This window comes from Sminthopsis crassicaudata, chromosome 5, assembly GCF_048593235.1.
Source record: "Sminthopsis crassicaudata isolate SCR6 chromosome 5, ASM4859323v1, whole genome shotgun sequence".
Classification (NCBI taxonomy): domain Eukaryota; kingdom Metazoa; phylum Chordata; class Mammalia; order Dasyuromorphia; family Dasyuridae; genus Sminthopsis; species Sminthopsis crassicaudata.
In genome coordinates, this window is record NC_133621.1 from 152,467,546 (window position 1) to 152,589,441 (window position 121,896).

At 32.8% G+C, this 121,896-nt stretch overlaps 1 protein-coding gene and 1 pseudogene across 6 annotated transcripts; one reads left to right on the forward strand and one right to left on the reverse strand.

Annotated features, from left to right (window-relative positions):
* Positions 1–5,138: 5,138 nt before the first annotated feature.
* HGF (hepatocyte growth factor) lies at positions 5,139–113,355 on the reverse strand. 6 transcript variants are annotated; one of them, XM_074268488.1, is made up of 19 exons: positions 113,058–113,190; positions 112,672–112,813; positions 103,095–103,257; positions 95,512–95,624; positions 92,267–92,381; positions 84,901–85,043; positions 78,829–78,949; positions 76,839–76,957; positions 44,916–45,090; positions 40,352–40,479; positions 32,914–33,016; positions 30,276–30,409; positions 17,738–17,776; positions 9,388–9,484; positions 7,676–7,750; positions 6,918–7,064; positions 6,668–6,774; positions 6,409–6,554; positions 5,139–5,679 (listed from the first exon to the last, which is right to left on the reverse strand). In XM_074268488.1, the coding sequence occupies exons 2-19, from the start codon at positions 112,757–112,759 to the stop codon at positions 5,503–5,505; spliced, it is 2,190 nt and encodes a 729-aa protein (XP_074124589.1). In that variant the 5' UTR covers positions 112,760–112,813; positions 113,058–113,190; the 3' UTR covers positions 5,139–5,502. The 6 variants fall into 6 exon arrangements, with proteins under 6 accessions (XP_074124589.1, XP_074124590.1, XP_074124592.1 ...); XM_074268489.1 differs by having other exon boundaries at positions 113,072–113,162; XM_074268491.1 differs by lacking the exon at positions 113,058–113,190 and having other exon boundaries at positions 84,901–85,028; positions 112,672–112,890.
* A 3,840-nt stretch (positions 113,356–117,195) lies between these two features.
* On the forward strand, positions 117,196–117,626 carry LOC141542501 (large ribosomal subunit protein eL21-like; annotated as a pseudogene).
* Positions 117,627–121,896: the final 4,270 nt, after the last annotated feature.

Here is a 121,896-nt window from a genome sequence, read left to right on the forward strand (position 1 = left end):
TGTCATTGAAATGGAAGGGTACTATATGTTAGGCAATATTAGTCCTTCAAATGAGAAAAATTGTATGGTTTTTTTTTAAATTTCCAAATTATAGGAAAATTATTTTTAGATTATATTTTATTAATCTTTTCATTTTACCTTTCAGGAAATTTGTTAAGTGCTATTATCTATGTATTTCAAATGGGAATTTGGTTGATGATTTATTACAAATACCCTGGCAACAATTTTAAAATATCAATTAAAACACAAAAATCTTGAGAAATAAGGAGCATGCCAAGTCATTATTAATCAGAGAAATGCAAATTTAGACAACTCTGAGATACAAGTACACAACTCTCAAATTGGCTAAGATGACAGGAAAAGATAACGCTGAATGTTGGAGGGGATGTAGGAAGACTGGGACATTGATACATTGTTGGTGGAATTGTGAAAGAACCCAACCATTCTGGAGAGCATTTGAAACTATACTCAAAAATTTATCAAACTGTGCATACTTTTTGATCTAGGAATGTTACTACTAGGCTTATATCCCAAAGAGATTTAAAGAAGGCAAAGGGACCTGTATGTGCAAAAATGTTTATGGCAACCCTCTTTGCAGTGGCTAGAAACTGGAAATTGCATGGATGCCCATCAATTGGAGAATGGATGAATAAATTGTGGTATATGAATGTTATGGAATATTATTTTTCTATAAAAAATGACCAGTAAGATGATTTCAGAAAGGCCTGGAGAGACTTACATGAACTGATGTTGAGTGAACTGAACAATACCAGGAGATCATTGTACATACTTCAACAACATTTCTATATGATGATCATTTCTTATGAATGTGGCCCTCTTCAAAGAGATGAAACAAATTAGTTCCATTTGTTCAATAATGAATAGAACCAGCTACATCCAGTGAAAGAACTCTGGAAAATGAGTGTGAACCACTACATAGCATTTCAATCCCTCTTTTTGTCTGCCTGCATTTTTGATTTCCTTCACAACATTATTCAAAAGTCCGATTATTCTTGTGCAGCAAAATAACTGTATGGGTATATATATATATATATATATATATATATATATATATATATATATATATATGTTTAACATGTACTTTAACATATTTAACATGTATTGGTCTACCTGCCATCTGGGGGAGGGGGTGGAGGAAAGGAAGAGAAAAGTTGGAAAAGAAGGTTTTGCAAGGGTCAATGCTGAAAAATTACCCACGCATATATCTTGTAAATAAAAACCTATAATAAAAATAAATAAATAAAAAGAGAAATAAGGAGCATGAATATCTTTTACACATTTACAGAGAAACTGAAACCCAGAATGTTAATAACTTGCCCAAGGCAATTGATTGTGTTGGGGAGAATAAGAAGATAGTAAAATTTCTGTACTGAAAATCAAGTTACTCTAATTGCAAAGGGTAAAAAGTATATTATTTATCCATGTCTATGTCTAAGATAAAAATTTTACCACAATAGATTTCTTTCTGCAATCAAAAAAATATTCAAATATTGTGAATTATTCAAATAAAAAGCCAAAAGCATCTAAGTAAAATATTTTATTATTAATTATAATAATATAATAAACAAGGTTACAAAAATAACTTTATTAACCAATAATGATGCCATCAATTACAGCAAATTTATAATACAAATCATAACCACAGTGTTCCCTTGTTTGGGTAAGCTTCCAGCTACACCCATTCAATAGGCAGCATTATCATTTTCCTATTTACATGCAAGACAAATGATTGTAATATCCACAGTATTCTACTTACGGGTTCTCAAAGACAAACACTTTCTGTGCAAATGGAAATAAGACTATTTAAAAGGCACACTGTCAAGATTTACATTGTCTAAAAGGTTTCTCATGGCTTACATTTCTTTTTTTGATATTCTAAGGGTCATACTTATTTTCAGAGATTGAAATTTAACTTTGGTTTTGGACACTCTCATGAAAAAAATACATAAAAAGGCACAAGAGTTGTTTCTTTGAGATGAAACTTCCCTTTTCTCAAAAAAGTCTATTTATAAAATATACTGAATAATTTATCTTCAAAATGGCTACCTTCTGAAACTATTGAGGGGTTTTGGCTACATCCTATTATTAGACAACATATTAATATAGTGTCAATATTCTCTTTGACATCATTTCTTTATCATTAATATAACAAATCTTCTCTCAAAGCAAACTGCACAGAAATATCAGGGAAATACCAAATGCAACCTAATTTTGAGCAGATAAAAGTGTTTTCATTTCTTGACAGTGTTCCTTTTAAAGAAAAAAGCTGTGGCTATAACATTCACTTTGTACAGTACCATTGGTACCAACAAGAAATATTCACAGGAATAAGTGAAATACAATTTTGCTATCACATCATTATTGTTCTCTTTTCTGGCCCTCCAGTGTCTCATGTTCTTCCTTATTTCTTGAAATCACTTCAATACTTGGATAGCAAGCCCTAGCCTGATATGGAGATTTGACTCCATATAAACCATTTTACTGAGGCACTGCCACAGAAAACAGGTAAAAAAAAAAAATCTCTACAAATCATATAATAACACTTCCCCCCAATAAAAGTACATAAAAAGGCTGTATGCCTTCTGCCCAGCAGAAGAATAATAACATATTTTAGGGTTTTTTTAATCATTATTCTTAGTAGAACAGGATACCTATAAAAGTATCAATTAGGAAATATCCATTTTTTAAATTGTCAAAACAGAAATTGATTGCAACCTTTTAATCTAAGAAGTCTTTCTTGATTGCTCAAAATAAAGTTACATTCTAATTAACTGTTTATTTCCTTTTTTCCCAAAAAAGATCTTAGATTTGCAAGGAAGATATATAAATGTTATTAGTGTTATGCTTTATTCTAGATAAAGAACATTACTCAAAAATAGATATTTTATATATTTTACCAAAATCTATCATTGTGATTACACATTATCATAATAATTATAAGTGACTTGGTTTCTTGTCCTTACTTCTTCTCTTTAAATTCCTCTTATACTTTCCATAGTTCACTTTGAAACAAATGGATGCTTTCTAAGAATTAGACCAAAGTGGCAAATAATTACATTTTGGGGGAGGGATCACTTTTTGTGAATAAAGAATACATAGTTTTAAAGGGACAAAGTTGTGTCTTATGTCTCTAGGTATATTTTATACCTACCTATTCATATTTCCATTCTTGAGAATGTATAAAAATTGACGGTGAAGTGTTTGTTTTTTTCAAAAATATAGAGGAAAAGTTTTTAAGTATTTAATAATTGTATAAAACTGTTTTAAAAATAATCTTTTATATGTGAGCTATAAATGATGATATTGAGGTCATGACAACCATAAGGAAAGGCATTTAAGCATATATGTCATCTCCTTTCCCAATTTACCTGGCTAAAATGGTATCAGCAAAAGTGAATGAAGTCAAACCAAGAGATTTAGGATGGATTCATCATTCCCTCATAGAAAACTCACTGCAATCACTACATGTACCATTTCTTATCTCGAAGGATCTTGATTAATACATCTCACTGGTTTCTAGCATCCTTCACTGAATGGATTATCTCAACACCAGATTTCTTTCTTTCTTACTGGACCTTATCCCAAACATTTTGCTATAGTTTCAAAGAGGCTCATGTAAAACATTTCTAAGACCTTATTGTGGTTCTAGATTTTAAGAAAGAGAGAGACAGAGAGATACACACAGACAGAAAAACAGAGACAGAGAGGGGAGACAGAGACAGACAGACAGACAGATAGATAGAGAGAAAGAGCAATATACTTTCAAAGGAGCTATATCCTGCAAGGACCAAATGAGTAAATAAGTATACTTATAATATCAAATTCTGATGGATTATTTGGATTTTTGTGATAAACTTTCCATTTTACTCATTATCATAAAGAACTGCAATGAAGAAGACCATTCAGATGCTGTTTTCCAAATAAAATCTATATATGAAGATCCAGATCAGAAGACCTTTTGGTCTTCTTTATTAAAAACTAAGTAAAAATTTTTCATCAAAAAACTCTTGTTGGCTTTTGAACAGATCTGTTCACAGTGAACTTGATTCGATGTCATGGTAGAATGAGCCTATTTCATCATTAAAGATGGATTTCTATATAATTCTGTTTTTTCCTCCACTAAACAGATTTTCCTTTGTATGATCTTCCAGTTAGGAGGGACAAAGAGAATAGCTTTTCCAACTCCATTATTTTACATATCAAATACTGAACTCCAAAGAGAGATTAAGAGGGTCACTATTAGCACACATCTTATAAATGAAACAAACAGAATTTGTATAGTGTCTTCTGCCTTGAAACCCATCACTTTATCCGCAAAGCACATGGCATTAGTAGAGGGAGTTTCCATTCATTTCAATAAATTCATATTGAGGGGTTACTTATAAAGTTAAGCTATGTGATTAAAATATTTTTTCAATATTAATCAAATTATTTCATTAACTGTTCTTAAGGTAATCTTGGTTGTCATTTAAGACTATACATTTTTAGAATTAACTTATTTATTGTTTAAATATTAGATTTATTTGGAGCATCCTTTTAGTAAAAGAAATAAACATTTTCCTTTTATTTCATGTACCTACATTGATTCTAAAAGATTATTTAGGTAAAGAAATATAAGTAACTTACATAAATAAATGGATTTAAATTGAGTAGAGAAAGATTATAGGGATGCCATCTTATTCTCCCTCTGAAAAAGGAAACAAAAAGCATCAACAAAGCATTTAACATGTTTAAGAGTTGGAAAATACTCAGAATAGGTCTTCTTAATCTTCAGTAGATTATGGTTGCAGGGATAGTAATCTGTTTTTAGTAATGGCAACGGATTTCATTATTTGAATATAAACTGTCAATTTCTTTTTAGAAAGTGCTATACTGCCTGACAAGAGACTAGAATAGTGATGACCATGAACTATATGCTTTGACTCTGTATATGTGTTTGTATGTATGCATACATGTGAGAGTACACATTTATGGACATGCCCACATAATAGTATTAGAGAGCATGGGATAAAAATAATGAAAATGGTTATCTTAAATGATATAATGGACTATAATTTAAAGAAACTCATTAAAGATGGAGGATAATATATAATGGTGATGAGTTTGACATGATATTATTTTTAAATTATCTTTATTATTAAGGTACCAAAATGGAAAGTGGCATAGGGAATTGAACTGCCCTATTTATTTAAAAAATCTTTTGTCATCTATCAAAAACAACTTTGTAATTTTTTTTTACCCATTCAAGTATCTTCAGGAGATATGTTACTGAACTTGCACATACCTTAATTCACTTCAACATTTACAAAATAACACTGACAGATAGAATGACAGAAAACACTCATAAATACCAATGAGAATCTTAATAAACTTGACAGTCACATAGCTTGTTTGTTTAAGATTTGTACGTGGGACATTTTAGTTTCATGCGCTCTGTATGAGGAGTTATATTGGGACAAGCGCCGGCCACACTTATTTCAATTATGACTGAGATACCTTGAATGTCAAAATGATTTTGTGAATCCATTTTGCATAATAAGATACTCGAACAAAAATCCCAGGACGGTTTGGAATTGCACAGCCACGACCAGGTACAATAACACCAATGACCATTCTCATTTTATGTTGTTCACAAACCAATGGGCCACCATAATCTCCCTAGGAAAAGGATATGCATAGCGGAAAAAAAAAAAAATTATTTTAGAGACACAAAAAAAGATAATTATTTATAATTTAATATAGTCCATTACAGTCACATAAGGTTATACACAAACAATTATTCTTAATCCCATACAAACAAAAATAATTCTATTCTCTAACAAGAGGGTATGCATTGAATGGAAATTTGGAAAGGGGGGGGGTGCATATTTTAGAGTTAGGGAATAATCTAATTTAAGTGAAATATCTGATATCTTTAGGGTTGGAAGGCAAGGCTATTAGAAACTGAATTTTAGTTTTAGGTTTTCTTTCAAATTGAAATATTCTTTTTATAGGCCAAATACTCATAAGATTTATACTAATGTAATCAGGCATGGTTTATCTCGATTTATAATTGGGGGAAAGGGGACAAAGAATACCAACAATAATTCTGAATAACACCATTTCATAAAGCCTTTAATACCTCATGATCACAAGATACAATAACATTGCAAAGCCTATAGAAATGCCATTCAGTTATCCCTATAGTGTATGGAACTAACTTTGCTGTATAATTTAGCTTTAATAATGTTATGTTTTATGGAGTCCTTTAACAAAATGAGATGGATCATTGTGGTACCTGGTATACTTAGTACCAACCTTTTTGGTTTTTAATATGAAAAAAGTACAAAGGAAATATGGTGGAGTTCCTATTAAACATTTGGGGTTTATAATTTTTTTTTTTTTTACCTCACATGGTCCTGTTCCTATTTTTTCAGTTCCAGCACAGATTTCAGATTCATTCAGAGTGATCTTTCCTTGGTGATATTGACTACATTTCTCATGTCCCATGATAAACAAATGTGCCACACGAAGAAGACCATCAAAGTTGATTACTTAAAAATAAAATAAAATCAAGGTTAATAGAGAGAAATAATATTATATTTAAATAGAAATGCTTCTATTTAAATAAGCAACATATAATTTTATTGAAAATTAAATGCCTTACATCCAGTGTATCCCCATCCATATACACTACATGTAGTCTTTTCAGGAATTGTGCAGCCATAATTAGGTAAATCAATTGTACTAACAAAGTCATCTAATACTGCAGGTCTGAAAAAAAAAAAGTCAACACACTTGGTTTTAATTCAACATTTTTAGAAATTTTATCTAAAAGAAGGCAAAGATACATTTGCTTTATGATCCCAACTTCTTTCTAAGTTAAGAAAAATAATCTTCAAATTTTAAATATTAACCTTGTAAGCTTTAATAAAACCAGATCTGATCCTTCAGGTCCATATACTAATTGAGAGATATTTAAAACTTGTTTGTGTTTCTCTTCTCCTCTTCCATGGACATCATGAATTCCAAGCCAAGCTTCATAGTCTTTCAAATCTTTAGTTCTAAATAAAATATTAAAATAAATATATAATTTTAAGATGACTTTGGTGGCTATACTTTTATTTTATGTGATTGTATTCTTCTTGATCTATTTGCATAATACAGAGAAAATCAAAAGTAATTAAAAATAGCCGAAATCTGCAACATAACACTATGGAGGACAATACATTTGTAGGTAGAGATTTGATAAGATTTTTAAAATCAGTGAATACATAATTTTTGATATATTTAAAATTGCAATACAAATAAACACAAAGATGTTTGCTGCTTTAAAAAAAAAGAAAGAAAAAAGAATCATGACTACTAAGAATTAGGTCAGGTGGAAGATTTCTTAACACATATAATATATTATACTGTGTCTCTCTTTTCTGAGACTGATTTTCATAGGAATTTGTTTAAAGATTAATGCATATGCAGGTTTATAAATGCCAAATGAAATGAGGCCAAAAGCAAAGTCTGTGGATTTAAATAGAAATAACAGCAGCAAACTGTGTATTGTCTTCTTGTTTTATATCTCTAAGCTACAAAAATAAATGAATGGAATTAATAGCAACACAAAAATTAGCAAATCAAAATTATTCTACATTAAGACTTAATTTTATAGATATCTTACCCAGAAGGGAAACATTGTCTTGCAGTTAAAATCCAACTTTCTTTTATTAATGAACCTCCACAGATATGTTTATTTCTGTGAGGAAAGCAATAGAAAAATGTAATAAGTAACATAAGCTTTATTCACCATTTATTAAAGCACAAGCTAAAAGTCATAAATTGGCATACCCTTTCCAGTAGGAAGGCAATTACTGATATTTTTAACATTCCTAGTACAAGAGGTGAAAAGCCAAATAAAAAAGGGAAGAGGACAAGGTTATTCCTAGTGTCTTGGTGGATGACAGGATGAACTATGAAGTATGGTCTAGAGCAGGTTGGATATATAAAGGGTTGAAATGAGTTTGCACTCAACTACCAATCAGTGAAATTAGATTTCACTTATTTCTAATACAGGCATTTTTTGATAACATTAGCCTTTGTCTTCAATGTTGTATTATATTGTTTTCTAATTTCATCATGCTTATCTATAATTATTTCACTTCCACTAAAGCTTGTAATATGTGAATGTAAGCATGATCTGTGCATGTATGTATATATTGTAACATATAATGCAACCTAAACAATATGTACTAAATGGAGAATCAGAATTGAGATAATATAACATTAAAATGAAAATTGTGAAAATTCTTAAGAATATTTTATTTAGTCTTGTATATGATCTATGGTAGCAACCAGAAGAATATTAGCTCCTTGAGGGTATGGATAGTTTTTAGGGTTTTAGAAAACTATTGATTTTTTTTTCTTTTACAACACCATCATTTTCAAATGTATACATTTTCTTCTTCTACTTAGGGGATGAATAAAGAAGGAAAGTAATTCATCAAAACTAGCCAACATATTAATCTATTCTGACAATAAATGTAAAATTCTTCTCATAAAACCCTCTACCTCTATAAATTTAAAAAAAAAGGAACAGAAGTATATTTTCTGAGTTCTTCTTCTGGGATAATATTATTCATTATAAAAGTAAAGTATAAAATGGTCAGTATTGATGGTTTGTTCTCTTCACTTACATAATTGTATTATTATAGAAATAGTATAAATACAAGAGTTTTTTTTTTCATTATGTCTTTATATCTCCTCAACTATCCCAGCAATTTATGTTTTTAGTAAATATTTGCTTAATGGAATTAAATGATTTTTTTTAAAGAATGTAGTCTGGAACTAAAAATATGGCTGCCCTGGAAAATTATACAGCATCTAAAATTCCCCTCCTTTAAAAATTTAAAATATTAAATTCTGATGGCTATTAGTTTTCTCTCCATCAATTTGATTTCTATAATGTGATAAACATAGGAACAAAATATATTTAATGAGATTAAACTGCAGCAGAGTCATACCATTTATTTTCTAGAAATAAATTCCTAAAAGAAAAAAATATTTTAAATTCTGGATATAATATCTGACATAAATGGATTTATAGTAACAAAACTAAGATATGCATTAGATTGAGCAATTGTAAAGATCATTTCTTTAAAAGGTTATATATTGAAAATACACAAATATATAAACATGTGAATATGTGTATATACTCATATTCATATACATGGAGAGAGAAAGAGATAATATTCTTGGCATATGTAGAGATATATATGTGTGTGTGTGTGCATTTTATATATACATACATATAATAGAAATACAAGCTAGAGCAACTTTTTAAAATTCATAAAGTGTATATATTTTTAGACATTCTGCTTGAAATATTATAATTACCTGTATTTCAAACTAACCATCCATCCTACATTTGTTTGTGTTGGGATTCCATTTACAACTCGTAATTGTTTTGTTTTTGCACAGGAAATGACAGGATCTGAAAACAGTTCCAAACATAGTATTAAAAAACAACATACAAGCAGGCCTTTTTGTAGAGGCAAGGAACTGGAAACTGAGTGGATGCCCATCAGTTGGGCTGAATAAATTATGGTATATGAATGTTATGGAATGTTATGGGCCAGAACTCTGTACTTGAAACAAGGATTCTTACAAGGTACTAGGTGGAATTGATAATACAATTGTTATATAGTTTAGCATGGTGATTTCTCTGCTGAAATGAAGGCTGGTCCAGAGACTTTCAGAAAACTAACCAGAACATTGCATTTTGGCTTCCAAATGTGGGGCTACATCTGGGACCCAGAAATTGGGGTGAGTACGAAAATAGACAAGCAGGAAACTTTGTTAAGGGCTAAACAAGTGTTTCAGCTGAAATGGGACAAATGTTTAGAAAGGACCCTTCTCCATCGCAAGGAAAGTGTGTAGAAAACATGTTTAAACTGATTTTAAAAAGCCAAGGTTTGATTGTAACTTGGAAGCAGATCATTGAACTCTTTGAAACATTAAAGTACAAATCTCCTTGGTTCTCTAAGGAAGAAGAATTAGATTCAAACAAGTGGAAACTGGTGGGAGAGCAACTAATAGAATATTACAATGATAATGGTCCTGATTAAATTCCTAAAGAAACATTCTATACATATATATTAATACAATTGGCTTTAGGAAATTACATAAGATATAGAATAAGGAAAAAGAAGAAAGTGCAGGAGAGGAGGATACTGACAAACTAGGTGAAAAGCATGAAGAATTAGACAAGAAAGGAATTAAATACAATTCTTATGAAATGAAAGAGTGTGGTGCTTCACAGCAGAAGCCATTAGGGCATTCCCTATCCCCTGACCTACCCCCATCAGTTAACCCTTCCTGGGTGGAAGGAGAAGAAGGAGAGGGGCAGTAACACAATCAGCACCACCTATGAAGCAGCCTATGACACAATTACAAAAGACACTAGTTAAAGCTAAAAAAAGGACAGAATATGTCTGATTTTAAAATAAATGCATAACCTGTTATTCAAGAGTGATTCTTCAGGTCAAGAAAGGAGAAGATATACTCCTTTTGATCTGGAAATAATAAAGGATTTTAAAAGGGTTACACTCTTTATGAGGCTACATTGTCTTCTGTTAAGATGGTATTAGATAACTTGGCTTATGAAATTTTAACCCGTAGTGAAGGAATAGATCAGTTAATTGTTTGGGGGAGAGGGTTTGCGTGTATCTCTACAGATGGAGAAGGAATCAGATGAGTGCCAACAAGCATCTTGAGAGAGACAGAAAAAGAGAAAAACCTCAAAACAAAGGAGAAGACCTAAGAAACCTCTGACACTGAAAGAGAATGGCTGATAATGAGACTGTTACAGAACTTCAAAACCCGCAAGAATCACTGGATTCCTTGAAATGAAAAATTGTTGATAAGATTGTTGTGAGACTTGAAAACCATCAGGAATCATTGAATTCCCTGAGAACATGATAAGACTGATCAGGACTTCAAAACTTGCAGGAATTATTGGATTCCCTGACACATGAAGTAATGGACAATAGATTGGTTTTGGAGTATTTCTAGGACTTATGGAGCTGTATAATTTCTCATGTTGATTCATGTTGTTAATTATCACTACTAGATTGTTATATTGCTATATCCTCCATGTTAATGGATTTATGTATATCTGTTTCAAGTGAGACCCTTCAGAAACCCGCTAATCTGGTTTGATTCCTTATTTTTCCTTTGGTGTTTTCATCTCCCTTCCTGAGACATCAGGGAGAGTGTGATCACCTCCTTTTTTTGGTCTTTTCACCCCCTTTTTTGAGAAATCAGAGAGGGCATGATCATCTCATTTTGGGGGTTCTCACTTCCCTGAGAAGTCAGGAAGGTGTGACCACCTATGCTCTAAAACAAAAGAAAACAGGAGATGTTATGGGCCAGAACTCTGTACTTGAAACAATGATTCTTACAAGGTGCTAATTCAGTGGAATTGATAAGGCAATGATTATCTAGTTTAGCATGATGATTATTACTCTGCTGAAATGAAGGCTGGTCCAGAGACCTCCAGAAAACCAACCAGAACATTAAAATAGAATATTATTGTTCTGCAAGAAATGATCAGCAGGATGATTTCAGAAAGGCCTGGAGAGATTTACATGAAGGGATGCTAAGTGAAGAGAGCAGAACCAGGAGATCATTATACATAACAACAAGATTATACAATGATCAATTTTGATGAATGTGATTTGGGCCAATTTCAATAGAGTTGTGATAGAGAGAGACATATGCATCCAGAAAGAGGACTGTCAGGACTGAATAAGGATCACAACATAGTATTTTCACTTTTTTTTTTTTTTTTTTTTTTTTGCTTACTTTTTGTTTTCTTTCTCTTTTTTTCTTTCCTTTTTTATCAGATTTGTCTTGTGTAGCACAATAAATGTAGAGATATGTATAGAAGAATTGTACATGTTTAACAAACAACTTTTTGTCTAGGGGATGGGGAAAAGGGAGGGGGAAAATTTGGAACATGAGGTTTTGCAAAAGTGAATGCTGAATCTTTGCATATATTTTAATAATAAAAAAGAAAGCAAAAAGCTGGAAAACAATTTTTAGAGCAAGGGTTTTTCCATTTTAAAATGATGCTTACCAAATTGTGACATATAATCTACATGACAGAAGTCTGCTATTAATGCTACAAGAGAACATTATCACCATAAGGAAAAAGTGTTTTTAAATAGATAAAATGAAATACCTGAGATCATAAAGGATTATAAAAAATGCTTAAAAAACCCCCAAAAAACTAAAAACAAACTATGGACCCAACTTAAGAACCTTTGCTCTAAGACACATCAGTAAAATTTAGATGATTTAATTATTTATCAACTGATTTCAGTGACTCTAAGACTAGTAACATCCGTAGTAAGACTAATTCTGAGACCGAGGGACTGATGTCCTATTTAGTAATTCTAGAACTTATGGTGGGTGTTGGGGAGAGTTGTAAAGAGCAAAAATGAAAGCAGTTTTAATGGTTTAAACTCCATTCCTTACTCCCTTTTCCCCCTAGAAAGCTTATGTCATGTTTCTTATGCTCTCATTCTCAATCAATCTTAGAATGATGTAAGAAATAGGGTGGAGTTATAGAAGGGACTGTCCCAACTAGCAAGAAATTGTAAATGAGAGGGCAAAAAGGAGAGCACAGACAACAGGAAGAGAAAGTGATTTATTGAGTCCACTTTTCTGGGACAGCTATTCATAAAAATATGTTTCTAAAGAACAGAAATATATTTAGATTATGCAAATTTGTAACAATCTATCCAACAATTCCAAAGCAAATGGATCAATGTGGCATGAGGGATTCTCAAATAAAGACCCATGATATCAAGAAACTCTATTCCATATGACCAAAGGATTCTACATTGTTTTTAGCTTTTCACTATTATGTAGGGAATGGGATAGGGCAAGGATATGAAAAACTACTTTATTGCTGAGGACACACCATGCTGCAATTGTAGTGATTTCTGATTCTTTTGGCAGTTGCCCTAAATGCTATATCCACCAATATTTTATAGCATGATAGAGGCAAAATGGAAAGAGTCTAGGTGTTCACAAAATCCTATATCCTTATTTTACACATAAGGAAATTGAAGCAGAAAAAGGTACTTTCTCAGGCTAACACATCTAATTATTATCTGAAACAGGCTATGAACATAGTACTGTTTTAATTCCAAATTAGTTTATCTCCCCTCCTATACCATGCTGTCTCCCAAAAGTTAAGTTCCCACACATTCCTTTTAAATATTATTGATAATTAAATGATTGGAAATATATTTCTTTACAAATAAAGTAAGATGCCCCCAGAGGTAGCTGCCTTATCATGGTGGGTGGACTTACATAGTTCAATGAAACTAAGAAGCATAACTTGCAGGGTTACTCAAAAGGGACAGGTCATTAGTGAAGAATTCTGACAAAAGGTGATGTACTGAAGAAGAAAATATCAAACCACTCCAATATCTTTACCAAGAAAACTTCATGGACAAAATGATAAAATAAATTACATTGGAAGATGGGCCCTCAATTTGGAAGATGTCCAAGACACTACTGAAGAATGGAAGACAACTAAAAATAGCTCCCAGACTAATGAAACAGATCATGCAAAGCTGAAAAGAAGCTCAGCTGAAGATGTGCCTGGTAATAAAAGGAAAGATTGATACTATAAATTTCAATATTGCAAAGAATCTTAAATATAAGACCTATGAACCAAGATAAACTGGATGTGGTCATACATAAAATGGAAAAATTAAACATTAACATTTTTTATATGTCAGTGAACTCAAATTGATGACAGTGGGTAAATTTAATTCAGTTGATTATTACATATAGTATTGTATGAAAGAATATCTCAGAAGACATATAATAATCCTCATAAGCAATTGTTATTTTGTCCTTCATTGTAGAAGAGAACAGGTTTTCAGAGAGGTTTGATTTAAGTGAGGAAAGTCCGACTCATTTTCCCCTCCACAGACATCTGGATTCAATGGCAAGATACAGATTAGTATGATGAAGATGGCCCTGAATATAATGGAAGACCTTGACCTTTTTAAACAAAGGTCTTCAACAAGTCTCAAGTTAACTGAAACTAAAGAATCTCCTCTTTTACCTAGTACAAAAAAAAAATCTAATCCAATTCACTTGCATGAAATGACATCACCTCCCTGATGTCATGGTCCTCTTTGACAGCAAAAGGTAAACAACATCCTCTGTGAGTAAAACTGGCCCACAAACTGGAATTGGTCAGCTGGAAGATTCCTTCCTTCCTTCCATTCTTCCCTTCCTTTGTCCACATAGGGTATTATATGTATAAATGTTCTTAAAAGCATTTTCCTTTTTCTTTTGGACCTCTAAACTCACCCCAAGATATCTTGGGGTTCACTGGCTATATATTTTTTAAAGAACCATGCCTCAAACCAAAACCAATTTGCTTCTCATTGGCTGCCAATGAATCCTAGGCCAAGCCCCACTTGATCACTGTTTGAGTCCTGCCTGAATCAGATTGGATGTAAATAGTAATCATTTCTACTTCAGCCAGAAACTCTGAGCATCTCCCCCTCCCTCACAGTCAATATAAGGGTAAGAAAAGCAGCCCCTCAAAATGATATAATTATATCTCTTTAAATCCAAGGCAAACTATCACAAGGCAAAACAGTAATATAGTCTATACTCCTAACACTGATGCTAAAGATGCCAAAGTTAATCACCTACAATATCTTCTAGAAGTAAGATAAAAAAAAATGTTACATTCATCATAGGGATTTGTAATACCAAAGTATAAAAGTCAAAAGATAATTAGAATAACAAGCAAAATTTGCCTTGGAGGATAAAATGAAGTAGGGGCAGAGACAGAGTTTTCTCAAGATTATTTGCTTATCATAGTAAACAATGTAGTTCAATAACACAAAAGGCAACTCTACACAGATATCACTAAAAGGTCAGTATGAAAATCAAATTGATTATATATACTTTGCAGTCAAAAGTGGAAAAACTCCATTAAATCAGTTAAAACAAGACATGTAGCTCAATGTGGCTCAGATCATGATCTTCTTAATACAAAATATAGATTTAAATTGAAGAAACAATGGAAAACTATATCAGACCATATATAGGTAACATAAGTAATATCCTTTATTATTATATAGAGTGGAAGTGATGAATAGATTTAAGGAGTTACACCTGGTAGATAAGGTGCTTGAAAAACCATGGACAGAGATTGAGGATACTATATAAGAGGTGACAAAAAAAAAATCCAAAGAAAAAGAAGAGCAAGAAAGAAAAATGGCTGTTTAGGCTCTAGAAGTAGCTGAGGAAAAAAGGAAAGCAAAAAGAAAAAGTGAAAGGAAAAGATATACTCAATTGAATGCAGAATTTCAGAGAATAGCAAAGGGAAATAAGAAAGTTTTCCTAAATGAACAATGCAAAAAAAAAAAAAAGAAAGAAAAAAAGAAAGAATAGAAAAGATAAGATATCTCAAGAAAATTAGAAATATCAAGGGAAGAGTTCATGCAAAATATTCAAATCACTGAATAAATGCACTTATTTTACATGCCAGTAAGGTTATGCTTAAGATTCTGCAAGTTAGGCTTCAGCAATATGTGAACTGAGAAAAGCTGGCTGAATACTTAACATCAAAAAAACTAAGATCTTGGCAACTGGTTTATCACTTCCTGACAAATAGAAGAAGAAATAGAAGCAGCATCAGATTTTATATTCTTGGTCTCAAAGATCACTGCAGATGGAGACTGCAACCATGAAATTAAGATACTTACTCCTTGAAAGAAAAACTATGGCAAATTTGGGCAGCAGACTAAAAAGCCAAAATATCACCTTGTAGATAAAAGTCCATATAGTCAAAGTTATGTTTTTTCCAGTAGCAATGTAGGACTGTGAAAGTTGTAATATAAGAAAAGCTAAGTGCTACAGAATCAATATTTCAAATTGTGGTTCTGGAGAAGACTTTTGAGAGTCCCTTGGAGATCAAGGAGATCAACTAAATTGATCTTAAAGAAATTAATTCATGTTATTCACTGGAAGATAAAGCTATTCATTGGAGATGAAGCCTAACTACTTCAGCCACATAATGAAAAGATGGGGCTCTTGGGGAAAGACCTTGATGTTGGGAAAGATTGAAGATAAAAAGAAAAGAAGACAGGAGAAGATGAGATGGATGGATAGTGTCATGGAAATATCGAACATGAACTTGGACAGACCTCAAGAAATTGTAGACAATAAAAAGTCCTGGTATGAGGTCATGAAGAGTTGGACACAACTGAATGACTGAACATAGCAAAATAACTATCTCTGAGTGATTTTTCAAAAACTTGTAAAGAACAAATGCTTTATTCCAGAGGTAGTTACTGAAGCACTGTATTCACTCTTGGTTACCATACATTATGAAGGACAGCAACAAAATGAAACATTTCACAAGAAAGGGACAAAGATGATAAAGAGACTTGAAACACTCTCATTTGATGACTGCTTACAGGAACTGGGAATTTTATCCTGCTTAGGAGGAAAATAAATTAGAGAGGTATGCTTCCTATCTTTAAACATCTGAGGTAATTTACATTGGAGAGAGATCAAATAATTAAATTATATTCAGCAGTCAGTCAGTAGCTTGGAGCCCATCAAAGATAACTCTCAAAAGAATGCCATCTCTTTTATAAGATGAACAGCATAATAATATCATAATATATCATAATATCATAATAAGGTAATAATTCTGAAGAGTAAAAAAGACTGGTTCATCTATGGAAAAAAAAAGACTAAAGGTTCATTAATGTGGTTAATTCTCATAATGTAACATTGCATAATGTGTGAGATCCATTTCAACACTAAGACTTTTTTTCTAAGGTGAGTATGTAAAAATTCAATTCAATAAATATTTAGTAACTGATTATTGTGTGTATCAAGCACAGTGCTTGAGGCAAAAGATAATCCCTGATCTCAAGGAGCTTGCAATCTGTATTCATAAGCAATTATGAGATAAAAGTCTTAAAGCAAATTAGCACTTTATTACAGCCTCTATTTTTCATAGTTGTTGTTTTTATGTTTTTCATACATCTCCAACGACACAAGTATTTATATTATTTTCCCATGTACTTTGGTATGGCTCACTTGATTTGTGAAATTAAAAAAATGTTTTTACCTCCTTAAACCTAAGAAAGCTGTAAAAGTTTAAAAGCCTTCAGTTAGCTTAGATGAGCTTGGTGCTTAGTAGAGTCTTTTAAAATTATTTAAATAATCTTGAATAAAGTGAGGAGTAGATAAGGATCAAATTTTGAACATAAAGGAAAAACGGAAACAATTTTTTAAATTATTTTTCTCATGCATCCATAAAATCAAATTTTTATCAGTTAATAGCTAAATCAGATCAAAAATATATCAAATGGCTATTATGTCAAGAATGTTATGTTAATTTCATTGTTTATATCTCTAACGAGATATAAACCAAGACAGATGCTGCCCCTCTTTAAACTGATATTCACTCTAGTATTCATTCAAATTAAAATACAAAAGCATCTAAAATCAAATAATAGTATACATCAATATTTTCCCAGTTTTTCTTTCTCTTTCCTTTAAATACACACATAAAAACCTTCCAATTAAATTAACAATTACATTTCATAAAATTAAAAAATTTCAAATATTTAACAATAACAAAATTCTTAGGAGGAAACAAGCACATATGAAGTTTACTTACGGTCCAAATTGACTATTGTAGGTGTAGTATCACCTTCACCTGAAAAAGCAAACAAAGTATTTTAAAATTGATTAAAAATACCTGAAAAAGTCCTAAAATAAGTATCTAAGTAAAGGAAACAAAATACTTCAAATTGCTTTAATATTGCAGTTATCCTTTCTTTCTCCTTTCCTCCCTTTTCTCTATCTCTCTCTCCATTCTTTCCCTCTTGTATCCCTCTCTTTCTCCTTTCCCCTTTATATAGACACACATAGAAATCCACATATTGCATATATTATATATAAATATATACATTTAGCAGATAGATAATACCTCCCAAACTTAAGAAGTTAGAATTCTTCAAAGTAATTATTAGTTGTTATATTGGAAGAAATTAGATTGCTATGCATATTAGTACTGGATGATATATCTGCTTTCATTTTTTAAAATATCACTTTTTTAGTAGCCTACAAGGTTTTGTTTTTTATGTTAGTTGAAGATCGAATTTACAGCATTTTCAGTTGCATTACTAAAATTAAATGACTATTAATTTCTATTGAATTGACAAAAATTTCCATTAATGGGAAATATATGATCTTTACTAGGACTAAGTTATCCTAAAGGAAAATTATAGATAACACTGAACTACTCATCTATTTTTGTAAACTATTTTAATCTTACTTTCATAATTTTTTCCTTAAAAAACTTTATTTAGACTTTATTTTAAACCAACAAAGGTGTAGAACTATAGGAAATGAATATACCATATATATATATATATATATATATATATATATGTATGTATATATATATATATATATATATATATATATATATATATATATATATATATATATATATATCAATGAAAATACAAATTCTGAATCTGAACTGATAATGTAGTGGCTATTTTATGGCTGAGTAGAAATTCAAGATTCTATTTCATGTTTCAGTATTACAAAATGGTGAGAAGTTAAGGGTGGTAATCTCTTTGGTAGATGTGTGAAACATTCATCAATTTCAAAAGGCACTACTTTTCACAAACCCCCTGCCAGGGGTTAAATGCAGCAATAGAGACAGGCCAGGAAGATGATAGGGATAGGGAATAATTAAGCAGTAATGAATGAGGCACCAGGCATTTCCTGGAGCTAAATGACTAGCTGTTGGGAATTGATGGCCTATCTTGCAGTCAGGCACAATTAATAGTAGCTAGTTGTTAATCCCTGGAATTGCCTTGAACTCAAAAAAATTAGCAATGGATGGAGGGTAAGGGGGAGAAACATAAAGATTTCTTTTTCAGAGATGCAAATTTTAGGTATTTCTAAGTGATTAGTTCATGTAAAAGACTTATTTTCTATTATTTAATTTAGAAACATAGATTGGTAAAAAGCTAGGAATATGAATTTCATCATTCTCCCTTCCTACCCCCATCCAGTTTCCCTTTAGTTTATTTTGAGGTGGATTTTGTCTTTGAGTCAGCGGTTGACAGCTTATTAGTTGGTATGGATAAGAGGTCTACAAATTGGGAGAGGTGCAGGCTAGGGAAATTAAAACATCAAGGTTATTGGTTTCCCCTCCTAAGTCAATTACTTGCAATTTTTAAAATGAATAGCTCTGTGCTCCCTTGGTTGCTTTGATGTGAAAGGCTACAAGACAATAAATTCTCCTGCTAGCATCTTATGAAGAAGGTGTGATTTTCAAGGCTTGTGGTTCATTATTGGGGTTGGAAACAATATTTTATAATGTGAAAAGAAGCCTTAGTTGATTTAATTCTTTCTTTTGACTAATAAATAAGATACTTTTTCCCCTTCTTGCTCTTTTCCTCTTGGAAAAATAACTTTTATCTTATTAAAGATCAGGCTATTTTTCTTAAAGAGAAGTAAGACTACCGAAATATATAATGAGCAAAGCCTTTGTTAATGATAAGGATTTTATAAATAGATACAGATATAGATACACACATATAAACACACACAGTATATATGGAAATCATTATATGTCTATATATAGACATATAATGATTTCCAAAATGGCAAAGCAAAATCTAAGCTAGTAATTCAGACATTTGAATTTAGCTTCTTCTTTTGCTATGACCAAATCAGCTAAAGCAAAGGCTTCCCAATTAACTGCAGCCAAACAGAGGTAGTGCCAAGCAAAGTAGGTTTGATGTTGCTGGACTGGAAATTCACCTCAACCAAGAAAACATGAGTTCCAATACTGTATCTGACATATATTCTGGCAGTGATACCTTGTGCATCAATCACTTCACTCACATTTATTGAACAACTGAATTGTTTTAGGTGTTGGGAATCAATACATAAAGTGAAATAGTCCCTACTCCCCAATGCTTTTACATTCTTTTGTTTTGTTTTGTTTTTTTGTTTGTTTTTAAATTAATTTTATAATTATAATTTTTTGACAGTACATAAGCATGGGTAATTTTTACAACATTATCCCTTGTACTCACTTCTGTTCCGAATTTCCCCCCCCTTCCCTCCACCCCCTTCCCTAGATGACACACAGTCCCATACATGTTAAATGTGTTATAGTATATCCTAGATACAATATATGTGTGCAGAACCGAATTTCTTGTTGCACAGGAAGAATTGGATTCAGAAGGTAAAAATAACCTGGTAAGAAAGACAAAAGTGCAAACAGTTTACACTCATTTCCCAGTGTTCCTTCTCTGGGTGTAGCTGATTCTGTCCATCATTGATCAACTGGAACTGAATTAGCTCTTCTCTATGTTGAAGATATCCACTTCCATCAGAATACATCTTCATACAGTATCATTGTTGAAATGTACAGTGATCTCCTAGTTCTGCTCATTTCACTCAGCATCAGTTCATGAAAGTCTCTCCAAGCCTCTCTGTATTCATCCTGCTGGTCATTTCTTACAGAACAATAATATTCCATAACATTCACATACCACAATTTACCCAACCATTCTCCAATTGATGGGCATTCATTCATTTTCCAGTTTCTAGCCACCACAAAAAGGGCTGCCACAAATATTTTGGCACATGCAGGTCCCTTTCCCTTCTTTGGTATTTCTTTGGGATATAAACCCAGTAGTAGCACTGTTGGATCAAAGGATATGCACAATTTGATAACTTTTTGGGCATAATTCCAGATTGCTTTCCAATACGGTTGGAATCTTTCACAACTCCACCAAAAATGTATCAGTGTCCCAGTTTTTCCACAGCCCCTCCAACATTCATCATTATTTTTTCCTGTCATCTTAGCCAATCTGGCAGGTGTGTAGGGGTATCTCAGAGTTGTCTTAATTTGCATTTCTTTGATCAATAGTGATTTGGAATACTCTTTCATATGAGTGTAAATAGTTTCAATCTGAAAATTGTCTGTTCATATCCTTTGACCATTTATCAATTGGAGAATGGCTTGATTTCTTATAATTATAGAGTCAGTTCTCTATATATTTTGGAAATGAGGCCTTTATCAGAACCTTTAACTGTAAAAATATTTTCCCAATTTGTTACTTCCCTTCTAATCCTTCTTGCATTAGTTTTGTTTGTACAAAAACTTTTTAATTTGATGTAATCAAAATTTTCTATTTTGTGATCAATAATGATCTTTAGTTCTCCTTTGCTCACAAATTCCTTTCTCCTCCACAAGTCTGAGAGGTAACCTATCCTATGTTCCTCTAATCTATTTATGATCTCATTCTTTATGCCTAAATCATGGACCCATTTTGATCTTATCTTGGTATATGGTGTTAAGTGTGGATCCATATCTAATTTCTGCCATACTAATTTCCAGTTTTCCCAGCAGTTTTTGTCAAATAATGAATTCTTATCCCAAAAGTTGGGATCTTTGGGTTTGTCAAAAACTAGATTGCTATAGTTGTACACTATTTTGTCCTGTGAACCTAACCTATTCCACTGATTAGCTAGTTATTTCTTAGCCAATACCAAATGGTTTTGGTGACTGCTGCTTTATAATATAGTTTTAGATCAGATACATTTGATTTTTTTTTTTATTAATTCCCTTGTGATTCTCGACCTTTTGTTCTTCCATATGAATTGTGTTGTTATTTTTTCTAGATCATTAAAATAGTTTCTTGGGAGTCTGATTAGTATAGCACTAAATAAATAGATTAATTTAGGGAGTATTGTCATCTTTATTATATTCACTCGGCCTATCCAAGAGCACTTAATGTTTTTCCAATTATTTAAATCTGACTTTATTTTTGTGGCAAGTGTTTTGTAATTTTGCTCAAATAAATCCTGACTTTCCTTTGGTTGATAGATTCCCAAATATTTTATACTCTAGACAGTTGTTTTGAATGGAATTTCTCTTTCTATTTCTTTATGCTGGATTTTGTTGGTGATGTGATTAAAATGATGAGGATTTATGTGGATTTATTTTGTATTGTGCAATTTTGCTAAAGGTGTGGGTTATTTCTAATAACTTTTTATTAGAATCTCTGGGGTTCTCTAAGTATACCATCATATCATCTGCAAAGAGTGATATTTTGATTTCCTCATTACCTACTCTAATTCCTTTAATCTCTTTCTCGACTCTTAATGCTTAGGCTAGCGTTTCTAATACAATATTGAATAGTATTGGTGATAATAGGCAACCTTGTTTCACTCCTGATCTTATTGGAAAAGGTTCCAGTTGATCCCCATTACATATGATGCTTACTGACAGTTTTAAATATATACTCCTGATTATTTTAAGGAATAGTTCCTTCATTCCTATACTCTCAAGTGTTTTTAGTAAGAATGGATGTTGGATTTTATCAAATGCTTTTTCTGCATCTATTGAGATGATCATATGGTTTTTATTAATTTGATTATTAATATGGTCAATTATACTAATAGTTTTCCTAATATTAAACCAGCCCTGCATTCCTGGTATAAATCCTACTTGATCATGGTTTATTTTCCTAGGGATGATTTTCTGTAGTCCTTTTGTTAATATCTTATTTCAGATTTTAGCATCAATATTCATTAAAGAGATTGGTCTATAGTTTTCTTTCTCAGTTTTCAACCTAACTGGTTTAGATATTGATACCATGTCTGTGTCATAAAAGGAATTTGGTAGGACTCCTTCATTCCCTATTTTTTCAAATAGTTTATATAGCATTGGGGCTAATTGTTCTTTAATTGTTTGGTAGAATTTACATGTAAATCCATCTGGTCCTGGGGATTTTTTCTTAGGGAGTTGATTAATAGCTTGTTCTATTTCTTTTTCTGAAATGGAACTATTTAAGCAATTTACTTCCTCCTCTGTTAATCTGGGAAGCTTATATTTTTGGAGGTAATCATCCATTTCACTTGGGTTATCAAATTTATTGGCATAAAGTTGGGCAAAGTAACTTCTTATTATTTCTCTAATTTCCTCTTCATTGGTGGAAAGTTCCCCCTTTTCATTTTTAAGACTAACAATTTGGTTTTCCTCTTTCCTTTTTCTGATCAGATTTACCAAAGGTTTATCTATTTTATTGTTTTTTTTTTCATAAAACCAACTTTTAGTTTTATTTATTAAGTCAATAGTTTTTTTTTAACTTTCAATATTATTAATTTCTCCTTTTAATTTTAGAATTTCAAGTTTAATATTTGATTGGGGGGTTTTAATTTGGTCTTTTTCTAGCTTTTTAAGTTGCAAGCCCAATTCATTGACCTTTTTTTTCTTTATTTTCTTCAAGTAAGCCTCTAAAGATATAAAATTTCCCCTTATTACCGCTTTAGCTGAATCCCACAGATTTTGGTATGATGTGTCATCGTTGTCTTTATCTTGAGTGAAATTGTTCATTGTTTCTATAATTTGCTGTTTCACCCAATCATTCTTTAAGATGAGATTATTTAGTTTCCAATTACTTTTTGGTCTATTTATCCCTAACTTTTTGTTGAATGTAGTTTTTATTACATCATGATCTGAAAAAAAAAAAAAAAAAGCATTTCCTATTTCTGCCTTCCTGCATTTAATTTTGAGATCTTTATGTCCTAATATATGGTCAATTTTTGTATAGGTTCCATGAACTTCTGAGAAGAAAGTATATTCCTTTGTATCACTATTCAGTTTTCTCCAAAGATCTATCATATCTAATTTTTCTAATATTCTATTTACCTCTAATTTCTTTCTTATTTGTTTTGTGGTTTGATTTATGTAATTCTGAGAGTGCAAGGTCAAGATCTCCCACTATTATAGTTTTGCTATCTATTTCTTCTTGAAACTATCTTAACTTCTCCTTTAGGAAGTTAGACGCTATACCATTCGGGGCATATATGTTTAGTATTGATATGGCTTCATTGTCTATGCTACCCTCTAGCAAGATATAGTTTCCTTCCTTATCTCTTTTAATTAGATCCATTTTTGCTTTTGCTTGATCCAAGATAAGGATGGCTACTCCTGCTTTTTTGACTTCACTTGAAGCATAATAGATTCTGCTCTAGTCTTTTACCTTTACTCTGTTTGTATCTCCCTGCTTTAAATGTGTTTCCTGTAAACAACATATTGTAGGGTTCTGACTTTTGATCCAGTCTGCTATCTGCCTCCGCTTAATGGGAGAATTCATCCCATTCACATTTACAATTAAAATTACTATTTCTGTATTTCCTGCCATCATATTATCCCCAGATTATGCTTTTTTTTTTTACCTTTTACCCCCTCAACCCCTTCCCTAGTATTAAACTTACAGGCCCCACTTGCATCATGCAGGCCTCCCTTTTCAGTATCCCTTCCCCTCCCTTTAAATCCCTTCCTCTTTCTTGTACCCTTCCCTTATTATTTTTTTTTCCTTTTCTCTTTTCTTCTTCCCTTTTTAATGAGGTGAGAGAGAGTTCTCTGTAAAACAAATATGTCAATTATTTTCTCTTTGAGGGAATTCTGATGAGAGTATGATTCACACAATGTTCCTCCCCCTCTCTAAATTCCCTCAGATATGATAAGTTTTCTTTGCCTCTTCCCGGGATGTAGTTTCCTTCTTTTTATCACCCCTTTTCCCATTTTCTGACACTATTCCCTTTCCATTTCTACTTCCCTTTTTTATGTTATATCAGTAAAATCAAATTATACATGTGGAGTTTCTGCATATCCACAACAGAAATACAGTTCTCAAGAGTTCCTTTTACCTTTTTCTGCTTCTCTTGAGTCCTGTGGTTGTAGATCAAATTTTCTGTTGAGATCTGTTTTTTTCGTTAGAAACAAATGGAATTCATCTGTTTCATTAAATGTTCATCTTCTTCCATGGAAGAAAATGCTCAACTTAGCTGGGTAGTTTATTCTTGGCTGCATTACAAGTTCTTTTGCCTTTCAGAATATCAGATTCCAGGCCCTTCAATCTTTTAATGTGGAGGCAGGCAGATCTTGAGTGACCCTTATTGTGGTACGTCAGTATTTGAATTTTTTTTTTTTTCCTGGCTGCTTGCAATATTTTTTTTTCCTTAGTCTGATAGGTCTGAAATTTGGCCACAATATTCTGTGGAGTTTTGTTTTGTTTTTTAAATATTTTTAGGGTCTTTTTCAGAAAGTGTTCGATGAATTCTTTCAATTCCTATTTTACCTTCTGGGTCTATTACCTCTGGGCAGTTCTCTTTGATGAATTCCTGTAAAATAGAATCTAGGCTCTTTTTTTCAATCATAATTTTCAGGAAGTCCAATAATCCACAGATTATCTCTCCTAGATCTATTTTCCAGGTCTGTCGATTTTTCAAGTAGATATTTGACGTTTTTCTCCAGTTTTTTCTTTTCTTTTTTTTTTTTTTTTTTTTTTGTTTTTTTTTTGTTTTGTTTTGCTTGACTGATTCTTGGTGTCTCAATGAATCATTCATTTCTATTTCTTCAGTTCTGATTTTTAATGAGTTATTTTCTTCATTTGCTTTTTTTACTTCTTTTTGTATATGTTCAATTAGGTTTTTAAATGAGTTATTTTTCTCTATGGAATTTTTTTTCCATTTCACTATATTTTTTTTGTGAGTTATTTTCTTTTTCCAATTCACAAATCCTACTTTCTTGGGAATTCTTTATCTTTTCCAATTCACAAATCCTACTTTCCAGGGATTTTTTAAGCTTTTCCAATTCACAAATTCTGTTTCCCTGCACTTCCTGTGAATTCTTTATCTTTTCCAATTCACATTTCAGGACATTGTTACTCTCTTGCATAGCTTCTCTTTCCTTTCCCCATTTTCCTTCTAACTCTCTTTTGAGGTTTTTAATAGTCTCTTCTAAGAAAGAGTTATGTGATGGGGGTAACATTCCCCTTCTGGATCTTATCTGGAGACTGTTTCCTATTCATTTCCTTGGAGTTGCAAACATGCTGTCTTTCTGTATAGAAGCTATCGGTCATTCTCTTCATTTTTTTACTCATTTAAAAAAACCTATAGGGTCTGCCTTCAGGGAATGGAGGTTACCAGCTTCCTATGCAGAACAGGGATAGGTACATGGACGGCATGTGTCTTGTGAATGAGCTGTAAGGGTACGAGGGTGTTCTGGGAGAGAGGTTCCCCCCAACAGAAGTGATTCAGAGTTGCTTAGCACAGGCTGGGCTGTGGAAGTGCCCAGTGAAGAGCCCCTGCTGTGTGGACTAGTAACTGCCCTGAGGCTAGAGGCTGAACAGTGAAAGTGTCACAACACCAGGCCAAAGGCCACTGTGGGGCTGTGGATATTAGCAGCTGACCAGCGAATAGCCCTGGCGCACAGACCAGAAGTGCCTCAACCCCAGGAAGCACAGTTGCTATTGTGGAAGTTCCACTGCCTCAGGCCAAGCCCCCCACTGTGCAGATTAGAGGCTGCCCCAGGCTGTGTCCCCCTGCTGTGCAGGTTCTTAACTGTCCCAAGGAAAATCTCTGCACAGCAGAATGGGGCTGCACAGCCATGCAGTGATCTGTGCTAAATCACTTCTGGTTTGGGGTAGCTATAGGCAGAATATAATTTCTGACATTTTTAAAAGTAACTTTGATTTCTCTGATGATCTGCTGTTTTGCAAGCAGAGTAGAGCAATCAGCCTATGCCAAAGTCATCTGTCTCTGTAGCTTTTCTAACCCCAGAGGCCTCCCCATCCCTATCTGCATAATATGCTAGTTCTATCATTGTCTGCTGCTGGTCTTTTTCCCACCCCTCTGGACAGACCTTTTCTGACAAAATTTCACTTCTCTTCAGCTGGTAAGTTGCTTTACTTCTAATCTTTGTGGGTTTTACCAGTCTAGCGCTATTTTTGAGGCTGAATTAAATAGTTGGTAGTGAGCATAAGAGAGAGCTTAGAAAGTCGTGTGTGGCTTCTCTGCCATCTTGGCTCCGCCCCCCAATTTTACATTCTTTTGAAGAGAAAACATTTACATGTGCAAATATATACAAAATAAATCTATACAGAACAAATAAAAAGGGATGGAAGGAAAGTAAATGGGACAAAATGCTTCATACAGGAGCTGGTACTTCAGCTACATATTGAATGGAGAAGGAGATGCATCCAAAGTGCATTTAAAGCATAGAAAATTTCCAGTGCCAAGATATGTATATGGGAGGTAGAGGACCCAGATGTGAAGACCACAGAGAATTCAAATAAGAAATTTTCTTGATTATAGAAGGTATGAAGGGGAGTAATGTTTAGTGAACCTAGAAAAAATACATTGAGGCTAAGTTTTGAAGTGATTTGAAATCCAAAGAGACATATTTCTATTTTATCCCATAGGAAAAAGAATTTTTTGTTATTCAACAGAGTAACAGGGTCAGATTTGTACTGAAGGAAATTAATTTTAGTACCTTTGTGGCAAATAGGTGAAAAAGGGGGAGAGGTAAAGCAGAGAGAACTAAGAAGCCATTGGAATAGTCTAAACAAGAGATGATGAAAGCATGAATTAAAGTATTAGTAAGGAGAATAGGTCAGATGTGAGAAGTGATTTAGAGGAAGAAATAGTGAGATTTGTCAACTATGCTTTGTAGACTTAGTCACCATTGAATATAAAGATATCTCATGACTATGTTTTGTTCATTCATCTGGCCATTGGCATATGCCCACATATACATATTTTAGTTTGCTGAAGATTTCTATAAACTGTTGCTTAGAAATTAATCTAAAACTTCAGGGCTGCTATAATGAATAAATTTTATTTTGTAAACCTTAAAGTTCTATATATAATTGCTATATAAATTATTGTCACTTTTGTACTCTGGTTTTCAACCTCATTACTCAACTGATATGGTTCTCTCTAGTGTTACCAAAGATCTCTTAACAAATTTGATGATTTTTTTTCATATAATCTCATTTTAATTTCTCATGTCAAACCTGGGAACTAGGTACTATTATTATTTTCATTTTATGCTCAAGAAAACTGAAGCAAACAGGCATTTTTGAGGCAAGTTTCAAATCCCGGTTTTCCTGAGAGTACAGGACTCTATCCACCGAACTACTTAGCTTCATCTTTTGCTATGACCAAATCAGCTAAAGGAAAGGCTTCCTAATTCACTGCAGCCAAACAGAGGTAGTACCAAGCAAAGTAGGTTTGGTGTTGCTGAACTGACAGTTCACCCCATAACCAAGAAACTGGTTCCAATCCTGTATCTGACATACATTCTGGCAGTGTATAAAGTCATTACATCCCTCATTGCTTTAAGCAATTATCTAACTCTAATATAATTATATTATCTAACTATCTAATCTAATGTTGCAAAAAAGAGTACTGATCTGAACTAACAGAAAGTTAGCTTACTTGATAATTCCCCATAACAATGAAATCACAGGGCTAATCCTCATCCTTTCTATTAAGACAGAGGTGATACAAATTATGGGCAAAATAGAAAAGTACCCAGGGTACAACAAGCAAGAAAATATAATAAAAGATACTTAAATATTATTCTAATGAGGAAGACTTTTTTTCCTATCTAAAATAAAAAACAAAACTCTTTTCCATGACACACATTATTTTATGATGATTTGTTGTATGTTTTACAATGAAGAAAGTACAAAATCCTCCAAGGGATAAAAAACAAAGAGGTGTATGGTCCCCCACAAGTGACAACAATACCTACAAAGCATAAATGCCTTATACAAAGATCTGGGATACTGCCTTTCACTTAGAGAGGTCTATGAGATTGAGAGGCAGTGGTATATCACAGTGTGTCTATACCATCTGTGTCCATGAGAGTACCTCTTCCATAGCTGTAGAAATCTGTATTATATTTTTATTGATGATAGACTTGAAATGTTTTCAGTCATGTCTGGTTTGGGGGGATCCCATTTAGAGTTTTCTTGGTAAAATGACTTGCCTGAGATAAGTATCTGAGTCCAGATCTGAACTTAAGTCTTCCCAACTTCAGATGTGGGACTCTATTCACAATTGCCACCTAGCTGCACTGTATTATTATATAGAAATTATATTTACACCACAAATGGAAAGAAAAAAGGAAAAATCAGAATAAGTACTGGGAGATGGAGAGATGTATCAAAACAAACGTAGAACAAAAGAAAAAGAGAGAGAGAAACAAGTTTTGGTTTTAAATCAGCAAATTTCTTTAGAAAGCCCTATTTTTTTTACTTGATAGAGATATACAGAATTGTGATTCTTTTTTCAAACACAAGATACTTTATTCAACAACCAGCTGATTCTGGAGGGTGTAATTTATGGAAGATATGCTACTAAAAATGGGTTATCAGATTCACAAATTATTTTAATTTTCTTTAGAATTTCTTTTAAAACACAGCTCACAAACCTGAAGCTTATGAGGTCAGTCTGTTTTTTGTTTGTTTATTTAAGTATTCTTTCTTTTTTAACTACAAGGTAGTGAAATGTAGGACATTTTTATTGGTTATTTAAAATGCATCTGGTTTTTCTTTGTCTCCCTAGCACTTAGCACAAAACCCAGCATATAGTAGAAACTTAAAACTAATTTTACTGAGTTCTGGGATCCTATCCATGTGCATAACTCTTGAACAATTCAAATTGCCACCTATCCATAGCTGCCTGAACTGTAAGACTCCATGGTATCATTAAAAGTTCTTAGGGAATAAAAATGACAATACATTGGTAAAAGCCGTATCAATCTCTGGAAACATCTATTGTTATTGCTTATTCCTTTTAGTAATGTCTGACTCTTCATCACCTCATTTGGGCTTTTCTTTGCAAAGATACTGGAATGATTCATCATTTCCTTCTTCAGCTTTTTTACAGATGAGGAACTGAGGCAAAGAGGAGTAAGTGATTTGTCCAAGATCACATGAACTCGGGAAGATGATTCTTTCTGATTCTAGTTCCAGCATTCTATTCACAGCACCATCTAGCTATCCTGGAAAGTTCTACCATGATGAAAAGTTTTCACATATGTTCCTAGCAAGATACTATTTTGCAATGACCAACTGAATTAAGTATGCATGGTCACTTGTTGATGACTCTTTGTGATATAGAAATTAATAAACAAGAAAACTCCAAAATGGATACCAGATCTATGCAATCACCTTTCTACTTTTACAACACAGTGGTAAAGCAGTAGAACAGAGGCAGATCATGTGAAGAAATTACATCTATAAAAAATCACTACAATTGAAAACAGTATAATTAAAATATTTCTACTGAAAAAGATTAGAAACAAGCACACTTACAGCGAGAGATTGGGCAGTAATCCCAAGGAACTAGCAAATTGCCTGTATAACACCATGGCCCATGAGCATCATCATCAGGATTACGGCAGTAATTCTTATTCAGTTTACTAGCATCTGGTTCCCAAAAAGTATGTCTGCATAAAAACATGTTACAAACATCATAAGCTGTTCACTCCAAGAAAACAAAATATTACCAAAAAAAAAAAAAGCGTCTATAGCTTGTATTATAGATCTTAAACTTTCACTACTTATGTAAAAATTCATGTATGTTTCAATGAATCCTTTCTTTAGAAACTTTCATCTTAAATTAAGGATATAATTTTTTTATTTTATACTGCTGGAATCCTTTTCTGTTAAATAGAAATATTTTAGTTAGAAATATAAAACTATTTTGCTATCTGTTCTATAACTACTGCTCTGAAGTGAAAAGGATGAAGACATTCAAAATTCAGGCCTTCAAAGACAAAGAAAAAAAATTTGTATCTAAATTCATATATGAATATATAGTCATCTTAATCTATTCAAATGTTTATAGATTTTGCATCATTTGCAGTTATCAAAAGTATATGAGCTTAAGTAATAATGGAAATTGAGAAACAATCCAAAGGAAATCAGATTACAAAAAGTAAATGATATAATAAAAATGGAAAACAATCTTCATGCAAACCCATGTAATCTTCATGTTTATGAGATACAATATTACTGAGAAGTATGAGAAAATCTTCTGCAAAGTATTATTTGAATAAGATTTTTATATATGCATTTTATTAGACATAATTAATGACGTTTTCAACTTAAGGCCATTATTGAGAAAGTAATAGTGTGTCTCTTTCAAACATTCTCTCTCTCCTAAATTTTCATCCTTTCCTTATCCACTGCTTTCTTCCCTGTTATGTATAAGCATATCCATTATCTTCCCCACCCTTAAAATTTTTATTGAATCCTAGTAACCCTGAATGCATCCCATAAATCTGCCTTTTCCCAAATACTTAAAATAAAAAGTCTACCATCACTATCTCTACTTTATCACCCCCCCCCATGTATTTCTCAATTCCACTGAAACTAATCTCTTTAAGATCATCAGTGAAAGAAAGAAAGGATCAATGTGTCTGTCATATTGAGTCAGCCCTTCTTATTTCTCATCTAGCCTAGTGAAATAGTCTAATTGATCTTATCAATCTCTCCTTCTTCCAATGCATTTTCATCATGCTGCCAACTAGTAATTCTTAAGTCAGTTAGTAAAACTTTAATTATGCACTGAGTATGTGTTAGATATAATGCTAAGTGCTAGGATCACAATAAAAGGGGAAAAAAAACACTGCTGCTGTTTTCAAGGAGCACTCATTCTAATGGAAGAAACAATATTTACCAAAAAATCTGCATACAAGACAAAGACAGTACAAATAAAAATTAATCTCAAAGAAAAGGCACTAGCAGTGAAGTAAGGGATAATGGAAGAAGAGCCTCCTGAAGAAGACAGTATTTGAACTGAGTCTTAGGTGATTCCAGGAGGTGAAGATGTAGAAGGAGAGCACTCCAATCATTGGAGGCAGCCAGTGACAACATAGGTAAAGATTATAGCTCTCCCTGCTCTTAGAGTTTTAATGGTTCTGTTGTCTTTAGGGTTGGGCAGCTACATAATACAGTGGGTAGAATGCTGGCCTCAGACATTTGTGTGACCTTGGGCAAGATACTAAACCCTGTTTGCCTCAGTTTCCTCATCTGTAAAATGAATTAAAGAAGGGAATGGCAAACCACATCAATATCTTTGCAAAGAAAACCCTACAAGGAATTACAGAAATTTAGGCACCATTGAAATGACTGAATACCACCACAACCACCACCAAAATTGCCTGTAGGATAAAATACAAAGTGCTTTGTTTTGCATTTACAGTTTTACAGTCTGGTTTCAACCTATTGTCCAGACCAAATTCACATCAACCACCCTAATTTATTTTATGTTCCAGGCAAATTGTTTTAATTTCTACTCCTTAACCTTTCTTCATTTTCTTCATTCCTCCATACAGGTTTTTCTATGCCAGGAATGCTTTCCCTTCTCAATTCCATTTCTTGGAATATCTAACTACATTAAAGACTGCACTATAGTGCCAGCTCCTACATGAGGCCTTTCCTGATTCCTCCCCCTTCCCCCCTCCCCCCCCACCAGTTGTTAGCATTTCTTCAGCCTTCTCTTGTACTCTAGAATGTAAACTACTAAAGACAGTCTCTATTTTCATTTTTATCCTTTTATCTTCAGTATCTAAAACAGTATCTGGCATGTAATAAGTAGTGAAATGACTACCCCAAATCTTAAATCCCACATTTCTGCCAAAAGCATTTTCCTTCTCCTCCCATTCCTGATGTTCTTATCACATAGTATTCTTATGTACAGTCTCTGTCTTACCTCCCCAGGGATGCCATTTGCTAATTTTCTTGACAGTGGGAAGTTAGTTGTCAGTCATCTATTTAGAAAGTAAGCCCCTCCAAATATAGCCCCCTTTTCACTATAGCACATTGCCTTGAAATTTGTACTTCTCACATTTCCAAGTAAAGAATCATTCACATACTATGTATATATTTTAATACATACTTGTGCTATTACCATATGTTGATTATTCCATAAATAAAATTTACTCACCGGTGTAAGTCTTCCATATTTTTGTCCCACATGGAACAAGTCAGCCCAGATCTTGTTTTGGACAAATTTCCCATATAATTCTTGCCATTTCCACGATAACAGTCTAATTTTTAAAAAATGAAATGAAAGTTGAGGGACATAATCATTGAAGAAATGTATAGGAGAATGTAAGGATAATTATTTCTTTAAAAGCAACAAAATGCAATAAAAAAACATTTAAAAAATAAACTATTAACAATATAAATTATTCAGAATACAAAATTCCTACTCAAAGCCCAAGTCCTTTAATGTGGAACAATTATATGATGCTTGTTTTTTAAGCTAAATAGAGGACTTAAACAAGTTCACTTATTTTCTATATTAAAAATAATTAAGAAATATTAAGAATCCCTGCAGCAATAAAAAAATAAATGTATGTAGCATTCATTTTTAATGTAATTTTTTTGAGAATTGGAAAAGTCTATAGTAATAAGAGCACTTGACAAGGAACCTAGACAGGACTCTTATCTATGTCATTAGTTTTTTGGGCAAACTTGGGTAGCTTAGGCTAAGTCATCAATTCTTAAACTTTTATGTGTATGTTTGGCTTTCTGGTGATACTTATGTGCTCCTTCTCAGATGAATATTCTTAGGGGGGAAAAAACATAATTGAAGGAAAATGTAATGTATAATTAATGTTTAAAATTAAATTAAATATAAGTTTAATTAATTAATGTGTGTATATGTGTATAGTTGTATGAATAGATAGACAGACAGACAGACAGACAGACAGACAGATAGAAAGATAGATAGATATGGATATTGATAGATATAAAATTTCCTATCCAACTTCACAGACATACATATTAAACCCCCTTCATCCCCATAAATTGTATTTTATATACTTGGGGTAGGGGTTGAACATCTGGGGATGTGCCTCTTCAAGCATTCTCTCTTTCTCCTAAATTTTCATCCTTTGCTTATCCACTGCTTTCTTCCCTGAATCAGGGGTTAAGAACCTCTGATCTATTTTATCTTTAATATTTTTTGATGCTAATAATTCTAGAATATTCTCAGGCATTTCTCTAACATTTTTAGTCAAGTGAATAACATGCTTAACTTCAATATTTGTCTAGGCATTTATCTTAATGCTATTTATTAAAAGGGTGCTTTTTATATGTACACATCAACAACTACATTGAAACTGCCTTGGGGATAGAGAATATGCCTTCTATATATTTTTTTTATCTCACACTTTACCTATCACAGTAATTGAGCCCAATTGGCTTCTTAAAACAAATTGGCTGATAATTTAGTAATAGTTAATATTTGTATAGTGTCTACTCTATGACAGTCACTGTACAAAGGGCTTCACAAATAACTCATTTTAATCTCACAACAACCTTGGGAGGTACTATTATGCCCATTTTACATTTGACAAAACTGAAGTAAATGATAGCTAAGTGTCCTGCCCAGGATGACACAGACAATATTTGAGGCCAGATTTGAACTTGTCAGACCATCATTCTATCCATTGAGTCACCTGAAATTTATCTTTTGTCTTATATTTCATTTCCTGTGTACTTGTCTATGTATCAACCCTGCCTTTCTGTGTAAAATAGTCAAAAACTATTATTTTTTTTTCTATCTCCAACATCTAAAACAAAGCTTTGTATGCAGTATTAATAAGTATTTACTGAATGTAATGTTTTCTACAAAGTCATCTGTCTTTAACATGTTTTTTCTTTTCTGTTTTTCTTGAAGTCTTTCTTGGATAATTAACTTGTAAATAACAATGTATATCACTACATGTGCAGATCTCTTTGTGCCACATCTAATAGTCCATAAATTTTGCTTAAACATTCAATATAAGAAAAAAATTATATATATGATTGTTTTGGGAAAATAGGTTTCATTAACTAAAGTTTAATTGGAAATTGTATTTGACATATTGCTAAAATCGTTTCTTAAATATATTATTTAAATTCACTGAATATATAAAAAATAATCTTATCTTGAATTAAGATGATCTTAGACTGACTTACATTTATAATTTGAAAATGAACTATCATTACACATGTAGAATCAGAATCTATGAAATTGGTCTCTGCTAAGTTTAGAACATACTATGATTTTTTTAAAAATCAGAGATGTCAATTTATTTTGTTATAACAATATAATTTAATTGCAATTTGATGGTGATTATATTTAGATAGAGATAAGTATTTCTAAACTTTATAGTTAGTCCCAAAGGTTTTCTTTCTCCTCTATTTTTCCCCTACAGAGCACTAGTAAGAATATTTAAGTGTGTGAACTTGATTCACTGATTCGTGAAGCTTTTTATGAAAATTCCCCATCAATGTGATAGAAACTTGGAAAATAAATGCTTTTTTCCTACCAGAAAACTGTTTTGCTACTGTTGAAACATTCTTGAGCTAAAAATAAGGTTTTTGTACAGCTCTTAGTTGGTGATATTCCAAATAATTCAAAAATAATGAATTTCAATATTGAGTCAAAATCTTTTTATATATGTAATATATATATGCATACATATATATATATAATTTCATTATATTTTAATAAAATGTAAAACCCAATAATGATAAGGAGAAAATATGTCTCTAGCACTTTCATACAGATATTAATCTCTAAATCTATTTCCTTTCTCAACTTCTTCCTAGAGTTCCAATCAATTATTCATTTAATGAGTCAGTAAGCATTTATTAAATACTCACTATATACCAAGCACTGGAGATAGAGCAAAAGCAAAAAGTCAAGGAAGTGATAGATATATAAATCAGACTATATAAGATGAATGCTGATAGAAAGTAATGCATATTTTCAATTGCCTGTTGAAGGCTTTCACCTGAAATATTTCATTTACAAATTCAAACTCAACATGCCTCAAAGTGAATTCATCAGCTCCCATTCAAAACTGCCCTTCCTACTAACTTTATCTCAGTTAATGATACTCAATCCTCCTGGTATCCCAGTTTCTCTGGTGCATAACCTTTGATCACCTTTTGCTTTTCTTTCTCTCTTAGCCCATTAAATCAATCTGTTACTAAGTCCTATTGTTTCTCTCTTCTCAATATTCCACACTGAAACCATGCTAGTTCAGGTAATTGGTCTTGTTTCCATTTTATCATCTCTGCAGTCCATCAGTACCTGAGTAATAAATCTTCCATATATACTTTTATTGTCATTTTAGAGCTAATAAAAACTTTTGTGACAAATAAATAATAGAGCTAATAAAAACTTTTCAATGGCTATCAATTATCTAGCAATGAAATTTTATATTCCTGGTTCTAACACTTTGGCTAACTTTATCTTTTTATTTGCTTTTAAGTATTTTGCATTCTAGCCAAAAGAATTCTTTCCATATCCTTTTTTCCCCTTCATTGACCTCTTCTAAGACTTTGCTCATATCACTTTACACAAAACTTAGGCTCCTTCCCTAATTCCATACTTCTATCTCCACTAACTTTCTTCCCTTCTTCAGTATCTAATTCAGAAGAAATCTTTCAGGAAGTGAGTGCTGCCTCAGCAGATCCCTTACATCATTTTCTAATTGGCCCTCATCACTTTCTTTCTTATAACTTATGTATTCATAGGCATCAAGTAGTATCTTCCAGGCCCATCTCATTGTACTATAAACTACCTAAAAGAAAAATCATATATCTCTTTGTATTTCCAGTGCCTAGCACAGTGCCTGGAGAACAGTAAAGACTTATTAATGCTGGTTGAATTGAATTGAATATATTGCATATATATGCCTTAAAGCAATTTAATACAAATCCAAGGCTCATACTAACTTCATTCCAACCTAACATTAACCCCATTTTCAAAATCAATTTTTGTGAATATTATTGAGTAGATAATAGAAAACACAGATGCTACCAAATATTTTTTAATAATTTGTTTCAACTTGTACAAGAATATCTAAAGAATAGTAAAAACTGATTGGAGATTCAACTGCTTTCCCATTCACAACCTTCTTTCTTAGTTATTAATGATTAATGACACTAATAAGATGGTGAAAGTAGTTAAAAAGAGAATTAGTAAAAGTAATGGCTGTCATTCTTCTCTTTGTACTCCTAATGCCTACTACTGTGCTTTGAAAATAGTAGGCTTCATAACTACACCCAGAGAAGGAACACTGGGAAGTGAATGTAAATTGGTAGCACTACTGTCTATCTACCCAGGTTACTTATACCTTCGGAATCTAATACTTAATGTGCAACAAGAAAATGGTATTTACACACATATATTGTATCTAGGTTTTATTGTAACACATGTAAAATGTATGGGATTGCCTGTCATGGGGGGAGGGAGTGAAGGGAGGGGGGGGAATAATTTGGAAAAATGAATACAAGGGATAATATTATAAAAAAAATTACTCATGCATATATACTGTGGAAAAAAATTCTAAATAAATAAAAAAAAGAAAATAGTAGGCTTCAAAGATATATTGGTCAAGCTGAATTAAATACATTGGACATGTGCTCTAAAGCAGCTTAATACAAATGCAAGTCTCATGTGGGAGAAGAGGAAGGATCATAGGAAGATGGTGGAGTAGGTCATTAAAGTCCAAGCTCTCCAGATTTCTCCCATAAATGGTAGACTCATCTGAGAAATATAGAAACTTTCACTTCCCCGATTGTGTGGGGAGTCCAGGATCTGAGACTGGGAGGATTGAGGAAATCTCTGGAGAATAAGAATGCCAGGCCTACCTGTGCTGCAGAAACCTGACTCTGGATGAGAAGAAACCAGTAAACTTGGTAAGTGCAGAAGCTATGGGGCAGGGAACCTAAAGACTATGGATACTTGCAGGAGGATAGAGTTTTGATCTGGGGTTTTATGTCAAAGGGGAAAGCGGAAGTGAAGCCAGAAACACCATCCCCACCTTATTCCTACTTCAGGATCACTTACACTAATAAGCTCTCTTAAAAAAAAAAAAAAAAAAAAAAAAAAAAAAGGACCAAGTACAAGGAACTCAACTATAGAAGAATAAGAAAGACCAGGGTTCATCTTTAAAGGAAGACAAAGAAGTTTTTTTTAAGTCTCTTCTACCCCAAAAAATGACTACCTGCCCAGAAAGAATGTATAGAAGAACTCAAAAAAGACTTTAAAAATCAAATGAAAAAATCAAGGAAAAACTTTTAAAAATTAGAAGTACCATTCAAAAAACACAAGATTATGAAAAGAAAGTCAATCAAATAGAAAAGGAATTATTTGAAAATTAAAATTGGGCAAGGGGAAGCCAGTAAAGCTATAAAAAATAACAAAACAAAATATAAAAAATGAAAAATTATAAGAGAATGTAAAACATCTTATACCAAAAAACAAGTCTGGAGAACAGATTAAGAGAAAACATAAGAATAATAGAAATACTTGATAGCTATGACCAAGAAAAGAACCTTGACACAATATTATAAGAAATAATCAAAAAGAATTCATCTGAAGTGATAGAATAAGAAGGGAAAGAGAAAATCACCACTTCAAAGAGATCTTACAAGGTAAATACATAGGACCATTATAGAAACCTCTCATATCAAAGAGAAAATTTTACAAGAAACCAAAAAATAAAAAAAAATTCAAGTATGCTGAAAGTACAATTAGAATTGTGTAGCATTTATCAGCATCTACAATAAAAGACTGCAGCCCCTGAATATTACATATCATCTACCAAAAGAACAAGTTCTGTGGCTAAAAATATCACATCTAGCAAAAATTAAACATAATATTGAATGGAAAAATGTAAATTCAATGAACTCAAAGATTTTCAAGATTTTGTCTCAACCAAACCTGAACTCAATAGAAAATTTACCATATAACAGCTGATATCAATGATTGATTTCAAGATTCTCAATAAGGACAAACTGTGTTTTATATGTGGAAACTGAACCATATATCTAAGATTGACATCAATGATTGAGTTGTTCAAAAGAAAGATTGGGACAGAGATGAGTATGTTCTAATTCTAAAAAGTAAACTATCTAGGAAAAGATAAAAACAGTAATTAGGCTATATGAATGAGATACAGAGGAAGAACTGAAACGGAAGCATTAGATGAGGGAGGAGGGATGGTAGTTGTAAAAACCTACTCACATGAGGAACAGCTTAAGAAGGGAAGATTATATATATATATATATATATATATATATATATATATATATATATATATATATATATATCATAACGAATATAGCATCTTCCAAAATCTATAAAGAAATAAGGGGAAGAGGGAATAGGATAAAGTGGGGTATAGTGAAATGTGTAGATTAATGGCAAAGGGATTTAAAAAAAAACAAAGAGTAGTATTGAATAAGGTGAGGTATAGCAGGGTGTTTATATTAATGGGAGTAGGATAAGGTATGTAAATGAATGGGAATAGGATAAAGAAAGAGGGAAAGGGTAGAGGCAGAAAATAAGAGAGGGGAAAATATTTTGTAAAGCAAAAATAAAATTAATTAAATGTAAAATAATAAAAGAAAAAATTATAGAAAGCATTGAAGTAACTTCCATAAAATGATTTTGGCTATCTATGTTGCTATCTATAGAAAGAAATACTTATCTATTTATCCTTACAAATATATACCAGATAGCAGTAAACAGATAGGAATAGAGACAGTTCTTGTGAATTCATTGGTTTAGAGAAGTCCTAGATGGGAGGAACCCCTCTATCAATGCAAATTGGTATCTTCTCTGTAATTATAGTCTTACATAGATTATGTAATTATTAAGAGGCTTGCCTAAAATCATACCACCATTTTGTGTCAAGGAACTTGAACCTAGAATACTCCTGCCTTCTAAACTGTTTCTCTATGCACTATGCCATGCTCCAAATAAATAGAAAGACAGTTACAGATGAATACAAAATGATAAATATATAAAAATAAATATATGATATATATAATTTAATATATAGACTGTCAAGGGCTAGAACTGAGCAAATGCACTTGGATTATGGAGCACGTGAGACTAATTGCCAATTGGACGGTTCTCTATTAACTTGTTTGAAGGTTGACCCTCCCCAGCTATTCTGTGCTGACTTGATTAGTGGGACAAAGAGGGGGAAGTGACGTGTGTGAGGGGAGTAGGAGGAGGAAGGGGAAATTTAGATGCTCTCTCTCTCATGGCATTTGAGGGAGGAAGGTGTGTGTGGAGATTGCTAGATTTAATTCCCTGACCTTGACTGTAAAAGATCAAGAATAAAGACGTTTAGTGATCCTGACTCCTGCTGATTTCTGGGAAGACAGAGTTCCAGCAATAGACAAACATGTATATAATTTTATATGTGTGTACATATATATATATATATATATATATATATATGTATATATATATATATACATATATTAAAGTACCTGTCATTAATCTCCTCTTCAATTTATTAACTCTTACCTAATTTAGTACACAAAATGAATAATGCATAAAATGTATAATGATTCTGTACCTTGTTGATTTGAAACATCACACTTTGGAATCTGGGAACAATAGCCAATTCGAATGTTTGGATCTGTTGTAAAACACCAGGGTGATTCAGCTCCATCTGGATTTCGACAATAATTTTCTCTTAGATCTCTAGGGGAAAAAAAAAATCATGTTAATGTAAATTGAAAGTTTCATGTTCATGGAATCAATACTCTAATTCCTGAAATATAATTTGTAATATTTTTAAAGACAAATGCAATTTTGTGTTGAATTTATCTTTATTTTACTTTATGTTAATTTAAGAAGGGCCATAGTTAAAGGTAATAATGGATTTGATGGGTAAGTTATATTATTCCTTTAAACATTTTAAAATGCAATATAATATAAACAAGAATTGAATTTAGAGTCTGTAAATACTTTTGAAATTATTATGAATGTTTTAAATTTAACAAATATGCAATTGGGTTTACACAATCCTCACTTTTAACTTCTATTCATTTTCACAAACTGCTCCCCCATAGTTAGAAGATGTTCTTTCCATATCTATATCAGTAGCCTTCTCTTCCTTCAAAGCCCAGTTCATGTGCTATCTCTTCCACAAATTCATTCTGATTATCTGAGCTAGAAATAATTCCCTTTTTTGGAACACACATATATTTTTGTTGTCTTTTTCTACACATTTATCATGGTTTAATTTGTATTATAATTTATGTGTATGTCTTAATCTCCCATAAGACTATAAACCCCTTGAAGGAAGATTCTGTCTTTTATTTCTATTTCCACCGCTTTGTGTATATTTAAACTTTGATGGATATACAAAAATTTTTGAATCTTTCCTATATTACTCCATAAAAGCTATACATAAGAACTACCCAATAGGATGGATGACTTCCAAATTTTTGTTAATATTAATGGAAGTCAATATAGCATCTCTATTATATACCTTTTGACTAATTCTCCCTTTATGATAGGGCTGCTACCTTTTCTGGTCATGTATACTCTTAATGACATTTTCATATCACACATTTTTGGCAATATGCCTGATGTGTCTGCCAGGTATCATTTTGTTACTTTTGAGGCCTCTACAATTTTGATTCTTCTGAGATTATAGTTTTCTATTATTTGTAGAAATAAAGGAATTCTTGATCTGATAAGGAGCAAATGAGATCACCTTCACATTCCCTTTCACTATTTAAATATTATAATATTGATATTTAGAGACAGTTAAGTAGTAAAATGAATATAATGTCAGCTCTAGAATCAGGAAGACCAAGTTCAAATATTGCTTCAGATGCATACTAGCTGTGAGACTTTAGGCAAGTCACATAACCTTCTGCCTCAAATTTCCTCAATTAAAAAATGTAAATCATAATATCAGTGGCCTTTAGCAGAATTGCTTTGAGACTCAAATGAGATAATATATTTTACTATAAGGGCATCAGGGAACACTTGGCACATTGTAGAAGTTTAAAAATTCTTATTCCTATTATTAACACTTAACATTGGACAGCAAAGAGGAGCTTACCATCATTAAAAATGCCTCACAATTTCTGAAATGTAATCAAGCTCCCTCTCTTCTACCTATTTAGTTCTGAGACTAATTCATGGACCATCTCTAGATTCTTTTCATGATACACAGCCATACACCTTTACTTAAAGTTTAACTATATTTTCAACATAGGTTTTATCTTCTAGAATGGAAATGACTGTGCATTTTCAATACTTCTGGTAATTAAATGGAACTCATTTATGAGAACCTATAATGTTTCAGAGCTCTATGAAATCATTCATCATCTTTAAGCAGGAGAATTAAAGAATCATAACAAATAGAGAATGTCTATTATATCTGGGCTTTGTGTAAAGACTCCTCCACAACTGGCAAATTCCTTTTAAAAAATGTATCCCTGTTACCTTTCCCATGACAGCTACTTTAAAATGTTTTTAACATACTATTCTCTTTATTTTATCAGAAATTTAATTAGGAAAGCAGAAAGGTTCTATACTTACCTATAGTAAGTATAGAAACATGCTGAAATACTAAATGAATTAACATGATTTTAGAAAATACTTTCAAAATTGTAATTGAAGTTCAACAGAAAAATGTGATTTTAAAAATGGACACTTCTGGGTATTTTTCCCTATTTCTTTGCTTTCATAGACATTACAAATCAGTGATTATTAATTTTATTTTAAGATTTCATATGTTCTGATTACAAAAGAAAATAATTCAGAAACACTTCAAAGTGTACTGCAAAATAAGATATTTTTTTAAATCTAAGTGATTTTATGTGGCACAATCACTTATTTATACCTAACAGAATTAGAAATATTTATACCTAACAAAATTAGAAATAATTGAATTAGAAAACTTTTTAAAGGGAAGAATGTACAACTGGCTATAATATTCAATAGCGAAGCTACCATATTATCAACCCAGTTTCAAGTTGACAACCACTGCTATTACATCTCTCATTTCATTTTTCTAACAGCCTTCAGTCCTAGCACAGACTGTTTTATTTAAAGATGTAAGAACATTGATTGCCAAAGTTTCAAACTCATTGAATGGCATGTGTTCATAATTTGAGATCAAATTCAAACCTTTGGCTGTTCTAGCCCTTATGAAAAAGCCAATTATTAAGAAAAAATTAATAAGAGTAAAAGTCTTTTTCTCTGTGACACCATATACTTACAGTTTTGATAAATTATGTGTGAGCATGAAATGTGTATATTAGATTTCATATAAAATTGCTTACTTTACATTTTTAAACAAATAAGTATTTGGTGAAATAGATTTGATTTTTTTTTTTTAATTTGACCCAAAATAATTAAATAAAAGCATGAGCTACCCAGTAACCCTGCATATTTGCCAATGCCAAATTCTGTGTAGTGTCTGAGGTGAGTGTCTAAATTTGGAAACACCTCATTAATCGGGTTTGAGCTAGAAAAGAAGACTAGAATCACCCTAATATTTTTCCTCAACTCTTTCCTCTCTATTGAAACATGAATTGTATACAGCTGCTAATGAAGTGGGACTAAAGGAAAGAGGTAATTATGTAATTCATATTGCTTCATCTCAGCTGTATCGTTAAATAATAATATACCTTGGCAAAGCTTCATTTAGAAAAAAAAAAAAAGATTCAGCATCTGGAAGAAAGAGCACTTTAATGGCACTGAAATTTGATGTAAAATATTTCAAAAATAATAAGAAACTTAGCAATGTGCCACTTTCTGCCAGGCCAACACACTATTAACAGATGAACTTAAGAATACTCCATGGCAAAATCTTAAGTTAGACAATGTGGTTTTCATTCTTTATTTAAAATTTTTTTGTTTGAATTTGTCTTAGTAAATTAAAGGATAATTCTTCATGAAATAATAGTTCAAAGGATAAGAATCTGACTTGAATTTCTTAAACCCCAATTACTACTTTGGCCTTCATAATTCACATGGATATGAAATATATAGGTTCAGCTCATATGCTCATTCTATTTTCTCTGGAGGAAAAGTCAGTTAGATGTTTATCATATAGTCTATAGAATAATCTCTTAAAGATATATCATACTACAACATTAATCTAGAATAATTTAAGTGTTTCCTTTCTCTTTTTATAAGTATTTTTTTGACTTTCCATTTTGATTTTAACTTCTAATTTTGTGGCATCTTGGTCAATTATAATTCATGATTCATTATGAAAACATGAAATGAGGGAAATATAGGAAAGGGCACTAACAAGTTAATAACAAAATAATAAACTTAGTATGAGCTCAACAATAGTTCACACATAGGAAAGGTATCTGTGGTGGGGAGGGAAGGGGCGGGAGTCAGATTGACCAAAGTACTTATATCAGCTCTGCTACTTAAAATCTGCCAGTTTAAGGTCAAAGATCTATTTCTTGAAATATTAGAATTTAAAATGTGTCCCAAAGATTTAAATTTAAGAAAAAATAAAAAGTATCCTTAATCAAAATTTAAATAAAGAATCTTATTTACATGTATTATATTTAATAAAGAGAAGATATTATTAGTAATATTATAGTTTTGAGAGCAATCATTTTATCTTTTAATAACTAAGTGATCAGTTTAAACATATATGACATTATATCCCATCTTATAAGAATAGGAAACTAGAATATAAGTAATTTCATTTAACATTATAGCCATATCATTGCAATTCACATTAAAACTAGTTTTCTTTGGCTTAAATTGCTCAGATAATTACTTTAGTTTCCCATTTAATATGATTTACTTAGATTTATTCTGAGAAATTAATTTGAGCTTTAAATATTTGTATATATTTAAAGTATTGTAGTTTTCAAAGATAATTCTTCCCCCGCAATAAAATTATGTCTGGAAAAGTAAACCCCATTTCTTTTCTTTTCTTAGGGGGGTAATACTTTCCTCCAAAATCAATTTGCAAAATCAAGAACACACCTAAAAATTAGCATCATTGAATCCTTCAATTGTTATGGAAGCATACAGGGTGGGGGAGGGGTGAAGAGATGTTAACGTTGACTACCCTGTCTCTTCCTTCTCAAAGCAGATTAAATCGGCATGAGTAGTAATACTTTTCATCAAATTATACGTACTTGCACTTAAAGTTCTCAGGAGTTATATCATGTTGATGAGGATACTGGGTATCCCAGCGCTGGCAGGGAATTCCATTCCATATTGTGTTGACAGTACCTCGATAACCTTCTCCTTGACCTCTGACACAGTGGGTTGTTTCCATAGGAATATCACTATTATTCATAGTACTATGAGCTATTTAAAATAAAGGATAGTAAAAGTACTCTTGTTAATTGATTTAGTTGCTCTTTCAAAGTTCAATTTTATTAGTGGTGTATTCTTATCATTTTAGAAATTTCTTAGTTTTTTACTTCATTCATAATATCAAATAGATTATAGATAGTATCCTGCATTCATGTTTTCCCATGAACCCAAATCCTAGAAAACTTACCACTGACTTTCTTGAAAATAAAATATGTGTATGCATATAGACATATACATATTCATGTATACATATATGTGTGTGTACTTACATATAACATATTACCTCTATATTTGAAATTGCACAGTGCTAAAATTAAGTTGCTCCAATGTTCTAAAATTAAAAACTTTCAATTGTGTTTAGCCAAGATATTGACTTTAAAAAAATAATTAATAAGCCTATAGATGCCATGGATATTAGCACTTTAAAAAATTTACTTTTTGCTAATGTTTTAAAGGATACTTTAAATATTCCTTTCATTCATATTTTTCACATTGTATTACAATGTAACATTATTGTATCTGCTAACATCAATTTCTTCAGTCATTTTCCAAGATCATCTATAATAATTATCACTTGTCTTGGAGGTTATGAAACACAGTAACAGAATAAAAATTAGAAAAATTCAGTTTTTACTATAATTTAAAATCTTGATTTTTGCCATTGCATTGATTGTTTTTAAAAAGCAAATAATCATCTGCCACTTTAAAAATAAGATCCAAAATGTATTGAAGAACTATATCTGATGATTTCCCAAATTATTACTTATGTATTCTTAAGTCTATTTATTCTAAACAATTTATTATCTAGACTACCTCTGTCTATATATTTTCTCTAATTTGGACGTTTTCCTTTATGAATACAAAGGGACAAACATTGCACAAAGAACAATGCAGGAACCCAAGTCATATTTAATGGAATATATTTAAATACCCCAATTAATTCTGCTCCTCTAGATTCTTCTGCATGAGAGAAAAGCAAAAGCCAATAGGAAGGTTCTACATTAAAATTTCACATCTATGAAGCAATCTTGAACCAAAATGACAAGAGAAAAGACAAAATGAAATCTGGCTTCAGCAATGGAGAACTGAAATGGATTTGCCTCGTTATTGGGAATCTTGTCCTTGAAATCCTTAAAATATATGTATGTAAGCTCCTAGAGGTCATGAATTATTTCATTTTTGCTTTAATATCCTTTGCATCCATATTTTATGAGACACAAAAGGCTATTAAAATAAATACTTGTTCATTGATCATTACAGAATATTTCATGCAGAAGCATTAAGAGGCTACAACTTTTTCTTGTAATTTTTATTCATTTTTATATTGGAGGGCAGTTTTCAATTTGAAAGATTTTTCCCAGAAGAGTCAATCCCAATGTAAAATTCCAATCATAAACATTATCCTTGAATCTTTACCCTTTTACCACACACACAACCATTCAATTGCGCATCTCTTTTATTTTATTCATCCTCTCTATTCATATAACCTTTACTATATTGGACCTGGATCCATCATATTCCTGTTGGTCTTCCCACTTCAACTCTCTTCCTGTACAATCCACCCCAGACATACCCAGCAGTTAAAGTGATTGTCCTAGAGAGCAGTTCTGATTATGTAATTCTCAATACATTGTATTAGTCAAATCAAGTCAATATCATAATGCTCACTGTATACCAAGTCCTATGGTCAGGGCAACAAATACAAAAACAAGTCCCTACTCTCAAGAAGTTCACATTCTAATGAGAAAACAACATTCAAATTAACTTTATAAAAAGACTAACATCGAAATAATCTTAGAGAAAAGAATCCAACATCTTCTTACAGAAGGTTGGATTTTAGATGAGCGTTAAAGGAAGCCAGAAGTCAGAAAGGGAAGGAAGGGAAAGCATTTCAGGAATGGAAATTCTCCTGTGAAAAAGCCAGTGAAACAGGCACCAGTTCAAGAATTGGAATCACTTGTGAGAAGAACAGCAAGGAGACTAGTATCACTGGACTACAGAATACAAGAAATGGAATAAGATGTAAGAAAACTTATAAAAGTAAGATATTTCCAAGTAATAAAAATAATGATTTAAAAGACAAACATATGATTTTATTTTTTCCCCATAGGCAACATAGAGTCATTGGAATTTAATAAATAGGAAAATGGAATAATCATGATATATGCTCTAGGAAATTATCTTGATAGCTAGCTGAATATAGGATGGATTGCAATTGAGAAAGGCTAAAGAATAGGAAACCAACCAGAACTTCTAGGATCACATAAAAATTTCTCTGTTAAGCATTTAAATAAAGTCCTTCACAACTTGGACATAATCTACCCTTGCAGCCTTGATATTCCTGTACTGCACTTGATGGTCCAGTCAAACTATATTCCTTCTGCTTTTTGTATAGTAACACTCCATTTACCATCTCCTTACTTGTACACTGGGTATACTCCATGCCTAGAATGCACTTCTTCCTCCCCTCTCCATTTTAGAAAACTTGTTTCCCTAAAGACTGAACTCAAGAACTACTATCTATATGAAACCTTTCTGGATTGACTCAGGTTCTAATGCCCTTCCTCACAAAATTGGGTGATTTTTATTTTGTTTATAGTCTGGACATATTTTTAAAAGAATACAAGGTAGGTGAGGGCATAAACTGCTTCATTTTTTCTGGGTTTCTCCAGAATTTAGCACAGAACTGTGTTGTATCCTGCTTTCTAGAGCCCCCAAGTTTGGGTGACAAAATATACCATTGCTTTCTAGAGCCCCCATACCAGAGTGATTAAAATATCCTGCTTTCTAAAGTCCCCAAGTTGGGGTAACAAAACATACTGTACTTTCTAGAGCCTCCATGTGAGGGGTGATTAAAATATCCTGCTTTCTAGAGCCCCCAAGCTGGGGTGACAAAACTTACTGTAGTTTCTAGAGCCCTCATGCTGGTGTGATTAAAATATATCAGCTTAGTGGAGAAGTGATGAGGCAGGACAAGGACTTTTTTTTCATTTTATACCCTCATATCATTGTGTAACAAAACACTGGGCATGTGCCAACTATATACTGCACACATGGGGCCACATAAACAACTTGCTATTGTATATAGTTTGCCACCTGATATCACTCTTCCACCAGCTATCACTCTGCTTCAATCACAACACAGGTTGTCACTACCCCCTGACTTCTCAGGAAGGCCAAGGGCTCTTAGGGAAGATGGGGAGCCAAACCAGACATTGTTAGCAGGTTCCCTCTGGGCTGAAGGGTCTTATACCTCACCCAGAGTTCCCCCACTGTCTGTATCTCTCTACAATGCTATTAGGTGCTTAATAGTAGCTTGCTGAATGACTGAATGTAACTGAAGTCTTAAAAAGAAAACCCATTTAACTTTAAAACAAAAAATGGAAACTGATTAATAACAAAATCATTTTATAGTATTGTGAAATGTATTTTTTGGTTTTTTACTAAAATTGTTTTTCAATTTTTATTTCCATGCTACATTTTTGCAGAATGAAATATACATCAGAGAAATATATACCTCCTACAAGTTAGGTAATATAGAGAAGCGTGCATTCTTGATATTTAAAATACTCTGCTAATACATAGGTATAGACCGTTTTACGGACAAAGATAATCAAGAGTTGATTGTACATGGAATCCAGTTCTAAAATGCAACTAATGTAAGACAAACAAATGAAAGAATTAGAATATTGCTCTCCATGTAAGCGATGTCCACATATTGGTGCTGGTCAATTTGTTGTTATATGAGTTCATAAAGTTATCCAATGATGCTTTGGAGTTAATTTGTTGTATTGACAGGAGAACTATAGCATCTATGTTACTTCAAAGATAACTTTACATACAGACCATGCATTTTTGATATTTTAAAGTAGCTATAAATGGATTAAGGCATAGTATAGTTCAATGCAAAGAGCTCTAGTTTAGGAATGAAGAGTCCCTCCAAAACTTACTACTCATATGAACTTAGTCTCAATAGACCTCAGTTTCCTCACTGATAAAGTAGACTAGATGATCTCTAAGCTCTTTAACTCTAGGTAGTAGGTTTATGCACCTATAATCCTTTAATTTAATGAAACAGGGGCAATATATGGTAGAATTTTATAAGTTGAGACCATGAAAAGATACATATTTAAGATTACTTGAAAATACTTCATTTCTAATTATGAATTATATAAATTTAAAATATTAATTACTATTGAAAAACATAAATTAATTTACTTAAATTTGTAATGGCATCATTTTAAAATATTTATCTCCTACAGTATAGAGATGCATGCTTTCATACTTGAGAGCTCAGTCTTGTCTCCAGACTCCTTCAGTGAGGGGTAAAAGTAAAGACAGAAAAGATAAAAAGAATATGTTCACCTGGAATACTTTGAAACTTACTCACTGGTCTTGTGAATTTATCTTTAAAGATCCTATTAGTATGTATAATAGGGATATTTGCTAAGCAACACTCAATATCATGGAAAAAAGAATTGCTGTCAGATAATTCTGTGGTGAGCATGGACTATAAAGTTGTACAAATTCCAAATGTCAAAACAAGTTAAAAAAAAAAAAAGAAAACAAAAAGATTTTTCCCCTCCCATATACGGGGTATCTGTAGAAGGCCAAAGATAGTGAGGCGAAACTCTGGATGAGGTATAAGATCCTTCAACCCAGGCAGAACCTGCTGACAATATCTTCAGCTCCCCATCTCCCTTAAGGACTCTCAGCCTTCCCGAGAAGTTATTGGGCAGTGACAACCTATGTTGTAATTAAAGCAGAGTGATACAAAGGCAAAAGAGTCATCTATATACAATAGCAAGTTGGTTATATGGTCCCAAATGCATAGTACCTAGATAGTGCATTAGCAGTGTTGCTATGATTATATAAGGGTATTAGTTGCTATGATTGTGTAAGCCTGGGAGAAATTGAAATAAATGGATTCCATGTTTGACCATCCACGTGAGTCCTGCCTCATCACTCCTCTTCTTAAGAAAAAAGGACTTGAGGGGGCAGCTAGGTAGCGCAGTGGATAGAGCACCAGCCCTGAATTCAGGAGGACCCGAATTCAAATCTGGACTCAGACACTTAACACTTCCTAGCTGTGTGACCCTGGGCAAGTTGCTTAACCCCAGCCTCAAAAAAAAAAAAGAAAAAGAAAGAAAAAAGTACTTGGGCTGGTACCAAGATCATCCAGAGAGCTAGTCTGGACACAAGGGGTGTCTTATACATTCAAGTGGATATAAAAATGTAGATTAATACATACATTCAAATTCAAAATGATATGTCTGTAAATACTGATTTTTGCCTTCAAAAGATTTCTTATCTATGCCTTACACTACCACTATGCTGGTACAGGCTCTCATCACCTCAAAGCATGATTATTTCAATAGCATGCTGGTAAAGTTTTCTGCCTCGAATCCATCCTTACTCTAGTCTAACCTCCATTCAGCTATCAAAATGATCTTTCTAAAATACAGATTTGACTATATCAATCCACTATTCAGTAACTTATAATGACTCTCTATAAACTCCAGGAACAAATAAAAAAAATTCTCTGGCTGGCTTTTCAAGCATTTCATCCTAAATCTTTCCTACCTTTCCATTCTTCATATATCTTATTCCTCTCCTTGTAATCTGCAATCCAGGGACATTGACTTTTTTGCTGTATCTTGAACAAGAAAATCCATTTTTACAGGTTGTCCAAAAAGTCATTCTTCTTATCTCCACCATCTGCCTTCCTTAACTTCCTTTAAGCTTCAACTTCTATTTCCCCTTCACTTTTATTTTTAATGTCTTTACATTGTTATTAATGTTCTATTTCACTTGTATGTATCTTCTTTATATATAATTCTCTATGCATTCTGTTACCCATTAGATTTGGAAGGCTTGAAAGCAGAGACTATGTTCTTTTCACCCAGAGTGCTTAGTAAAGTGTCTGGCACATAATAGGTATTTAATAAATGCTTATTAATCAATCTGACTAATGCTAGATATTCAAAATAACTTTATATTTTAGTGATTAGGAACCAGACCTGTAATTTCATTGTTAGAGGAAATATACAATCATGTTTTCTATAACATATAAGTTTAGAGTGTTGGTAGATCACTGAAAGATTAAGCAACTTGCCACATTTTATGCAGCCAATATACAGCAAAGGCAGGACTTGATGCCAAGTACACCTATCTACTCTTTCCCACTGCCTTTGAAAATGACATATTATTATTATTTGAAGGAATATAAAATCATGGAAATTTTTTTCCTATTATATTCATGTCTGATTGGTAAAAACACATTGAGAGAAGAAATTATTATTCACTATCATATGAGTCTGTGTGAAGTGAAATCAAAGAACTCAAATATTAATGTTGGGTGACATTTTCTATATATTAACTACAATGGTTTTTCTTTGAAGTAGAAATAGGTTTAAAATTGACCTAACATGTTATTCAAATTTTAAGTTGAACCATTATTATCATTATTATTATTATTATTTTAAATTGAAGAAAGTACTCCAGAGAGAGGTAATTTACCTATCAATATTAAACATATAACTTGTAAAATTCTGACAAAGTCAATACAAAGCCCTAGGGAATGAAAACTAGATGCTGATTGTGGCATTGAGATGATCCATGTAGATTTAAATATATATATATATATAATATGTATATATATATATATATATATATATATATATATACATATATATATATATATATATATATATGTTAAACATTTCAGGAATCTTGATGAAATAATAATTTCAGTCATTTACTTCACTTTCTTTTAATTGCTTCATTTCAAAATGTGTATTTTTCTGAAAATTCTCACAGTGGTTGCTGAAATAACCACTGAAATCCTTAAGGAAAAAAATACAAAACCAAAAACAAAAAATCTCTAAACCACACAAATGTAAACAAAAGAAAAACAACACTAATCTTCATATTTCCAATTGCTAAACAGTTCTTTGCTAGTGGAAGAAGTCAAAAATAGAAAAGTTTATAAAAAATCTTTGGATTAAAAAAAATTAAAAGAGCATAAATATAACTAAAATATATTAAGATATAGTTTTTAAAAAATAAATATTAGTGTCTTATTGGGCTTCATCAGGATATGGTTAATTAAAATATTTGACATTAATATTTTCTAACTGATTGATATAAACACTATTATCTTGAAAAAAATTGTCATTTTCAGCCACTAGATAGTTTTACTTTTTTATTTGGTTAGTTCAATGTAACTACTCCCTAATTAGACCCACAAGTCATCAGTATTTAAGCCATATTCTCTCCTCATATAAAATAAACAAAATCTTCTGAAGTGTATTAAGTTATATATGTGCTTTTTGGTCCTTTGTTTTTAAGAATGATGCTTATAATCAAATGCATAATTCCATTTTTTGCTTATGGAGAAGGTAGTATAACTGAGAATGTATTTACTTGTAAGAGAAGTACATGGCTATTAAAATGATTTTTCAAACAATAAATTTTCCAAGTGGTATGCTGGAGCCAGTTCAAGAAAACTGATTATTAAATTTTCAGCATGAGCATTTACCACTCAGAAACTGGCAAATGCTATAAATCAGGGTTTGATTTATTGTTTTGTTGATTGTCTAGGCTAAAGAATATGATAAAGAAAATTTTAATATTATGGATTAAACTGCACTTAATACTTTATACATGTGTGTATGTGTACATATATGTTCACATATGTACATGTGAATGCATAATCTGATATTGTTTCTGGAGAGCAAATTGTCAAAAATATATCAATGTACCACCATACAGCATCTTCAAAATACTTATCTAATAAATACAATTAATAATAATGATAATGAGCAGTCAGCCTACAGACTATTGAAGGGTGCGTTGCTGCTGCTAATATATTATTTGTTATTAAAATAGAATTAATTCTTCCTGTAATATAAAGAATAGACCTATTCTGCTGTCAGTGCAAGTTGCCAACTATATCCCAAAGGCTTGGTGCAAAAAGAAAACAAATGTTTCACGCCAGTCAACTTGGGAGGGGATATAAAATGTTGGGAATGCTGCTTCTTTGGAGAAGTTCATTGAATTAGTGGCCTAAAAGAGCAACTCATTGTCTTTAGCTGCCAAACAAATCCCTGAAAATCAGCTGAAGCTGATCAACTTTAGCCAAGCAAGCATGTTTTTAAAACACTGCCTCACCACATGCAAAGAGAGTTTTTGAAGATATGTATACTAGGCCCATACTGAAAATAATGGGCATTTTTTGAGAGTTTCTCACAAATAGAAAAGTTTGATGAGGGGGGATGTCAATGTCAGCCGTTCTTTTGAAACAAATGTAAAAGCACTATTACATGATACTCACTGGCCTAAGAGCTAAGGAATGTTTTCCTCTGATGATTCAAACAAACTTTTCTGTTTGGAAATGCTTTTAGGAAAACAATATTTGCTATTGAGATCTCTCCCCAGGCTATTAAAACATGATCAAGCAAGTACTTCTTGGAACATCAATTTAATTTTGCTTAGATGTGTACAATTTCAAAGATCAAAGTCAGGTCAAAAGCTTAGTGATAGAGAGAATATTAATACCAGGGGAAGAAGCTTAGTGATGGAGAGAATATTAATACCAGGGGGAAAAGCATTAAGTAATTAGAATTCTTGAAACAATTACTCCAAGCTCAATAGTTTATAGAGAAAACAGTTAAAGAAGCCCTTCTTTCAAAATTTAACCTTATTAATTTTCCTACATCTTTTATAAGGCCCACCACCCTCCCAGCCACCCACATTCAAAACCTTGACATGATATTTTATTGTACTTCCCTCATTTTTCACATCCATTCAATTGCAAAGATCTAATAATACAATCTCTTAAGTATCTTTCACATTTCTTCCCAAATCTTCACTCAGATAACAATCACACAATTCAGGCCCTTATCACCTCTCTCTTGGACTTTTGTAAAAGTCTCTTACCTAGTCCCCTGCCACTATCTTTTGCTGCAATCTAACATTCATCTTACTTCTATCTCCTAAAATGCATCTGATTGCATCATTTCTTTTCTTAATAATTTCCCTAGGTCCTCTATTGCCTAATAATTAAAACATGAACTCAAATTAGCATCCAAGGTTCTGTACAATGTGGGTTCCAAGCACAGCCTTGTTTTAAACTACAATTTTTCTCACACACTATATGTTCCAGCCCAATTGAACTGATTACTTGTTATTTCCCAGTGTTATCCTACCCACTCCTGCCTTTGTGCCTATGACCATGTTGTCTCCATTCTCTAGAAAGAAATCCACTATTTTCAAATTTTTAAAATTTCTACCGGAAATTTCAGAAATTCCAAAATCTATCTTAAGTGTCACCCTCTCCACAAAATGCATAGCCAGCAGAATAGTTCTAAGCATTCATATTAATTTATTTTGGCTTCTCTTTTGAATTTCTCATGCTTTAGCTTTTTTATTATAACTATCTGCATGACCATCTCTCCTGATAAACTTCATAATCCTTAATGAAAGGAATTGTCCTTTATAATTTTATAAATGTCCTTTAGATATTAAACACTTAGCAAAAGGCTTTCTACATTGTATTTAATTGTTCTTATGTGAAACATTAGACAATTATCCTAGATAAATGACATGGAAGTGACTGGATTTGCAAAGGCTCTACTAATAGAGCACTAGCTCAAAAAAACAAAAACAAAAACAAAAAAACAAAAAACAAAAAAACTTCTGCCACACTGGAAAAGTGTTAAGTATGGACCTAGCAAAAGAAACATTTTCTTTACAAAGACCAGACAAGTTATTTGTGACAAGGCCCAGCAGTACAAAATGGTCCTGTGGCCCCTTTCTATTTCTGTGACAGTGGCAGAATGACAGAAAAGAAAACAGAAGTGTTAAGAATCACAGTTTGACGACTGAATATAAACATGAATTGAGGTGATAGCATTGTAAATGTGAAATCCTTTGACTAACATAAAGATCTGCTTTTGGAGAAACTGATTTGTATCAGTCTTTGTACCTTGTTACAGTTAATTACAGAAAACATTTATATAACATTTTTTAGATTTTTCAAAATGATTTACAGTTATTATCTCATCACAACAACTCTGGCTGGTATGTGTATGCATTTCACAGATTAGGTAACTGAAAGAAAGAGGTTGAATGACTTGCCTAAGATTATATAGCCAGTAAATTTTTGAGCTTATATTTGAGTTTATATTTCTCTGACTCCAGGTATAGTGCTCTATTTAAATGAAACAAGACTTATGGAAGTTGAAGTTAAATGTAAAATCAGTTCATTGATTCTCTTTAGCGAAACAAATAAAATAGTTGGTAGATTTCTTATTAGATCTCCAAAGACAATAATAAATATTTTTAATTGAGATGATATCTCAAACTGAGTTATTTGATCATCTCATTGGAGGATTCACAGTGTGTGTTTGCAAAAAAAAACATATTTCTGTGAAAATAATTACAGGTTATGCACTAATATCTACAGCAGAGGTTAAGAGGCAGAGAGATTTGTTTGAAGAACTAAATAGCACCCTCCAAATTGTCTTCATGCTTGATGAATTTTAACACAGAAAGCTAGATGTGAGAAATATTCCACAAACAATGGATTGGGACTAAGGGAGAATTTTTTTTGTCCAGAGTCACACAGCTAGTAAATGTAAGGTGTCTGAGGCCAATTTGAATTCAGGTCCTTCCTTGACTCCAGGGCTTGTGTTCTATCCACTATGCATCTAGCTACCCCTGGATTGGGACTAACGAATAAGAAATGGTAAAGGTTTATTATTTACATAGAAAATTCATACCAACTAATCATGTCTAAATGATAAATAGTAATAAAATGTCATACCATTCTCCCTCCCACTAATGTCACTTACATCTGTATCAAAAAATTATTTGTGCTTATTGAGCTTATTCATTGCTACGAGCATAGTTCTCTGATGAGGGTTAGTCATTGATTCTCAACCTGAGTCACCATTAGCTTCATAAAGTAAGCCATTCAAAACAGCTAAGCAGACTTTATAAGGATTGAAGTCAATTCTACTCCCTTTCCATCCAGAAAATTGCAGATTACTCCATAGGTCATTGGGCAAATGCTTGATTGTCTTATGAGAATAGTGTAACTGGTTTCCAGCCAAAGCATACCAAAAAAAAGTTTGATCTTTCTCAGTAGTAATTTCTGGAGAAATCCAGGATAGTGGTGAAACTTTTCTCTTTTGAGCTTTACTACTAACCTCCTGGTACCAAAGGGCAGAATAGAGCTTCATAATAAATTTAAAATGCCTCTCACTATAAGCTGACATGGGAGAGTAGTAACAGCTTCTAATGCACAAACCTCAAATTGCTTGCACGTTTGCTTTGGATTTGAAGCCAAAATTCATATCTGAATTGTTCACTGGATTCTATCCAAACTTATATGAAAAGTTTAAGAGACAAGATTGTCCTAAAAAACCTTCAGAACTATTACTTCATTGCTATATTGTATTTGTATAGTATATTTGCTTTGATAGAGCTTCTCAATATATTCTCATTCACTTGCAGGTCAGCATGAGCATGAGGACCTATGGCTAATTTTGTATTTCTCTGAGTGAGAATACAAGTAGACAACTGGTTCCTGTCTTTTGTTGAATTATAAAAGGCAAAAATGTAATTAACTTACATGAAATATGAAAATTTCATGAACTTACCTCTCCTAATCACATAAAACAAAGTAAATTTTAAAAAATAAATATTTTATTGATTCCTAATTTTTACATCAAATTTTTAGTATTGGTCTAAAGGATTAAAGATGCTGCATTTTTATTTATAAATGGCACAATTTACCTTAACGAGGAAGCATGGCAACTCTGAAGGAAAAAAAAAAATCTCTCAACTACCTAGACACCTGCCTTCTTGAAACTTTAGTTTCTCTAAAAAATTCTAGATTTGAAAGTAGATAGAGGGGGGCCCAGTAAAACAAAATCTTTGGCAATGAAAAAGCATTCAATGAGAACTCAGCAACTTTGATTCCTTGACAGTGTCCATTAAAAAACCAGCCTTCCCAGACAAAAAGGAAAGGAGCATGAGAAAAGTGATGGGAGACAGAAGAGAAAAAGAAAGGAAAGCAGGGAGAAAAAGAAGAAAGAAAGAAAGAAAACAGCCATGAAGATCAGCAGCAGCCCTGTACAGGTGGTGGCAATTAGAAGCCACAATGCCAACAACAATCAGAAAACATGTTGAAAGGAGAGAAGAAAGCCAGAGGTAAAGAGACAAAAGATAGAAAGTCTCTGCTTACAGCCTTAGGGGAGAGGAGAGGCTAGGCAAGCATTTATCTATGCTTTAGCAGCCTGAAAAGGTCAGTCCTTTGACATGCTAGAGGCACATTAGACATGGAACAGTGATTCAATTACTAGATAATTGTAGGTCTCACCCTGGGGGAACAAGGTTAGCATCTGGTAAAATGTTCACCATCTTTAATGATAATAACTGACATTTATATAGTCTTTTAAGGTTTGCAAAAGCACTTTGGCCACCTTATCCTCATTGAGCCTCACCCCAATTCTATAATACTGATCCCTTTCTCAGATGAGGAAACTAACATGCAGAGAGATCAAGTGAATTATGCTTGGTCACATAGCTAAGAAGTATCACAGACAGGGGTTGAATTCAAGTACTTTGACTCAAAGTCTAGCTCATAATATTGTGCTGTGTTACTCCTTGATTGATTTTAGGGACTACAGAAAGAGCAATGACACTCGTTAGAAGTGGAGAATCTTAGCTACTAACTAGTTGTAACTACTAACTAGATTAACTAGTTGTAAAATCTTGAACAAATAATTCTCCAAACAGCATTACACCTGTTTCTCATCTACAGAAAAGATAACAGTAATGATTACTCTACTTGCCTCATGTAATTGTTGTAAGGAAACTGTTTTGTAAGTGTTTTATAATTAGAACAGGGGAAATTATCAATGAAATATTTAGAATATGAAATGTTGTAAAAAGAGATTTACCTAGATAGCTGATTTATCAATGAAGCCATTATATACTACATATTTTGGTCAAATAATCAAAATAGTTTTAGTGTTTCATGAGTCTATTAAAATTAAACATTAAGAAGGACTATAAGAAAACCATGGCCTGGTGTCATATCTAGAAAAATGTCATTTTCTTCTGATAAGGAATTTATAGGCATTGGAACAATCTTTTTTCTAAAATACCCTAGAACGAATTCAAGAAACTCAAACTGTGGAGGGTTTTGGGTCAGCAGAGGTCATCTGGCTTAATACCTAAGTGAAAGAGAAAGCTGGCCTACAAAGTCTTAGACAAGTTATCCAACTTGTGCTAGAATTTAATGATTCTATAATAAGGAGCTTATATCTTACAAGGCAGTTTATTCCATTTTAATACCACTTTAATTGTTAAGAAGTTCTCTCTTATCTTGAGTCAAAACCTGCTGCCATGGTAAAACTTCCATCTACTGTACTTTTACCCTCTGAAAATAAGCAGAACGTGTCTAATGCTATTTCTAGAGAACATGTTAATCTTTCAAGCATTTCCAGCCATTGTATATATACATATATATATATATATATGTATATATATATATATATATTTCTAATGAGACTTTTTCTGAAGGAAATCTTCACCTCTGCCTAAAAATTGGACTATGGAATAACAACAATAATAATTGGCATTTGTACAGCATTGTAAGGATTGAAAAACACTATATATATATATATATATATACACACACATATCTTATGTGATCCTCACAACAGCTCTATGAAGTAGGTGATATTATTATCTCTGATTTACAGGTAAGAAAAATGAGGATAAAATGACTTGTCTAGGGTCATATTATCTAGTAGTAGTAGACAGAAAATAACTGAGGGAAAACTTGACTGAAGATTTATTGATTCCACATCTCTTTGTACTATCTGGTTGCCTTAGCCAGGGTATGTAAAAGAAACAGAGAAGGAAGGAAAGAAAGAATACTGGACATGATCACATGGGACATCTGTGACATATTAAGCTCTTCCTCTAGAGAGTGAGATTTACCCAAATGGAAAAAAATAGATCTTTGTTTATAAGAAAGAAGAAACATATATGGGCAATTGGTGGATTCCCTGTTGGGCAGTACCAACATAGTTATTTGTCAACCTCATATAAATATAATTAGAAAGATATTGTCTTCCCATGCTCTATATTTGGCATATACTAGAGAGTCCCTGAGGATCATAAAACATGAAGTATGTAGTCACTAATGAGAGGGAAAATTATGTCTCCATAAGAAAATAAAAAGAAAGCAAAGAATTAAAAATTTTAGGGGGTATAGACAGGGACTTTAGGTGATAGACTAATTCACTCTCTTAGATACCACTGAAACTTGGTAGAATACAATGCCAGATTGAAATTTCACTCTAGAAGAGAATAGCATGGTCAAAAGAAATATAACATGCAAAAGAAGGTGCAGTGGAACTGTATATTTATAAGATCAATATTTCATGTAAGAAAACTTAGGAATCAGATGGGGACCATGTAGTGGAGGGTTCTAAGGAAGGCTCAATGGAGGAAGAAAAAGAAAACCTTGATATATACTGATAATATATAATCTTTTCCTATGACTTTCCTTCTTGGATTTTTGATTTTTTTTAAATTAAAACTTTGTTTTCAAAACATATGCATAGATACATTTCTTTTTTATTATAGCTTTTTATTGACAAAATATGCATGGGTAGTTTTTCAACACTGACCCTTGCAAAACCTTCTGTTCCAACTTTTCCCCTCCTTTCCCCTATCCTTCCTCCCCTAGATGGGAGGTAGTCCAATACAAGTTAAATATGTTAAAGTATATGTTAAATACAATATATGTATACATTATCTTGCTGCTCAAGAAAGATTAGATCTAGAAAGAAGGTTAAAAAAAAACCCTGAGAAGGAAAACAAAAATGCAAACAAACAATAACAGAAAGGGTGGAATGCATAGATGAATTTCAACATTCACCCTTGCAAATTATTTTTTTTTACTCTGTCCCTATATTGAGAGTAATTTGGGAATAAATTAGCAAAATGGTTTAGAATAATCCTTGCAGCCATGAGTAGATAATTGCTATCCCCCTTTATTTAGAGACATTCTCAAAATGAGCAGTAAGGTCAGGTGTTCTAGAACCTGTCTGAAATTCAAGGTATTAGGGAATCTGAGATTTGTGTTACCTCTTTAGTTTAAAAGTTTTGAACTACACTGAGCTAGACTGAATAATTGTCCACAATAAGTCCAGCATGATTATCATAAAATCCTGAATGTAGAGAATCCCCAAATTGCTGAAGGAAGGGTTAACCAACCCACATCAGGAACGACATAAGATTGGTCCTATAAATAGCCCTTATTTCCAACTTTGATAAGATAAGAAGATCCCTTCTTTAAGAAAGAGAGTGCATTCAGGAAATCATGTAATAGGATAATTAAAGGTTGCTATGAAACCTATACATTGACAATGAGGAACTATCTTCTTCTACCATCCACTGATTTTGAAAATCACTATATGGCAACAGGATGTTAAAGGCCATTCTCCAGGGTTTTTGACCTCTAGGATTTCATGAGGTAGGCTATAGAAGCCAGGAATATTATTATTTGAGAACAAAACTTTAAAGTTAGTTTAGATATTGGAGAAAATACAGAGACTGGAAGCAGTATCTTGAATTCAAGATTGGGAGTCAGTATAACTCTGATGAAAGCACTGAACTGTAACTCAAATGGTCCATCAATTGATAAGCAATTGCCTATCAAATAATTGACAGATAATTAAAATGGTGACATCTACCTCCATTTAGGCAGATGGTAGGGTTAGAAACACTTGAACCTAATAATCCAAAGATACTTGGTTGACCATATTAGTTCACAGATAGAGTAATAATAATATCACAAGGAAAGGAAGTATGGCATGATAGATATACAGTCAGTTTTAGCATTGGGAATGGTTTAAGTATTGTCATTAACACATACTAGGAATGTGACCCTGGACAAGTCATTTAACTCCAGGGCTTCATGCAAATTTTGGAAACATAAATAATTTATAAATATCCCCAAATATTTATATAAAAATACATGTATCGATATTATCCATGAATATAACTATATTTCAACAACTTAGATATCTAGGACATACCCTCAACAAAAAGTAGAGAAACATAAAGAGCTTTGATTTTGCACAATGATAGCTTTTGCTTTTCAAAAGGTACAGGAGGCAAACTGAACTGTTATTCTAGACTTAATCTGGACTGATGAAGATAAAATGGTTATAGAAGTGGAAATGATAAAAACCTTGGTAAGAAGCAACCACTCTATTTTTAAATTCATGGCAGAAGAGATGAAAACCAGACATGTACAAGACATTTGGGAACAAAGGATTTCAAAGAACTAAGAGAAAATATAAAGTTTTATGGCCTAAAATGCCAAATGCAAAGGCAGTTCAAGAGGTAGTGGAAGTTCTCAAGAATAAAATACACATGGCACAAAAACAAAAAATTCCCATCTGGAGGAGTATATAGTTAAAGGGAACATTATAGATGCAGTGACAACTCATTAAAAATTTTATATTTTTAAGATATATACATATATATACATATATGATGGAAACAAAAACAATTAAAGGAAGAAGAATACAAAATAATACGATGGTCTTATAAGAATTATTTCAGTGGTGATAAGATACAAAATGGGCCTAGATTGGCTATAAACACTGAAGAAGAAATGGTGTTTTAACTATTTCAAAAACTAGAGGAAGATAAAGATTCTCATATTTGGATCAGAAAAAGATAAAAATTAAGGATTGAGTAACAGAGCTGACACCCAAGACAAATGGAGAAATTGCAAGAGAGCACCTAGCTACTTTTAATGAGTTAAGTCAAGGGAACAGAGTGAATTATATATCAGGGAAAAGACAAACATGATTTCTATATACTTTTCAGTGATCTTTGAAAAGTCTAGGAGAATAGAGAAGAGTTGAGTCTATCAAGGATTATATTTTGTATGGATCTTCACGGAAAAGAAGAAAGTCAATTTCAACAAACTATAGACTGATTAACTTGGATTTTCTAATACTTTACAAAATCTTAAAATGGAATATTAATAGTTATGTGAACATTTGGAAAGGAAAGTATTGGTCAACAAGAACCAAAATGGTTTTATCAGGAATAAGTCATGCCAAACTTACAACATACTCCTTTGGCAGCAGCACTAATCTAAGCTCAGTGAGAAGAATGGAAAATACTGTCAATATAAAACATATGAATTTCAGCAAAATTTGTAGGTTTCTCAGGCTGATCTTGTTGAGAAAAAACAGAGGTGTGAAACTAAGAGTTGTGTGGCTGCTGGTATATGGATCTGGAATTTGTTGAATGAATAAATGGGGAAAGTATTTATTAATAGGTCATTGACAATTTGGAGTAAGACCTCTAGTGGAATACTTTGACCATATTCTGACTATAGTTTCCATCAATAGCTCAAATAAAGTTATTCTATCAAGTAATTTGTCTAAAGAGATAGCTACCTTATTTATCAAATTTGCTGAAGAAACAAAGCTGCCAAGGTTAGCATGTTCATTGGATGATGTAATAAAGATCCCTTTTCCCTCATCCTCCCCCCCAAAAAATTCAGCAAATTAAAGTGACAGGTCAAATTGAATAAGATAAAATTTAACAGAAATAAATAGAAAACTCTACAGAGGCTGAAAGAACCTACCACACACACATGGGTTTGAAGATAGGTGGCCAGACATGAATTTCTAGAAAAATCCTCTGGGTTATACTAAAATAAAGCTAAGTATGAACTAAAAGAATGACATTTTAGCCAAAGAAGCTGATACAACTTTATGATTTATTAATAACAATAACAGATAGTATTTCATAATGTTCTTATATTTTTTAAATGCTTTACATATGTTGGCATTTAGGATGTATTTTGGGAAAACAATAATTCTGAGGTGAAAGCTATCAAACTACTTTTCAGGGATGCTTTCCACCTTTGGTATCCATCTGATCCACTTAATTCTCCTCTGTGGCTCTAAGAATCTGTACCATATACAATGGCCACACCTCAGTAAACCATTTCAATAGACACTAAACCAGGTTGAAGGTCTCTGGGGAATGGAAAGGATGAAATAGGTAGATGAGAATAACTTGTTCCAACAGCTCTAAAGGCAGCTGAAGCAGACACTGTGGAGCACTTAGGGCTTGTTTAGAACTTGAATTTGCCAAGATCATCCACTGTATCTCAAGTCATCACCAGTAATCTTGATTCTGTCCTGCCACTGGACTGTGATGACTTTGGAAGAGAGAGTAAAATCAACAGCTGTGTGTAATTCTATCTCTCTTAACTCCAATTTATGCAAAAATATCAAAAGATATCACTCATATCATTTTATCATTTTTACGTATCTCAAAGTCACATGGTGATAAGCAAATGAAACATAGGTACATATACACTGGGAACTGTAGTCACAACCCTGTACACAGGTAGCCCAGGCTATAGAATGGTCTCCCCATTAGGAGCAATCCTGGGGGCCTAAGCAGCCTTTTAAGAAGTACATTGCTCACTTCATGGTGTGAAAAAAAAGGGGACTAGAAAGGTGTCCTAAAAATTATCTACTTACCCAACCATGGCCTGATTACCATGGCTGGTGGGGATCCCACCCTGCAGTTAAATGCAAAAATAGTATATAAAAACCAGCAAAGATGATTCCACTTACCATTAGTACATGGAATGTGAGCACACTTATAGACAAAACAAAATCCAGGAGATCTGAAAGATGAATAGCTCTTGTTGTGAGATAACTCAGAAGGTATGACATCCAAATAGTAGCCCTGAGTAAAACAAGGCTAGAAAATAAAGGCCAGCATACTGAAGTCAAAGTGGGATGTAGATTTTTCTGCTGTGGCTGCAGTAAAGGGGAGTGCTGTGAAGGTGGTGTAAGTTTTGCAATCAAAACTAATCTAATCAACAAGCTCCTATATCTATCAAAAAGAATGGATGACAGGCTCATAAGAACTCAATAATTATTCACAGGAAAGTGTCACAACACCATCATCAATGCCTATAATCCCACCATGATTAGCGCTGATAAGGTCAAACAAAATTTTTACAAAAACCTGGAGACCCTTATCATCAATGTGCCAAAAGAAAACAAACTTCTAATTCTGCATCTGACTACCAGACTTGGCAGGAAGTCCTTAGGAGGAGTGGAGTCAGAAACAGCAACAGCAGTGATAACTCACTACAGAAGACTTGTGCATGTCATGACCTTCTCATCAGCAACACTGTCTTCCTAAATGCAATAAAATTTTATAGATACACCCTCATAGCAAATATTGACATTTAAGAGACTATATAATTATAAATAAAAGAGACAGGATGTGAGAGTGATGAAGGCAATACATGGCACAAAGTGCTGAACTGATCATAGACTTATCCTCTCTAAGCTAAATATTCATATTCAACAAAAATGACAGCCCCAAGGCTAGAAGAATCAATTAGAGTGATTTTTTATATATTTATTTATTTTTTTAAGCAGGAACAGTTTGTTGCCAGCCTGGAGGGCAAATTGAATCAACACATAGTTAGCAACATCAGAACAAAAAAGGAGGGGTCAACTTTCAGAGATTTGGTGTAGAGCACAGCATTTACTTATCTAGTTCAGAATCTTTGCAAAATTCAAGACTGATTTGATGAAAACGATGGGGAAATTCAGAAGCTATTAAATGAAAAATGAGAACTCCACAGGGTTTACCAGCAGTGTAGTTTACCCATCTATAGGAAGGCAGTATTTAATTCCATCAAAAGTAAAGAGCAAGAAAACTTTAGAGAAATGTAGGATCTTAGGCTCAATAAGAATCCAGATGAAACTCAGTTTTACACTTATAGTAACAATCCAAAGCACTTTTATGTTGTCCTAAAGGCTATTTATGGGCCAGACATATAGTGCATCTCTACCCAGTGCTGATAAGAGACACAGTAATTAGTGATAAGGATATGATTCTGGAGAGATAGGCTGTCCAATTCTATAGTGTTTTCAATAGACCATAATCAATAATGCTAAAGCCATTGCCCATTTACCTCAGGTTGAAATCAGTTGCTCCCTAGCTGAAGTTCCAAATAAAGAAGAGGTTTTAAATGCCATTAGACATATTTCACATGGGAAAGCACCTGGTGATGATTATATTCTATCTGAGATTTTTAAGGTGGGAGATCCATTGCTCATACAAAAGGTGACTGAAATTTTCTGTATTTTATGTCAAAAGGAGATTATCCTCCAGGAGTTCAAAGATGCCTCCACTGTCCATATTCATAAAGGTAAAAGATATCATTGCTAGCAAGATTCTTGCCAGAGTCCTTCTCAATAAGCTGCCTACATTTATAAGACGGTTATCTGAGAGCCATTGTGGTCTTAGGAGGGCTGAAGAACAGCCAATATGGTGTTTGTGGTTTGCCAACTCCAAGAGAAATGGTAGGAGTAAAACACAACATTTGTAGATTTGATTAAGGTCTTTGATAGTATCATTCATGAGGACTTATGGAAAACTACGTCAAAATCTCGTTGCCCCAGAAGTTTGTTAGTATTATATTTCAGCTTCATGAGGGCATACTTGCCCAGGTTCTAGATAAGAGTCGATGCTCTTGCACTTTCCTAGTCATTAATGGAGTGAAACAAGGATGGGTTCTTGCCTCCACGTTTTTAGAATGATGTTTTCAGCCATGTTATTAAACATCTTCCATAATGACAAAAACTCATCAAGCTGAGCTGCCACACTGATGGTAAATTTTTCAATTTGAAAAAGGTTATAAGCCAAGACTAAAGTGGAGGGAATATTGGTGAATTATTTATTTATTTTGTTTTACAAATGATTGTGCACTAAATGCAGTCTCTGAAGCTGAGATGCAACAAAGTATGGATCAATTCTCTACTCCTTGAGGTAATTCTAGCCTAACAATTAAAACAAGGCAACAGAAGTGCTCCTTCAACCAGTACCATATATGTGGAACCATCAGTTACAGAAAATGGAGAAATTTTTGATGTGGATAAGTTCACTTACCTTGGCAGTATATTTTCCAGGGATGTACACATTGATAATGAAGTTGATGCATGTATTGCCAGAACTAGCTCAGTGTTTGGAACACTCCATAGGAAAGTGTGGGAGAGAAGAGGTATTAGACTGACTACCAAACTGAAGGTCTACAGAGCCGCTGTGCTGACCTCATTGTTGTATGCCTGTGAAACCTGGGCAGTATACCAGCGCCATGCCAGGAAACTGAATCACTTCCATTTGAATTGTCTTAAGAAGATTCTGAAGATCACCTGTCAGGATAAGATACCAGACACTGAGGTCCTTTCTTGAGCTAAACTGCCAAGCATTCAAAGTCTACTGAAGAGAGCACAACTCCAATGAGCTATTCAAGTGTCAAATGTATATTGCTAAAAAAAATAAAAAATAAAAACTTTTTTATCCAGAATTCATACTAGGCAAGCACTCACTAGTGATCAACAAAAACAGTATAAATATACTCTCTAGGTATCTCTTTAAAATTTTTCAAATTGATTCTGTAACATAGGAAACGATGGCATAGGCCCATTCTTCATGGCATACCCTCATCAGAAAGTGCTGTGCTCATAGAGCACAGCGGAATTGAAGTAGCTCAAAAGAAACAAGAGATGCATAAATTTATAGAATCCACCCCAAATGACCACATGGACAATTTGTGTCTGACCTGTAGTAGAACATTCTGAGCTCATATCAGTCTAATAATCCACAGACACATTATAACTTGAATTTAACATAGAGATGTTATTTTGCGCTTCTTTTAGAACAAAGGATAATAACTAATATGTTATCTCATTTGTTCCATGCACCAACCTGGTAAGGTAGACATTATTGATATTATCCATATTTTATAGATGAAGAATCTGAGGTTGAGTAATCTAGCCAGGATCACATAGCTAGTAAGCACCTGAGGCAAGATTTGGACTCCACTGGGTCCAAATCTAGTAATCTATCTAATAAACTACCTCACTGCCACATTAAGAAAAGTATAGCATCTAAAAATAGGAAGTATGTCCTATTTTAGGGATTCTCAACATTTTCTATGTCATGAACTCCTTTGTCAATCTAGTCAATCATACAGAGCCCTTCTCAGAAAAATGTTTTTAAATGCACAAATTAAAATACATAAATTTATAAAGAAAACTCATTGCATTAAAATAGTTAATAATATTAAAAAAACAAGCTCAATTTAAGAACTCTTGCTAATCATTAAGAAAATCTAAAATTAAATAATTTTAGGGGCAACTACATGATGCAGTAGATAGAGCACAGGCCCTGAAGTCAGGATGATCAGAGTTTAGCTCCAATAATATACTAGCTGTGTGACCCTAAGCAAATCATTTAACCCCAATTGCCTCACCAAAAATAACCAATAAAATAAAATAATTTATACTCTATTTTAAAAATTGAAATGAATGATAGAACATTTTGAAGTCCAAATCTTGCCTCATACTTATTAGCTGTGTGACAGAATTAATCTAAGTACTTTAAGAGAAGTCCAATACAACCTAAATGTAAAACCTTTGAATATGAGCCTAGTCATAAATTAGATATATACTGTTTAAGAACAATTTGTGTTAAATATGAAAAAGTAATATGGCATAGCAAAAAGAGAGCTGAGTATGTAGTTAGAAAAGACCTGGTTTAAAATAATGCCATAGAAAAATACTGGTAATGTAACTCACCAAGAAAAAGTCATCTAACTTTACTAAACTAAAATTTGCTCATCTGTCAAATGAGAATAATATCTATAAAGAGTTACTGATGAGGATAAAATTACAGAAAGTAAAACAGTTTGCAAACCTTAATTATACATGCACCTATTATTATTATTATCATCATCACCATGGGTTTAAGTCACTTTTTATTCATACTCCAGAACTAACAATGGCTATTTACTAAAGTTTAATGCTCATCAGTGCAACACCTAACCTATTGTAGACTCTTGAAATATTGTGGTTTATGACATTTTAATAATAGACTAGACCTATATATTCTTATTTACTAAGAAATTCTAATATGTCATGAGTCAATCCCCTCAATTAATATGGGTCAGCATCTTCTCTGCAATTTAAAATCTGAGAGAATGGCCTAGAGAACTTAAAATTTTCGTGATTATGCCAGAGTTGAACTCATATTTTCCTGGAACCAAGGCTGAGTTCTCTGTCCATTACATCAGAGAATCTCCTACATTCATCTAATGCTCTAATATTAAGAGATACATATCAGAGCCTGATTTTAAGCTTAGGTCTTCCAAATTGAAGGTACCCTTTATATTATAGCATATGTTTGCTGGCAATCAATTTTTATTTGTACAAATTAGATTCTAAACCAGCAGTTCTTAAACCTATTAAAATCTCAGACTATTTTGTTTTTTGGTAGACCACCTTGAAATCAATCCACAGATACCTGTGAGGTCAGTGTACATCAAGTTAAGAATCTCTACTCTAGTCTAGAAAAAAAGCTCTTGAAAGGTGCTTCATGACTGAATCAATTAACATGTAAAATTGTTTCAAACTAGCCTAGCATACATTGGAACAAAAAATTCCTAACACGTCCAGCCTCCATCTGAAGACCTCTAAGAAAGAGGAATTCATCATGCCCTACTGTAGTCCATTCCATCCTTAAGTAGTTTGAATTGGCAGGAAATTTGACCCAATTCATGCCTAGATGTGATTTTGCATCTTTCATCCCATTGCTCTGAATTTAGCATTTTGAGACTAAGAAGAACAGGAAAGTACCTGAAGAATATGTAGAGAACTCTTTTGTTCATCCTTAATAAAATATGCCAAATTCTTTGAACTGATCATCAGATGGTATGATCTCAAGGCTCTACGTCATATTCTTGTTTCTCTCATCTGGATGTTCTCCAGCTCTTCAGTGTCTGTTCTAACATGTAGGTGCCAGAACTGAACTCAGGATACAAGATGGTATAACCAAGGCAGAGGAAAGAAAAACTATCAAGCCTTAATCCTGGATATATGTCAGTAAATAAAAAATTACAGAATGCAAGGAAGGTAACCTTTAAAGAGAAGGAAGGAGTAGATGTAGAAATAAGGGAAAAGTCTTTTGGAAAATGTGGCCTAGAAATTATTCTTAATCCAGCCATGCTAGTTTTTTTGTGAATACCACTTCTTATTCTGCATAGTTATGAATGATTCAAATAACACATCCAGAATTTGATCAGGAAAGGAACTCAAATCCTCTGATTTATAATTCACAACCTCTACTCCTTTTCCTTTTTTACAATCTTTTTCTCTATATTTTCTAACTTGTAGCATTAACCAAAATCTTTAAAAGTTCATTAGTAAAGAGACATTTATTATACTGACCAGTTCTTTAAGTACTCTGGGAAAGTACACCTTTCCAGAGGTATAGTCTTATAATGGGTCTCATCATATGAAATTTCAATGAAATATGATTTCAAATTTGTTTCCTTATCTTAACATCCCTAACATTGCCTTACTTGTTTCTTATGCATATATTTTAAAATATATAATATATATATTTTTATAATATTTTATTTTTATATTTTATATATATTTTTAAATAGAAAACTGAAGACATAGGTTTTTTTTTCTATTTCCATTCCTAGATATTTTCACCCATGAATTTCTTGCTTTTTTCTATTCCTATTTTCAATTCTACATTTGGCCTGCCTATGATACCTAAGTTAATATTTTTTTAAAAATACATTTTTCTCCTATGTAGTCAATCAACAAGCATTTATTAAACATCTCTATGAACCAGGAATTGTGCTAAATGCAAAAACTAGTTGTTCTTAAAAAAAAAAAAACTCTACTGTTGAGAAGCTATTTTCTTTTATTTAAACTTTTAAAATCATTTTGCTTAAACTTGAAAGATTCCAAACATATTCTTATCATCTTTTGTTAAGCATACTTTGTCACTCACCAAAAACTCATCAATCCTAGATTTTAATCCATGACACAGAAATCCAAAACCAAAATATCCAAAATGTGCTAAATTTCATTTTCTTGACTGACTCTTGTTTTTCTAAATCTGCCTCTTTTTTGAAGTTAGTTTTTCATCAACTATAATGATCAAAGAGTTACTTGTACCCTTAAACTCTAGTTCCTTGCCTGAAATTTCACAAACATTAGAAATGTGCTTAAGGTCCTTTTCTGGCAGCATCACTCATTCCTATATGAATTACGTATATATATATATGGACAGAAGTTGTAAATACTTATTATTCATGTGTTTTTTGTCTTCTTCCATCAGAATATAAGCAACTTGTGATTAAGCATTGTTTCATTCTTTGTATTTATGTATCTCCAGTGCATATCACAATGCCTAGAACATCCTAAGCATTTAACAAATGCTTAATTGAATAGTTACCATACCCTCCAACAATATAGCCCCTTTTCTATAATTAGTTCAAAAAAAATCTGCTTCATCAGTCAGTCACTAATTACCAGGACTTGTCTTTTCTTCCCCTGGCCCTTACTGGATAATCTCTCATTTGATTGCATTGTAGAGCTACATTATCATTTTGTACATGAAAAGGAACAGTTCCATCTTCTATGGGAAGAGTTCTTATCTTTACATTAATTCAAAATTTTCAATGATTCTTCTTCTTCTTCAGAATTCTGCTTTTCATCTTTTTTTTTCTTTTTTTTCTTTGTTTATATGTTGAAACTCTTTTGCACTTTAGGGAACACTTCATTCTCCCTGATAACTTGAAGAAGAGAATGATGTTCTGCCTACCCCTTTACACTGTATTGTAGAACAGAGACTAGACTGAACTTTGTGCATGAAGAGTCTTTCAGCCTCAGTTTTCTAACTCTAAAATAGGAATTGTAGCAACTTTCTCACAGGGTTGTCTCAATGATCAAATGAAATAATATATGTAAAGCATTTTATGAGCCTGGAAGCACAACATAGATGCTAGCTCATATTATTGTAATTATTACTATTATTGTTGTCATTACTATATCATTGCAAATTTCTTCCTGTTCTCCACATTTGCTGAAAGTAAGGTTTTCAAATTCTTGTCTTACATATTAAAGTTGTTTTAATGGTCAGCTCTCATGGAGAATAACTAAGGCAGATTCTCTGTGATTATCTTCAATTCTGGAGTCTCCTTATCATCTAATTAATGCCTCACTTTTTTAGCACTTTGATAGGCTCACTTATTTTCTCTCCCCAGGCATTTCCATCTTTTCCCCTTTCTTCTTTTATCTTTTGCTTTGACACTTTCTCCTTAAATCATTAGTTTGCTTAACCTTGAGTTCTCCTGTTTGAAGATGAATCCCTCTTCACTCGATCTAAACCAAATTTTTCCCACTAAATCCAGAAGTCAAAAGATCTCTATATTCATTGCATCATTTTCCCATAAAAATACTAGCACAATAGCTGAAAGAATTCAAACCTTTTTCCTAAAAAAAAAATATGTATATAGAATTCTATTCAGATCCACTTCTGAAATCTACTTTGATATGACAATGGATGACACTTTATTTAGGGAAGAACATAAATTATCACAGCATACAGAACTGTATAGAATCCCCTGGAAGAGTTCTCTACATATTCAGAGGAGTTTGACTTAACAGTACAGTGAGGAAAAAAACAAGGTAATGAAGAATGTTAGTTGAATCGATATTAACATGCATTTAGATGGATATATCAGAGAACTTGTTCAATAACATGTTTATCTTGAATAGACAATACAAATGACCAACAAAAAAGTCAGGCACTAAGTTGAAAGAAAGAGCAGAATGAACAAAATTGATTTGGGAATTGCTTATTTCTTTAATGACCCCCTTCTTTCCATGGAAGAAAAGGTGTATCTTTTCAATAATTATATTTTACTGGTACTGTTCAATGGCAACAAGACAGGGTATAGTAGTGCCTCTAAGGAACTGAAAATAAACATATGCAAAGATCAATGGTAAGTATAAGAAGGTTGCAAAATATGACCAATGAAGAACTATGTAGAACAGCAATAAAGGGTGTCATTGACATATTGTATGACAGGAAGAGAAAAGGGGATCATCACATGAGTTGATGGATGAAAGGTGGACAGAGTACTCCATTAATATGCTCAAGATACTGGGAGAAAGATTGGGACTTTATACAATAACGTTGTACAAGAACATGGACAAGGGTTACACAGGTATAAATAAGTTGTGATTTGCTCTTTTGCAGGAATGCCCCAAAAGATGAGATATCAGGACCATTTGAATGTTAAGTACTGATGACTAAAGAGAGAAGTCTCAGTTGAATGATGAGACTGAAACCAGATTACAAATGGGGATGAGGACAATGAGCATAGATAGCATTTTCTAAGAAGGTAGGGTAGAGATGCAGGCAGCAGCCCATGAGATGGCGAATGTGAAGGAGTTAGTCTTATAATGGAAAAAGGACCACCTCATTAGGAAAGTAATGAAATCTCAGCTGAAAACATATAAAGAAGCTTACAAAGGGAAATTAAAGTTTGAAATAGCTTCTGTGGGGAGAATAGAATCAATTAGGGAGGAATGAAATGAGAGTATCACCACATTGAATTTATAGGTGAAGTTAAATGCCATAAATCTGTACTACAGAGTCAACTTAGTTATATGACGTTCTTCAGGATTTAGGGCTAATATGTAAATGGCAATTCAAGGATGTAGTTTGGCATGGGATACATAGAGGCAGGACAAAAAAGGAAAAAATTCAAAGTAGTGACACAGTGAAGTTGAACTTGTTAATTATAAGAAAAAAAATTGACAGAAGAAGGGGAAATCAGAGCATTAATAGTGGCCAACAGAAATACTAAGGAAGAGAAGCAACCATTCATTTAGAAAACATTTATAATGTAACAGGAAGGGGTAGCTAGTTGGTGTAGTGTATAGAGCACCAGTCCTGAAGTCAGGAGGACCTGAGTTCAAATTTGATCTTCATCACTTAACACTTCCTAGCTGTGTGGCCCTGAGCAAGTGACTTAATCCCAATTGTCTCAGCAAAAAAAGAGAGAGAAGAAAAGAAAAGAAAAAGAAATGTAACAGAAATTGTGGAAATTGGAAATAAGAGAATTTTTGCTCCCATTCTAATGGAGAACACAACATGAAAACAATGTACACAGAAAACACATATACATATTCATAAATATATACACACATTTATGTATATAGGGTAAATTAAAAATAATCTTGCAGGAAAGGCATAAGTTGCAGGAACAGAAAAAGGCTTCCTGCAAAAAGTAGAATTAGAGGTTGAAATAAGGTCAAAGAAAAATTTCATAAGAACTAAGAGAGGGGGAAAAAGGACTCATAGGAGATTATGATTATGTAGAAGAATGTCAATTTTTTTTATTATGGAAATAGAATGTATGTAATGTGGAGGCACCATTCTGTGTAAATATGAGGTGGAACAAAGCAGTCATTGAATTTGAGGCAACTGAGAAAACCAATAGATTAAGGTTTTGGAAGATCAGTGAATGTTGAAGTATCTTAGCAAAAGTCAGGAGATGGAAAGATGATGAAGAGAGTGATCCAATTAATACACTTATTGTAAAAGAGAAGAGAACTATAATAAAGTATGTAGACCTGTTATGGGCCAGAACACTGAACCTGAAACAAAGATTCTTACAAGGTGCTAACTCAGTAAAATTGATGAGACAATGGTTATCTAATTTAGCATGGTGCTTAACAATTCTCTAAATACAGTATGATTGATTTAATCTTACAACAAATAATGGTTTCCTAGTGATATAATGATTGGTTTATACTCAGTGTAGAGCATATAAAGCTTCAACAAACTCAGACAGAGGGAGAGCCAGAGACAGACTCAGAAGAGCTTGGAGACAGACTAAGAAGGGCTTGGAGAGAGACTCAGAAGGGCCAGACACAGACTCTGAAGGGAGGCAGAGCCAGATTCATTCACTTCATCTCACAGCACCATGGTGGCTCTCCTCTTTCACTTTTCCACTGAAACCAAGACTCCTGAAAGGCTCTCAAGAAAGCTAGCCCAGGCCCCAGGCAAGGAAACTAGGTTGTGAAGAAGATAATAAAGGATTTGAACTTTAACACCTGACTATTCTTGTGGTGATTGCTCAACTGAAACAAAGGCTGCCCCAGATCACCAGAAAACCACCAAGAACATTACATAGACATAATACTTTTTTTTTTTCTTTCTGAAACAGATTAAGAACTACATTATGATTCTTATAAGCTACTAAGACAGTGGAATTGATAGAGACAATAATTATCTAATTTAGCATGGTTCAGTATGATTGATTTGATCCTACAAAGGAGATGTTATGGGCCAGAACTTGAAACAAGGTACTAAGTGGAATTGAGGAGACAGTGGTTAAATTTACATTAGTATTGATTTAATCCTACAGCAAATAATGGTTTCCTAGTGATGTAGTGATTGGAGTATACTCAGTGTACAGCATATAAGCAAGAAGCTCTCAGGGCCAGACCCACAAGCCCACTCTCAGAGGCGGAGTCAGATTCATTCCATATTCCACCTTTGTGCTGGCTTTGGATTCACAGGGAGCTAGAGGCAGAAGGTGGAAGAGACAAAGGACTAGTGGCAAGAGCTCTCAGAACCAAGGAGAGAGATAGGACTCTAAGAAAGCTAACCAAGCTATTTTGAAGGGGACAATAAAGGATCTGAACTTTTAGCTTCTGGCTGCATTCGAGGTGATTATTGAACTGAACTGAAACTAAAGCTGCCTCCAGAAGCTCCCCAAGAAACCTGTTCCTTGAGAACATTATATTTTAGAGAAGAACATTACAGAACTAAGGGAAATTTGTTTAATATAGATCATCTAGATTGTGTAATAGATAGAGTGATGGGTGATTCTCTCATCAAGAGTACCATCAAGAGTACCATTGAAAGTCAGGAAAACTCATAATGTGAGTTTAAATCTGGCCTCAGATACTTACTAAAGTAATTCATGCTAGGTAACTCATTTAACCCTATTTGCCTCAATTTCTCATCTATGAAATGAGCTAGAGAAGGAAAGGATAAACTACTCTGGTATCTGTTCCATGAAATCCCCAAATGGGGTCACTATGACTTAGGACTAAAAAATGACTGAACTTCTGGGTAGCTTTGGGAGGGAGAGCTATATGATACACTGGAAGAGCTGAAAGTCAAAAAGACTATCTTTGTAAGTTCAAATCTAACTTCAGATATTTACTAGCTATGTGACACTGAGCAAATAATTTAACTTTATTTGCCTCAGTTTCCTCATCTGTAAAACAGAAAGAAATGCCAAACTACTCTAGCACCTTTGTGAAGAAAACTTCAAATGGGATCACAGAGTCAGACAGGACTGAAAAAATGACAACATAAATCAGGAGTTTTGCAGTACCCAAAGAGATGAAAAAGTTGGGTTGAGATGTATGAGGGAAAAGTTTAAAGTGAATAAAGGTTAGAAGTGGGACTTCAGAGACATTAATCCTTAACTTACTCTTAATTCCAGTAACAACTATGTAAGTGTTATATGCATTTATGTGAATGCATACATGGGTATATTCATATATATATATATATACATATATATATATGCCATTTTGTTAGTACTTTTCTGGGGGTTTTTGAGAGGTGGGAATCACAGTAGATAGAAAGAAGTATTTAGATCTGTTCTTTCATCCACTTTAGAATTTCAAAGATATGGAAATTTCCTCTATTAATGTTGATAGGCAGCTTATCTGTGAAATATAAGTGGTGACTGACTCAGCTATTATGTATCATAGTCAGAACTTGAACTCAAAACTTCTGACTTTAAGGCTGGCCTATTTACTGCCTCTCATCTTATAGAAAGCAGATATTTAATCTTCTCAAATTGGCAGAATTAATCAGTGACAGTAGGTCAGGGCCAAGAAGAGTGATTGCAAGAAACAAAAATAGAAAGGAGTTTGTTATATGATTTCTCCCTGCTAAAATTATCTTTTATTCTAATTTCCAGTAGAGGTTACACAACCCCCTTTTCCCCCAACCTTCCCAACTAAGTATAGAAACTTTTATTTAAGGCTGTCTGTTTTCAATGCTTAGCACAAAGTATTTTGTTCACAATAAGTACCTAATGAATGCTTTTTTTTGTAATTGAACTGACTTATGAAATAGCCTGTGCAAAGACTGTGAACACTGAAGGAAAGACCTACAAAGAAGCAGACTGAACTGGAATTGTGTGGTGCTAATTGCAGATGAGAGCAGACAGCTAGGTTAGGATTAGCTAGTGGTATATTGAGAGTGTTAGAAGTTTCTATTAGGCTTATTATCATTAATTCCTATATATGTCATTCATCAAGGGAGAGCCCAAGGTGCATTGGCAGCACATGGATTCTCTCCAGGGAGAAAATGTTCTGTAACAGAAAGAGTGCAGGACTAGAAGTAGAGAAACAGAGGTCTCAGTTTTCACTTCTCTGAAACCTTGAACATGTCTGTTAACCTCAATTTCTCTCCATATGTTCATCCTCTTGATATGATGAAGAACATTACCTGGTTCCATACTTTGCTTATGAAATTATATGGCTAAAGTACTTTGAAAGAATGATACTATATAAAAGGGTGAAGACTACGTAATGAAAACTTTTTAAGATATAGGGAAAAAAACAGTAAAATTCAAAGAATGGGTGGAATGAGCTGCTAACCTATCTATGGATAATTGTCCACTTATACCCAGCCCTCAAGAGGAAAAGGAAGCAATAAATTTGTCTCTAACTCACCACATGTTTTAATTGCACAGTACTCCCAAGGGGTGTCAGGGTCAAGAGTATAGCACCATGGCCTCGGCTTGCCATCAGGATTGCGGCAATAATTATCATCAAAGCCCTTGTCAGGATATCTGCAAACCACACCAAGAAAAGTGTCATGTAAATCTGCCTGGAGACACCACCCAACCCTCTGTTCAAGGAATGTTTTTCAACTAAGATTTTCCTGTGACCCAGGAAAAGAGAAATTTCATTGGAGTTGTGCCTTATTAGAATTTGCTACCATGAGGTTGACATTAATATGCTATTGAGTGTGGGGTGTTACGTACGGTTAACTCTGCTAATTATTTAAGGCCTTTCTAGTGGCCCAGAACCAGAGACAAAAATCGAATCTCTATCACATAGAATCCAATTAAAAATGGATTATATAAACAAGACCTGCCATAGAATGCTCTTTAAGAAAACTGGTCCTTCTGTAAGACATCTTACTGAGTTTAAATTAAAATTATGTTTCAATAGCTCCATTATTAATGACTGCTTTATTCCACTAAAAGAACATTTCTAGGTCATGCCCTCATCATTCTAGTAATAAAAAAGCAAATACTTATACATTGCTCTCTCCTACATTTAACTTATTAGAATCTGAATTCATTGCTTGATTTTAATTGTTACCATATTCCCTGAGGTATTACCAAAAAAAGAGGTGCCATTTTTTAAGCAGGGGTTTAATTAGAAAAGGATCAAACAAACGTCTTAGTAAATGCCCCAGATAAGAGGGGAAATGAAATTTCTTCACAATTATTTGTTTGTATTTTTGTTCAGATATTTAAAATTGAAAAGACTTGTTTAAAAAGACACATAAAATTTCAAGCCAAAATAAAATGAATAATAGAAATAATTCACACCCAAGCTACTTCTTGTGGGGGGGAAAGTTGGGAGTTTGGATGCATCTACCTTCATTGTACAGTTTTCACATACACAATCTGACTAATTCATCAGAATACCCTATGTTTTAATTTTGCATTTGTTTTAATTCTTCGCTTCTCATCACCTGTAGAGATACAGTTTATGTTAATAATATATGTGACTCATATATTGTATCTAGGATATACTATAACATATTTAACATGTATGGGACTGTCTGCCATCTAGGAGAGGGGGTGGAGGGAAGGAGGGGAAAATTCGGAGCAAAAATGAGTGCAAAGGATAATGTTGTAAAAAATTACCCATGTATATGTACTGTCAAAAAAAAAAGTTGTAATTATAAAATTTATTTTAAAAATAATATATGTGCCTTGGAAAAGGCACATTAAAAAGAAAGCATCTTATTTCATGGGATCTACATTTTGGATGTAGAATTTGAAAAATATTTCAGAAGTCCTTTAATCCATAAAAAGAAAACCAAACTCCAAGAGAATGTAACTTGCCCAAGATCATTTAAGTAATAAGTTGCAAACTTGGGATTTAAACTCAATTTTTCTGACTCTAAATTTAACAATCCTTTCATTGTATAACACTATCTGCTTTAGAAATGCATTTAAAGGCCAATAGTTAGTAGTAATAGCCAATTTATTATTTGCTCCCATAGTTTAGATTTACAGCATTGTTAATGAATCTTCCTCTTCTATACCTCTCCCTTCCCTCAAGATATGCAAGAGTTAAAGAAATAAGTCATGCAGATGTTCTAGTATACCCTATTTGAGTCCATTCTTTGTCCTTAGAACTACCCTGATGGTGACAATTCCAACCACTGGGGGCTTGACTTAGTGTAGATGGAATCATAACTCTGTAATTATGTCCTCATCATGAATTCTTTTTCCCAGAACTCTGATGGTCCTAAAAACTGTGTCAAAAGTATCATACATACTAAGGGAAAGATTCTGTTTATTGGGCCACTGGTACAGTCTACATCATCCCCAAAGTGGGAATGTAGAAGGGTTTGAACTGGTGATTAAAAGAGAACTTTCAAAAGTAGAGCCAACACAAAATCAGGAGACATGTTTACCTCTCTGGTAAGAATTTGTGTCGGTGTGGTGTCTGGTGATCCCAGCGCTGACATATCTTGCCTGATTCAGTATGATCCATGGGACCTCGGTAACTTTCCCCATTGCAAGTCATACACTCAACTACCAAAAACAAAAGTAAATATTAGCATGTTAGTAGCCTAAGACAGCACTAAAAAGGACACCACTGCTGTATTAAAATATCAATCTTTTCAATCATGAAATTTTTAAAAAATGATATTTTAATACAGTATTCTAGCATAGGATGTTATAAAATTATTGTTTTTAAGCTTAGTGTAAAAATATCCCTTCAGCCAGCTTAGAATGATGTAATAGGAGATGATGTATTGAAAAATTGAATTTAAAACCTTAAATTTAAAACATATTTAGGAGAGTGTCAGATTACTCTGAATGTGATGTACTAGCTATCTAAGATTTGGTTGTTTCAAGCAGATCAAGAACAAAATCAGAATTTAATCACCATGCAAAAAGCACCTAGAAGATTTTAAACATCTCCCAGGGATTACTTTTTTCCCAGAAGCCCTAAAACCATTTTCTGTACCAAGTTACTAACAGAGCAAGTTATTCACCCTATAATGATCTAATAGGTTATAATAAAATAAAAGCCAGACACCCAAAATAGAGATCACAGGAAGGTAACCAACCAATCTAGGAAGTCAGAATACTATCTTATGTCAGAAACTATGTTTTATCCAACAGACATATTTAAACATCCCAATTAATCCACAAATTTTATTAATAATGCTGACTAAAATAGGATTTCTCTTAAATTTTTCTTACATGTAGATATTGTACATAATTGCTATTATAAAATCACATAATAGAAATTGTCTTATATTTAATTTGTTGTACTTTCTCCTCTTTAAAGGTACAAACTGAATCTGCCAGCTAACCAACATTTATTATTCACTTGTTATATGTCAAGACATTGTGCTAGGTGCTTGTGATAGAAAGAAAGACTGATGATGAAATAATTTCTGTTCATAAAGACTTTATCCTATAAACAAATATGACTATTTTAGACAATAAACTTGCTTCACAAATGTTATGCTGAGAACTCTAGACTCACTTTATTCTGGTCTTTTATCTTTAGCATTTCTTAACTGAACATGGGATTCTTCAAATGATTAAATGATGCTATGATATAACATACAGAAGAAAAACATCAATGCTTATCTTTCCTGGAAATTAGTTTGTAATTATTGTATAATTTGCTTGGATGCTACTGCTATTATTTCAGGGTAAATTTGGTGTCTTCTGATATTAAGCTTAAGAGAACTGGACCATCTTCAAATTTAATCTGCCCCAGTGATAAACAGATAAAACTAGAAGGTTAAATTCAGGAATATATGAGCTTTTACTGAACATTTTATTATAATAATGTTTCAGGTATAAACACATCATTACTTTGTTTTCCCACTTTTGATTTCTTTCATTGTTGACTAATCTCTACACCAAGACAAAGCACTGATTGACTTTTCTTCATTCATAAGATGAGAAGCCCTAAATTTTCCAAGTACTTACTATGCAAATGAAAGGGGCTAGAAGGGATTTGGATTGACCTATATCCTCTACACTGATCATTTTCACATTGATATCTGTTAGGTTCTTACTAAGTGCTAATGAGATAAAGAGATATTAGGTTCTTACTAAGTGCTAAGTCAGTACTTAACAATTCTCTAGTTCTGGCCTTTTCTGGGAGTTTTACTCCTTGGAACTTCTGGGGAGGAGCTTACATGCTTGGGAGGAGCAAGTTCATTGGTTGAAGTATTTTTTCCCAGAAGCCCCTGAGTTATTCCACGCCCATTCTCTGGGAGGATAAAAGAAGCAACATTGAGCAAGTTGAGAAGAGTCTCTAGGTCAGAGCTGGCGGCCAAGAGATTGAGTTGAGACAGGAGATCTCCTCCCAGAGAGTGGGCGTGGAATAACTCAGGGGCTTCTAGGAAAAAATACTTCAACCAATGATCAAAAAATTCAGTTTTACATGTAATCAATCAAATCCTTCAGCATTTTATTCCCCTCTTCCCTTTCTAGTGACAAGGGCGCTCTGTTAGATACTTACCTGGCTAAGTCAAGGAGGGGAAAAACAGGAAGAAAAAGGGGAAATGGCTTAAGCATCTTACCCAAGAGTAGTAAATTTAATTTTTTGGTGCTTCAGGAATCTTTTGCCCTAACTCATGTTTCTAGTCAAGGTACAGGAGGACCACCTTCAATGCACGGCAAGAAAATGAGAAAAGAATAAACCAAGGAGTATCTTTTCTTCCCCATTCCATGTCCATGCACACTTTTCAGAATTCCAAGATCTCAATCAAATTTGCCAGGAATGGTGTAGCACCAGCAGCAAAAAATACTTTTCTAAAAGGACTCCCTGCTGAAGGACTCCAGCAGCTGACAATAGTTCTATCACACTGAAAAGGATAAATATGGCCCTTTCTCACTTTGCTACTGGTCCTCCACTTATTTTAGCATTCTATTTAAAGACTTCAATAAATTCTGTATTATTTTCTATATCAGCTAGAATGAATCATTCACTTTAAAAGATCAAAATAAAATATTGTATTCAGCCACATAATCACAAGCCAAATAAAATGTCCTGTTTTTAAGTAGCTTTCCTTTGGTAAGAAAAGACCTAACCTAAATGATGAACATAAAGCATAAAAAATAAGCCCATTAAGTCTGATGCAGCTGTAACATCTTTCTGATGGCAGCAATAAATGAAAAATGAACAGATTTGTTTTATGTTCCTTAAGTTGTCCAATGTAAAAACATAGATGATATTCATTTATACACTAAAAGAATGATTTGTAAATATTCTGTAACTATGCCTATGCTATTTTGAATCCCTTTACTAAAGTTTATTATAATGTGCTAGGAAAGAATATCTTCAGATAAACAGAAGTCATTGTGACATGTATGTATATAAAGCCAATTTCTCTCTTCTTCTGAATTATTAATATCACTTCACAAACATCAGACATAAAGAAAATTAACTTATTTCTTTCTGTAAATGAATGACTTAATTGAATGAACATATATAATAAGGATCAGTTCATTGATGGGGGAACTTCTATAATATTGTAAAGAACAGATAATGAGAATTTTTCATTTGAAATTTTAAATATTGTAATCAGCTTATGGTTTAACTTTTTAATCTTTAGTTATTTTCTACATTGAGTGTTCTGTGTAAAAATTTGTCTATTAAGGTGTTTTCATTACATCATATGTAACTTAGTTCTTAATGCTCTGAGAAAACAAATGTTTCTATTAATTTCAATTAATAGAACTTATAGGTGAAAGATCCACTTTTCAAAGAAAAGAGTAATGGGCATCTAGTGTTAAATACCTAATTTGTAACAAATTTCACTTAATTTCTAACAACTTTTAGCAATCTATTATGGATTAGTCACTATCTTCGTAGAAGTTAAAAAATTGTAAATGCTGTGTCAAATCATTTATTCCAGACATTAATGGAAAGTGATGCTTCACCATGACATGAAAGTCATTTTGTCTATACCATAAAAGACTATACCATAAAAAATAAGCTTGGGTAGGTCTTAATAAGATGAAAGGCTTCAATTATGGTCCCAACAACATCTGTTGTTGTCGAAAAAGTCGAATTTCTGACAAAAGTCATGGTTCCACCTATTTAGCAGCCAGATTTACCTAAGTAAATAAAACCACAGACAATGCTGAAATGCTTATTTTTCCATCTTGTGAGCCATTCAGTTTTCCACTGCAATAGTATGGACAATGTCCATTTATGCTATAGGAGGAGATTTTTAAAAAATGTATTTTGGGTGCTTTCAATCAAGAAAGCTTGCAAACCACTTACTATAACCTCTCAGATAATATATCTGCTATGGGGACCAGTTTTGCTAAATTCCAAGAGGCTCCTTACTAGAAATGAGAACTAGATCACAAGTATTTTCATGATGGTGGCTAATCCATGCAACATAGAAACAAATACAAACTTTATATTTTAAATGATGAGCTAACTATCCTACAAATTACAACATGAGCAACAGATATTTTTGTACTGGTCCCATTTTATTAATAATAATAATAATGATATGAATATGTGAGTAGAAGACCCAATATATCTTCTACTTAAGAGTTTTTGATTTGCAGGTTTTCTTCTCTACTGCTAAATAAATTCTAAATAATATCTATCTCTAAGTTTTTATTTTTTTCATAGAAATAAGTCAGAATATACTTTTGTAGTTGGAACTGTATTATAATCCTCTTAAAACATGGTTTATTATAACATTAATTCAAATAACCACTAAATAGTTCTCAAGCTATCAAATTACTCTATAAAGATAATTAGTCCAAGCTCCCAAATACTCTATTAGGTTTCCATTTCATATTTAAAATAATATCCAAGTAATGTGATTATACACTGCAGTGATATGGGGGTGGGATGGAAAGGGAAGTAGGGTCCCCTCTTAGCTTTGCTTTTCCTCTGATTTCTAATTTTAAGCCTTCTTTTCTGAGTAGGAATGAATCCAGACAATTCAGAGACGAAAAGTTCATAGACTAATAAGATAAGGGAAGCTGGAAAAGTGTTCTTTGTTTCACTTCCCGTCTCACAGTCTATGATAGTCATTCAGTTAATCAGCCAGCCAGTCAGTCATCTGACTGAAGTCAGTAGATTTGGGGGACAGCGCAGAACTTTTCCACATAAACTGTAGCAATGGAGACCCTCTAAAAATAGGAACTTCTCTCCTGTGTGTAAATTGACTTCAAATGCTTTGTTATACCCTTGTTCATACAAAACAGACTTGTTCATAGTTACCAAAGACAAGTTTATTTTTTTTTTGAAGAAAACATGGAGAAAGTTATAATGAACAAAATGTGATATGAAATGGAAAGTGATAGTTTACAAAGCAAAAATGGAACTGGCTCTAGCACAAAGTTAAATTAACTTTAAATCAATGAACAATAAAAAAAAATTACTCTATAACAATTAACCAACAATGATAGTAATGAAAATCATCCTAATATCAAATGAATTCATGTGGAGGAAAACTGTCAAATAAGGACTTTGGTTCATAGCAAACTAATGAAATATCTTGCTTGAAAACATGGGCACTATTCCAGTAAACCCCTGAGTACTTTAAAAAAACAACAACAATGAAACATTGAATTCCTAATACAACAGAATTCATGTTTTGAATGTATGTTTTAAAAAGTCGAATTTCTGACAAAAGTCATGGTTTCAGCTATTTAGCAGCCAGATTTACCTAAGTAAATAAAACCACAGACAATGCTGAAATTATTCTTCCATCTTGTGAGCCATTCAGTTTTCCACTGCAATAGTATGGACAATGCCCATTTATGCTGCGGAAGGAGGTTTAAAAAAAAAAAAAAAAAAAAAAAAAAGGATTTTGGGTGCCTTCAGTCAAGAAAGCTTGGGAACCACTACTGTAACCTCTCAGATAATATTCTGCGTTGTGCTCAGTGCTTCCCATATGTCCAGTAAAGCACAATACCAAGTCCTCCAAAGCACACAGAGTAAAAAGGCTTGCATTGTCCCAATCCTATATTCTTCTCCGGTGTCTTCTAGGACAAAGCTTCCACAGAAGCAGCTGTCTGGTGAGTGGAATTGATACACGACTAACAGGTCTACTCCCTAACCTGCCCCTTTGGGAATTGTAAGGAAGGGGCCGAAGCAAGGAGGAGCAATGTGTGTGCGCACATGTGCATACCCCTGAATGAAAGAGAGAGTTTCTCCCTCTCCTGTATTCCCCCTGAAGGGATTCCTGAAGCTACCTCAAGGCTCTCTCTGTGGGGTTTAACTCATCCAGCTCCTATTGCCACCTGCAGGAGAGAACCATGTTCATTATTTTGCATTCAAACTAGAACTATATTCCTTCCATACTTAACAATTCTTTAAAAAATTAATCTCTAAATTAATTACATATAAACAAGACTTCACTTCTAATGCCCATTTTCCTTGGTAATTTGATTAGTTTTTATTAACAGTCACAAAGGTTAGATTTCCACACTAAAGGGAAAGAGTATCCCATCATGCATTAATGTTGTTAATTTACCTTCTGAACACTGAGGAATGTCACAGACTTCATGGCGTACCTCTGGATTGCTTGTGAAACACCATGGTCCTCCTTCTTCCCCTCGAGGATTTCGACAATAATTTTCCTGTAGGTCTTTACCCCGATAGCTCGAAGGCAAAAAGCTAGTTTTAAAATGATAATCATTACAGTATAAGAGCATGCAAATCTTATAGCAAATGTTGCTCTATTATTCACTAGGTGAAGGGTTATTTCTTATGAACCCACCCATCAATTTGAAGAAAATTATTACATTCTTCCTTTCTTTGTTTTAATCAAATCAGAAAAATGCTCAAGCTTTACTTTTTTTTTCTTTTGCTATACTGTTGTCACATTATATCCACATGAAACTTTCATGATTTGAATTACAAGGATAGCAATATTACTAAAACATATGTATGTATGTGTGTGAAAGAGACAGAGAGAAAGGAGGAAGGAGGAGGGAGGGGTGCAGAAGAAGGAAAAGAGAAGTAATTCTTTAAATGATTCTGACAGAATCCTAAATTCTGCTCAACAGGCTCAAGATAGAATAACTGTTTGCTGTTCCTGTGCTGAAGCTAATTCATGCTGCTGATGTCTAATTTGGGGATATGGTTCAGTATTTTCACTCATGTTTGATTCTTTGTGACCCCGTTTGAGGTTTGCATGGGATTTTTTTTTGTGTGTGTGTGTTTTTTTTTTTTTTTCTGGAAGGAAAATAATTATAAGAATTAATGACATTACAGTTTGGGAGGGGGAAAGGATGGGAAGAGAGTAGAAGAGAGGAAAAGACAAAAATTAAGAAGAGAAGGAAACAGTGAGGGAAGAAAAGAGAATGAGAGTGAAAGCAAGAACAAGAGAAGGAGGACTAGAGAGTGCAAGCAAGAGTAGGAGAGAGAGCAAGAAACCTCAGGGAAATTTTTGTGGCAAACATTGTGCAGCCAGGGAATTTTAAAATTCCATTTTGCTTATCCTTGTGAACTATTTTCTAAACACAAACTAATATGTATGAAAAATATATATTTTTATATTTCTTTTCAAAACAGTTTTTTTTTCACAAGTAAAATATATTAACCAGGGCTATAAGGAAGTAAAGCTATATTATTAAAATTCAACATGTTTTTATATAATAATATAGTTTTCATCAATGCTGTTTTATGAAATTGAGAATTTTTTTTTAATAAGACCTAGAAACCTATTTCTTACTTAGGAAAAAAAAAAAAATTATGATCTGATATTTTTAAGGCTTTGCCCACTCAAGAATGAGATCAACATTCTTTTCTCTGTTGTGAAACCAATGAACATAGCAATTACTAAATGACCTTTTATAATTTAAAAATTTGCAGCAGAGCATTAAATAAGTCATCAATAAAATTTGTATCTTCAGAAACTCTATAAGTTAAGGTCAAAGTCATTCATTCCAATAGTCACTTATATTCAACTTTGTAGGAAATCTATCTTTTAAAATATACCATGTACAAAATATCTTTATATAAAAATTCATACCCTCATATCACCTTTATTTTAAATATGCAAAAAACAAAAAAGCGGTGATGTTAATGAAAATTTAGCATACTAATGTGCTTCATTTATTAGAAAGTTTGAATCTATGACATAGTAGTTCACTTTAAATTTATACCACTGGTTCTTAAGGGATTTTTAGTATGTGTATCAGTGTGTGCATATATATAAATATATATACACATATGATAAATACATATAGCCATATGATCTTTAATCTTTCTTGGTTTTGGTTTCCTCACTAGTAAAATGAAGAGTTAAGAATTCTAAATCCATGTTTCTCTAAGTCTGTGCATCTCACAAGGTTGTTATATGGAAAGAACTTCGTAATTCTTCAAGTATTTACACCATGTGAATTATTATTCTTCCTTTTAAATTAATAATAATATCTATTTCATTGACATAAGAAATTCTAAATGAGGAAACGACTTCACTAATGAAATCAGGGATACAGGGAAGCTAAATGCTTTGTAGATAGACTGGTGGGCATGGACTTAGGAAGCCCTGAGTTGGACTGTGTCAGGTACTTACTATATGATCCTGAAAACGTCACTTGTCCACACTCAGCTTCAGTTTCCTCATTCATAAAATGTAGATAATAATAATTCATACTTCAAAAAGTTGAGACATGAAAACACTTGTCAAATTCTTATTTAAATGCTAGCTATCATTATTATTATTGTTGTTATTATACATTACTGGCTGTAAACATGTATGTACTTCATAATTATGTCTTTATACCAATGCATCTATCTACATCACATATAATGATATATAACTGTATTTTTGTAAAACACACATACATGTAGGATTATAAACCTGTAGTCATAAGAGACTCAGAGCTCCTTTAGTCTCCCTGTCGTGTAATGAAAGAAATTCCTTATAATTGTTCTGAGTCACAGCCTTTTAAACACAGTCACTTTTCCAGGTTAATACTTTTAGAAGTTCCTCACTGGTTCTATTTTCCAAGAATTTGGTTCCTTTTTTGCATTCTACATTTTCTCCTCATTTTTAGTTTATGGAATTCAACTTATCACAGGATTCTTATTCTTCAGAAAATTTCACACTAAAACAGGGAGTAATTCATAATTCTTATATGCCATGCTTCTGAATTTTGATGGGAGGAAGGGTAGCAGAATGCAAAAAGACAGACTGAACCTTTCACTTCATTGTTATAAAAAAAAAAATGGCAGATGAGAAAATACCTTCTACTAGTGCACATTGATATTTCTCTGTAACAAAGTTTTAAGTAGCTATCTACACCATTGAAAAACTGTAACTTGCCTAGAGTCACTTAGCTATTATGTGTCACAGATGAGACAAACCTAGGTCAGGAAGACCTCTGGTCAGGCTATTTATCCACTATGCTATACTGCTTCTTACCCTATTAAGTTTCTTGCTATCAATGTGAGAAAATAATCTCAGTTTCTATATAATTCTGAATCTTCGTATGATTTGTTTGTTTTATTTTTCAATTTCTTTATACTGTTATCTGAAAGTTAATTCCATCACCCTAAAATTAGTTTAGGTTATTCTTTTAACAAAAGTCAGGAATTTCTTCATTTTATGATTGGGCATTACTAGAATTGAACCATATATGTGCCTTTCTGACCTTTCTTCCAACTTTTCACCATGACAATAGCCTCCACAAACATTTAGTGACATACACATATACACATGTGTATAAATACTATAATTGAAAAAAAGGCAGTGTCTTTTCTCATACCGACTGCATTCTAAAATAGACACATTAACAAGAATTTCTAAAAAAGTAAGGAAATAGCAAATGACTTAGCAATAAGTGAGTTTACATATAGATATACTGCCTTTTGGATAGGAGTTGTATATTCTAAAAATAATGTATAAACATTTTTACTTTAAATGCTTTAGTAGTTCTTTTGTAGCAAGAAATGCAATGTGATTTCCCAAAAGTCCTGGTGCAGCTTTCAGGTTGAGCAGATCAAAACTGCACCAAGACTTTTGGAATCCATATATTATTCTTATTCTTTCTGTAAATAATGGATCATGCCAATCTTTGATAGGATCAGATAAATGCAATGGAGTATTGGGGTCTCCTCTGCTGCTAACTTGTAATGTGTAGAAGCATTGCTTAACCAATCTGTGGGCTAGTTTCCTTATCAGTAAAATCATGGAGTTAGGCTTATCTATGAAAGCATTTCTAGCATGGTAATTCTGTGGATCAGGTTGTGTAAAACAGGGTACATCTTATTAAATGCTAAGTAGAAGTAAATAAATAAAAATTAGTATTTTAAAATCATTTTTGTTCTATTTCATCATCCCAATTTAATCCATACAGATTTGGAGAGAAAGATGGTCACAAATATAAATGTACATAAGTGTAGAAGGGAAGAGAATAGTAGGAAAAGAAATAGAACAATTTTTTCTGTATGTAGAAAATGGGGAGAAAATTAAAAGTTAGTTCATTATTATAATATTGGCATTAACATAGTAGATTTACAATTTCTTGTGTTTTATTATACTGTATTATGGAAATGCTTGCTTTGTTGTATAATTTAAAAATGAAATTTTAAAAATATTCAATCAAAAGTTTTCCAGGAAATCAAGATCAAAAAATTCTCTTTTGGTTCACTTTCTGTCTTTCTGTTGCACTGGATCTTCAAGACTGACTGCTAATATAGTTGATAGAGCACTGGATCTGGAGGGGGAGGAACTGAATTCACATCCTACTTCAGTAACAGTAACTGTGTATACCTGGACAAATCACTTAATATCTGTCTGTCACAGTTTCCTCTTATATTAAATAGGGACAACTCCCTATTTAATTCTTTATGTTAAATAGTTCCTAGCTCCCAAGGCTGTTATGAAAACACAATGAGATAATTAATACATGTACTGGACTTTGCAAAACGTATATTGTTAGATGAATTCTAGTTATTAATAAGATTAATAAGAAGTTAAATTAAGTTATTTATTGAGCACTATTTTGTTCCTGCCACTGTGCTAAGTTGTTGTATTGATGTTTCCTATGTTTAATCTGAGCTGAAAGTTCAGAGCTGTTTTTTGTTTTTATCTTGGTATTTGGTCACATTGTAGACAGTTAGATGGCTCAGTGGATATAGTGTAGAACCTAGAGTCAGGAAAAACTGAATTCAGATGTGGCCTCAGACAATGAGCAAGTCATTTAACCTCTGTTTGCCTCAGTTTCCTCAACTGTAAAATGGTCATGGTCATCATACTTCACAGAGGTGTTGTGAGGATCAAATCAGATGATCATTATAAAGTGCTTAGCACAATGCTGGACGCTTAAGTAGGTGTTATATAAATTCTTATTTCTTCCCCTTCCCCATTATGTTGTACTCAATTTGTTCACATTATGAAGTTTTGAATACAATTCATTTGTTCACTTTGTATTTATGGAGCATTTCCTATGTGAGAGTTTCTGCTATGGATTGTAGTATACTAGAGTCACTACCCCTATTCATGACGTCCTAGGGCATAGAATTTGACCTAGAAAGGATCTTGACATTATCTAGTCCATACTCCTTACTTTACAGATAAGGAAAAGAAGACAGAGAAGAGACTTCACACAGATACTTAAGAATACAGACAAAATTTGAACATTTTCTCTGACTTTGATTCTATGAAAGTTTTTAAGGGAGGGGTGGGGGGATGTGGCTAAACAATTATCTGAAATTAAGTCCTCAAATTTATTTTTTTAATTTGGCTCAAAACTTCAAAATGCTGTCCTGAATTTTCTTCTCTGAATATCTTATATGGATGCAATTATTATTTTTATACATTCATTTATGAAGATATTGAACAGCAAGTAAAGAAACTAGATCTATATTCCTAGATCACTTGATTTTCCAGTTTATCTTTTCTATTCATTTAACCATCCATCATCATGATGCCATTAAGTCTATTTATAAAGTATTTCAATTTAAGTAGTCAACAATATACCATTACTTCAGCCAAGGGCATAGTCCTTACTCTATTATTCCTATAATATGGTCCAAGAATCAAGCACTTCACTTTATTTTTGTATACCACACTCCAAAAGAACAACTAGTGGATGAAGGTCATTTCTTCCTAAAATAGTGTAAGCATAGGGAGCTTGCAACATATATATATATATATATATATATATATATATATATATATATATATATATATATATATATATATATATATATATATATATATATATATATATATATATATATATATATATATATATATATATATATATATATATATATATATATATATATATATATATATATATATATATATATATATATATATATATGAAAGTCTCTCTGTAGTAAGGCTTTCTATCACAATGAAAAGTTAGTTGATAAAGCAACGATTGGACTTTATAGTCAGTTCCCAGGAAGATCTATTACAAATCCATCCCTCTAGTTCTGTGATACCTCACCATCAGAGATTATTGGGGTTGAAATAAGACCTCTGTTGAGTCCAATGCACATCCTGGCACTATGGAAGGATCAATTTCTAATGTTATTTCTTTGTTCATGGATAACTTACATCATTTTCTGCAATGGTATTTTATCCTCCTAATGCAGATAGTGAAAGCAAGCTAATCTTTGAGAAGACGAAGCCAAATTATTTTCCTTTTATTTTAATTCAAGTACAGCACTATGTTCTAGGAAAAACCAAATGTCATTTTGATTTTTAAATTACTTATTTAGAATAGCAGTTGTAAATCTCTGATACTGAAATGTTGCAGCTGGTTAACTCCAAAGTACTATGTTAATAAGAACAAGGCCATGAGTACCCTCTTCTTGTGTTGGTCACCAGTTACCTTTGCTTTTTTCTATGGTCAGTGCCACAATATAAGTTAAATACATAGTAAATATAGAATACTGAATTGTTAGTGTGAAAGTATAGATGGATTAGGAACTAGGATAGACTATTAATAATGCCATTTTTCTTATTAATGGCATTGATAGCATTTTATATTGAAATAAGTCTAATTCTTATCCATTATATTTTGCAGATATAATACAAATTATCTTCTTATTTAATGAAATTGACATCTGAGATTAATCTTGGAAAATTCTCTAAATCTTAGGAGTTATTAGCTATTTAAGAGTTACTAGGGACTTATGTTTGTCAAGCTTTAACCACATACAGTATTAAATCTGTCCTTAACTCCTACACATCTTTAAATGGAAGGCACTACAGTGTAATCTTCAAAAATTAATAGTCAAGTATTTCCATCAAGAGGTAGATTATAATACCCTCCCTACCCTTGCATTTGATGGCAGTCATGACTAAGGAGATTATCAGGGAGGAAACAATAAACATTTGTGTCCAGTAAACCACAGAGCACACTCATTAGATTCCCTGAGTTTCTCTGAATCTAAACCTGATTCCTATTGTTTCTCTTCCAAAAAAAAGTTTTTGCAATGTTTGAAGTCAGTAGGCCACAGATAAAACCAGAAAAGGGATTTAGTAGAAAAATCCAGTTTCACCTCACTCTCCAAATTATACACATTGCACTATGTCAGCATCAGTTTATAAGGATAGCTTGTATCAGTTATGCTTTTTCATAATATATATATATATATATAGTCATAAATAATCAATATGCAGAATAAAAACAATTATAAAATAGGAGACCACTGAAATTATTACACTAAATCTTTAGGGATAAATTAGCAAATATGAAATATTTGACAAAGGAAAAGTCAACTATGTGCACATATACACACATATAAGCTGATTCAATGATTTTTATTATGATGGAAGTGTACTAAAACCTGCTTAAATGACTTATTTTCTTAAATTAGCTTTTTTTTAAAAAGTGGTTTAGATTATTATTTCTTTGTGTTATTCTTACCCGTGTTCATGTGGTATCATCGAATTCCATGGCTGGCATTTGATACCACTCTTAGTTATAGATATGGTTCCCTTGTAGCTTCCTCCTTTACCAATGATACAGTTTCTAATGTAGTCTATTAGAAGAAAGCAGAGAAAATATTAAAACCATGAGAAACATATGCTTTACTTTTTAAAGATGAAAATTAAAATTTCATTCAAACCTGTAAGTAATTAGCACAGCCTTATATATGATTTCAATTAACAGAAAAAGTTCTAATATAATGATTCCACAAAAGCATTCAGAAGTATTGTTCCCTAAAAGTTTCTAAGGGTATTAAAAAAAGTAATGGTATTACTGAAATTGTTAATTTTAACATCAATTTTAAACTAAGGAACGATAGAGCCTCTAATTTACATAAATGAATGAGTTATTTGTATATGTGTTTTATTCTTATCTAAATTGTTTTATAAATATTGAACTGGGATTTTTTCCTGTCCTTGTGGGCTTAACTTGCAAATTAAAGCAAAAATAGCAGAATTCATTACATATACACAAATATGTATGTGTTTTTGGAAGTGTAATCTTATTAAATGTGTAAGAGACTGATGTCAAATTCAAACAGAAACAGGGACCATTAAATCTTACTCAATATGTGGCTCCCAAACAGACCACATAGTGACTTAGAAAAACCACATATTAATATTAATATTAAGTACATTCTACTATATTTTTATTTTTTAAATTATTTCTCATTTTTACTTTATTCTGGTCAGTCAGTCAAACTACTCAAAAGTGTTATGGACCACCTGAAGTAAGTTTTGACCCTTTTGGTATAAGTCACTTTTGTTTCCTACTTCATGGAGTAGTATGTATACAAATTTATAGAAAAAACATTCCATAACCAGAGAATATTTTATTAATATAAATTCAGTATTACTACCCATATCAGTATCTAGCCAATGATGGGGAAAATAATCAAAGTGAATATACAATTTATACATATACATTAACACAACTAAAAAAATATCACTGTCCTAACAGGTTTTATTAAGCATTCATATAATTTCTTTAAAGGTTTCATTTTCAGTGATTGTGCACTATTCATTGTCATTAATAAAAGTCAAAAATAAGAGACTTATATTTTATAAACCATAGTTCTGATGATTTTAATCAATATGAAATATTATTGATATAATTAATATTCTTTGGTTATTTACCATTTAAATCATGTCTTGAAAAAAAGAAACTAGTTAATATTCTCCATATTCTGTCTAGATATCAAAATTGATGGAATATATTGAACTAGATTTTGCTTTTTAAGTTTACTTAAGCATTCAATTAAGAAAAGCTTTTTTTAAATACAGAACATTCTCATTTTCCTCAAATCTCTCTATCAAAGCTATAATAAGTTTTTTTTTACTATAGTAGTTAAAATAATTTAAATTCGTGATTCACAAAAATATTAGTTCAAAATAAAGAAATATAAATTAAAGTATAAAAAACTTTTTTAAAACTTTACATTGGGTGATTTGCAATCACAGCTTAAAATTCAAAATAAGCATATAGATTAGAATACCTTTTAATCTTATGATATAGCTTTTTCATCATTTGTAGTTATGTTTCAGGGATATATTTTGACCCATTTGAATTTTCTTAATAATGAATCATGTTACAATAGTATTCAACACTTTATATTAGTGTTATTAAAACATTTTGATATTTAAAAATGAATGCCATATATGCTGGCTTTCTATTATTCACTGCATTTTAAACTTTGTACAAGGGAAAGGAAGCTTTCCTAAATTTTCTGACGTCTTTTCCCAGGAAATGAAATACTATTCATTTTACTAATGAGCTGATGAGAGTTATATTTTTCTGCTATTCTGTAAGGTGACTACACAGTGTGGTTAGAGCATGCCAGATGCAAAACCAAGTCTATGGTTTGAAAGAGAGATTACTTATTTCACCCACTTTGGGGAATTGTCTTCAAATACTTAGCACCTATATTATATATATTTGACCAAACCAAAAATCTGTCATGTAGAGATTTATAATAAATTTCCACAACACTAAGATCTCAGAATTAGCCATTTGATTGACTATATAATTATAAATATTTACATATATAATTATACCATCAAATGTCATTTTAATTGAACATTAATGAAATATTTTATCTTTAAGCCACTATTTTAAACATAAAAGTTTTTAATTTCCCTATTTAGTTTTATGTAATTAACTAGAGAAATTGTAATCTCCTCCTGAATCTTTCTTATATAGAAAGGGTCTAATCACAGTAATTTTGAAATCAGGTAGCCAAGTTACAGTTGTTGCCAACATCGTTTCATGAAATTTACAATTTAATTTGTTTGAAATAATAAACACATTTTAAAACTGTATGACATATAGCACTTTCATACCTTTTTCAAACCTGAAAAGCAAGAGGAATAGGTGTTACTAGTCTCATTTTATTGAAAATACTGAATCTTGGAGACTTTCTAGGCTATCTTTGGTAGTGCATACAAAATTATTTTGAGAAATAAGTCACAATTACTCTCAGAAGAATAGTCAGGCAATCTCTCCAACCAAAGAAACCCTAACTAAAATGGTTATGAATCATTTAGTGCCTCTTAATTATTTATTGTTGAGTCATTTTTCAATCATGTCCAACTCTGTGACCCAGTTGGGATCTTCTTGGCAAAGAGACTGGGGGGTGGTTTCTCATTGCCTTTTCCAGCTCATTTTAAAGATGAGGAACTGAGGCAAACAGGGTTAAATGACTTTCTCAGGGTCACACAGCTATGTAATACCTGAGGCTGAATTTGAATTCAGCAAGATGAGTCTTCCTGACTCCATTGCCTGGCACTCTATCCACTGAGGTACCTAACTGCACCTCTTAATTATTTAACTGACAGCATAATGAATCTGATCAATTATGAAGAATCAGCTTTTAAGTTATTTTGAGGGGAGATACTAATGAAGTACTGATCTGTTGGTAATATGTGAACATAACCTTAATCATTTTTATAAGGAAGTTTTGAATTCAACTTCTGAGAAACAGGTAAGCACAGCAGAAAGAACAATGAACAGGAAATTGGGAAACAACTCAATTTTTTCTACCAACAAATTAGCAATCTCAGAAGTCTCAGGCTAGGTTTTCTTAATTTTTTTTAATTTTGAGATTATATAAGATGATCCCTTAGGTCAATTAAAATTTTAAAAACGTGTGATTTTGGATGAAAATTTAAGGAGAATCAAGTTACCTTTATTTTCATACAGATCAAATTCATGGTCATGCTTCTTTCTCACTCCATTTGACATGCTATTGAAAGGGAACCAATGACATCGTTTTTTTGCTTTGTCAAAAGCAAAGGCCCTGAAAAAAATATCTGAATGAAAAAAAGGAATGCCACTTTTTACATAATTTTTACAGTGGTGGATATATGGTATGTCAAGGAAAAAAATGTCAGTAAATAAATCATTACATAGGGACAAAAGAAATTCAAATGATATTCAAACCTCCTCATGTGATCTTTACAATAAAGAAAAAAAAAAAGTAACTTTCTCTGGTCTTGGCTTAAAACATTAGTTTTCTCACTCATACATTTTCACTTTTAGTTTTACATTTTTCTTGTTTAAAAAAAATGTATAAAAGCACCCATCCAATCTTATTTACTTTCTGAAATCACTCTGCTTTTAACAACAGAACTGAATAGGAAATTTATGTATTTATTTGGAGAAGAATGATCTTTTATAGACTATCACAGTGTACCCAATCTTATAAAGTGCTCAAGAAGAAAAAAAAAAATTAAAGAAATTGCCAATGAAAAACATTACTAAGATGTTTTGTAATCAATATTATTCTATAAAAGTATTATAAGTGAGAATTTGTTAAATATTTTTCTTCTAAGACAAACTTCTAGCATCTTAAGTACAATGCTAAAAGCAGAAATGCCATTATGATACACCTAAATATTTTATTTACTTTGGTCATATATATATGTGTGTGTATATATCTATACATAGATATATACATATACACACACATATATATAAACACATGTAATATATATATTACTTAAGTTAGCCTAATTGGTAAATTGAATTTTTCTCCCTTCCAATACTTGAATATTTTTTTAAAATTCTAAATGGAATTTTTCATTAATATTTGCATATTGCCATATGTAGGTATCCAGATATATAATCAATACGAATTGCTATACCATAAGACTTCCCCTTTAAATTCTATAAATAAGCACTTTAAGCAACTCTTGATACCCAATAATTTTACATTTTTAATAACCAGACTTTTTGTTTTATCAATCCAATCATTTTCAAGTGATTTATTATAAAAAGTTTGAAAGATAGATAAATAGATTTTGAAGAAGTTGATGAAATCTCCACTTCCCCAAAATTAATTTAGAGCCTTTATGATTTTTATGGATATACTATTTTATTAGGTATCTTTATTTTCTAAAAAAATAATAATATTTTATATTATACATGCAAATAAAAATAATTTAGAAACTATTTCCTATTTGAAAAAGTAATGGTTGGGAAGCAAAATTCTTGATTTTAAAAATTCACAGTGAACTGAAAAAAAAATCTGTAAAACTGGGGGGGATGTACTTATTAGGAAATGATATAAGAAAATAACAGAGAAAGCCTGTTTTAGTCAACTACATCATTAATTTTATTTAGTGGCAATAGTTTCATAGGGTAGGTCTAGTGTAACAACTTTACTACTAAATGAATTACATTAAAAATCACTCTTCATCACCCTTCCTCATTGCATCTAATTAGGATAATTAGGATTTTTTCTTCTTTTTCTCAAGATAATGCTACCAAACTGTCAGTGTTATCATCCCTCTCCAAAACTCCTTGTTTTAGTTCATCAACAAATTAAAATGTCTTGTTAAATATCATCTGTTCTGATGTTATCATTGTTATCTTAGTTTTCTCATCTTTATTCCTTTCTATATATTATATAACCTGCAACTATCTATTTTTGTTATCTCATAATATACTCTTTATGTATTCTTCTGATTCATAGTGATAATGTGGAAAGAACAAGAGTCTTCACATAAAATAACATGGGCTCAAATTTCTGTTCAGCCATGTGACAAGAGATAAAAAATTTGATTTCTCTGTGCCTCGTATAATAGGCGACAGACCAATGAAGTTCTAGTTCATAGAGTCTGCATCTATATGCCCTGTCTGCTGGGTTCTAAAAATCATATACAATATTACATCCCTGACTTCAACAGAATTTTGGTAAGTCCATTTAAGCATGTGTATTGGAGAGGCTCTTTGCCTTAATTCAGAAAACTGACAAGTATAGTATATTTTTTGTCAGCTTGCTGAATGATAAGAAAAAAATTGTATTCAATTCAATAAACATTAAGCACCTACTATCTGCCCCCCAAAAATAAACTGTTCTTGCCCTCAAGAAGCTTATAATCTAATGAGAGGACTATACAAAAAGAAGCTAAAAGGTGTTGATGATTGGGGTGGGTTATTGGGAAAAGGAGAAGAGTGAAGGTGAAGCAGTGTCTGTCATTCTGTAATGTTGAAGCCAAGCAGAATTGCTGCTGGACAAATGGCTGCTGAAAAGAAAATTCCTCAGGAAAAACTCTCTCTTCCCTGGTAATATTTAAGTGAAGAGGAAGAAACTCTGAGCCTCAACATGAGGAACATCAATAGAATGTCACAGCTGTCTTATCTATATACTTGGGAACCATATGGCTTTGAATGAATGGTCCCTCAATTTTCTTTGCTTCTTTGTGTTTTTCATTTTTTTTTCTATTTTGAATAAATGAAGATCAGAAAGGGATAGACCAGATTATGATGACATTGTAGGCTTTAAAAAGTTTGAAGAACTATCAAAAGTTCCCTCAGCAACAGCACTCAATATAATCAATTGTTGGATTCAATGAGAAGGTAACTCTTACAAGTGACCTAATAAACTCTTCTAGGGATGAACTGACCAATAATCCAAGATACTAAGTCTTGAAATTGACTCATCCAATTCCACAACAACCACCAAAAAAAATGAATTTGTTGAGAACAATTTTTATGGAAGAAAAGGATTCCCAGAGCCATAAAGTATCATTTTTGACTTAGTTGGGAATAACAATTTTCAAGTTTAGATCATTTAGTTCTCCTTTTGTTGCACTTCAATCATTGCTATTCTTTCACAATAAATAAATATAATTTCGTAAAAACTAATTGATGTTCATTAGTTAATTGGTAGTTGACAGAAATTAGCTAATTAAGTAATGTTATGGGACATAATACTAGGGCCTTATGAGTAATGAGGTTAGAAAATGACTATCAATCCCTCAGGAAACCTTGATCTTTTAGGGATCTTATTTGCCAATTTGAGTGATAGTTCAAAGAGCAAACATATCTGATGCTACACAAAATTTCTTTATTTTTTAAAAAAAAAGCATTTATTACAACTTGTACTACTTACCTAGAGGGGTTTTTGTGAAGAAAAATCTTTGTAAACCTTTAAACCCTATGCAAAAGTGTGAGTTTTGTTAGATATAATTCATGTTACTGATTTATCATATTAATTCAACATTCTTTCTTTAATCTTCAGCTCTAGATGCATTTCACCTTTGAAAAGTTTTAATTAAATAGTAATTTAATTATAAGTAAACCATTCATAATTGAAAATTTATTATGTGCATGATGCTAGGGAGAAAAAAAAATCAACACATATTATCCAGTGGAACAAGTATTATATTTGGAGACAAAGGATCCACATTCAAATCTTGTTTCAGTGCTTCATTACTTATGTAGACTTTTACAAGTATTTTAACCTTCCTGGGCTTCAGTTACCTCATCTATAAGATGAGAGAATAGGTAATAAGTGAGGAATAAGTGACTTCTAAGTTTCCTTTATCTTTATGATGCTATAATTTTGTAATCTTAATATTCTCCAGTCTAATGTGTCAACCCCATCTCTTGGAATCACTCAGTCTGAGTTATTTTCTCTATGTCTGAAGTCATTTCTGATCCCTCCAGACACTCGTGTACTCCCTCCTAAAATGATCTTGTATTTAATGTGTGTGTGTGTGTGTGTGTGTGTGTGTGTGTGTGTGTGTGTGTACTCTGGATATATATATATATATATATATATACATGCTCTCTCCCTAGTGAGGTGTATGCTCCCTGAGTTCAGGAACCATTTCACTCTTGTCTTTATATTCCTAGCATTTATTAGTAGATAGCACTTAATGTTGTTCTTGTTGTTCAATTGTCCCTTTCACACCCAACTTACTGTCACCCCATTTGAGTTTTCTTGGCAAAGATATTGAAGTGATTTCTCATTCCTATTCCATTTTATAGATTAAAAATGAGATAAATAGGGTTAAGTGTCCAAGGCTACATAGCTTTTGAGTATCTGAAGTCAATTTTGAAATCATGAAGAAGAGTCTTCCTGACTTGATAGCAATCTACCCACTGTGCCTTCTAGCACATAATAATAAGCACTTAATACATAAATGCTTGTGGATTGTTTTATAGCAGCAGTGTTATCAGACAGGAAAATGAACGGAATGACCTCATTAAAATGCAACCAATAAGATATAACAAATGAGGTCAATCTAGAACACACAAGTTTTGCCAAATCACCACATATGTTTCCACATGTGGAGGTTGGTTTTTTATTGTTGTTATTTCCATCACCATTTTTTCATTATGGTAAAATATGTTTTAAATATATTATATATCATAATTTATATTTTCATAATATAATTTGTATTGTGCTTTATATATGTCCTTTGCTTATCTTCCCTATTAAGATACATTTTTTGATGTCTGGAACTATCCCATCTTTCCATTCCCAAGGTCTTAGCATAGTATCTTTTATTACTAGGCACTTAATAAACATTTTACATTACAAAGTCAATAATAACAGCCAAATACTTAATAGCATTTCCTTAAGACAAAACACTAATATTTATGTATGTGTGTTCCTTCTTGGTTCAAAGATTCTTTTGTGACCATGATGATTTTTTCCCCTAGAAGTTCATTATGGCTTCCTTGTCTTTGCCCCACTAAACAATGGAGAAAATATATTACTCCATAATAAGTTATGAACTAAATTCAGAATATCACAATTTTCACATATAATTGGAAACTATAAAATTGGCAAATGTGACTAAAGCAGAGAATTTAGTTTGGAGATTTAGAAAGAATATCATCTCATGTCTGTATCCAGGGAGACATTTGCTATTTGTAATTTGGCCACAAACTAGAAAATGAAACTAACATGATTTAGGGGAAAAGTTTACTGATTTAGGAGTGAGAAAATGACTTAGAGTTTGAGATTCTTTACTCAGTAGCTACATGACACTGGACCTCAGTATTCTCATCCATAAAATAAGGGCTTAAACAAGGTGCTAAGGTTCTTGATAGTTCTAAGTCTATAAGAATGAAAATAAGTGCTTATGCAGAACACTTAAGTTCTGCAAATTATTTTACATGATATGATTTGCTCCTCGCAACAATCCTTTGAGATTGGTACTATATTATCCCTATTTTACAAAAGGGGAAACTGAGGCTGAGAGAGGTGAAGTGACATGCCGAGGGACATGTATTAAGTCAATTTCTGAGAAAGCATTTGAACTCAGTTCTTCCTGAGATCAGGTTCATTACCACCCACTGCTCTACTAAGCTCCCCTTATTTCTAATAATAGTAACAAGAATTTGATTTACTATATTCTGAGAAGATTGAAAAAAGTCATAACAATTGAATGCACAGTCTAATGCCTAAAAAAGAGATATATCTTTAGGAAAGTATTCCATCCCCCAATTGAAGGAAGAGAATGTTTTCTTGACTGTCAGTTCCCAATTTAGACCTATTATTTCAGCCTGGCTATAGTTGGGTAGCACTTGCTCTGGAAAAAAAAAAAAAAGTTAAGGATTTTAGTGGATTGCAATCTCCTAATGAATCCACAGTGAAACATGGATATCCAATCTGATCAAAAGAGGAAAAGATTCTAGAGTAAGTTGTGATATTTCCACTGTGGATGCACCCCTATCAGAATTCATCTAGAAGATTATATTCAGTTATGGGTGATATCATTTAAGAAAAACATGATAGAAGAGTGTCCAAAGGGAACTAAGCAAGATGGAGAAAGGACTTGAGTTCATATTATATTTGCTATACATTAGGCTAAGAAAGTGAAGACAAGATGGACATGATAGGGGGACATATTTCCAAGCATTTGAAAAAATGTTATGTGGAAATGAGATTAGGCTTGTTGTTTCTAACTTACCCTTTTCTGAAAATAGTGACTGACAAAGATTGTTTATGTAACAATAAATAAACCAGCAGGCATTTATTTAAGTGTTGTGTTAGAAAAGAAACAGAAGTCCCAACAAAATTTCATCCACAAATCCTCACTTCATTTCTTTGCCCTCGAATATGTATTACCCTCCATTTTTCCACTAAAAAACAAACAAACAAAATTTTTATAGGTAAGAGGTTCAGAAGGAAGGAATCCTTTGTAACCAAAGTTCACACTGATATCATACCTTGAGGTTTACAAAAAGATTGAAATTCTTCTAAGTAATTTGTGCACGTATTATTATCCTCATTTTAAAGAGGAAACTGAGCCTAAAAGTAATTATGTGACTATTCCAAATAATACCACAAGTAAGTACAATAGGTATAATCTAGTCCTAGATTTATGGATTCCAGGTAAATCATTATTTCCCAGGAATACTATGCTATGTGCATAGAAAGGACCCTCCCTTGCACTATCTATATAAATGTTCATTCTTCCTGAAAGAATTTTATCAGCCTTCCTTTTGTATCTCTAACTCTAATGGTAAAAATGAGAAAAATTCTCACTAAATTTTGCCCCTCAATACAACTCAGAGTAAAAAGTCCAGTTAATTCTAATTTGGATGAAAAGGTTAAGGAACTGGACCCTCTGGTTTTATTAGTATATGAAAGTACTGGAAGATGAAACTAACTATAATAATAATAATAGACCCTTTCTCTGCAAATTCATTTCAGAATTGCCTAGAAATTTGAGAGGTCAATTGACTTTTTCAGAGTCACATAACCAGATGTGGAATTTAAACTTGGATCTTCCTGGCTCAGAAGTCAACTCTCTCTCCACTATCATGCTACTCCTATCCTGTGGGATAGAGTTATTTTTCATTGTCAAGTCACACAAGAACTGGAATAGGATAGCAAGCCCTTCATTTGATTCTTGAATGCCATTTCTAATGACCTTATCACTTTTCACCTAGATGTTTATCATGTCTCCCCTTAATGCCTTTTCAACATCCTCTTTTGCCAAAACCAAGCTCTATAGATATTGTCTGAGTCTCTCAACACCTTATATTCTCAATCTCCAGAGCCTCTGACACAAGTTCCTATAAATCCTGGCTGTTGCCCAATTCTACAATTCATATTCTTAAAATTCCTTCAGCTTCTGTTACCAATAAATATTTATTCTGAATACAAGACCTAAAAGTTTAAAGGGAATTAAATAAAACCAATCCAAATGAATTTCATTTTTAATAATCAAAGCTGAATACAGAACAGAGGAAATCACAAAACACATAATTTTTTAAAGATACTTTTTTTCATTAGACATTGTTAACATCCTGTTCTCCACTCCCATTCATCCCTTGTGTTTCCTTCAATTATATCATAAGTCTTCTGTGACAAGAAGTTTAAAAGACCCAAGTCTAGATTGCATAGGCCAACTACTACATCGTACACTGGACACCAATAATTTTAAAACATGATGTAGTGTATTTGGCTATATGAATGTATTCCATTACTGGAAAATTCAAACAACAAGGAATAACTTACTTGCAAGTGAATGGAAGACCTTTATTCCTAATACATCTCTTGGCACATTTGTCCGTCGTGTTCAGCCTTTTGGTTTTAATATTCAGTGATGAGTCTATTCTGATAAGAGTAGTCTTTGCTGATTTTTTGAATTCGTGTAGGGTATTTCTTTTCCTCTGGCCCTCTAAAGAGTAAAGACATTGGAAAGAGGAAAAAAAGCCTTAATGGATGATATTCAAAAGAATTATTTTACCTGACAATGTCAACCTCTGAAAATATTAAGTTGGATAAATTATAGTAAAGGAAGAAAATGTTAGTTGATAAGGATAACAAGGAACTGTCATCATGTCTAGTCACTAATCAACAGTCTTTCAGAGAAAGGATGCACTCTCAAAGTGGGACAGAATTCATTCCGAAGAAATAAATAACATGCTCTTCTCCAAACAACATGAAAACAAGAACCAGTTCCAGGAGCACATTATGTCATGTTTCATATTGTATTTTTTCATTTCTTCCTGCATTTTACAAATTATTATATAAATTATAGTAACTAGCAAAAGCCATTCAACCAAAGTTTGGCAGAATAGAATTAACTAAAATCTGTAACATGTTGTCCATATTTGTTCTATACAACTATCAGGGACAGGGGGAAAATATTTTTTGCTGTCATTTATTACATAAATACATCTTTCTTCCAGACAATAACTTTTTCTATCCCTTCTTGTTTCTCTTGCTATCCAGCCAAGTGTGGTTAATCAAAACTTCATCTTTTAATGTGGGTCTCATTTTTCTTTATAAAAGAGTTTTTCAAGGCCACCAGATAGCATGAACTTTCCCTTTAAAAAGCCAAATAACCCAGGAGTACATGCTATTCGTTCTAAAAAGCCTTAATTTTATGTATAGTCTTGGAAGAATTGAAAATGTGATCTTTCACTTACCCATTTACCTCAATTGTCCCAGTTCTTAATTGCTACCATTACAGGCTCCTGCACAGTTAAGTCAGCTAATAGATTGCAGCTACCGGGCAATCAGGGTGACCACAGTCTATTTTATGCCTTATATGGAAGCTATTTCTGAGGCAAGAAAGCTTTCTCTCCTCTACTTTACTATTTTTCCTTTAGGACTACATAAACTTTGCTGGGAGTAAGGGGGAGGAGAAGAACTATGCATGTCCTTTCTGTGCGTAATAGCCAGAATAAAGAAGAAATATTTAGAAGAAGTCAAAAGATGTAGAAAAGTAGAGAACTGAGGAAAGACATAGAAAAAAGAACAGGAGAAAAGAAAAAAAGAAACCAAAAAAAATTTAAATTTCCAAGAAGTTGAGCTTTAGATAGAAGGCAGCCTTTTATGAGGTGACAGAAAAAGCAGATATAGAGTATGTTCATTTTTTTAAATTAAATTTTGTTTTTGCTTTTCCAGTTAACAATCATTGCTCTTCCCCCATTTCTCCTTTGCCCTATGCATTGAAAAATACAAAGAAATGAAAACTATTGCAATAAATATGCATAAGTGAAGCAAAAGAAATTCCCACATTGGCTCTTTCCAAAAACATACATTTCATTTTACATATTAGTCTACCTTTGTTAGGAAGTGGATAGAATTTTCATCATCAGAACTAGAATATGGAAGTTTTATTGTATTTTCTTCTGTTTTAAGGTGATAACGTACATGGGTGAATTGTGGAAGCATTTCCCATGAATTAAATATGCAGATATGAATGAAGAAGCAAGATAAACTGGGACTGTAACAGGAGGACATTAAACATGCAACAAAAAAGAAAGTACCAAGAAAGCAAAACTCTATGTTCATAAAAACTTAAAAATATGGGGTAACCCAATGAGATGCCAGAAATGGCATCATACTTTTGACTTTGCCAGCAACCACTGGCTCCTGTTGGTTTATTAAACATTCAGCCTTTATTTATCAGCTTCTGTCCTGACCTGAAGATTACTATAAAGAAACATGCACTTTATTCTTTATTCTTTGTTTTTATATGTCTCCAGAGCACTCTTTTTGAAATCTTCATGTTCTTTGACAGAATACATCACCCTATAATATGTATACTCCTATGTATATCATTATGTCAAGAATCCATAATGAAATTTGGATACTCCATTTACTAATACAGATCTCAATCCCTCTGTGCTTCTATAAATGCCCTTGATAAATTGTTGTTGCAAAAGAAAAATAAGTTTATCAACTAATTAACTCTTTCAAATGATGAGGCTATCCAAAATTAGCCTGTCTCTTGATATAGACATAGAGTCTATCCTTTATTTTAAACTTTTCTAGCTTCAGTAGATCTTCTAACTGATGGGGTTTAGAGTTATTTAAGCCCTAAACATTATGCATTTCAACACACCACCTTATCCCATTTATAAAACAAATCAAGCGAGGCACAAATAGATAGAATGATTTGCCCAAATTCATAGAAACAGAAAGCAACAGAACTGATATTTTCTGATGTCAAAATATGCCTTTTCCATAATTCCATAAGAATTATAAGTCAGAGTCCCTTCACTTTTTGAGGAACCAGCTAAATAGAACTTTAAAAGAAAACAGACTCATGTGTACATTTAGAACAATAAAGTTCAATCAAACAAATCAGTGAATCACCAATTATTTGATATTATGTGCCTAGCATAACACTAGCTGCCAGATTATGATTGTACCTTTCTTATCAAACAATACTAACTCATGTAAGAATCATATTATCTCTACCATTGATTTTTACCTGAAAAGTCAGTTGGATGGGCATTAAAGAGTGAGTGCTCATTAAAGATTTAAAATCTTAGATAAAACGAATTGTGTGAATTTGAAGTCTTAGGAGCTGTACTTCCTTTTTTATCAGGGAGAGATTCAGAATAAATCATCATTCTCTCAAGTAAAGGATATACAAATTTCTTCAACTTCTGGCTTCTATTACAGTATTCTATTAATGAGATAAGTTTTTCCATCAAGAGTTTCTACTTCCTTTGACCTCTGTGTGCTGTTTTCCAGCTGTTAGGAGTCATCCTAATCTTAAATATTTTGATTTCATTTTTCACTTTGTCTATTTCCCAGAAAATTGTAGAAGTTTACAGACACAGAAAATCTATCAAAATGGGGTGACTTCTTTAACAACAGCATGAGAAAAATATATGCTCATTGGAATAGTTCTTCAGATGAATCATGTTACCTAAAAAGAAGATGGTCTTTAGAATTGACACACTATTATCTTGTATAGCTGATGTGAAATGATTGTGGGCATCTGGGGGCAGGGGATGACAAACAAATTAGTAAGTCCAAAGGGGGGAAAAAATTAAAGTTAGAAAAATGAGATGTTTATAAATGGTTTTCACTAGACAAAATAAATTAAACAGAACTTTTATGTTTGCACTGAGATTTTATGTTTGTATATTTCTTTCACATCACAAATGAAAATAAATAATAAACAGGTTTGGCTTAAAGTGAAGACATCTTTGTTGCAAATGTCACTTTGTGTACTGTGGATCATCAGATTGTTGATTTTTTTTTACTTGCTTGGTTAGTTTTTTTTTTTTGGGGGGGTAATATTCTTATTTGTTGTTCTTCTATTTCAGTCCTTTAAATTTAAAAGTTCAGTGACTCATTATTCAAAATTCAGATTCTAGTCAGTGTCTCCATCATATAAAACTTCAGAACTCATAAACCTAAAAAAGTATCTCCTCTTTAATGAAAGAATTAAATGCAAAAAACAGACAACTAAAAATAAAATTCTTTGCACAAAATAGTGTTCCAACTTTTCTTTTAATATGTTTTATATGTGTGTACATATGTATGTATATGCTTGTACAACTGATTTTTATTATGGCAAAAATATCAAAGATTAAATTCATAAGGATCTTATTACTTTTTTGAACTGAGGGGTTTTTTGAGGGTGAGCTGAGCATTGAGGGATATTGAGCAGAGCTCTGAACATTTTTAAACACTTAACCTGTTTAAAGTATCTCTGCCTTTCCCACCCTTCAACATATTTATATATATATGTACACATATGCATATATATATGTGCATTTACATTATGTATGTAGCCTGCCTATGTACTTTACATATATGATGAATATGTACTGCATATATATATATATATATGCATATATATATACATTGTATATATTGAACAGAGACTTTAGGAATTAAGAAGATTCAATTAGAGTTCTATGTAATATCTGCCCACTAACTGCCTCAAAAAATAACAAACATATCTTTCCCAATTTAATCTTTGGTATTTTCAGTGCAATAAAAGTGGTTATATAGACATATACATTCAGACTGATAGATTACTTATATATATGTATATAGAGACTAGCAATAGACAAAGACAGACAGAGACAGACAGAGAGAGAGAGACAGAGACAGAAGTTGGGACTATATTTTGTTGCAAAGAATTGTATTTTTATGTGTCATTTTCCACACACACACACACACACACATTTTATATATATATTTAAGACAGCTTCTTAATCTATGTTCCACAGACCTCCAAAGGGTCCCCACAAAGACATAAAGGGACCCATAAATTGGGACAGGATTTTTTAAAAGAATCTATAATTTCACTAACCTTTGGTTTCCTTTGAAATACTATATACTTATTTTATGCATTTAAAACAGGCTTTACCAGGCTGCCAAAGTGTTTCTTGGCACAAATAAAGTTAACAGCCCTTGTTAAAGAAGAGATTAAAATAAGCTATAATTGTGTATCCCTGGACAGTCACAAATTCTTTCATTCTCATTTTCAATTTCTATAAAATGAAGGTGAATTCAATTGTACTTACCAGACTATATTGTTCTGAGGATTAAATCAAAAAAGAAAGTGTATTTCCAACACTTTGCATACCTTAGAGAACTGTACAAGTGTCAGATTTTTTTAAAAATATAATTAGCATTATCTACTACTACTACAACTACTATTGTTGCTACTACTATTACTATATATCTGATTATATTATATCATTCTCCAACTCAGAAATCTTGCCTATGGAACAAAATATAAACTTTGAAACCAAACATTTAAAGTCTTTTACAATCTAGGTCCAACCAACCTTTCCCATTTTATTTCATTTTATGACTTTTCCTGAGTTCTGTATTGGAACCAAATTGTAGTCCCACATATTCCTCAAATTCAACATTTCATCTTTCACCTCTCTGCTTTCCCATAGACTATCTCCTTCCTTCAAGAGACTACCTTTTTTATGAAAGTTCACTTCTAATAACCTTAATATTCCTTCAAGGATCATCTCAGGTTTCAATTAGTCAGGAAGTCTTCCCTGATCTCAGTCAAATATTGTGTTTCATGTTTTTTGTTACTGAGTCCTCTCAATCATATCTGACTCTTTGTGACCCTATTTGGGACTTTCTTGGTAAAGATACTGGAGCAGTTTGCCATTTCTTTATCCAGCTCATTTTACAGGCGAGGCAACTGAGGCAAACAGGGTAAAGTGACTTTCCCAGAGTCATACAACTAGTAAATGTTCACTGACAGATATGAACTCATGAAGATGACTTTTCCTGATTCCAAGTCCAGTGTTCAATCCACTGAGTCAACTCCCTGCCCAAAATTATAATCATAACATGGTAGTTTTCGATTCAGAAAGGCCCTCAGGAGCCATTGAGTTAATAGATATGAAAACTGAGGTCTAGAGAAACTAAATGATTTGCCCAATATCTTGCCAATATTTGCCTTTTGGGGCCTAGCACAGTGGCTGGCACAAAGTAGGAGCTTAATAAATGTTTACTGAATCGGTCATAGGCTTTGAATTTTGCTTCAAATACATATTATATGTACAACATAGGACCTTCTATATTTTCTTATCTATGTACTCATTGTAGCCATTCTCCAACCCCATAGCCAGGATATAGGCTTCTGAAGAGCAAAGATTGTAGCCAGTCCCTTGTACATAATAAAGGTTTAATAAATGTTTGTTGAATTGAAGACAGCTTTGAGTAAAAAATAAAAGGGTGAAAGCATCCCTTAAAAACACTATCATTCCTTTTCACTCTTAATATCCCCCAAGGAAAAACTCAGGATAATGGAAAAAATTTAGGAGAAATGTTTCCTTTCTAGTCCCTTATTTAATTTACTTATTGGAGACTCATAGTTTTTAGGAATCAAGCAAAAAAACTAACAGCAAAGAGTGCCAAAAGTATTGAGTCCAAGGTGCTTTAAGAAAGACATATTTCTCTCTTTGGTCCCTTAGCCAGATATTCATTTCTCTTAGTACCTCATATATTTTCCTCTATGTGGGAGCTCCCAGTGACTTCAAAGAGAGGTCAGTGCAGGAAAAGGATTTGCAGAGTGTGGAAAGAAACAGGAATCTGGCTCCATTCACTCTGAAAAGTCTGTCCACATGATTAAGGATTAGCAAGTATGAAGTGGTAACATGTTAAAATGACAATAAACAAATAATTAGAGGAATGGAAAATAGAGGATATGAGACTCTGGGGGGGAAAAGGCTCTGTAAACAAATTAATATTTTCATAGATAGGTAGAATTTCTGAAACACCAAAAGGAATCTAAAAGATGCAAAAGAAAGCTATAAATTCACAGCACTGAAATATCCATAAATCCACTGATGGAAGAAAATAGTGTAGAAATCACACACAGATTTAAATAAATAGTTTTTCTCTCAAAAATGATTCACAATTGTTTAGAAGGTAAAATTGGGCTGTTCTATATAAACATAATAATCCCTTTAATATCATAGATTTAGAGCTGGAAAAGCTTAAGGTAGCATCTAGTCTTATTGCTATTGTTGTTCAATTGTGTTCAACTTTTCATGATCCCAGTAAGAGTTTTCTTGATAAAGACCTTGGAGCAGTCTGGCATTTCCTTCTCCATCTCATTTTACATATGAGGACACTGAGGCAAAAAGGTTGAAATCACTTGCCCAGGGCCACAGAGTTAGCAAGTGTCTGAAGACAAATTTGAAATCAAATCTTCCTGATTTCAGCCTACCCCCACACCCCCACTTTTACTTCTCACTCTCTGGAATATGCCTCCTCTATAGACTATGACATCTAGCCTCCTGCACTTATTTTAACTCCATCATTTTATAAATTGAAGAAATTAAGACTTAGAGAAGTTAGGTTACTACTTTATTACCTATGGGTTACTTCCCATAGGTAATAAATGGCAAAGTCCTAATCTGAACCTAGATTCTCAAACTCAAACCTTCTTCTTTGAGTTTATTGTTGTGGGAAACTTCCTCTTAAGTAAAAGTATGTCTAGTACCTCCCACTCTCCACTGATTGGTTGTCTGGCAAACCTTTTCTAAATGTTCACCTGGTACTCAGTATCATAGACCATTACAACTGAAAGTGCCCTTAGAGATCATGTCTTCCAAACTCCTCATTTAACTGATGGGGTAATTGATAACTAGAGATAAAGGCACTTGCTTATAATCCCTTAAGTATTATGATGGAAATTGGTGGTTTAAAGTCCTACATTTTTTCTACCACAATGCACAGTTATTACTAGATTTATAGGTTTAAAATTCTCCTGTGTGTTTTTTTTAAGCAGCTAGCTGACATTTATATTATATTTGCATTTCACTAAGCAATTTTCTTGCAATAATACTGTGAAAGTTATCATTGTCCCCATTTTATAGATGTGAAAACTGAAACTAAGAGATTAAATGACTTTCACTTGGTTACCCACCTAGAAAGATGCAAAGAAAGATTTGGAATGTATGTTTCCTGACTCCAAGTTGAGGGTCCTTTATACTGTACTAAGATGCCTCTACTACATAACTATACATCTATTTTCATATATTATAAAACCAAAAAAAAAACACAATAAAAAAACTGAAGAGCTCATGCTGTTAAATGACAAGAAAAAGAAACCTCCTTTTTTGTATATTTCAAAATGGTCTATCAATTTATATTCATTATACTGTACACAGTTCCAAAGCAAAGTAACACATCAAAAACTATCAAACTAAACCTACCTCCCAAGCAAAGTAGTATCAACTCTCAGACATCCACTTCATGAATTATCCATGGCAAATTTGTAATTCCCTTTTGGTCTCCCCCTACTAGCCAACACACTTCTGAGAATGCAAAATCATTTCAACATTAGCCAAAGTGAAGTGTAATTAGGAAGGTAAATCCACTGCCAAAACATATATTGTAATTCATTCCAAAAACAAATACAAGAAGTCTTTCAATTATTTGCTGTGTGGACTTACATACAATTCAAAGGAAAGTATGGTTACCAATACTATGCAATTTTCTTTAGAAATTATAATTTCCAAAATATTAGCCATTATTTGAACCATATTTTAAAACTTCCTACAGATGTTCCTGACCTATAAGAAACCACCATAATAAAATTATCAGTCATAATTTATTTACTTAATATAGTATATTTGAACATATTTAGAAGAAGAGAGTCTACTTATTTTCCTTTTTGCAGAAGTCTTATCAAAAAGCATTTTAGTTGACCATTCTCAACCCAATGGCCTCCCTCTATAAAGGACAATTCACAAAATAGATACAACAAAGAGAAGCCAATTCCCAAAGGTTGATGTCCTATTTAGCTCATTCTTAGTATTGTCAACCCCTGGATTTCATCAGAAACTAGATCATGAATCTGATTATTCATACTTAATTTAGTTCAAAAGATATAGCCAATTCTTTGTGTTGGCTTTGGAAAAGGCTTCATCTACCATCTGGTCATTCATTCCAAGTTTTGTATTCCCCCATGCCCTCGATGTTCACTGCTTTCTCACTTCAATATTCTAGCCACTACAATGATAATACAACTAAATACAGATGTTTCCTCTTGTCCTGATAAGGACTATAAATTCCTAGGAGCAGCAAATGAAATATTCTCTAAACTACCCATTCCCAAATGACTCCTTTAGAACTCTGTAGTTTGGGGTTGAAAGTGAGAAAAAAAAAAAAAAAAAAAAGGATGAAGTTGCTCTTGAGCTTAATCAAAGCCATATCCATACCATTTTATGCCTTCCATGCATGGCAGCTACCCAAAGACAGATACCCAAGGAGAAAGGGAGGGAGTTAGGGAGAGTGAGAGTGGGAGAGATATGGAGGGAGGGGGAGAGAGGAAAAGAGGAGAGAGAATTGAGAGGAGAGAGAATAAGATTATATTTTTATAGCATATGCAAATTTGGTGTTTAGTCTATATTTTTCAAATAAAACCTGTATAGATCACAATTACAGCTTAAATCTTGGATTGTAAAAATGGATGCCTTGGTTGTTTTTGGAAAGGTGTCCTTAAATAGAAAAAGGATGAATCCCCACAATCCTGTCCCATCACTCAGTTGCACTCCAACTCAAACCCTTTCCCCATCTTTACATTTCCCCAACAGGCAAAGTTCCAAACCAATGTTAGCACTTTATTTCTATCCCACAACTTATACCCATTAGGCTAGTGAGGAAGGGAGGAGGGATATTGATGAGCTGTTAATTATCCTTTAAAAGGTTTTTCACAGAAAAGAGATGTTAAAAAGAAAATGTAGGAAAAAAATTGTTAAGACATTTAAACTTAAAGGAGAGGAGATGGGGAAGGTAAACTGTTGTTTTTTAATATTCAAGAAAAAAAGGGGGGAAAAAAACTAACCTGCAAAGGAAATGGTGATGGGAAGAAGAAGGAGATGTTGAAGAACCTGATGCAACACCAATATTGGCAGAAGTTGGGTCACCCACATGGTGCTGGTCTTGCTGGCAGATCACACAGAAGGAGATGCCTGCTTGAAAGGATCCTGTGTAGAGGCAGTTACTAAAGGAGCCAGCCTGCACCGAGCTGCTTTTTATTACGATGAGCTAAGTTTGTTGTGTGATTAACTGGAAAGATCTAGGTCTGAACTCCCTCTTACGGTAAGAAACTGTTTAACAACAGCTCTTAACTCTTGTCCAACCTCGCCCCCACCCCTTTCCCCTTACGTCCCCTCTAAACAACACCAAACAGATTCCAGCCCCTTTCCCTAGCTTAGGAAGGAAACTTACAAAGAAAAGGTCACCTGGCTTGAGGCCAGCTTCAATCTGGAAGCGTAAGCACCAGATCCCTGTGACTCGAATGAGAATAGAGAAGAGGAGGAGGAAGATGCAGCTCCGCCAGTTAAAACTAGGCAAGGCAACAGGGACAAGCCCTCTCCATTTAAAAGCAGCCAAATACAAGTGCTCAAGCGTCTATTTGGGAAAAAGAGGAAGGGAAAGCAGAAATATCTGAACCCAGAGAGTTGTCTTCTAGTAAAATGTGCCCCAAGCTACTGATCCTGGGTGATTTCACTGCTACAACCACCTGGGGCTTCCAGGTAAAGATAATCATTCCCTGAGGTTTGGAAGAATGGGGGAGGACGGAAATCCGCCAAGCCTCGAGGCCGACCTAGAAAAAAAGGTGGAGCCACAGCAGGTAGAAAGAGGAATAATTAGGAAAACGTTATAGTCTTGGGGAAAATAGTCATGTTCTCAGGTGGGAAGGATCCCTGGTAGCGTTGGGCCAAAACACACACGTGCACACGCACACACGCACGTACACATGTCCAGGTGTTTGACAGATTTTGTATCAGAAACTTGCCTGTGTGGGGAACTGGGATAAAATCAAGTGACATCTCCAAGAATCTCTATAAGACTGGAACAAAAAGAAAGTCTGTCCCAACGCCATCTTTTCCCCACCTCATTTTGCAAGTCAAGGTAAATAGATTACAATACGACAGGAAATATTTCCTGTGAGCTACTTTTCTTTTTAAAAAGATGGGGAGGAGAGAACCAACATATTCTAAGCTTTCTAGTAGGTGGTAGATCACTGTGCTGACCACAGAAGCAGTATACTTTAGAAAAAAAATAACGGCTGAAGGACCTGGGTGCAAATTCCCAATCCCCAGTTGCAACTTTGTGCTCCGGCCCCCTGGCATTTGGGAATTGGTGGGTTTGGGAGGTTTTTTCAGCCAGTCGGCAGTCAAACTTTTATTAAGCTCCCAAGACACTTAGAAAGCTTAATGTATAAAGCATAAAGTGTAATGCGAGGGATTCACATGTTAAATCACTTCCCACACTCTCTGGATAGTCCCCCGGGTTTTTCTTTGCTGCTGTTAACGCAGAGACTTGGTTTCTAATATCCCAGTTTGGGGAGAATTTGAGGATTTTGAGGGGAGTCCCGGACCCTGAGGCAACTTTGTAGTAGCCTCAGGCTACATTAAGGTGCCAGGAGGAAATCAGAACAATTATCCTCCCAGCAGCTAGACCAATCTGGTTTACCTAGGAGACCTCTAGGAAATGGTTAGAAAAACGAGAGGTAGAAAGGGGGAAATGTAACTAGGGAAGTAAGAGCTAAAAAGTAATATTATGGAGCAACCTTTTTTTTTTTTTTTTACTCAGAATTGGGGAGCAAAATGAGTCACCAAAACCTAGCCTCACCCCCATGCACCAAAAGAATCTTTTTCCTACCTACAACCAGGGATCTCTTCTTCCCTTTGATCCTCCCCTTTCTCCCTCCTCTTCTCCCTCCCGACTACCTACCCAACTCAATCAATTTGTCTTATTTCTTCTCTGGTTCTGAGCTACTTGGGAAATTTAGGAATTGGAATATTTGCATTTAAGTGGATTGGAAGAATGCTAATATCACCATGATTGATCAGTGATTATTACTGTTCTTTCTAAGAAACAAACAAAAGAAAACAAATAACCTTTAATAGGTATTTCATGGGATCATATATGTTGAGTAATCGTACCTCTGTTTTTTTGTAGATAGCCAACTAACCTTCATTTTCCTCTCAACAAATGATCTCAAAATTCTAACATCCCATGCTGTCAGCCATTGCAACTTTCTTTCTGACTTTTCAAATCATCTTTGCTCTGATAGAAGAGTTCATTGGATTAGCTAAGGGATAATTTTCCCCCCAGGGGAGAAATTAGAATAAAGTGTTCATGCACTTTCTTTGGAAAGTGGAGGTTACTGTATCTACAATCCTCTGACAGGGGAGGGCAAAGTTATAGCATTAAAACAAGTTTCATTACAGTGGCAGGCTTGACTAATGCTGACTTGCATTCAAAAAACATTTATTAATTACTTACCGTGTGTCAGGCTATGCTAAGCATTGGGTATACCTAAGGGGAAAATAACCCCTGTCCTCCATGAGTTCACATTCTACTGAAGCAACACATAACAAACAATTTTTAGAGTAGTCAGTGTAACAGTCAGGAAGTAATCTCATAGAGAAAAGCACTAGCAGAAGGTGGTGAGATGGGGCTGGAAAAGGCCTCCTGGAGAAAGTGGAATTGCAACTAAGATGTGAAGGAAGCCAGAGAAACTGAGAGGCAAGGGTTAAAAGGAAAAGATTTCCAGAATTGTAAGGGCAACTACTACCTTGAAATGGAAATGAGAAACAACAAATGGATCAGAGTTAAGTGTGTAGAGAAAAGTGAAAATAAGAAAGTGTCACATTGTGAAGTGGTTTAAAAGGCAAAGGACTTTATTTCTGATCCTGTAGGAAATAAGGAACCACTGGAATTTATGAGGGATGGCAGGGTTGGTTGACATGGCTAAATCTATAATTTAGGAAAAATCGCAGAGTGGGGAGAAGCAGGAGCAGGGAATATTTAGTGGATCACAAAGTTTCACAATTTTTGATGATCAGTGCTTGTAAGAACCACACAAAAATAGCAATCATTAAAAGACTTTTATTCTGTATTATCTCTGCCTCTCCCACCTATAGCAAGATTTTTTTTTTTTTAGATACTTTCATTCTGCCTGTTTTTTTTTTTTTTTTTTTTTCCCACTTACCTCACATATTTCTTTGGGGTGGGAGTGGCTGAAGGTTGAAAATATTTAAAATATGCATATGAAGATACTTTGAGAGCTATTAAGTCATATAAAGAGTATTCTAAAAGTCTTAAACTAAGTTTGTACAAATGTAAACAGCATTATCATAAGCTGTAACAAAACATTTTTTTGGTGCCTTTCTAAATCAAACTTCAAAATCCTCTTCATCCTCTTCTTTACTTTTGTCTTTGTTGAAGTAAAAGTTAAAAAGTAACATTTGTGCCTAAAGTCAAGCAGTGTGTTCCACTAACTCAGCAACCAGTACTGATTTCAGTTAAAAAATTCTTAAACAATGTAGCAACATATTTAAAAAATGGGATTGTAATTTACCTGCCTTGGAAAGTTGGCAAAATTTTGCCTTAAGCAAAGAGACAGATAAGATAGTTTCCAGAGGTCTCTTTCAAAACTAGTTTCACATTTGGAAAGTTCAATGAAAAAGTATTTAAATACATATGGTTTAAAATGTTAAACTAAGTGAAAATATATATGTATATATTTATATGTGTGTAAATATGTTGAACATTAAAGATAAGCTGCTGGGGTAGGAAAGAACAACTGGGCCAACAATCAAGAAATTTGGGTTCAGCTAATCAGTCAAGGTGACTATTTTTCCCATTTCCCATTTGTAAAATAAAGAACTTGGATTTTTACAAAGGTCCTTGGTCCCTTCCATATTCTATTTATTTAAAAAAAAAAAAAAAAAAAAAAAACTATTAGGTTGGTGGTGGTGTTTTTTTTTGTTTTTTTTTGTTTTTTTTTTTTTTTTTTTTTCTGATTCTATAGTCTTCTCAGGTATAACTTTCAAGAAACCCACCAGGAACGATGGCATTATTTATCTCTTTTTTCTACACTGTCACATCCTCTTACTTAGCTTTTCTCTAAATTCCATTCCTCTGAAAACAATACAGAATCAATATATATGTATAGAAAAGTGAATCCTTAAATTTTCAGTGTGAGTATTTACAATTGGGAAAGTGACAAATTCTACCAATCAAGGTTTAGTGTATTGCTTTGTTAAATGTCTAAAGTAAAGACTATTTAAGAGAAAATGTTAATTAAGCAGATTAAATTAATACATTTGTTGTGTATATTTTAGGGTTAATTTTTAAAACATACCAGCATATCCCGAATTACCCTATCTTGAAACTACAGACCTTAATTAATCCACATTCAGTGTCTTTAAAATATAAAGCATATCACTACTACATAACTTTTTGATTGTACACATTTCTCTAGAATAGTAGGGACTGCCTTCAATTGCAATTAAATTAATTTGCTAACTTCCTTTCTGCTGGTTCCAACATATTCCAGTGAGTTGCCAAAATGGTGAACACAAAAGGAAAAAAGAGAGGGACACAATTACATGTTTCCCAGGCCCTTTCAAAAACATAGTATTTTTCTTTGGCTCCATATATGCACATATACAAGAAAGTGATATTGTAGATATCAAGGGTATGGTCCAGCAAGGAATGCCCCATGAACGTTACCATGGCAAGACTGGACCAGTCTATAATGTTACTCAACATGCTGTAGGCATTGTTGTAAACAAACAAGTTGAGGGCAAGATTCTAGCCAAGAGAATCAATGTACATATTGAGCATATTAAGAACTCTGAGACCAGAGATAACTTCTGAAGCGGGTAAGGGAAAATGATAAAACATCAGCCTGCTCTACCCTGAGAAGAACTCTTTATGAGAACCAATGGCAAGCAGCCTGAGCTATTGGAACCAATTGCCTATGAATTCATGGCATAAATGACTATTTTTAAAAAATTATTAGATTGTGAAAAAAATAATTAATTTGCCAAATGTCTTCTAAAGATCTGTTAGGTATCATGTACCACTCCAAATTCTAGAGATAAATGACAAAAATTCTAACAATCCCTGCCCTCAATTATTTTACATTCTACTTGAAGGAAATAGAATGCATATAGATAAATAAATACAAAATCTATTCAAAGTAATCTCATAGGGATGGGGATACTAACAGTTGGTGAGACAAGAACAGATAGGGGTTTTTTTTTGTTTTTTGTTTTTTTAATATATATAGGAGATGGCATTTGAGTTTGGCCTTGAAGGTAAATTAAGTATTCATGAAGTGGGAAAGCCTTCCAAGCATGCATGTGTGATAGCCTTTGCAAAGGAGATAGAATGCTGAGTTTGGGAAACAGAAACAACAATTTGAGTGGGATATAGCTTGTGAGGGGAGAAATTGGAAATCATTCTCCAAAAAGCACTTCAAATTTTAAGCTAAGGAGTCTGTAATTTTATCCAAAGCCCACGAAGACTATTGGGCAGGGGAATGATATGACAAATCAATAGACTTGTACTTTAGCTTTTTAGAGGCAGAAAAAGATATAATAGTTAATGTTGCTGTTTAATTCTATGACCCTATTTGGATTTTTCTTTGGTGAAGCTACTGGAATTTTTTGCCATTTCCTTCTCCAGCTCATTTTACATATGGGAAACTGAAGCAGAGTTAAGTAACTTTCCCAGGATCACACAGCTAGGAAGTATCTGAGGCCAGATTTGAACTTAGAAAGATGAATCTTCCTGACTTCAAGCTGGACACTCTATCCATTATGCTACCTGGATGACCATTGTTAATTTAAATTTTGAAACCATTGGTTGTTATGAAATTGAAGTATTATGGCTATTCAAGGATATGGAAGAATTACCAGTTTTAGGATTTATCCATTTCCCTGATGTACATAGTACAGATTGAAAAGTAAAAAGACTATAGACTTCAAGACCAATTAGGAGGCTGTTAAAATATTCCAAGTTAAAAAGAGGTGATGAAGGCCTGAATTTCTAGAATATTTATCTTTGACTGGAGAAAATGGGATGCATATGAGATGTGTTGTTGAAGCAGATTGTCAAGCTTTGACAACTGGTTGAATATAGAGAGGATGTAAAAGAAAAATTGAGAATGAATCCAATTTTGTGAACCTGGATTACTAGAAGAATGATGGTGGATAGTAGACTAAGTTAAGAAGAGGGTTTGTTTTTTGGAGAAAGATCATGAATTCCATTTGAATGTTGAATTTAGGATGCCTATTAGATATCCAGTTGGAGATATCCAGCAGGAACGTTGCAGGCTCAGAACATGAGAGAGAAAAGGCATGAATATTTGACATTAAAACTTATATGTAAAATGAGGTTGTTTTCTACCATCTGTCTGGGGATCTTCAACAGAATTCCTTTAAAAAGTGCATCAAAGACCTGACGATAAAAAGTCTGGGGGTGGGAAGGGATAAGAAATGATTGAAAAAGGACATCTGGCCCTTTCCTCATGTCCTTTTCAGAGGTCACTGATTCAAAAGTATTCATAAAATTAAGCAGATGACCCGCTAATGTTAAAGTTAAGAGATATAAACAAATGGATCCATTTGTTAATGATACTAACTTCAATACTTCAAAGATCACTGACTTCATTACGATTTCCTCCCTCCACACGGATTGTAGTTCTTAAATGCATCAATAAAGGCTCTTCATGAGTTAAAAAAAAAAAAAAAAAAAAAAGCCTCCTGTCTTCTAATCAGATGATGAAAATTTTCTGCATTTAGATAGACTTGACATCAGACAATGGACACAGTCAATCATTGAGACTATATTCTAATCTCCAGCTTAGTAGAACCCATAGAACTTTTACTCCATTGAAAAGCCTGTGAAAAACTAGAACCACCTATCATTCCACAGATAAGTCATTAGAGTTGTATTTTAGTTGAGAAACCTTAACACTTAAAACAGATGTTATCTGTTATCAGTCTACTTAAACAGATGAAACAAAATCAGGGAATATAAATGCACCATTAGTAGGCATGGTGCATATATATTTAGAAAGTACCTCATGAGAGACAGTACTGTGAATCACCAGAGCGATTCTAAATCAAGAGTACATTAGTTTAATGACATCCATTCTCCTATTATGCACTAAGCAAGCAGTACAACAGTAAGATAATCACTGTTAATTGTCTAATAAGCCAATAAAAAAATCTGCAAATTGATGAAATTATGATTTGGAAACACCCCATTTTCTTCACAGTAATTTTTCTTAAATGCTGAAAAATGAGATTAATCCTTGATAAATTTTATAAATAACGGCATTTTGCATACAATATTAGTGCTTAGAATAACTATGATAGAAAATTACTCATTATAAGGAGAAACATCTAGCACAATCCCTGAAGTGATCAGAACAGTATTGTATTTATGCACAGGTATTACTAAAAGATAATTGTCCATTTGGGGGACTTTAGTAACTAAATCAGCTAAAGAATTCTTTGAAGTTTGTCAAATGCTTTATTTATCTATAACAGTAGTCTGCAAAGTGTGGACAAGCAAAACCTGAGCACTTGTAGTCTGAACTAAAAAAGATAATTGACTGATGCCAAAAGATGTTCTTTCAACTATTGGGTAGGAAGATAGGTCATAGCCAGGGTGAGCTAGATCTAGTTTATACCAACTTGAGAGAGAACAGATGGTAAAATTTTCAATGGGACCATTTATACCTAGGAAATCAGTAAATATTAAAAACCAGAGCTTGACTTATTGTTTCCTTGATTTTATAACTTAAGAAAATGTTAACAGTACAGATTAAATTTAAAAGTAAAGTCTAGGCAGTTTTTTTGAGAGCTGATTGTTAAACATTTATCAGCATATCACTTTATCTGAACCTCCATATAATACTAACATTGGAATTTTATTTTTAATACAGATACATTCGCCTTGGACCTCCAACATTTTCCCCAATCCACTCTCCCTTTACTATACATATTTCAAATAGAAGGACTATTTGTGCCCAATGTCTGATAGAGCTTTCCAAACTTATATTGGTCTGACATACCAAATCTTGAGTCTAACATAGGGATGTCATTTCAGTCTCTACAAGTCCTCTTCAAGAATCAAGGGCAATAGCAACCAATATGTTTCCAACCTCTCTCATTCTGGTCATAAGAGAGAGCTCTTCAGGTAAGTTATAATCTACATACTACTAAAGACAACTAAAGCAATAGCTACACATGTGCCATTAGAAGGAAAAAAAAATTCCCTTCTTGACCCTTACCTCTATCGAAATAATTCTGGCCTCTGGAACAAGTACCAGTGAGAGACCTTGTTCCTTATATTTCAGTTTGGATGGGATAGTGATTTGCTCAGGATGAAAAAGCACAGATGGATTGTAATATACATGGATTGCATATAACACATCAGATTATATTACAATTTCCTCCAAAACATACTCTTTTTTGAATATTTCTCTCTTTGTTAAGAGCACTACCATTTTCCAGTCACATGGGCTATTATCTTTGAAATCATTTTCCATGCACTCTCAGTATCATTTTAGACTCTGACCTTTTCTTTTATCTCAATTATCCAATTTGTGACAAATGACACTTTTCTAATGTCACAATAGCTTTAACATATACCCGATTCGTTTGACTCAAATAGTCATTGCCCTAGTTCACAACTTTTTTATTACTCATCTAGATTAGTGTACTAGCCTTGTCATTGTTCTCTCTATCTTAACTCCTTGTTTTAACTCCTTATCTAACTCCTTGATTCCTTGTCAATTTATTTTTTATAGCTGCCAGATTGATTTTTCTCAAGAACAGATACAGATACTGTGCTATTCCCCTGCATAATAAATTCCACTGATTCCCTAATGACTCTAATATCAAATATTGTTTCCTTCAGTAATTTATCTTTGTATTTTTTTTCTAAATGCCTATTACATAGAAATGTAGTAGCAGTATTTAATATATAGGTGTATATATAAAAATGTAATATATATAGATATCTTGCATAAAACTCGATATTCACATATTGTCCTGTCCATTAGGATGTCTATCTTGGCAGCAAGGTCTTTTTTTTTTTTTCTTTTTACATTTCTCTGCATTCCAAGTACTTAGTACACAGTAAACTCTTCAGAAATAATGGTTGAGTATTAAACTGATTATAATATATAGTCTAATACATGTTTCTAATAAATATATATCAGAATTATATGCACAAAAAGTTGTTACTG

Excerpts from the sequence above, each read along its gene's own strand:
- HGF (XM_074268488.1), bottom strand. The coding sequence starts at position 112,759 with ATGTGGGTGACCCAACTTCTGCCAATATTGGTGTTGCATCAGGTTCTT. Across the intron at positions 40,480-44,915 it reads CCTGAGAACTTTAAGTGCAA|AGATCTAAGAGAAAATTATT; the intron begins GTACGTATAATT and ends TTTTTCCCCTAG. Across the intron at positions 6,555-6,667 it reads TGGATGGGGATACACTGGAT|TAATCAACTTTGATGGTCTT; the intron begins GTAAGGCATTTA and ends TTTATTTTTAAG.